This window comes from Mya arenaria, chromosome 15, assembly GCF_026914265.1.
Source record: "Mya arenaria isolate MELC-2E11 chromosome 15, ASM2691426v1".
NCBI classification, from domain to species: domain Eukaryota; kingdom Metazoa; phylum Mollusca; class Bivalvia; order Myida; family Myidae; genus Mya; species Mya arenaria.
The window spans coordinates 23,096,811-23,220,066 of NC_069136.1; the positions used below are offsets into that span (position 1 = coordinate 23,096,811).

Sequence of the window (123,256 nt, forward strand, 5' to 3'; positions counted from 1 at the left end):
ATTGATCGGAAACCGTTTTTCATGTAAAGGTCACACTGACCTTGACCTTTGACCCACTGACCTCAAAATCAATAGGGTTCATCTGCTGGTGATGACCAATACACATACCAAGTATGAGGTCCCTCGGTCAAAGCGTTCTCAAGTTATTGATCGGAAACCATTTGGTATTCCGACCGACCGACAGACAGACAGACAGACAGACAGACCGACCGACATGTGCAAAACAATATACCCCACTTTTTTCAAAAGGGGGCATAAATACGGATTGTTTTGATAGCATTGTCCACTCATTATTAAATAACGAAATAGATTTAAACTCATGCATAGATAAATTGTCAGATGCTATTTATGACATTTCTCATCAAATACATGGTAAGACCTTTACAGTAAAGAGAAAAGCACCACCCAGAAATAAATCTAGCTGGTTTAATAATGACTGTAAAACAGCTAAAGATAATTTTTATCGTTGTTACTGTCTACAAATCAAATTGAAGCAAATCGCCTATTATTTTTTACAGTCTAGAAATGAATATTGCCGCGCTAAAGGTAAAGCTAAAAATACGTACTATAGAAAAGAAAGGAACGCTTTACGGTCCCTTAGTAAGTCGAACTCTCGCAAGTTTTGGAAGTATATTAAGAAATACAAACAAAATAATCCAAATGTTAACAACGTTGATGTAAACGATTTTGTAAATCATTTCAAAAATATGTCTTTTTCGCCCAATGATAATAACTTTAGAGACTATACTAGCAATGGTAACGATGATGATGTAAATATTGATTGTCTTGATGGTACGATTACTGTTGATGAAATAGTTAAAACAATTTCATCCAAGTCAAGGCACAAAAGCTCTGATCTATCTGGAAATGTTGCAGATTTTTTTATTGACTCCAAAGATTTTATATCGCCATATCTTGCCCATATTTTTAACTATATTTTTTGATAGAGGGGTATACCCAGATGCATGGACTAAAGGTGTTATTGTTCCAATTTATAAAAAAGGTGATAAAAATAATCCGTCTAACTATCGTGGCATAACACTTGTAAATATTATAGCTAAAATATTCTCTTTAACGTTACGCAATCGTATAAATAAGTGGTGCGAAAGTGAAAATAAATGTGATGATGCTCAATTTGGATTTAGAGACAATCGTAGTACCGTTGATTGTATTTTTATTCTTCATACTGTTATACAAAACGTATTAGCAAACAAAATGAAACTATATTGTGCCTTTATTGACTACGAAAAGGCATTTGCCACTGTCATTCACGATGCTCTGTGGATAAAATTAGTCCAATCTGGTATAAGCAGCAAAATGTTAAATATCCTAAAATCAATATACCGAAATGTGAAATCTTATGTGAAAGATATTGACAACATGTCATATTCAACTTTCTTTGATGTATCCTTAGGGGTGAAACAAGGAGAGCCCCTTTCCCTACTGTTATTTATTCTTTTTATCAACGATATTCGAGAGAGTTTAGATTTAGACAACCTCACTCGTAACGATATTGATAGGTTGTCATTATATATGTTATTATTTGCTGACGATATTGCCTTATTTACTACCGATCCTCGTAGCCTCCAATTACAACTTAATTGTATAAACAATTATTCAACGTAAATGGGGATTAAAAATTAATGTTCATAAAACAAAGGTATGCATTTTTCAAAAGAAAAAGACAAGGGCTAATTTTGTATGGTCATTTATCAGCCAGAACATAGAAATAGTTGACCGCTTTACATATCTGGGTATTAAATTTAACTACAATGGTACTTTAAATGATGCTGTTAAAATGCTTAATGAACAGGCCTTAAAGGCATATAATAATCTTTTATCTATATTTAGCAGAGTGAAGCTAGATGTTAAGACGAAATTATTACTATTTGATTCTTTATTTGTGCCTATTATCACGTAAGGTTATGAAGTCTGGGGAATCTATAGTTTTACTGAGGTTGACAAGCTACATCTTAAGTTCTGTAAACACATTTTGGGTGTCCGACAACAGACCTCCAACGCGGCTGTTCTGGGTGAGCTTGGCCGTTTCCCACTATCTGTTTTATGTAAAGAGAGAGCTCTTAAATTCTGGTGTAAGGTTATGAATTCCCCAAACTCTATTATAAGATCTGTGTATGATACGAATATTAGAGACATTGTATTCGTACATATGAATACTAAACTAAGTTGGGTTAAAGCTGTTGAACATCTACTTAATGAACTTGGGTTTAATTATATGTTCTCAAATTTTAACTACGAAAGAAATTATTTCCCATTGCTCAAACAAAGGCTACGTGATCAGTATGTTCAATCATGGTTCGATATTGTGAATTCACAGAGCAAATTAGAATATTATGTTAGGTTTAAAAAAGAATTTAAATTTGAAAAATATATCGATACCATCGACAAAGAAAATCATCGAATTGCTTTATCCAGATTCAGACTGAGTGCCCATTCCTTAGAGATTGAAACTGGAATACACAAAAACATTATTAGAGAAGATAGAAAATGTAAACTATGTATTATCAATATGGTTGAATCAGAATATCACTTTTTATGTATTTGTCCTTTATATATGGACCTTAGAAACAAATATAACATAAACAGATCGTTTAACACGATTGAAAAATTTGCATTTACCTTATCTAGTAATAATTCAAGGACTATCAGGAACCTAGCGAAATTTGTTTTTTTTGCCATGTCCAAACGAAACGATGTACTTGCTACCGGTGTCTCTTGATTTGTTTAGATGTTACATACAGTAGCATTTTGATTGTATTAATATATGTATGTATCTTATATGTGTGATTGTGAGCATGTGTGAGTAACCATGTGTAGCCTAAAATTATAGTTATCAAATACTTACAGTTTGTATGCTGTTAATTTTCTCATTTCTTTTTTTTGTGGCCATCTATGTGATATTTGATGTTAATTTTGGCCAAAAGCATGTATTTGCTGATATTGCCAATAAACTGAAACTGAAACTGATAACCTGAATGAATCACCAATTGTCGTTATAAATAGAACATGCTTTCATAGCGTGCAACTATTCATACTTATATCGGTTTATTATTTCATTCAACAGCCTTGACACAAATACTCAAAATAAATACAAGTAATTTTTACGATAGCAGTCTATTCTAGCTGGTAATCCCATGCATGTTATAAATGTATTAATAATATAATTGAAAAAATGCACTAGTACAAGCTAGGAGGCGTTTGATAAAGTACAATATGTTTTTACCATAATTAATATGGACCGCATCAAACTCTATTTATACCAATTAATATACATTTCCAACAAAAATTGTTTTTATGTAAAAATCCGCAAATATAAACTATCATTATAACAATTGTTTCATTTTAAATACTATCGTCGTGCAATTCGAGACATCTAAGAAATTAACCGTGACACTTGAACTACTTATCCTTCAATTGTGTGTACATGTTTATATCATACCTTTCCATTTCTTCCATTTCGTAACTAAATTGACACTTAAGTAATTGTATGTATAAACATCAACTAGCATCTATTTTGCAATGGGGTGTACACTAAAACAATCGCCATTAATTCATAATCTGCAATGCAAACTTATTGATAATGATTTTGTCATGTCTGCCAAGTTTAAATCGATAACATTACAATTACAATTTAAGCAAATATATCCATACCATCAACACGTTTTATAAAGATTGTCTAAGTGGTATTTGTATACGTTAGTAAAATTTATCATTGTATTGATTGAAATCAAACTTAGTGTATATTATTGGCGTTTATAAATGAAATATTACTTCAAAATTTGCGTCGGGTATATATTGTATTTTGGTGAATATATTTGTACTTATTTATGATTACTATTTCGCTTTCTATGATATTTGAACAGCGTGTTTTCATTACTTCATTCAGATGCAAATCGAAATATAGAATTAATATATACGTCCTCTTGCGTCTGCAAGAGGACACTTTTGAAGAAAAACCCGTACTGTTTCTATACCAAAAAAAATCAAAACATATTGCGACATGGAATTACCTGTTTACGTAACTAACCTGAATGATCACCAATCGGAGGATGTGCTTGTTTGTCGATAAAATAGAACATGCGTTTATGTCGTGCCTATTTATGCTTAAATGGGTCAATTATTTTTTTCAACAGCTTTGACACAAACACTTAAAATAAATACGCGTATATTTTACAATGGTAGTCTATTCTAGCTGCTCGGGCACGCTGCGTTGCCGGTAGCTCGGCAAGCCTCGTTACCGGCTTACGCGCGTGCCCTCGGGTCGGATTTTTCTACCCGTACCGGAAACACATGCTATATATTTATGATCTTAAATGAGTCAAATGACCGGCATTCCAAATCCGGGACGGGATACAGATGTATCTTTCATGGGTCAAATGACCAGCAATAGAGGTCCGGCATAAGAGACCGATGTTTCTTGCATACCGGACTTGTGTTTCCGGTCATGTGACCAGTGCTGGAAAATCTCGTCTTACACCCCACATGTACGATGAGTTACGCGCAACAACGAGCCACTTCTTATCTCTTATTGTATGGTTTATGAAAAGTATATTGTGCAATTTCATTAAAGCGCAATCAAAAATATAAGTATGCAATACTTTTAACTAAAATTGAAAATCATGACAATAGAGATATAAAATTACTGTGCTTTATGACGTCAGTAAACAACGTCGCACCGGCTTGTTGGTGGAATGTATAATAGTGCGTTTTCTACGTCAATTTTTCCACAAATTCATAATTTTAAGTATGTAAGGAAAAATATCAATCATGTTTTCCGGTCCGGATCGAAAAATCCGACCCTCTGGCACGCTGCGTGGCCGGTAACTCGGCAAACCTCGTAACCGGCTTACGCGCGTGCCCTCGGGTCGATTTTTTTTATCTGTACCGGAAACACATGTTATATACTTATAATCTTTCATGGGGCAAATGACCGACAATTCAGGTCCGGGATAAGAGACAGATGTATCTTTCATTGGTCAAATGACCGGCAGTCTAGGTCCGGGATGGGAGACCGATTTATCTTAAATGAGTCAAAAAAGCTGCAATCCAGGTCCGGAATGGACACAGATGTATCCTTCATGGGTCAAACGACTGTAAATTCAGGTCCGTGAAGTTGAACAGGTGGTTTAAATGCCTGTTAATCCAGGTCCCTGAAGGAAGACAGATGCATCGGTCAAATGCCCAGAAATCTAGGCCCGGGAGGGATACAGGTGTATTTTCCATGGGTCAAATAACCGAAATGCCATGTCCGGAGAGTTGACAGATGTTTATTTCATTGGCGGATTAAACAGATATCCTGGTGTGGCGTGGGAGACAAGTTTACCTTGCATGGATCAACTAAGTACCAAGACGCACTTGTCAGCAAATTTAACCCAAGGGCCTAATTGGAGACAGCATTAGGTTTAACAATAATGTCATCATATGTATAAATAAATAGTTTGTGTTTAACTATAATTATAATCATATCGTGATGATTTATGTTTACATGATATATTGTTTAATAACATTTTCACTGACATTTAATTATATATCGAGAATAATGGACAATAGTACTAAGAGTTTTTTCTGATTTGTTGATCTCCATTCGCACGTAGATACTCAATTACGTTCCTCGTTTCGATTCCGTGAATCGTTTATCATTTTCATTTTCAGAAAACCCATTCAAGTTTGTTTACTGACATTCAATAGATCTTGGCACGTTAAATGTGTCAATGAGTGTCCCAGCTTATATGTTAAACGCAATACCCACCTGATACACCTGTACTCAAACGTTCCGATTCATCTATTTTGATCGATAATCGTTTAGCAAATGATTTATTTTTATTTTTATGTCCTTCGTATAATAAGATGATATAAAGTTTAACACAAAGAAAAAACTGTTTATATATGACCAAGACTTTTTAATGTTATTAAATGAAGGACAGTAAAGTAAGAAAGAACACATAAATAATAAATTTGGTAGTATTAGTTAACTATTTACTAGTCTTTAGCAAACCAAGGTGCTGATTGGCAGATTGAAGATCCACACTTCGTATCCGGATTTATCTGACTTCTGTATGAGTGAATTTATGTCTGGCATTTACTGTATGCATTCGTCGCAGTTAAGATCCAAATTAAAATTTGTGGCATAAAATTATTTTGATTTTTCAATGTCAAGGCTGAAAAAACAACCTCCTTATTACGAAGCGTGGTTAGTAATTAAGGAATGATTTGCGGGGTTGATGTCATTATCGGGGTATGAACGCAATTGGGTTGGTCAATGTGTGTGGAGTCCGAAGGACTCCACGCGTACATTGACCAACCCAATTGCGTTCATAGAAACAAACACCAACAACAACACATATTCTTAAAACTATGCCTAATACAAAAACGATAAAACATAAGTTTAACAACTACAACAACAACAACAACAACGCCATCAATTTTTAAAACTAAAATTTTCTCTATAATTATCTTGGTCGGATTGTGTCCCAGACGATAGATTGGTACACCACCCTGAATGCTTGACCATATCAAGCAACTTCGAAAAAGAACTTTCTTTAAAGCAAAGCTTTGCTGGCACTGTGGTATTCACTGCTTGCACGAAATTTAGCCGTTGAAAGCTTTGGAAATATTTTTCCGATACATCTGTCAATAGCAACACAATTCACAACAACAACCACAATGTCATCTATAACTACTACGCATACACCTTCTATAACGGTGCCAACAAGAACTGATTCTTATGCCACATGTACAGCAACAACATCACAAAACAACAACAACACATTAAAACAACTCTATCTTTAGCAACCGCCACTGCACCTACAACTGCAGCAAAGTCGAGAACTTACAGCAATAACAACAACAACAACAAAAACGACAACAACATCAACATAATAAACTATTCTTTATAACTAGAATTTATACACATACATATACATGTATATCAACAAAATATAACTGCAATACTGACAATAGCAATCTGTGACAAATGTGACTCAGTTGTAAAAAATAATTTTTTGTTAAAAAGATCATGCAATTTCTGACCTGTGAGGAATGTGATTTCATAGTACAGAATCAACCGGCTTCTATCACAAATTTCCGAGGAGCTGTGTTATATGTTCAAAATGTGTGGCAAATGAGATCTTATTTTTTTTCCAGCTGTGAAGAATAGGATGCTATTTTTCACAGGTGGGAAGAATATGATCTGGGAAAAATAAGGTTTTACAGTGCTGTCTTGACCATATATCAATAACGCATTTTCGCTCCATTTCTTTATCAGGCAAACACTGTAAGATTATAATACCCATGAGTTCACAATCGATATATTTTATTTAAATCTGTAAGCCTTGGCCTATAAACCGAGTTGTTTACAAAAGATTGCGACCAGACTCGACTGGTATTAGATATAAACATTGTGGGTAAACGTGGCCAACATTTTGTTTTTCTGCGTATCAGTTTACATATATATATTATAGTACGTTGACCTGTGTCTTATATTTAAAGTTACTCGCTCATGGATAGTAACATGCACTTTTTTATTTACCAAATAAATTGTGGCAAATCATTAGGAGTGTTTAAACAAAACTACCAAAAGCTGGGACCCTTCAGCTGATATTTGCTCAAATATCGTCTTTGAGGACCACAATATTCAATCGCGTTACTACGTACTAACGCGAATTAAAATTAATTACGGCTGTAGTGTTGCGTGATTGGTTGATTGGCATTATCACGTGATGTTATTAATGTATCTTTAACAGGTCAACATATCTCCAATGCTTGTCAAGTCCCGGTGGCGGTTAGAATTAGTTGGCTGTTTTCTACTTTTTTCCTGACTTTACCGGCGATGGTTTGAACCCCACTTAAACCAAAATACATTTTTTTGCTATAACTTATTCCCTTCTACAATTTCGATATCATAGAGTAAAATAATGATAAATAAGTATTTTCAGTTGCATAACCGGAAAAACTAATGTTTGGTCCAAAACATGAGCGAGTCACTTTAAAATTTAAGGTATGAGTAAACACGCTTGAAAATAAACACAATTTTTAGGTCATGGCCGTGAAAAAGGTGGTATAAAGACCCCAGGAAAAGAACTGTCTGCGCATTCCGCTCAACGTTTATAATTCGTAAGAAGAAATTATCGAGCAACTTAAAGACACGCTCTATACTCAAGTTAGTTATTTACGATGCATCTGTATGTTTGTATTTTGTACAGGGGTTATACGGAGGAATGCTCACCTTTTGAAATTGTTTTACTTTTAAATACCGCGTGTAGTAGGAAAGTCCGACATAGGACATTCTTACGGGACATTCATAGAGAGGATCTCGTCGAGGGATCGCAATGCAATGGATACAGTTCTTTGATAATCGTTTAAAATGTATGTTCGTGTTCAGGAAGGAAAATAAAATCAATAATTAACTGCGATTTCTTTTAAAGGCATATATGCTACCGTTTTGAAGTCATTAAATACAAACAATGTGAACATTTTGGAATACAAACAGTAAAGTATTCATAATATGCATGTAAAGAACAAAGCAAGTAAGAATTATCACACGGAAGTAGAATGTTGACCCAATTTACGTGTCATAATCCCGGTGAAAAATGTCAACACTGCAGAAATTTGATAAATATTTGAATACTTAGTGTGGGAGATTTTGCAACGCACTTTTTATGTCGGGAGTGATCATTATTATCGATAAAGTAATATTAATTCAACAGTCCCAGTTGAACCTCAGAAGCAGATCAAATCAGAAATTAATGTATGGTCTGCTTCATCCACTTTCCGATTTTGAAAGGCTAATGCACCAGTCAATTGTAACCACGCACCCCCTCCCCCAAGTCCGGGGGTAAACCGGGGAAAATTGGCCGTGTTTTAACCTTAAAGGCGGCGAGAGAATGCGGTGGTTTTGTTTTCGCTCCGAAAATAGCGGGGAATGGGCTTGGCCTAGGTATCCCGGGGTGCGGGGGCATTTGGGGGTGGGGATTTACCAGTTGTTTGTGTTGATGAAGCATGTCGTGTGGCTGATTTTGCTATATTTCTATATTTAACATATAGGATGTATTTGAATAAACGATAGTTTTTTCTTTGTTTTGATACGAAGCATGTTATACAAAATAATTACGATCTTTGTGAAATCACTGCACACAATTATTTTAATCGTACATGTACATTTTTACTTACAGGTGAAATACATCGTTGCAGTAGACGAAAACGTTGTCTAACAAGTCCAAAAGATTATCAGTTAGCACAAGTAAGATGTTCTCGTGCAATCACATACATAGGACTTTGTGTTGTCATTTACTCAGGCGCGTTGGTTCAAGAGTCTTATCTTTGAATTTAACTAACAACAATAAATAATTATAACAATTTGGTAATTTGTTTATTTCAGGTTCGAGAATCACCTGCATGCTACTTTAATAGATTACACTTTTTCTCTTATTCTTATTTATTTATGCTGTAAAAAATATTTCTTTATGGTAGCAAATCACATGACCTTCATTATGAAGTAAACAACATGTTTCCCCTCGGCTCTACAATGTTGATTGCATCAAATTATACCTCTACTACGGATCGATGCATATCTAAGTTTGATTTAAATTTTAGATGGCGATTGAAATTTATTAGCAATTATCATTTGGAAGTAGGATAATGCCAACTTACATTAAATTAGATAAAAAGTATTTGTTTGTTTCAATGTAACATCGCCATATCATTCGGGTTGGTTTAATTTACAATACTTCCCTTAAAGCTGCAACCTGCACTCTCACAGATATGCCAATTTTACAACTTTTTTATTTTTTGTCTTGGAAAGAGCAAATTCTTGCGTAAATATCTGCAAAACCAAAAGATTGCTGACAAAAGATCAGATCACCGGTTTCATATTTCCGTTCGAAAATTAATGTTTTATGGCCTAAACCGTTACTAACGGTTTAAGAAAAATGCATAAAACATCCATTTTTGAACTTAAATATAAAAATCTGCGACCTTATTTTTTGTCAGCAGTCTTATGTAACTGGTTTCCATGAATTTTCGCAAAAGATGGCTTATTCAAAGACAAAAAATAAAAAAGTTGTCAAAACGTTCAATCTGTGAGAGTGCAGTTTTTAAGGCCTAGTTTAAGCCATCTATACGTGACCCCCTCACTCTCAAATCGGTGTATAGTACAAAACCTCTGTGTATCTTAATCCAATTGCCTTGTGCTGTCTTATTAGATCTCTGTTCTGACTATCTGACTACTGTGCAGTTTTTGGAGGTTTCATTATATGATTAGACCCTAAATGGTCCTGAGCCAATTAACAAATACACAGGAAATTGGCCCCTACTGTGACACCAGTGCAATAAGCAGGATATGCTAAACAGGGGAGAATCATGCTAAAAATTCCTTAAACTAGGCCTTTCAGCTCGATTGTGGCGAAACCCTACAGCTTTTATGAATACTCCCGTGTCCGTTTCCTTAACATAAACTAGTACCGGCGTCCATTTTAAAAGGCAATAAGAAAGTATCCATGGTGGGAATTAAACCCACAGCTTCTTGGGTTGGTTTGATGAAATTATACACTGTCTTACCTGGGGGAAACTCATTTCTGAGAATTTTCTATTGTGGGTGTGCAATAAAACATTTTTTTTACCTTTGATATATTTTTTATCTATTTCAACATAATGGCATTGTCAACGATTTTAAAAGTTTTTGCATTTGTTAGCATATTATTTACTTGCATCCTGTGTATTTCATTTGTATCAATAATAAGCGCATTGGCAAATAAAAACAGTCAGAGAACAATCAGGCATGCAACTAACATGTGTATGTCATGTGATGATTTACAAAGTTTCCCTGGGTTCCCCGCTGTTTCATCTGAAGACATCGACAGATTACGGTCTGCGAAAGACCAATCTTCTTGCTGTGCTTCAACTGACGAAATTCTGAGGATGCGAATTCAGAAGGTACATATAACCTATTATTCAAGTAATAGGAACTCGTTGACATCTCTTTTTAATTTGGCTAGAGCCTTGAAATGGATCATTCTTGAATTTTATACTCATACCATAAACCCATACCTCAACAAATAACAAGGTCTTGATCATTAATATATTATGTTAATATAAACGAATACTGGATATTCATGCTTGAGTTAAAAAAAACTATTGGGTACAGTAATAAATGCACTATCATGTTTCATATTCAATTCTGGCTGATTGCTGTACCGTTAAGCTCCGCCTACTAGGTTATCGTTCCGATATGGCAGTTAATGTACAGACAAAACAACAAAAACACACTCCAACATGTATCAATTGCTAATTCAAACCCATTCTTAGATAAACAACTGCAATTAAGTTAATAAGTTTTTTTTTTATTTTGTACATCTAGAAGATGGATGAGCAGGTTTACGAATACAACTCTGGTTTATCTGCAGGTATTGAACATTTAAACAATCCCTTCAGTATTGTGAATGAATTAAAGGACACAAGTAAACCTGAACTCTCCGGTGTTAGCTTGTTTTGTCCGGGCGTTTCGTTTCCACAATCGTAAACCTCAAGAATGCTTTTGTTTTTTCAGAATTAATAACAGATATCTTGGGGAAAAACAACTGTGACTTAGTTCAGCTAGACGAAAACGTGCCTCGAGCAAAAGTTGTTGGCCTTGTTGACCACGTCGGGTCCTCATTTCAAACTGGTATGAATATTGCATGTAATATCGTACTCGAAAACTTACCCAATATACACAGTTTGTTTGGAAATGCACATGCATTTTTATACGGTTTGCGTATATGTGTTTTTGAGGGCCATACAAATTTACTCACGTATTGTGAAAGAAAATTCAAATCAGACAGCCGACTGGCATATCAGTCTGCTTGGGCTTTCAGAGAAAAGGGGAAAAATAACACAAATGGTTTAATTAACTGTTGCCTATCAAACATAAATGACTTTTCAAACAGATGAGTTTCAGCTTTGCAACACCTCCATGTTAGTCAAAGGTAGACCGGTACAATATACTATAATGCGATGTCAAAAAACGCGGCTTTTTTCTCAAATTAAAGATATACGTTTTCATTTTCTGCATTACGTACATGTACTGCTCTACAGATATGATGCACCATTATGTACTGTAAAGATAAGTTTAAAGTGAATATTTTAATTGTTATTATCACAGACCTCCGGAAAGTTCGGTGGAATAAGAACGGTGCTTCAGCAACAAATGGGGATATAACACACTTGGAAGAGGAAGGGGAGATATTCATCAGACAGGACGGTACATACGTTGTACTGTCAAAGCTAAGGATACATCGGAATCCGTCTGCACCGTTTACGGCCAAACTTTCCCACGTTTTGTACCGATTCTCACATAAGTATGGATCGGAAACTGTTCTTTTGCAGAGAAACAGAACGTTGTGCCGCACAAGTGATGATCAATACGATAGCTTTATTTCGGCGGTTTTTCGATTTCACAAGTACGATCGCATATCCATTCACACGACACATGCGCAACATTTACAAGTCAACGACACGGAGAACTTTTTTGGAGTGTTTTATACGTATGGCATGTACTAAGGTTGCAAACACATTCTATATCGTTAAACGCACGTATATGAGTAAGGATGTTTTGTTTTACGATATATTTTGGCAAGAGTTATAACCGGGAGAAAGTATGTATCAAACGAATCATTAATAAGATAGTTAGTTTGATAACTGTTGTTTGGAGTAACACTGTCATAATTTGTTAACTTTCATAATAAATTAATCGAGTTATTGTATACAAATAGCTTTAATCACCAAGATATTTTCTCAAAATACAATAATAATAAATGGGAAGAGGTCGTTTTTGTTTCTGCTGTGATTTTTGCAGAATTTCCTTGTTAAACAAACATATTTCGTTGTTTGTCACTGGTTTTTGAATAAAATTGTACACTTGTGTAACACATTGTCACTTTGTCATTTGATTGACACATTGTTTAACAGGTCACTAAATCATTTTAAATGAAAACCAAACTAGCTTTGGATGACTTGGTATTAACTTTTATCAAAATGGCAATTTGGCTTATAAGGTCAACATAATAACCATTTTCACTTATATAAGGAGTTAAACACATAGCTGTATTATTGATATTCCACTGATAAAAGAAACAAGTTAAGTTCTTAGCATTTTTTCAACATTTTCGTATTCTTTTTTGATATTTGGGGAATGTGCGTTTAACTTAAGGTTGCAATTCTGTATTTTTGACATCGTAGCAGCCCGGCATAATTTTGCATCTGCGGCGTCAGCAACACGTTTTTCTTTTGCAGAAAATAACTTGATTTGCGTACAACATTTTCATAAAAATCTTGGCTGTGGTCTTATCCTTTGACATACATACCCTAAAACAATATCGGTCATCTACAGATAAGTCCAAATTACCAGCTGATTTCTAGATATACGGATTTAGGTCACACTTTACGAAACTATACGAAAAAAGTTTCAAGACTCATTCCCCTTCCCCTTGAAAAATCATGATAAAAATAATTAAAATAATAAAATGCTTCTTGTACTTGTCTCATCTATCATTGACGTAACATAGTCAAAGGTTAAACCCTTTGCACGTAACTGTGGCATAAAATGTCCATGTGACTGTTGACTTTAAACCGAGCCTTAAAATACAGTGGTAATCTGTTAGTCAGCGCCAACCTTTCAATGTAGTGTTATGTTCTGCGACAAAGAGACCGTCGTTATTGCTTGTGCAGATAATGACTTAATTATCGATCAACTATTCATGAAGATACTTGCTCCAGAGCGCTCGTCAGATAATTATCCCCAGTTACACCAGAGTTCTGCTCCTTTACATTTGACAAAGGTATGCGTTCTCGGTAGGATGGCACACGCAATTCTGTGGAGTTCTACTGATTGTAGAATTTAGAATTTAGAATCGTCGTCCGAAATCATTCAAAATTTCCTAGAGTTAATATTTCGGTAAAGGAGAAAGTGTACACTTTCTATAGGAATTTAAAGAAACATAAATCGTGCCAAGTGTTCGAAATGTTTACATTTTACTTAATTTCATATACCTTTTCCAATTATTTTTTGACGAAACTGTATCGTACTTGCATTTGCATCGTTTAATATATGTCCCATAAAAGCACATGGTCTCCTTTCTACAAAAAAACAACAACTTTGTGACCTTGACCTCTGATTTACTGACCCAATGGTTTGCATTTTTATGTTTTATTTGAATTCATTTCTAGTTCATTCCCTGAGTAGGAACAAATAGTGTATTGTTTTTGAAAGTCAGATCAAGAGAACGATACATGGTGGTGCTTTAGTCCATGTGTTCTTCGACGAGAGACGGCGTCAACTTGCTTTTCACGTTTCCACTTCTAGAAGGTGCAATTTTCCTTCAATATTTATGCAAAAAGCTACAGAAACAGGCTCAGTAGCAAAACGTTTAAACATAAACCCGGTTTAGTGGCACTGGGCAAACGCCAAAGACACAAACAAGAAACATAGAAGAACAGCACAAAACTCCACAAACAGCACAGTGCATACATACTATATATAAAATAGGTATGTTTATGAAGAATTGTTAGGTACCGCCTAGGAACGGTCAGTAAAATGTAAATTTACTGGCCCCGATTTCTCGAAACTTCTTAAACCTCTTACTAAGCCAAAACCGATTAGTAACTGGCTTAAACCCATTCCGTAATTCCGTTGCATTTCTCGAAACAAATAACGCGCTTAATCCGATTGACTTAAACCCGTTAGCTAAACCTGCTTTGTTGTTGGTTTAAACGCGTTATAGATGGATTAAAAATGGCCGACATCAGACGCCGAATTCGGCGTATTCGTAACCGTATCGCTGGTTTGCCGATTCCGCGAGTTTTCCAGGACCGAACCAACCCGCTGGAAGTGATGTCAGAAATTGAGGTATTCAACCGGTACAGATTCCGGCCACACTCTATCATACAGCTTGTTGACAGGGCTTACCAATCAATGGTCCGGCCGACGAGTCGGTCAAATCCACTCCCGCCACTTCTAAGTGTGCTTGTCACACTGCAGTTTTTGGCCACCGGCACCCACTATATAGTAGTGGGTGCTGTCCATGGGATTTCACCTTCTTCAGTATGCCGGGCGGTGAAAGGTGTCATCAAGGTGTTCGCCGAGATCGGTAGCAGGACCATAGGATTTAGATCGGATGTGGCAGCATACAAAGCAGAATTTTATCGAATAGCAGGCATGTATTCATTTGAAATCTATATTTTTATACTTGTCAATTATCTAGGTAGTATGTCACCTTAGAGACGGTCAATGTATTTTCTTGCTGTTAGATCGGATGGGTAAATGCAAGCGGATATAGCCCCGGAAGTAGTCGAGCTGTCACAATATTGACCTTGGTATGAATTATTCATTTTGTGAATACTGTGGTATACATTTTAGCCAGAAAACAATACAATGTCATACTAGATGGGGCGGAAACAAATTATTTTCATTTCTTCTAGCCTATACCAGGTACTGTATGTAAACATTATATATTGTATACAGTATTGTATTCATACCTAAACAAAAATGTCATTGAATTTGAAAAGTGGTGTACTCCACTCAGTACTGGTCTAACCCAGGAAAGTTGTACCCTTTGTATCTGTACCCCCCCCCCCCCCTCCCCTGTATCGGTGCTTTACAGCAAGCATGGATAAGAACTAAGGCTTTGAAAAAAAAGCTAGGGTAACGCACTTGAACTTCCTTGTATACCACCATTGGTGCCAATATCTCTCCAGCGTGCTATCCGCCGCCCCCACCCCCCCCACCCCATGTTTGGGTAATAGCAGTAATTCTTACGTTTAGTCCAGCGAATCCCGGGTAAAATCACTGCCAAATGCGTTCGCATCCCGGGTTCAAACCCAGGGGTAGAGAGCGATTACAATTGATTGGCGCATAATAGAAAGACAAAGCGTAAATCTTCGTAACCCAATGGTAACCAAGTGTCATAGAACCATTTTTCTAATCGTTAATGCATGATTTAAAGAATCAAACCGATGGATATAATTACATTTTCCAGCGTTCCCGAATGTTGTCGACGGGGCACATATCAGGGTTCAGGCTCCGCGGGAATATGAAGGGGATTATGTTAATCGGAAAGGGTACCACTCTATCAATGTTCAAGTAGGTAGTTAGTGAGTCTAAAATTCATAATTATTCTTACTAAAGTACCGTAGCTGTTTCAAAAACATCAAACACTTTTATGTGAAGATGAAATAACACATGAATCAGGAACTTATGACCTGAATTATGACGTACATGTACTGTATTATCAATAATACCAGATTTACATTGGTTATTATGCAATTGGAGGTGCTTGCAATATTTTATCTTCAATACTGCAAATCATATTTAACAAAGTTTATATCACATTGTGTTTATAATTTGCTGTTTGATATTCATCAATGTATCATTCTTCAAAGAATTTTGCACAATCAACTCGCATTTATAAAGCATAATTTTCATCTATGCATAAATGGCCAAACCAACTTTTTCTTATATTTCTTAAATTACCAAATTAAATGATATCTAAATTGGAGAGAGTACAACTGTTAATTCAAATATTCAGGCCCAAATTTCTCAACACATCTTAGGCTTAACAAGCTTAAGTCTCTTATTTCAATAAGCCTTCAAACGTACTGAAAATGGATTTTGAAAAATGGTTTATTCTAATATTATATAGGTTATTTCTACATAATTTCTTAAAACTCTTTAAGAATTAAATATAATGCATCTTATCGAACAACAAAAAAAGTGTGATTTGCTTAGTTCTGTTTATAATATAAGAGACTCAAGAAGTTTCAAGATATTGGCGCCTAGCAATCAAATTGAACACATTTATTCTTCATTTATTCTTTTAAGAAGGAGTTTTTTGTTTAGCTCATGAATTTCATTGTCTTTCCTTATTTTATTTTGATAAAAGAGATGCTGGCTGTCGTAAGCTCTTATTTCTGCCAGCAGCCGTTTTTCCTCTAGCGCAAACAGGCGTTCTTCTGACAGTCCGTTGCGCTTGCGGGAAGTTTTTTTACCTGATAAATGAAAAATATTATCTAAGAATTGTAATTCACATAATAATGTAAATAAAAAATATGTTGTCTTTATTATGTGTGTTGTAACCATTTAATTCAGCTTTTAAATGAAGAAAAACACATTGGTTAAACTGATATGAGCATTAGTATGAGATTTCAATAAATACCAAATGGTTTTATTCAATATATTTAAAAGTCTTATTAATACCACAATACTTCTTTTTTACAAACAAACAAGTTATTGTTGCATAACAAACAAAAGGTTTAAAAGGTGTATTTTGTTACCTTTCTGGAAGTCTGTTTTTTCGACTGTACTTCCACTTGCACCGTCCATGACAATCTGATACCTGAAATATTTTTACAATTATTACAATTACTAACATAAAAATAACAGACACACATACTCTCTTCAACACTTGCCACATAATGACTCACTTTCAGTGAAACTATGATTCTCTCCCAAAATGCAGTCAAACCAATTAAGCATGCACAGTTAACACAAGCCTACAAGCCCTGCACTGGTAAAATGTCTTCCGGACTTGCTCAAATTCTGAATTTTATATAACAGGGCTTGTTCATAAATATGATTTCATGCAATAGTAAAAGAATCCGGAAGTCTAATTTAAATGACTGAGCATGCATACAAGATATGATCAGAATCCTTTGTCTCTAAATTTACATTTATAAACATTTAAAGTATACTCAAGATTCAAATGTAACTCACGTGTTACTTGGGGAATCATAGACAAAACTGTTATCAAGAGCCTCTGCAGGGTCACAGGCTCGACTGGTACCAGGACAAGAAACTGGTGGCTGTAGTTGGTCAGGTGACGCAGTTTCATGTACAGCTGATACAGAGAATACTGCAAGAGAAATTTTGTGGGTGCTATACTTGGTCATTGTGTGCAAAAGTGGAATATTATGTTGTTCATTTGCTGCATATATTATTTGTGTACACGTTGTCAGTGAAATATTTATAATTATCTTCAGAAGTAGGTACCAATACAACAAGAGTACAAAATGGCTGATTGTACAGTATAAACAAGCATGCATTATAAGATGTAAAATCAATTTAATGTTGAAATCGATTGTAAATGTTAAAGCATGTTCTGCGTGGATAAGATGTGATAAGGTGTATGTTGAACAAAGGAATAAAGTACAATTTTACCCAATGGCATAACAGTAACATCCTCCGTTGGAGTATAAGGCATGTTAACTTCTGGCACCGATGAAACTGGAATACATGGTTGTTGTTTTTTAAATACATAGTTGTTTAGTACAAATACATGACTTGTTATGCTAACATATACATTTTGTAAAAAGGAAAAATATTGTATTTCTCATTTAAATCATGAAAAAGGTGATTGAATAGATATAACAGTTTGATTGCTGCAGTTATGGTTGAAGATATGTTCTGCATCTTAAAATGTTTTATTGAATTATTGTCAAAAATTAGGGTGTTCTATACCTGTAACATACGTATCAACACCCCCAGGGATGCCGTCTATTTGTCGCGGGTTGACATCCCTTAGGTGGTCTGCCAAGACCTCTTCAGCTGGTGAGAGTTTGATAGCACCACTCCCTGTTTTTTTTCGCTGCATCTAATTTACCTTTTACTGGAAAAAAGACATAATTATTCATATGGTGCAAACATACAGCGGACTGATTTCAGTTGTTATAACATAATTAATTACATCAGTTTAAATCAGAAGTTGTGTTATGATCTTTCAATCATTCATGATATTTGTTTAAACAAGCGTTTTTTTCAAGACTTTAATGAGACATTATTCAAAGAACTTGACATTTATACATACCAAGAGATTTACTGTTTTTGAACATGCTTTTGATGTCCTCCACAGACCTTCTTTCGACACAAAGTCCTGATCTGAAATTAAAAAACAAACCCAGTTTGATTCATCCTGTTTGCCTTTGGATCAAAAATACATGTTATCGTACCTCGAGATTTAACATACTATTATCCTAAAATTATTGGTCAACTGGATCGAAATATGTAGCATTGGTTGTTTACAAAACAAGAGTTTTAAGCCAATTTCAGCATGGAAAAAATAGTCATTAAAAGATGCATGTACGTACGCGTTAAGGCGTTGGCAGATGTTTTCCCACATTTGTTTTTTCTCGTGTGCACCTTGAGAGGCCCCACGGAACGTTGAGAACAATCCTCTGCCCTCCTCTTCCACAATCAGACCAATAGCCGTTGCCTTTTCCTTGTCCGTCCAGTTTGCACACCTTTTTTTCGCTATTTTATTGCAGGACGCCATCGTTGTAAACAGACGACTTGACAGGTTTATGATGTTTGGTCGCGCTTTACCTCTATTTGAAGAGTATCCATGCTTTTAACCCAAACTACCAAAAAGATAATCGCGTTATACTCGATTAGTTAAACCGGTTGTTAAACGCTTTCGTGATATTCGGTTTAACAAAGCGGTTTAGTTAAACCGAATAATGGGTTTAAACTCGTTGCTAATCTAAGCAGTTTAAGAAGTTTCGAGAAATCGGGGCCTGGGGTTTAAACCAGTGTATGTGCACAAACCTCACTCTTATCCTAACAATCCTTCAAAAAGATAAAACGCAAAAGGTAAATCTTATCAAAGTATTTATTAACTTGAGGAAACTTATCAATAAAACAAATAATAATAAAAGTATAGGTAAACCCAAAGTACTTCTATGACTCTATCTGCAGACGGAGGGAAACAATTCAGAGCACCTAATGCAAAAACTTTTCAAAGATACGATGCAGTCATTGTTAGAAACTATGAACATCCCACACAGTCTGCCTTATAAAATAAAAGGTTTAAAACTGTGTGATCATAGAGTTTCATAATAAAAAGCATCATTGAACTAAACTGGTCTCAGATCATTCTGATTGCTCATGAACTCATCAACAACTTAAGAACACCGAATGCCATACTGCTTTCTGTATACATAATATGACCGCCCATTCATAACAATGGGAGAAAACCTTGTAATAGAGTTAATACTTCAATAATGAAATAGCTTCCATCGTTTGCTCCCTTTTAATTTTGGTTGTGATAAAATACAATGAATTCGAATGCCCCTTTTCATTGGAGTCTTGCATAATGTTTGAATAATAGTGACTGATTATGAAGTGTCAGTATATTTATTTGATACCCTATTGCTTGGACTTTGTCGGTGAACATGGCACTGTTTCTCATCGCTGATTCGATGTACACTAGAAGCGAATATATAAGGCCTGTCTGTTATTTTCTCAACAGAAATGCACAAATACCTGAACCTTATAGCTGGTTATAGTCGAAGAGTTGAATTCTCAGTTTTTGGTTGCGGGTAGTCTAACTTTCTATTAATTTTCTTTATTATTATCATCTTAAGGTATCAGCCAGTAGAGAGTGGTAGTCACGAGTTTAATAATCATAATCTATTTCTGTTTTCTGATCAGGACAGCCACCATGTATGTACAGCATTTATTTTCAGCATTTACAGCTTTGCCTGCAACAAAACTGCTAAACTTAAAAAAGAAATAATGATGAAATACTTAAGTTTAATATGGTTCACAATTTCGAGGTTTATGCATATATTCATAATCTGAGAACACGAAATAGTTATAAATAGTCTGCAATTATACAAGGAGTTAACAAGATTATCATTGTCAACAAAGAAGCGATAACATTTTTTTATTATTGCTTCATATGACGGACTGTTTCCGGTTTATTCAAATTTCTATTTCTTGGTTTTTGCGTTTTCTTATACGGATTTTCAATCCAAAAAGTTTCTAGTACATTTATGAAGACATTCAACACATAAGATATGATTATTTAATTTATTTTAAAATTAAGGAAACTTCAAACAACAAGTTGATCAGTTCACGATCATTTTTTTCACAAGGATGTAAGTTGTTAGTCCAAACGTTTGTTTACTGCAAGAAAAAAGACGACTCGATATATTGAAAAATTTAAGCGACCTTTTTAAGACCTACCAAAGCAATGATAATGTCATCTCCGGCATTCTTCGAGATAGACCTCGTCAATAGTAGTAAGGATAAACGAAAGGGTGATGAGGCCGTCGGCGATGAACGCCATTTGTATCCGAGGCTTAATGAAAGCGCCTTTGTACTGTACTAAACAACATGGAAATGATTTGTGTTGATACGTTGTATTAGTTTCTTTTAAGGAATATACTAATTATAACATCAAAGTATGTACGCATTTGAATATTAAGATGTTGTTCTATACCTGAAGTATAGTGAGTACACATACAATTTATATGACAGTATCGAAATGAGTCAATGATATGCTTAAAATAATACATCGGATTAAATGCTTGTATAAACTAAATGATTTAAAAGTTATAATTTGCTTATTTTTTTTAGCTTTTCCTGTCATTTAAACAAAATGAATTTTCGATCTGTAAAAAAGCATGACTTGCATTGTACAGACCTTTGTGCACTGTGGTGGTGAGGTGGGTGTAAACGAGCCGCCCAGTCAGCTGAATCAGTTGATTGGCATGTATGTCACTGTTTCAGTATAAAAGAGTTCGGGCTGCGCACGGAACATTTTTGGTGTACCAGTCCTATGGCGTTGGGATAAGGCAAAGTTTGAACTAGCTACCCAGTTAGTTAAATAAATAGAGTACAATACCAATGTGCGTGGGATTAAAAATAAAAAACGTTGAGTAACCTAAGATGGCTGTTATCTTGTATTCTAATAGTAATTTATCACGGAAGATCATGTTTCACATATAGCTCAATTTTCCTCCTATATAGGCTTTTGATCAACCCAAACATTGAAAGTTTCTGATGAATACTCAATTGAACATGTTTAATGAACAAAAGCCTAAAACCTTCAATATTTAGTCGGATTACTAAAGCTTTTAGCAATGTATTCTAGACATTGTAACATTCTTTTAATTAAACAAGACAAGAAATTAAATTTAAATATTTATTATTGTTCCAAGCTTTTTTATCACTTTTCACACAAAATAACACTGTTGTTTATGTCTAACTCCATTTAATGCAAATGAGTTTAATTCAAGTAAATTACAACATGTTCCTTTATTTTGTTTTAAATATAAGACAAGAAATAACTGAGACATCTGTAAGAAATCAAATGCATTATCGAAAACTAATGATGACACCTCCCAGACTAGGCATGTCAATAAGTAAACACAACAACTCTATCTTTTCAATAAGAAATGCATTTTAGTTTGCCAGTAAATGGCATGGCTCTTTGAATAACACAATACAACAAACAACAATTCAACTAAGCTGCCGACCAACTTTGCGGTGATGTTAATTAAAACATTTAGTAATTCACAAATCACACAGAGGAAACTCTAGGCGCGGAAACAAAGCAAAAGTTCTTCTTAATTTTAAGGTACAAAATATTGTTCAAATTCACAAATGTCATTTTTTCTTTAACTGATAACAAATTAAACTTTATGGACATTTGGGCCCAACGGAAAACAACAACAAATATGCCCAACTAGGTGGCACTAGTTAGCCCATCATTCTGTAATGGTCGTTTATCTTGCATTGTTGTTTGAACTCCTTTTTGGTTGGCCACGATGTATTATTTTCTATAAACCCTTTTATTCCCAATGTCATTCCTGTTGGATAATGGCCGCGGTGTTGCAAGTCCCACGCAAGTGTTACATAAATAACATCAACCGGTGAATAGCGTTATGTCAGGGGAATAGTACGGAATGGCTAATGGCGTGTAATGGAGAACTGTACATGGACAGGTCACGTGAGGTAAAATAATAACTATTGCAATATTATAACTGCATATCGAGGTGTCAAATATGAAACGTTTCTAAGTAACACTAACACAAGAAGTCTATAGAATCTTTTCCTTTTTAACCCTCGGAATGTCAAAATATGATTGATCACTCTAAGTGCTGGAGATGATATTTCTGTCGTTTCTATATCAAAATACGAAGTGAAAATTTTAAAGGTATTTTTTTTCAAATTCTGTCTGAAAGCAAAACATTTAGATTTGAACTTATAACGACCGTTTAAATGTATACAAGCGTGTCTGTCATGTCGTTGTTAAGAGAGTTATGCAAGAAACCGAATGTCGAACTAATTACAAACACAAAGACTTTAATAATGTTTCGAACATTCAACTTCTTAATGAAAAAAATATCATTCGATTTTTGTTCTCTCTTTTAGAAGTTAGAACAAAATGTAATCATGCATGTGAAGTACCATTCAGTTATGATCAATAATGATAATCAAAGACAGACGTAGATTTTAACAGAGATTGCGTAAACAGTATGAATAAGAGAAAAACGATGAAAGTAAACATTTCATGATTTTGCAATTGCGACCTAGACAGAATGCAAACTTCTAATCGGATCTATGAATAGAGTATGTATAGAGTATCAAGCGACGCAATTTTACGACACTAAATCTTGTTTCCGGTAGACGTCATTTCGGTTTGGGTCGGAGAATTCACGAATAATTTACAACAAAAAACATGGAATCGTATAAATTCTTAATTCATGTTAAAATGGGAAAAATTAACATTTTAAAGTTTTTAAATTCTACACAATCCAGCGACAAATGAGTTAAAAGCTGTAGAAAAACGTGACTTAACATATTTTATCGAAGTTGTTAACATAAATACAATCAGAATGAACACTTTATATCAGAGCTCATGAACAGTATACATATAATACATATAGGATCTTTATTTTGTTGTCAGATGATTTTCATAACATGCATTTTTAAGTAAAAATTAGCAAAACGACATCTGTTTCACCTACGGATGAGCCGAATGCCACAAAGATATACCATTTCTCGCACTTCCTGCATTGCAGATATATAGTACCCGAAATAATGTAAAACCACAGATACATCCAATCGTTTATAAGTAGAACATATACTTAGATGATATCAAGTAAATATGACAACTGAAAACTATACTTTTAAGGACATTTGCTTTATTTCAAATTGTGACGTCATATCAGGTAATTTGACGTTCTAAATGGTTATTTGTTCATGGCATCATTTCTCGTTAAAATGCATTTATACTTTACGTCTTTCAAATGTTTTTCACGAAATCAAGATGAAATACCACGCATTCCTCTTAAGGATTAGATGGAAAATGTACTGTTGTGTTTAAATAAATCTAAATCATAAATACAAAATGAGAATTAAATGTATGACTTGCTTGAATACTGCCAATTAAGTAAGTTTTAGTTGTCAATTAATTTGTTTACATAGATGCTTAGTGATATATTTATTGACAAATAGAAAAAGAGCAATCCAGTATTACAGAAACGTGATGATCAAACCCAGAACAAGGTGTAGATCTACCTTGTGATACTTTTTTTTATTGAAAATAAGGTCAAATGTTAATAAATAAACTAACATTGGTATTTCATTTTCTAAAAATCAAAATTGCTCGTAAATAATGTTGTTTTACTGATGTAATTAAGTATAACATCCTGTACATGTACAACATGTTGAAAGAGTCATGTGTAAATACTACCATCATGAATACAATGTACTTAGTATAAGAGCAATAGCGTGCCCATCTCCTGTCGACATCATAGATTTTGGTTAATTTCCAAAATGCCACAGATTGGCACACGGAGAAACATTATTTGGTGATTATCCTTAGAAATGTCAGCTATTTCGAGTGCATAATTATCTTAATTGAAACCTTTGTCATTTGTTGAAAAGAGTATTTAATATTCATCCCAAAATTGTCAATAAATGGGAAATGCTTATCCCTTACCGTTTTTTTTTACAACGACGACCGCTATAAAAACTGGCAAGGGTACTGTACATAGACTGTTATAATGAGCAAAGATTCAATTATTAAAGACATAGGCCCGATTGTTCAGAACTTTGTTAAAGTTAACAATGGGATTAACAAAATCGTTGTTAACTTTTAAAATTGAAATATATGATGTGTTCATATATCTATATTAAACAAGTGCAGCTGAAGCAGTTGTCTCAACTTTTGTTAGGAATACTGCACATCATAAGTGTATCTGTGAAACTTACAGGACACTATTTATTTGAAAGTTAACAATGATAATACCATTGTTGAATTTATCATTTTACTGTTTTGTGATAAAAGTTGCAAGGTTGTGTTAGACAGGCATGATATTCATCATTCATGTAAAGTAATTGAGATAAACTTATATATTTTTAGTCATAACCTTTCTTAATTAAAAAAAGTCTTCACTGATTGACTAAACACTAATATTAATAAAGTTTAAGCCTCAACAGGTTGTTAAAAGGTTTATTTTGTTGAAAGAAGTCTCGATAAATGCTAGATTATTTTGTGGTAAAAGATCCGTAGTGTATTATTTTGTTTGTCCTTTCGCCTTTTGACGTCTGGTGCAACAATATCATCAAAGTACGGTTTAGGTTTGTCACAGTGTTTTTTAAAATATCTATTTGTAGCTCAGTTTAGGCAAATTTGAATCATCAGACATTAGGCATATCAATTTATGGAGTGAGCAGACGTATATTACGTCATTACTTTAAGTTAGAACGTAATGGAACTTTCTTTCACAACGGAATATATTTTCGATATGTTTTATCATTGAGATTATAAAGTATGTCATGAAGCAATGTATACATACTACTGTTAGTAACGGGGTTAGTTTTCCTGCGCCCTGTACCCATATCGGGCCACCTACTAACTCCGTAACGTATATATATCACGTCTACAACCTGTTTACATGTTCCATTTATTCGGAAAATAAACGCCATATTGGTACTATATAAATTTGGTGCCCGAACATGGAATAATATGGGGTCACCGCGTGACCTGTTCTGAACATATGCCGTTGCGCCATCTATGTTTGAGGCGTGATACACTTCTATGTTTTACATGTTCATATTATCACTGAGTAAATGATGTTAACAATACATGTACGTGTTTTCAAAATGTCTCGTTCAGAAAGACGCATTACTAACGGAACACAATATATTGACTTTAGTAAGAAAGTAAGGCAAACTATTTTAAGAATCCACACGATAATGCTCCCGGACAGGCCGTGTTCTTTGGAAGGATAGACTATGGCTGGAACAGATGCAGACGTTCGTTTTTGCTTCCGCTTGCGATATTTTTGTCAAACGCATGATCCCTAGAAAAATAGAAAAAACACACATGTATATTTAAAGTTCGATTAATCAAATATTTTATCTTCAAGTTCATTTCATGTTCTATTTAAAGATACGTTTGCCAACATTCCTAAGATCTTAGTCTTAATGGTGACTTAGCAATTCTTATCTATATGTTTCTACGGTAACAAGGCTCAGGTATACTTGAAATTCAAATATAGCAAAACTAATGATATATATATATAACGTACCTCTAGTTGACTACTTTGCATCTGTTAACACGCTATGTATATCGGGTATCTCGCCTAAATGAACAATCACTTCCTTTATCAAAGGAGCTATTACAATTAAGTGTTGGTTTTATAACGATGTGCTTAATCCTCTTTTGATACCGATTATGAGCGTTTCATTATAACTTGGACTTTTAAAACAAAACAGAGGACAGAGGTTTGTTAACATCTAGATTTATTTAAAAAGAAAATAACTGTATACACTAATTTATAAACTGTTTAAAATTGTTACATAAAGTAAAATACATGTACTCTTTTTGTTGCTTTTTCTTATTAATCGAACTTTATAACTTGGTTTTACAATTTTCATACACTGCATTTACTGTATTTGAGTGGATTGACCCTGTTTCTGCGGCACGAATATTTCTATATTTAGTTAAACAGTAGAGTCTTAACGAAAAAAGAATCCTTTTCCAAAAACTTTCCTTCAACTCTTCTACATGTTCATGTTTTAACATTACGAGTAATACCATGCTGCTACTTCTACGACTGTCACCTGTATATTCTAATGCCATCATTCTATTTTATCATTATTATCTAAAAAGTTATAATAATGATTTTTGCATATGTTCCAGGAGAAAGTCACTTTATCTTGCCTACTGTGTTTTGGGGCGATTTAAAGATGCTGTCTTTGGCAAGGTTACAACATGTGTTTTGATTCTATTGATCGCATCTGGTATGCCCTTTTTCGCTTGCTTTATAATACATTGTATTATACTGTATTAAATACTTCTTTAATGTAAATTCAATTAAAATGCTTTTTGTAAAATTTCAAATATATTCTTGATATCAGACTTCATATCAAATCATAGAAACTACTTAAAGGGGATTAAAGAAGTTGAATTGAAAGTGTTTATTGTACACATATTTCGAATAAGAAATTGGTGTTTAGTACGAAAAATACGGTTGTGCGAGCTCATTTTTTATCATCGTGGAAACCAAAATAAAATAATAACGGGTTGTAATAACCCCTTGAAAAACTTCTCATTATCAAATTACCTTATTAGCATCAAGTGACGACCTAACTGATAACTTCGTTGTAAAGAATATTTCAACATTAACACATTAAACGTTTAAATATTGACAACCTTCTTTTTAATGAAGTCAATTTTAAAATCGTGTTTACATGTTTGTATTTTATAATAATGAATTACATAAAACTCTTCCGGAGTAACTGTATACCGTTGTGTAATGAATATGCAGGCCCATAATATCCGATTATCAATCCTGATTCCGTTGTAACATTACATTTTGACCCCTATGAATTTTCGTAACGTATCCGTTAACTAATGACCATTCCACGTGTAAAAGTTTGACCCTCATTAAAAAACTGAACAACTGTATTCGGTTCATAGTTCAATTTAAAAAGTTACATTATTAGTCGGTGCGAATGCTAATCACCATTTTTTAACATTTATGTACTTTCCAGGATTGTAACGGTAATAAATTTAAATAAGTGCTACCATACTTATTCACTAAAGTAAAAATATGAAATGTTTGCAAAGCCAAGGACTATTGCTGTGCTGATTCTGGTCAGATATATCAACTTAAAGTTTTGATGCTGATTAATTAACATTTTTCACCATAAAGTTTGATGTCTGTGGGAGCATGACGTCCGACAAAAGTTTCGGGTCGTCTGATTAATATAAGTGTCACCCATCTTTGCATTGCATACACATAATAATGACTGTTATTAATCAGTAAGGCCTAAAACAGTTATCTGAGTTTAGGGCAACGTCCTCAAAAATTATATAGAGTGGGGACACATTTTTTAGTCAAGTTAAAACAGCAAAGCAGGTCGCAAATGTTTACCATGACGTTTCGTATATTTTGTATTCAATTATTCATACCTTTTTTAAATGTTATCAACTAAAAAAGAATTTCACTGTCAACAACAACTAAAAATCGGAACATCGGATTTTATTAGGGTTAAAACAACTCTATGGTCCCTGGGTTTTGTCAGGTAGAGTCGGGTTGCCCTAAACGTACGAGTATGTGTTGTTGTAGAAAAAACATCATTTGCAAAAATCCATGGAAACCAGTTATATGTTTTATGCACTTCTGTTAAACCATTAGTAACGGTTTAAGCCTTAAAACATTAATTTTCAAACGGAAATATGAAAATCTACGATCTGATTGTTTGTCAGCAATCTTCTATCATTGGTCTGCTGATATTTACACAAAAATTGGCTTTTTCCAAGACAAAAAATAAAAAAAGTTGTAAAAATAGTATATCTGTGATAGTGCAGCTTTAAAGAGCCCCACCTTCGTTTTATTACCGGAGTTTGATAAGTTGAGCGTAGCGGCGTATACTGCGCTATGTTTCATTTAAAAGTATGAAAAAATAGTGAAGTTATCTTTGTTTAAAGTCCTCGTTCGAAGCAAAATGTTGCCCTCCGACTTAGCATTTATGACGCAATTTGTACGTGGTATACACACACTGTAAATGAGGCGTTAATATTTCCAATTATTTAACCAATCGGATGATTATATTTCTTTCGTAATCATAACATTTGACACAGTTGCATGATCTGATTCATTTTGGGCACATGCCTGGTTGGTAGGTCCAGATAAAACGCTTCTAGGAGTATACTTTACATTAATTTGTGCTGGCTGATTAGTTCATTTTATTATGGTCATAATACGGCGCATAAAAATGGCTTAAGTCGTACACTGCCTTGATTGTTTTCAGTTTGACGGTCATGGATTTGTTTACAAGGGCCACACACTACCGGTGTGGTTTACAAGAGCATGTATGACGTCGGATGTCGCTCACCAACTAAGGCTTCCATTGGAGGTCAGTTAAAGGGGAGGGTTCGAGTGAAAATAATTTTGAATGCATAAACAGCTAGAAAAAATATATTTAACACTGTTTCTATTGTGTTGTGACAGCATTGGTCAAATTGGATATAAAAACAATTTTCTTTCGTCATTATAAACACTTTGTCCATGTAATTTTGATGAGTAGTTGAATAAATAAGCACGGTCATTACTGTCAAATACTTACTTTATTTTAAACTTATTTATTTTACAACGATTTTGAAACTAGTTATTACAACATTATATTAATCACTCTCGTTGGCACGATTTTACGCGAGAGTGTGGTCTTGTGTTGTGGGGGAAACCGGAATACCCGGAGGAAACCCACTTATCCGGCTTGGTGACTACAAACCAAACTCACATGCGCCCAGGCCGGGAAACAAAACACTTGTAACCGACACAAGTCATTACTTCAAATGATAATGGTCATAACATTTCATTTTACCATTTTTTAAAACTACGAACACAAATCAAACCTATTTGTACAGGTCAGACTGGCTTCAACATTTCCGTGACAAACGACGACCACACATACAGTAATGAGATAACTGCCGTACGGACAGACAAACACTGTGCCAACTGTCTTCAATCAGGGACGTCGTGTACGGTAAAGGTAGGCTCTAATCCAGTATCTTTTATTAATTTATCGCTAATAAACTGTAAAACATAAACAGTACTGATAGTTGCGATTCGCTAAATTTATTACAATCTGATGTTTGATATATACAAATGTATGTTGAATACACTTGTTTAAAAAAGTGAATTATCAACTTTTGATTTAATTGCATTAAGGTTTTACTTATATACATATATACATGCATACATGTAGAGAGAAATGGCTACGCTTCAAACAAGAGAAAGTTATATGTAAATGAAGCACGGCAGATAAAATCATTTGGTGAATAAACCGGATCTGCCCGTACATAATATAACTACCCCAGCATAAATGCAAATGTAAGGTTAATGTTTCTCGTGTTTCAGTCTGGCACCTGTCTGATTGAGGGTAACTGTAGGACGGCGGGGAGGTAAAAGCATGGATCATTAAGTGCTCTTAGAAACGCGCTTGACACGTTGTGATATATTGAGTGGATTCTCCGCAGGAAATAGAACTTGACTGCGATTCAAATGTTGATATTGCCAAGTTTGTTTTGTGAAATTCAGTCACTTGAAAGAAAACCTTCCAGATTCAAAATATTACTGCACAATGTATAACTTCTTTCATTGTCAGATAATTATATCAGAGTGCCATCGAAACTTATCAAATATTAACGAAATAGCCAATTGTCAAACGTTCTGGTGTTCCGATACGGCGATATACATATCGGAACTTATGTTTGTATCAAGATGTCCCTTTTACATAATCCAGCCGTTGCTACGAGATTCTGCGGGCTGAAAACTCCAATTCTGTCAAGAACAAAAGACGTAATTACTCGAATATTGTTAGGACTTTTCTACGAGATTACAGAAAACTCTGTACATTTGTACAGACATTCGGAGCAAACATGTATCCCGGTCACACAGTCCTGAAACATTCACCATTCATTGAAACGAATGTCGATCATCAAGGCGTCCAACACCACAGCTGACTGTCAAGTATTTTGAAAAATCTTACACAGTGTCTTAGTGTTGACAAGACATAATTATTTCAAGAGGTTTGATATCTGGATATTGTAAGTTGTAGAAATATTGGAATAGGGATTTGTGTGCATAAATCTGGTTAACAAAAAGGAGGCGAATGTGGCGACGTCTTATCATCCGCCACATCGGAGTTTACTTTTCCTCAGGATTGATTATAATAATATTATAATCAATCCAAATTATCCGAACTTGGGTGAGAATTACACACACAACGCAATGAGTTTATATAATCCAAAATTTAATAGCACTTTATCTTACTATCCATAATAGTCAACAATCTAAGTATTAGCTCTCTCAGAACACATGTCAACGGCTTATATAGTACAAAAGCACGTGACTAAAACTCGTGTAAATGTTGAAACGTGGGTAAATCGTGACGTCGCCGTCGGTGCACAAACACCGACGGCAACGTCACATTCACCGTCGTAACAAGCAATACACCGTTTAAATTAAACGATTTAAATTACTAGATTTAGAATAAGGATAAGTTAACTATGCTATACTAATACGTTTTCAGTACAATATTAACATGGTATAGTTAACATTTAAATAAACAAACTGTAATCGTGCTATTCACGACATTCCCGCCGGGAACAAAAGTTAAATGACACAGTACTGCATAAGTGAGTATTAATGGTAATTCCTTAATTCTAGTGAACATTTCATATATTCAAAAATCTTAAACTTTGTAAGAATGACAATGAAACATTTTTACGTGGCTGATACGTTCAGAGTTTCCTTAACGTACGGAAAATACAAACATGTCCGCCACAAGAAAATAACTCACTATACAAGTACAGTGTAAAAACAGTAAAAATAACGTTACATATCATAACTCCATGAGTCTATACTAGTGTCAAACTGTTCATGGATAACAGTATCCCCATTGTATGTGTACACTACTCTAGCTGTGTATGTCGTTAAGCATGCCACACGACAAGTTGCTGTGTCTCGGCATACGGTGTCGTCTTCCTCGTCGTCTTCCTCGTCACTGATGATGATAACGGAGGTGTCATCCGAATCGCTACGTTCTTCATCGGTTTCGATGTCGGGTGACGCACTTACATCGTCCGCGACGTCGGTATCTGCGATACTGATGTCGGCTGATGAAATAGTCTCTCCATTCGGCACGGTGTATAAATATGCTTCTCCGCTGGATTCGTAAGTAACGGGTTCGTCACTGGTAACGGGTTCGTCGCTGGTAACGGGTTCGTCGTTGGTAACGGGTTCGTCGTTGGTAACGGGTTCGTCACTGTAAACGGGTTCGTCACTGGTAACGGGCTCGTCATTGGTAACGGGTTCGTCACTGGAAACGAATGTGTCATACCGAATATCAAACGGTGCATTACACTCGTCGCTCGTTTTGAGTTCATGCTTCTGATTTTCATTTTCACCACTTGGCTCATTTCCCAGTTCAACACATACGCATGTATCTGATACGCACATTGTTGATTCTGAGTCACAATGAACACTATAACACCTGTCCATTAACCAAGATGGTCCGTTCCACCACAATTCACTTTTAGTAAGCTTTTCAACAGCATATCCACGTGTAGCGATATCAGCTGGGTTTTCAGTTGTCTTTACATATGAACAAATTTTGAACAAACACCGGAAGTTTCTTCTCAGATGAAATCCACTTTAATACACATTGAGAATCGGTGTATAACACCGATTGTTCAATCGGCACACCGACCTGACTCTGAACATACTCTAAACATCTAACACCGATGACAACTGCCATTATCTCTAATTTTGGAATGGTCATTCCTTTCACAGGAGCAAGTCTTGCCTTAGAAAAGATAAGCTCTACTTTGATGGCCCTGTCGGTTATTTGGCGAAGATAAATAGCCGACGAATACGCCCTTTCAGAGGCGTCACAAAAACACACCAAACTGTAGGTCACACTGTCATCAGCTTCATTGGTAACACATCTTTTCAATTTGAAGGTGGGTATCCTTTCAAGATCGAGCTTGATTGTTTTCCACTCTTGGACATGTTAATCTGAAACGATATCATCCCAATCAAGCTTCTCTTTCCACAGCTGTTGCATCAGCAGCTTTCCATTCAAAGTTACTGGAGAAAATAATCCAAGCGGATCAAATGTTGAAGCTACGACTTTCAGGATAACACGCTTGGTTATAGTCTCGACTTCATGGGCTTCCGTAGTTTTTAGTGCAATTGTATCTTCCTTTGGATTCCAATATAATCCAAGAACAGTCATTGGTTTTCCGTCAGCTCTGTCATTACTGGGAATGTATTGATTAACTATTTCACTATTAGTCATCCACTCTCGTAAGTTCATTGATGCTTCTTTGAATATTGATTTCACTTCTTTGTAAAAACATATTGCTTCACCATCAGTGTTAGTTCCAGTTATCAAATTGTCTACGTAGATGTTATCTTTCACTTGTTGCGCAAAACTTGTACTGTATTTGTCCATATGTGTTTGCACCGTTGCGCCTAAAAGAAATGGGCTTGAAATAACACCAAACGGGACTCGACGAAAACGAAACTCTTGAATGTTATCCTTGTCCACCGTCGGTGTTTCACAGTTCTTCAACCAGAGAAATCTGGTAACATCTCGTTGGTCTAATTGTAATCCTATTTGAAGGAAGGCCTTCTCTATATCAGCAGTAATTGCTATCCTGTGCATACGGAATCGTATAAGCATCCCGCACAACTGTTGCAAAATCACTGGACCACGATACAAACATTCATTAAGACTGTGGTTCTCATTTCGTGTCTTCGCGGACGCGTCGTACACTACTCGTAATTTGGTGGTCGTTTTTTGTGGTGTAATAACCGCGTGGTGGGGAATATAGTGAACCACGCCATCCTGGTCTCCAAAGTTCACCTTTTCAATAACACCCTTTTCCAACTGATCCTCAATCACTGTGTTGTACTTTTTGAAAAGCTCTGGTCTTTTACACATTCTCGCCACTGTGGACCTCAGACGACCAAGAGCAAGTTGTCGGTTAGATGGCAGTTCGAAATCTTCTTCACGCCATGGCCATGTAACTTGATAGCGACCATCGTCAAATCTAACGGTGTCCTGGAATTTTCGCATGGCGATGTCATCATCGGACTTGTCCACATTGTCAATTATGCCAATCGACTCGATGTTCCAGAAATCTTCCAAATCTGGCTTAGTAGAAATTGAAGCATCTAAGCTTGAAAATGTACTTTGTTTTGTGATGTCTGTACCATGCGTCAACACAAACATGCTCAGTGTATCAGTTCCACTTTCAACTTCACTCAAACGGCCTGTTAAAATCCATCCAAGTTTTGAAGATAACAAATACAGTCCGGGTTCAATCTCTATTCGTTGGGGTAACACAATATCTAAGTAATAGTCATTCCCAATCAAGACATCAATTGTTGTGGTTTCCTGAGCTCTTGGAATAGTATCTGATAGGTCTACACTATTAATCAAATGTTCCATTTGTTTTGAAAGCACCTTCGTCAATGGATTCCTCTGAATTGTTCCACTTATTGTAGGCACTACATTTGCTGTCAACTTCATACAGGATCCGTCCTTTAAGGTAATGTTAATGTTCACTGATTTTGTCTTTATTACCTTTGTATGTTCACTTCCGAACGTAACAAGCTTCAATTCCTGTTCGGCTGTAGGTTTTAAACCTAGTTTGTTAGCTAGTCGTTCCGTGATATACGTCCTTTGTGATCCCGAATCAAACAACAATCGAGTTGTTTCATGAACTGATGTGTCTCTATTGCCTACACTCGCCTTGGCGGTTTGCATGAGCACCATTTCATCGGACGATATTAACACATGACCCTTTGTAGCACTATTGTGAGATGGGTCTTCCCTTATCTCCTCTGAAAGATGCACATTTGTGGTTTTCCCTCCGAATTTCTTTGGGCACAAACTTCTGTGGTGATGATCCATTTCACCACAATGAACACACAATTTTTTCGTCTTACATTCCCTGGCTGTATGTCCTTCTTTAAGACATTTAAAGCATGACCCATGCAGTTTTTTCTTCCGATCTTCAATCCCTTTGTACCTCAAACATTCATCACTCCAGTGACGGTCATTGCAATACCTGCATTTAATCTGGAAATTCCCTGCTGATTTACCTTTCACATTAGCATATAATGTTTCAGCAGAGGTTAATGGCTTATGGAAAGGTCGTTCACTTCTGTGGGACTGGTATGTTGAATACTGTGGCCTCTCTTGGGGCTTCTGGAACTTATGTGCTCCCACCCTAGTATTATCTGAAGCTTTCTCCAATTTATCTTTGTCGTCGGCGTGTTCACAGGCTAATATGTATTCCAGCAAAGCGTCTATTAGCCCATGCACCGTCCATTTTACCTTTGATCTTTTTTCAACTCAATTTGTCTTAACACATCCCCAGACAGCTTGGAACGAATCATTGAAACGAACACATGTTGTTCAATATCTTCATGCAATACCTCCAAACTACGTAAATGTTTCTCTACTGTATCTAGGTATGCGCGTAAACTATCAACTTTCCCATTTGGTGCTGGCATATTCATCAGCTTTTTGTAATGCAAATCCACAGCCTCCTGTGGATTTCCAAACCTCTGCTTCAATATATCAATTGCCACAGTGTAGTTCTCGTTTGACAATGCCAATCCGGCAATTGCTTGTTTAGCTTCACCAACAATCTTTGTTTGAAGATAATTGAATTTTTCAATTTTCGACAAATTCTTGTTGTCATGAACTGTGCATTCAAACGCATCCCAAAATTGTGTCCACTTTAATTTATCACCGTTAAATGGGCACAAATCCAACTTTGGTAGTTTTACACAACTTTTTTGTTGACTGTCTCTTTTTTCTTGACGCACCATTAATTTTCTTTGTTGCTGCATTTGAACATGTAGCAAATCTTGCATTTGTTTTTGCAACTCTATCATTTGACTCTTTTCGGTTTCTTGTTTTGGTTTCTGTATCAACCTTTCCCCAAGCTGCTCTAATTCTATAATGTACCTCTCTGCTTCTCTCAATATTTCACAATCTTTTTCCACCACACTATCCGCACTTTTCGCGTCGCTATCACCCATCAAATCTAACAATTTACCCATTTGGGTTTCCACCTTTTCACTGTAGCATTTCAACAGTTTGGAACATTTATCTCCCAATGCTATATTTATTTCTCTCTCTTCCTCCAGGCCTTCACCTGATATCAACCTTTGAGCGGTTTCAATTTCTTTGCTCAAGGTATTCACATATCGGGTGTGCACCGCCTTTATAGTTGACAGATTGGACATATTTAACCCTTTTTAATATATTCACAGAACAATGCACAGAAAACACAGTTATTTATACACTTCACAAACACCTCACATAATACACGGTTACTAAACTTTCACAAGTACCGCAGAGAATTCACGGTTACTTTAAACTTTCACAAGTACCGCACAGAATTCACGGTTACTTTAAACTTTCACAAGCACCGCACAGAATTCACGGTTACTTTAAAGGTCCTTAGGTCACTGGTTCAGATCCGGTTCGCGGGACCAAACAATGTGGCGACGTCTTATCATCCGCCACATCGGAGTTTACTTTTCCTCAGGATTGATTATAATAATATTATAATCAATCCAAATTATCCGAACTTGGGTGAGAATTACACACACAACGCAATGAGTTTATATAATCCAAAATTTAATAGCACTTTATCTTACTATCCATCATAGTCAACAATCTAAGTATTAGCTCTCTCAGAACACATATCAACGGCTTATATAGTACAAAAGCACGTGACTAAAACTCGTGTAAATGTTGAAACGTGGGTAAATCGTGACGTCGCCGTCGGTGCACAAACACCGACGGCAACGTCACATTCACCGTCGTAACAAGCAATACACCGTTTAAATTAAACGATTTAAATTACTAGATTTAGAATAAGGATAAGTTAACTATGCTATACTAATACGTTTTCAGTACAATATTAACACAGTATAGTTAACATTTAAATAAACAAACTGTAATCGTGCTATTCACGACAGCGAATTCGGTTAGGAATGGTCAATTATTTTACACATTTATAATGTATACATAATATGAACTGATCTTTTTATTCATTTATTTGATACAACATCACCATTGCTGCCAATACTGTCGTCAAAAGTTTTTACTATACCTCGAGTCTTGCATTATAAGATAGTATGGGGGGACTTTGCGGGTACTATTGATAAATATTATGATTAACTGATAGATTTATCTTTAAAAATATTACCTGTTTTGAAAGTGAAAGTAGATTACTTTTTATTAAAACACTATCACATTTCTAAAGTCTGATTTATGGATATTAGGCCTTTAACTGTAAAAACTTGCAACTTTTTTATCTTTAAAGAAAGTGAAGAAATAATGCAGCCAATGAGCACGGACAGACCTTCATAATTTCTAAGTAACAAATGAAAGAAGTCTGACACACTTGCATAAATGAGCATGAATGAGTTTGGGATAAAACTTCGTTTATGACCCATAATCATTACCAAGACCAAATCACGAAATTCGATTTCTTGCCAAACGTATTAATATTTTTGTTAAAATTTCGAAGGACAAAAGTTCATATTAGAACAAAAACTGTGTCCTTTACAAAGCTTAATTTTATTGTCACTTGAGCGTATCGTTTAGATAAAATGCCTGAGACAGAACGAGTAGAGCTTAACATGATTGTGCATGCACAGAAAACAACATTGATATAATTATTTTAATACCTTTTTAGCTCACAGAGCGGATGTCAGTGTGCTCATAATCACGCGCTGTACTCGCGTGCTGTGACGTAGGCGGGTGTCAGTGTCAAGCGGCAAATTCCAACCAGTGTGTGAAGTGTGGGGATACCAAGAGCTGTGGACATCGTGAGTGAATATAAATAAAAAGCTTTAAGCTTTGTGATAAAAGATTGGCTAAAAAAAGTTCTTGGCTCCGTTTACATTTTGGATTATAGGCAAAAGTTGACTACCTCTGTTCTTTACAATACAAAGTTTGATTTTCAACACCTATCTTACCATTTTCCTCTTTTCCTAGCCCTGGCTGTCCATTCAACTTGCATTTATAGAGACTGATTAGAAATAAGAGATATATGTAGGTAGACGTGTATTTATAGAGGCAGACTAGGGAGAAACATAAGACTAGGGGTATATGTAGGACACGCACTCGAGTGTTATAAGTATCTTTCTTTAGCAGTTTTCTTAATCGAGCGTAAATTAAAATAAAATAGTGTTAAATTAAAATTACCTAAATGTGTTTCCGTCCATTGCAGGTATGGGTGCATGTCAATGTGGACGTACCCACCGGAATCAATGTGTCGCCTGTGACCATTTGGACCAATGCGGCAACAAACCCTGGACCGCCGATGGCCTAGGGCCCTTTAATATATTTCAAACCCAGTCGGTGGGTGTAGTGAATGTAACCGTTTAACAGCGGGAACACGGACACTTAAAAGAATTAGAATAGCATTAATTGTATTTCTCTCTTTCTTCGTTTCTTAACATCGGTCTTGTCACTTGAATTATCAACATACCGTATCAATAAAATTATTTTTCTTCTGAGTGTCAACTAATTCATCGTTTCTTCGGAATCCCTTGATATATGAAGTGTTGCATTGTTCTAACTTTGCGGTAAACTTCCAGTATAAAAGGTGCAAACATTATACAAGGCTTAATATCAATTGCGACTAGAAACAAAGAATAACAGCTAGGTTTGTGCCTTTGATGATTTTTTTTATCTGACTCGGCTGCCGAATTTATCGCTTGAGCCGAACTCATGTATTTGTTTTGTAGATTTAACTCTGTGGATTTATACTACTGTCCACTTTTGAACTAAGGGAATTCAGGAGCACAGAGATATGTGTTTGATGACGAGGAACTGAAAAGTGACGACAGTGGTCATGAATGTTCAGAATATTCAGAGTTGCAAACAAAAAAGGTCGGGGGAAAAACCAAGTTAAGCCTAAACTATGGGTCAACAACAGAAATCCGGAACGATGTCCTGTAAAAACGTTCAAAATATATGATAAAAACCGCCAGTCTGCTACGCTGATCCAGATCATCCATTACATTGCAGCAACAACAGTTGTCAGCCCTAAATAGAGTTATTTAATAACAAACGGTTATCTATCCGTGAATACTAGAAATCCAAGTTTAACTGTATGCATACCACTTCAGATAATTTCGCATCTATAGATGACGTAAAATACAACACAGCTTATTTGAAGATCGGAATCAAATAGCTTTAAAATGACAAAGCACATGGAACCTATTCTGATGTATGGAAATTGTCTGCATTCGGCGTAGTTTTAAATCCACTATTTTTAATTAATGTTTTCATGTTGTATGTGCAATGTAGTATATACTCATCATGTATTATCCGATTAGGGAAATGGTGGCGAAAACTTGCATCTTCATGTTTAGACATTGCCAGTATAGTGAAGCCGTACGCTTTCCTATTTCAGACGTTATATGAGATAAGTTTTCTCAAAACAAAATGAAATAAGGTTGACTTTATGCAGAACAACTATCATGTCCACATCGTCAGCGTGATGATTGTGTCATAATACTTTTCTACTAATCACTTAATGAAGGTACAAACACATCCCAGAGCACTTTTATTAGGAAGAAATAAAAGAAACCACACAACTAAAATAAACAAAAATATGGTACATATACGATCTGTTACTTATTATCTTTGACTAAGAATGCAAAATATTAACACTGTGATAAGAATATTCATAGCGCGCATGTCAATGAGACTACTATCCCCAGTACATATAAAGGATATACTTCGTACAGTATCTGCGTCAAAATATTTACACTCAGTACATTACCACGAGTTATTCTCAGATAATACTAAAAGTTCGGAATTTTGTTATTTCGCATTTACAAGTCAGATTATTAAAGCCATTTTGTTAAAACCTGCCTTTGCACGTGAACTATTTTCTTCAATCATTTGTTTCAATCATACGACAAAGTGGTCTAAACAAACGTATGTATAAGAGCGAACCATATAAGCTCTGCGACACCGATAGAACATAAGCCGGCACGTTTCATAAGTATGGAGAATGGCTGTTGATGTGGACATCATTTATTGTATTTTATAACTGTTTGAGAATACCGAATTGCTTCTGGGGTTGAATTGTGCAGCTCATGGCAGCTCATGGCAATAATTGCAGAAGGTAGGGTGTTCCTGGAAGGAAATTAATGGCTATATAATTTGACGTTTTTGTTGAAATATTATGAAGGTGGAGATAAAATTATTATACTTTTCATATTTATGTGTACATTTAAGTAGCCAATGTACAGGTATACGACTTATTGCAATTCCCTTTTAACCGACCTTTGCCTAGAATTGCCCTGAGAGTAATATGACCACCGGCATATGAATGCGCTGGACAAAGAAACAACTACAGACATGTCCTATTTTTTGTTTCCGCCGTATGCTTTTCTCCCTCTATCTCGGATGATTAAATGACATACTTTGTTATCACATTTAAATAGGATTGAGTATACACTATGTCGTCTGAAATGTTAAAACGTTTTACAACAATTGTAGACTGACGCACGTTTATACCAGAAGGGTTCATATTTTAATTTGATATAATTCAGAGAAGCAAAGACTACGAATAACGTTCATGGAACATGGTAATAATAGGTTGCTTTTCGTATTTAAAATGATAATATTTTTGTATTTGACCTAGTAATCTACTTGAATATGTGACTTTGTCCATAACTTGACACAAATTGTAGTCAGACTCACTTACCAAATTTCATAAAATTGTTTAGAAAAATATGCTTCTAGACGACGGATAAAATACTTTCGTTGTGCTCATGTGAACAAAAACTATATATAAGAAAAATAAACTGTCATAAATGAATAGATTCAAAACAGTTTCTAGATATATTGCAACATATTTTGGTGTCTATTATTTAATAGGTCAAGGGATTCCTGACATAAATGCCAAGCAAAGTTTATTGTTTATAACAGGAATGTTTAACGATACATGACACACACCTATACTGAGTAGAAAAGTGCTGTGGGGTCAAGGAACACAACTCTGGACTAACTGCATATTGCCTATGTATTTTATTATGCTGCAAACTAAGCATTTACAAATTGTGATTATTCAGATCTTGGATAAAACTATTTATTGTTTTCTAACGCACTCGTGTGTTGCAAGGCAAATGATCGTAATACAATCAAAGGTTGTGGCTGAAAATCAGAATACTATTCATCAAATGTAAAAGACTCATTTGAATGAGAAATAATGTATGGCAGACGATTGCACAACAAAATACAAACTTATAAGCTGTAAACGCATGTGATGGAAATGTGTAAAGCGAATTATATTTGCATATATATTTGCGAAAAAAGACGCATTTTGATATATAAAACAAGAAGTATTGACATTTTATGAACGATTTGTTATAACATTATGAAACACACGTTAACGAATCGTTTTCAGTTTTTATAAAACATCCTTAACATGTTAACACTATCAATCTTTATTCGTAGATCATCTCCTAAGCATTTGTTGAAATAGGTAAATGTTTTCTTTTCAAAACTGTAAAATTTCACTTATTTTAGAAACCTTCAAGAAAATAACAAAGTTGAAATAAATATCCTCTTAACGAGATTTTTAAGTATGTTTACATGGGTATAAAATATCTTGAAATAATTACAATACATGTTAGTGTTAATCATTTTACAAAGGGCAGTAATGTCAGGTGCGTACAAGTTTCTTGGTTCATTGATTTGGGTGGAAAACGTCCTTGATTACTGCCCTTGTTTACTGAACGAGTCGTTCTACATTGTGTTTAAATTGAGCCGGTGGGAATTTTGCATAACATAAATTAGTTAAATTTGTATATCTGGAGTAATTTCCTCTCTCACTTTGAATTTTTTTTTTAACTTTGCTTCTACGACAGTTTCATTTTAAGCCTTAGCAGGTTGTTATGGTTTATATGGTTAAATTTGTTGAGTGAGTTCTCGATTAATTACTGGATTCATTATTGTGAAGTCCCAAAGGATTCGTGTATGGTTTTTCGTTTGTCCATTCGTTTTGGTTTGACGTTTGCTGCTACAAAAGCAACAATGTATGGGCTGGGGATCGTGCTTTGTCCCAGTGTTTTCTTGTTCATTTTAAATCGTTTTGGAATCATCAAACATTAGATATAACCTCTCCCTCTTTGCATATGGAAGGCATGATAAATGTACCAATTATATATGTCAACATGAGCACTTCATTCCTTAACGATAGTTTGTGTTAATCAATTTAATATAATTTCTGTATAAAGTGCATCCCATCGAAATCGCGTGTTTTTGTTCGAGACTCCTCTCCTATCATGGGGCGCAACAGTACTACCTGGCAGGGCATATTTACTTCGGAACTTATTCTTTGAATGAAATCGTAGCAAAATTCTAGGCAACCAGTCAAAAAATGCAGACGTCGAAAGCTGCCGTAATTCAGATAAAACAAAATGTGCAGGGATAAGTTGATTGATTTTAATCCAGGTTTTGACTTCATGATGGATGGAACATTTGAGAAACTGTAAAATGACCATGTTGACGACTTATTTCGTAATTTGGAATCGAAATTTAAAGTCGAGATTAAAGCATCTAACAATTCAACAAAGTAATAAGGCAAGAACTGAAGAAAGAAGGGGACTTGAATAAAGAATAAGAAGAATTACATGTTCCAAGTTTAGAAGGGATGGAGGAAGACGAAGAAGTCTCACAAGTCAAAGAAAAACACAAAGTGGGCAGTAAAGGTTTTTTGTTTCATATCAGTGTAAAAATAGATTTGATTCTCCGACTTTCTGTATAAATCATACTTATTAATTTGTCAATATAGAAAGAAGTGTTAAAGCATAAAATATATTAAGACTGATAATGAAAATATATACAAAATTCATTTAACAGGGATACGTTATTATAAACAACAATTATGATAACATTATTCGCAATAAATTATAAATTTATTATTATAATAAAATGAACAAATTATTACAGGAAGGAAATTGGCCAAAATGATACACATCAAGGTACGCTGGGCCACTATACATGCCTTCTGTCTCAGAAGAGTAATACGGCCAGACTTTAAGGAAGCTCTACTGCAAAGTCGCCCCGTAGCCATCAGACAAATGTGCACCATTACAATAGTAGAAAGAACATACGATCTAGTCTGAACAGACATTTGACTGACCTTGGCCGCAACAAAGACATTGTTTATGACACGTCATTTAAGGCTACATATCGCACACTTGATGAGTTCATGGAAGAAAAGGGTAAGGCCGGGCTTTCATGACCTATACATCACAAGCCTTTCATTGAGCAAAACGACCTTTCAACCATTTCTAGGTACTTTACCAATGTTCCATTTTCTCCAATAATTCCTCGATAGCGCGTATGGTCCTAACTTGGGTCTCACGCGGTCTTTAAATTCACCAAGTCTTAGTCTGCTCCTTAAAGATGGAATCGAGTATGTCACCCTGAAGCACGACACTCAGCAAAAGAAGTCCGAAGTTGGCTTTACAAGAATGAGGCTCCATCGGACCGCAGAATGTCCTCAACCGGTTGGCCCGTGAGAGCAGAGCCCAGGGCAGTAAAACCGACAAATCTGCACCGATGTTGTTCAATGGCTGCTTCGATGATGCTATCGCCAGACCTGATGCAAATGACATTTGGTTCATCATTGCGGCTCTGTCAAGGCGGTTATAATGCAATTTCATGGCAGACATTTGTTAAGCAAGCAAAACATCAGGTTAGTACTCATGGCCGCAGTCATCCAAGCTATAAACGACAGTGGTTTTGAAGCTCGTCACAAAGTGTTCATGGCCTGGCAGAGAAATGAGGCGTCCTTAAAGTCATATCCTAGAGCACCCAGTGTCGTCCAGATGGAATAGCTCAGTTCCACTGGACGTCTTCTCGCGTTCCTTGGCTCTTCTTCCGTGAAAGCTCCCAATTTCTAAACACGTTACACCACCCACCGCCACTATCGTTTCAAGTTAATTTCTAAAGAAATGACAATGCGCTTGCTGATTTGTCCAAAACCGTATTACAGCATGCACTAAAGGCTCAGCCAAGACTTGAAATGGTTGGCTTCTGCCTCCGATATTTTTGTCAAACGCATGATCCCTTAAATATTTATGAAAAACATATAGTATATTGACATTTCGTTATACATGTATGTGAAATGTGAACTTTTTCGTCAGATATTCCGCATTTGATTAATCTTATTAGGGCATAATTCGTATGTTTTATGTTATTAACATTTATTGATAACAAATGTCATACAAATCATATCATATGTATCTCGGCAATTGAAGCCATTTTTTAACTCTGCTTTGCAAACTAATTGATAATGCTTTTATCATGTGTCCCAAGGTTAAATCGACAACGTTACAATTTAAGCAAATATTATCCATGCCATCAACACGTTTTATAAAGATTGCCACAGTGGTATTTGTATACGTCAGTTAGAGTTTACCATTGTATTGATTGATATAAAATTTAAAGTATATCATATTGGCGTTTATAAAATTAATATTTCTTTATACTGTGTCGGATCTCTCTCTCTCTCTCTCTCTCTCTCTCTCTCTCTCTCTCTCTCTCTCTCTCTATAATATATATATATATATATATATATATATATATATATATATATATATATATATATATATATATATATATATATATATATATATATTCATACAAACATATATGTATACATATATACTTGTGCATAATTTGACGAAAACGAAAGTCTAGATTTCTATTTTAATCGGAGTGAAGTAATGAATACACGCTGTATAGATATCATAGAAAGCGAAATAGTAATCTTAAAACAGTACAATTATATTCACCACAATCGCATAACTTTAGATACGCTTTTATAGTTGTAGAATAAAGTCTGATTAAATAAGCAATCATGTCTAAGTCATTGGACCACAAATAACCTTACAGTATACAATTCAAAACATATTGCGATATGGCTAAATTGTATTAATTACCTGTTTACATAGATAACGGGACGCAGCAAGGAGCAACTTTATTTCTTACTCTGGAATGTGCAAGGATTAGTAACAAAATTATGTGATAATGACTTTTTAAATTTTCTTAACAACTTTGATGTATTACTGTTAGGTGAAACGTGGCATTCAAGATACGTTAATATTGATTTAGAAAATTTTGAAAACTTCTCATGTCCGAGACCAAAATTTAATAAGAAAGCTAAGCGTTCGAGTGGTGGTCTTGTAATATATTACAACAAAAAGTTTTCGGGTCACATTGAACTAGTTGATTCGAATGAACTAGGTTGTATTTGCATTAAGGTGAAACAATCTTTTACTGGTACTGAAAATGATTTATATTTTATCCATTGCTATATTCCGCCTGAGGAATCGGGTGTGTATAAAATCAGAAACTCACCATTATTTGAATTTGACTTTTTTGATTATATTTCTAATCTTATCTGAAGTTTTAAGCAGGTTGGTGACGTCAATGTGACCGGGGATCTTAATGCACGTGTTGGTCAAAGATCAGATTTTGTGGACAATATTGATCTGCAGCGATTTGTCAATTTACCTTTAGATGATTTTGACGTTAACACTTTACCGCTACGTAATACATGCGATAATAGGTCTAATTCATTCGGTAATAAATTGTTGACATTATGTAAAGAATGTAGTGTCTGTATTGACCCAGGTTTATTCACCTGTTATAATATGTGTAGAAACAGAGTTGGTGCTAGCGTTGTAGACTATGTATTAGCTGATTACGAGTCATTTTCATTATTTGACAATATGCTGGTACATGATCTATCCGATTTTTCGGATCATTGCCCGGTTGAATTCAACTTGTCTTTCAATAAAATAGTGTGTCCAAAGGAGCTTGAAACTGTTGACAGATTAATCTGGGGTAAAAACAAGCAAACTGATTTGAATGAGAAATTAATTGAAAATACGGATTGTTTTGATAGCATTGTCCACTCATTATTAAATAACGAAATAGATTTAAACTCATGCATAGATAAATTGTCAGATGCTATTTATGACATTTCTCATCAAATACATGGTAAGACCTTTACAGTAAAGAGAAAAGCACCACCCAGAAAGAAATCTAGCTGGTTTAATAATGACTGTAAAACAGCTAAAGATAATTTTTATCGTTGTTACTGTCTACAAATCAAATTGAAGCAAATCGCCTATTATTTTTTACAGTCTAGAAATGAATATTGCCGCGCTAAAGGTAAAGCTAAAAATACGTACTATAGAAAAGAAAGGAACGCTTTACGGTCCCTTAGTAAGTCGAACTCTCGCAAGTTTTGGAAGTATATTAAGAAATACAAACAAAATAATCCAAATGTTAACAACGTTGATGTAAACGATTTTGTAAATCATTTCAAAAATATGTCTTTTTCGCCCAATGATAATAACTTTAGAGACTATACTAGCAATGGTAACGATGATGATGTAAATATTGATTGTCTTGATGGTACGATTACTGTTGATGAAATAGTTAAAACAATTTCATCCAAGTCAAGGCACAAAAGCTCTGATCTATCTGGAAATGTTGCAGATTTTTTTATTGACTCCAAAGATTTTATATCGCCATATCTTGCCCATATTTTTAACTATATTTTTTGATAGAGGGGTATACCCAGATGCATGGACTAAAGGTGTTATTGTTCCAATTTATAAAAAAGGTGATAAAAATAATCCGTCTAACTATCGTGGCATAACACTTGTAAATATTATAGCTAAAATATTCTCTTTAACGTTACGCAATCGTATAAATAAGTGGTGCGAAAGTGAAAATAAATGTGATGATGCTCAATTTGGATTTAGAGACAATCGTAGTACCGTTGATTGTATTTTTATTCTTCATACTGTTATACAAAACGTATTAGCAAACAAAATGAAACTATATTGTGCCTTTATTGACTACGAAAAGGCATTTGCCACTGTCATTCACGATGCTCTGTGGATAAAATTAGTCCAATCTGGTATAAGCAGCAAAATGTTAAATATCCTAAAATCAATATACCGAAATGTGAAATCTTATGTGAAAGATATTGACAACATGTCATATTCAACTTTCTTTGATGTATCCTTAGGGGTGAAACAAGGAGAGCCCCTTTCCCTACTGTTATTTATTCTTTTTATCAACGATATTCGAGAGAGTTTAGATTTAGACAACCTCACTCGTAACGATATTGATAGGTTGTCATTATATATGTTATTATTTGCTGACGATATTGCCTTATTTACTACCGATCCTCGTAGCCTCCAATTACAACTTAATTGTATAAACAATTATTCAACGTAAATGGGGATTAAAAATTAATGTTCATAAAACAAAGGTATGCATTTTTCAAAAGAAAAAGACAAGGGCTAATTTTGTATGGTCATTTATCATCCAGAACATAGAAATAGTTGACCGCTTTACATATCTGGGTATTAAATTTAACTACAATGGTACTTTAAATGATGCTGTTAAAATGCTTAATGAACAGGCCTTAAAGGCATATAATAATCTTTTATCTATATTTAGCAGAGTGAAGCTAGATGTTAAGACGAAATTATTACTATTTGATTCTTTATTTGTGCCTATTATCACGTAAGGTTATGAAGTCTGGGGAATCTATAGTTTTACTGAGGTTGACAAGCTACATCTTAAGTTCTGTAAACACATTTTGGGTGTCCGACAACAGACCTCCAACGCGGCTGTTCTGGGTGAGCTTGGCCGTTTCCCACTATCTGTTTTATGTAAAGAGAGAGCTCTTAAATTCTGGTGTAAGGTTATGAATTCCCCAAACTCTATTATAAGATCTGTGTATGATACGAATATTAGAGACATTGTATTCGTACATATGAATACTAAACTAAGTTGGGTTAAAGCTGTTGAACATCTACTTAATGAACTTGGGTTTAATTATATTTTCTCAAATTTTAACTACGAAAGAAATTATTTCCCATTGCTCAAACAAAGGCTACGTGATCAGTATGTTCAATCATGGTTCGATATTGTGAATTCACAGAGCAAATTAGAATATTATGTTAGGTTTAAAAAAGAATTTAAATTTGAAAAATATATCGATACCATCGACAAAGAAAATCATCGAATTGCTTTATCCAGATTCAGACTGAGTGCCCATTCCTTAGAGATTGAAACTGGAATACACAATAACATTATTAGAGAAGATAGAAAATGTAAACTATGTATTATCAATATGGTTGAATCAAAATATCACTTTTTATGTATTTGTCCTTTATATATGGACCTTAGAAACAAATATAACATAAACAGATCGTTGAACACGATTGAAAAATTTGCATTTACCTTATCTAGTAATAATTCAAGGACTATCAGGAACCTAGCGAAATTTGTTTTTTTTGCCATGTCCAAACGAAACGATGTACTTGCTACCGGTGTCTCTTGATTTGTTTAGATGTTACATACAGTAGCATTTTGATTGTATTAATATATGTATGTATCTTATATGTGTGATTGTGAGCATGTGTGAGTAACCATGTGTAGCCTAAAATTATAGTTATCAAATACTTATATGTTTGTATGCTGTTAATTTTCTCATTTCTTTTTTTTGTGGCCATCTATGTGATATTTGATGTTAATTTTGGCCAAAAGCATGTATTTGCTGATATTGCCAATAAACTGAAACTGAAACTGATAACCTGAATGAATCACCAATTGTCGTTATAAATAGAACATGCTTTCATAGCGTGCAACTATTCATACTTATATCGGTTTATTATTTCATTCAACAGCCTTGACACAAATACTCAAAATAAATACAAGTAATTTTTACGATAGCAGTCTATTCTAGCTGGTAATCCCATGCATGTTATAAATGTATTAATAATATAATTGAAAAAATGCACTAGTACAAGCTAGGAGGCGTTTGATAAAGTACAATATGTTTTTACCATAATTAATATGGACCGCATCAAACTCTATTTATACCAATTAATATACATTTCCAACAAAATTTGTTTTTATGTAAAAATCCGCAAATATAAACTATCATTATAACAATTGTTTCATTTTAAATACTATCGTCGTGCAATTCGAGACATCTAAGAAATTAACCGTGACACTTGAACTACTTATCCTTCAATTGTGTGTACATGTTTATATCATACCTTTCCATTTCTTCCATTTCGTAACTAAATTGACACTTAAGTAATTGTATGTATAAACATCAACTAGCATCTATTTTGCAATGGGGTGTACACTAAAACAATCGCCATTAATTCATAATCTGCAATGCTAACTTATTGATAATGATTTTGTCATGTCTGCCAAGTTTAAATCGATAACATTACAATTACAATTTAAGCAAATATATCCATACCATCAACACGTTTTATAAAGATTGTCTAAGTGGTATTTGTATACGTTAGTAAAATTTATCATTGTATTGATTGAAATCAAACTTAGTGTATATTATTGGCGTTTATAAATGAAATATTACTTCAAAATTTGCGTCGGGTATATATTGTATTTTGGTGAATATATTTGTACTTATTTATGATTACTATTTCGCTTTCTATGATATTTGAACAGCGTGTTTTCATTACTTCATTCAGATGCAAATCGAAATATAGAATTAATATATACGTCCTCTTGCGTCTGCAAGAGGACACTTTTGAAGAAAAACCCGTACTGTTTCTATACCAAAAAAAAATCAAAACATATTGCGACATGGAATTACCTGTTTACGTAACTAACCTGAATGATCACCAATCGGAGGATGTGCTTGTTTGTCGATAAAATAGAACATGCGTTTATGTCGTGCCTATTTATGCTTAAATGGGTCAATTATTTTTTTCAACAGCTTTGACACAAACACTTAAAATAAATACGCGTATATTTTACAATGGTAGTCTATTCTAGCTGCTCGGGCACGCTGCGTTGCCGGTAGCTCGGCAAGCCTCGTTACCGGCTTACGCGCGTGCCCTCGGGTCGGATTTTTCTACCCGTACCGGAAACACATGCTATATATTTATGATCTTAAATGAGTCAAATGACCGGCATTCCAAATCCGGGACGGGATACAGATGTATCTTTCATGGGTCAAATGACCAGCAATAGAGGTCCGGCATAAGAGACCGATGTTTCTTGCATACCGGACTTGTGTTTCCGGTCATGTGACCAGTGCTGGAAAATCTCGTCTTACACCCCACATGTACGATGAGTTACGCGCAACAACGAGCCACTTCTTATCTCTTATTGTATGGTTTATGAAAAGTATATTGTGCAATTTCATTAAAGCGCAATCAAAAATATAAGTATGCAATACTTTTAACTAAAATTGAAAATCATGACAATAGAGATATAAAATTACTGTGCTTTATGACGTCAGTAAACAACGTCGCACCGGCTTGTTGGTGGAATGTATAATAGTGCGTTTTCTACGTCAATTTTTCCACAAATTCATAATTTTAAGTATGTAAGGAAAAATATCAATCATGTTTTCCGGTCCGGATCGAAAAATCCGACCCTCTGGCACGCTGCGTGGCCGGTAACTCGGCAAACCTCGTAACCGGCTTACGCGCGTGCCCTCGGGTCGATTTTTTTTATCTGTACCGGAAACACATGTTATATACTTATAATCTTTCATGGGGCAAATGACCGACAATTCAGGTCCGGGATAAGAGACAGATGTATCTTTCATTGGTCAAATGACCGGCAGTCTAGGTCCGGGATGGGAGACCGATTTATCTTAAATGAGTCAAAAAAGCTGCAATCCAGGTCCGGAATGGACACAGATGTATCCTTCATGGGTCAAACGACTGTAAATTCAGGTCCGTGAAGTTGAACAGGTGGTTTAAATGCCTGTTAATCCAGGTCCCTGAAGGAAGACAGATGCATCGGTCAAATGCCCAGAAATCTAGGCCCGGGAGGGATACAGGTGTATTTTCCATGGGTCAAATAACCGAAATGCCATGTCCGGAGAGTTGACAGATGTTTATTTCATTGGCGGATTAAACAGATATCCTGGTGTGGCGTGGGAGACAAGTTTACCTTGCATGGATCAACTAAGTACCAAGACGCACTTGTCAGCAAATTTAACCCAAGGGCCTAATTGGAGACAGCATTAGGTTTAACAATAATGTCATCATATGTATAAATAAATAGTTTGTGTTTAACTATAATTATAATCATATCGTGATGATTTATGTTTACATGATATATTGTTTAATAACATTTTCACTGACATTTAATTATATATCGAGAATAATGGACAATAGTACTAAGAGTTTTTTCTGATTTGTTGATCTCCATTCGCACGTAGATACTCAATTACGTTCCTCGTTTCGATTCCGTGAATCGTTTATCATTTTCATTTTCAGAAAACCCATTCAAGTTTGTTTACTGACATTCAATAGATCTTGGCACGTTAAATGTGTCAATGAGTGTCCCAGCTTATATGTTAAACGCAATACCCACCTGATACACCTGTACTCAAACGTTCCGATTCATCTATTTTGATCGATAATCGTTTAGCAAATGATTTATTTTTATTTTTATGTCCTTCGTATAATAAGATGATATAAAGTTTAACACAAAGAAAAAACTGTTTATATATGACCAAGACTTTTTAATGTTATTAAATGAAGGACAGTAAAGTAAGAAAGAACACATAAATAATAAATTTGGTAGTATTAGTTAACTATTTACTAGTCTTTAGCAAACCAAGGTGCTGATTGGCAGATTGAAGATCCACACTTCGTATCCGGATTTATCTGACTTCTGTATGAGTGAATTTATGTCTGGCATTTACTGTATGCATTCGTCGCAGTTAAGATCCAAATTAAAATTTGTGGCATAAAATTATTTTGATTTTTCAATGTCAAGGCTGAAAAAACAACCTCCTTATTACGAAGCGTGGTTAGTAATTAAGGAATGATTTGCGGGGTTGATGTCATTATCGGGGTATGAACGCAATTGGGTTGGTCAATGTGTGTGGAGTCCGAAGGACTCCACGCGTACATTGACCAACCCAATTGCGTTCATAGAAACAAACACCAACAACAACACATATTCTTAAAACTATGCCTAATACAAAAACGATAAAACATAAGTTTAACAACTACAACAACAACAACAACAACGCCATCAATTTTTAAAACTAAAATTTTCTCTATAATTATCTTGGTCGGATTGTGTCCCAGACGATAGATTGGTACACCACCCTGAATGCTTGACCATATCAAGCAACTTCGAAAAAGAACTTTCTTTAAAGCAAAGCTTTGCTGGCACTGTGGTATTCACTGCTTGCACGAAATTTAGCCGTTGAAAGCTTTGGAAATATTTTTCCGATACATCTGTCAATAGCAACACAATTCACAACAACAACCACAATGTCATCTATAACTACTACGCATACACCTTCTATAACGGTGCCAACAAGAACTGATTCTTATGCCACATGTACAGCAACAACATCACAAAACAACAACAACACATTAAAACAACTCTATCTTTAGCAACCGCCACTGCACCTACAACTGCAGCAAAGTCGAGAACTTACAGCAATAACAACAACAACAACAAAAACGACAACAACATCAACATAATAAACTATTCTTTATAACTAGAATTTATACACATACATATACATGTATATCAACAAAATATAACTGCAATACTGACAATAGCAATCTGTGACAAATGTGACTCAGTTGTAAAAAATAATTTTTTGTTAAAAAGATCATGCAATTTCTGACCTGTGAGGAATGTGATTTCATAGTACAGAATCAACCGGCTTCTACCACAAATTTCCGAGGAGCTGTGTTATATGTTCAAAATGTGTGGCAAATGAGATCTTATTTTTTTCCAGCTGTGAAGAATAGGATGCTATTTTTCACAGGTGGGAAGAATATGATCTGGGAAAAATAAGGTTTTACAGTGCTGTCTTGACCATATATCAATAACGCATTTTCGCTCCATTTCTTTATCAGGCAAACACTGTAAGATTATAATACCCATGAGTTCACAATCGATATATTTTATTTAAATCTGTAAGCCTTGGCCTATAAACCGAGTTGTTTACAAAAGATTGCGACCAGACTCGACTGGTATTAGATATAAACATTGTGGGTAAACGTGGCCAACATTTTGTTTTTCTGCGTATCAGTTTACATATATATATTATAGTACGTTGACCTGTGTCTTATATTTAAAGTTACTCGCTCATGGATAGTAACATGCACTTTTTTATTTACCAAATAAATTGTGGCAAATCATTAGGAGTGTTTAAACAAAACTACCAAAAGCTGGGACCCTTCAGCTGATATTTGCTCAAATATCGTCTTTGAGGACCACAATATTCAATCGCGTTACTACGTACTAACGCGAATTAAAATTAATTACGGCTGTAGTGTTGCGTGATTGGTTGATTGACATTATCACGTGATGTTATTAATGTATCTTTAACAGGTCAACATATCTCCAATGCTTGTCAAGTCCCGGTGGCGGTTAGAATTAGTTGGCTGTTTTCTACTTTTTTCCTGACTTTACCGGCGATGGTTTGAACCCCACTTAAACCAAAATACATTTTTTTGCTATAACTTATTCCCTTCTACAATTTCGATATCATAGAGTAAAATAATGATAAATAAGTATTTTCAGTTGCATAACCGGAAAAACTAATGTTTGGTCCAAAACATGAGCGAGTCACTTTAAAATTTAAGGTATGAGTAAACACGCTTGAAAATAAACACAATTTTTAGGTCATGGCCGTGAAAAAGGTGGTATAAAGACCCCAGGAAAAGAACTGTCTGCGCATTCCGCTCAACGTTTATAATTCGTAAGAAGAAATTATCGAGCAACTTAAAGACACGCTCTATACTCAAGTTAGTTATTTACGATGCATCTGTATGTTTGTATTTTGTACAGGGGTTATACGGAGGAATGCTCACCTTTTGAAATTGTTTTACTTTTAAATACCGCGTGTAGTAGGAAAGTCCGACATAGGACATTCTTACGGGACATTCATAGAGAGGATCTCGTCGAGGGATCGCAATGCAATGGATACAGTTCTTTGATAATCGTTTAAAATGTATGTTCGTGTTCAGGAAGGAAAATAAAATCAATAATTAACTGCGATTTCTTTTAAAGGCATATATGCTACCGTTTTGAAGTCATTAAATACAAACAATGTGAACATTTTGGAATACAAACAGTAAAGTATTCATAATATGCATGTAAAGAACAAAGCAAGTAAGAATTATCACACGGAAGTAGAATGTTGACCCAATTTACGTGTCATAATCCCGGTGAAAAATGTCAACACTGCAGAAATTTGATAAATATTTGAATACTTAGTGTGGGAGATTTTGCAACGCACTTTTTATGTCGGGAGTGATCATTATTATCGATAAAGTAATATTAATTCAACAGTCCCAGTTGAACCTCAGAAGCAGATCAAATCAGAAATTAATGTATGGTCTGCTTCATCCACTTTCCGATTTTGAAAGGCTAATGCACCAGTCAATTGTAACCACGCACCCCCACCCCCAAGCCCGGGGGTAAACCGGGGAAAATTGGCCGTGTTTTAACCTTAAAGGCGGCGAGAGAATGCGGTGGTTTTGTTTTCGCTCCGAAAATAGCGGGGAATGGGCTTGGCCTAGGTATCCCGGGGTGCGGGGGCATTTGGGGGTGGGGATTTACCAGTTGTTTGTGTTGATGAAGCATGTCGTGTGGCTGATTTTGCTATATTTCTTTATTTAACATATAGGATGTATTTGAATAAACGATAGTTTTTTCTTTGTTTTGATACGAAGCATGTTATACAAAATAATTACGATCTTTGTGAAATCACTGCACACAATTATTTTAATCGTACATGTACATTTTTACTTACAGGTGAAATACATCGTTGCAGTAGACGAAAACGTTGTCTAACAAGTCCAAAAGATTATCAGTTAGCACAAGTAAGATGTTCTCGTGCAATCACATACATAGGACTTTGTGTTGTCATTTACTCAGGCGCGTTGGTTCAAGAGTCTTATCTTTGAATTTAACTAACAACAATAAATAATTATAACAATTTGGTAATTTGTTTATTTCAGGTTCGAGAATCACCTGCATGCTACTTTAATAGATTACACTTTTTCTCTTATTCTTATTTATTTATGCTGTAAAAAATATTTCTTTATGGTAGCAAATCACATGACCTTCATTATGAAGTAAACAACATGTTTCCCCTCGGCTCTACAATGTTGATTGCATCAAATTATACCTCTACTACGGATCGATGCATATCTAAGTTTGATTTAAATTTTAGATGGCGATTGAAATTTATTAGCAATTATCATTTGGAAGTAGGATAATGCCAACTTACATTAAATTAGATAAAAAGTATTTGTTTGTTTCAATGTAACATCGCCATATCATTCGGGTTGGTTTAATTTACAATACTTCCCTTAAAGCTGCAACCTGCACTCTCACAGATATGCCAATTTTACAACTTTTTTATTTTTTGTCTTGGAAAGAGCAAATTCTTGCGTAAATATCTGCAAAACCAAAAGATTGCTGACAAAAGATCAGATCACCGGTTTCATATTTCCGTTCGAAAATTAATGTTTTATGGCCTAAACCGTTACTAACGGTTTAAGAAAAATGCATAAAACATCCATTTTTGAACTTAAATATAAAAATCTGCGACCTTATTTTTTGTCAGCAGTCTTATGTAACTGGTTTCCATGAATTTTCGCAAAAGATGGCTTATTCAAAGACAAAAAATAAAAAAGTTGTCAAAACGTTCAATCTGTGAGAGTGCAGTTTTTAAGGCCTAGTTTAAGCCATCTATACGTGACCCCCTCACTCTCAAATCGGTGTATAGTACAAAACCTCTGTGTATCTTAATCCAATTGCCTTGTGCTGTCTTATTAGATCTCTGTTCTGACTATCTGACTACTGTGCAGTTTTTGGAGGTTTCATTATATGATTAGACCCTAAATGGTCCTGAGCCAATTAACAAATACACAGGAAATTGGCCCCTACTGTGACACCAGTGCAATAAGCAGGATATGCTAAACAGGGGAGAATCATGCTAAAAATTCCTTAAACTAGGCCTTTCAGCTCGATTGTGGCGAAACCCTACAGCTTTTATGAATACTCCCGTGTCCGTTTCCTTAACATAAACTAGTACCGGCGTCCATTTTAAAAGGCAATAAGAAAGTATCCATGGTGGGAATTAAACCCACAGCTTCTTGGGTTGGTTTGATGAAATTATACACTGTCTTACCTGGGGGAAACTCATTTCTGAGAATTTTCTATTGTGGGTCTGCAATAAAACATTTTTTTTACCTTTGATATATTTTTTATCTATTTCAACATAATGGCATTGTCAACGATTTTAAAAGTTTTTGCATTTGTTAGCATATTATTTACTTGCATCCTGTGTATTTCATTTGTATCAATAATAAGCGCATTGGCAAATAAAAACAGTCAGAGAACAATCAGGCATGCAACTAACATGTGTATGTCATGTGATGATTTACAAAGTTTCCCTGGGTTCCCCGCTGTTTCATCTGAAGACATCGACAGATTACGGTCTGCGAAAGACCAATCTTCTTGCTGTGCTTCAACTGACGAAATTCTGAGGATGCGAATTCAGAAGGTACATATAACCTATTATTCAAGTAATAGGAACTCGTTGACATCTCTTTTTAATTTGGCTAGAGCCTTGAAATGGATCATTCTTAAATTTTATACTCATACCATAAACCCATACCTCAACAAATAACAAGGTCTTGATCATTAATATATTATGTTAATATAAACGAATACTGGATATTCATGCTTGAGTTAAAAAAAAACTATTGGGTACAGTAATAAATGCACTATCATGTTTCATATTCAATTCTGGCTGATTGCTGTACCGTTAAGCTCCGCCTACTAGGTTATCGTTCCGATATGGCAGTTAATGTACAGACAAAACAACAAAAACACACTCCAACATGTATCAATTGCTAATTCAAACCCATTCTTAGATAAACAACTGCAATTAAGTTAATAAGTTTTTTTTTTATTTTGTACATCTAGAAGATGGATGAGCAGGTTTACGAATACAACTCTGGTTTATCTGCAGGTATTGAACATTTAAACAATCCCTTCAGTATTGTGAATGAATTAAAGGACACAAGTAAACCTGAACTCTCCGGTGTTAGCTTGTTTTGTCCGGGCGTTTCGTTTCCACAATCGTAAACCTCAAGAATGCTTTTGTTTTTTCAGAATTAATAACAGATATCTTGGGGAAAAACAACTGTGACTTAGTTCAGCTAGACGAAAACGTGCCTCGAGCAAAAGTTGTTGGCCTTGTTGACCACGTCGGGTCCTCATTTCAAACTGGTATGAATATTGCATGTAATATCGTACTCGAAAACTTACCCAATATACACAGTTTGTTTGGAAATGCACATGCATTTTTATACGGTTTGCGTATATGTGTTTTTGAGGGCCATACAAATTTACTCACGTATTGTGAAAGAAAATTCAAATCAGAAAGCCGACTGGCATATCAGTCTGCTTGGGCTTTCAGAGAAAAGGGGAAAAATAACACAAATGGTTTAATTAACTGTTGCCTATCAAACATAAATGACTTTTCAAACAGATGAGTTTCAGCTTTGCAACACCTCCATGTTAGTCAAAGGTAGACCGGTACAATATACTATAATGCGATGTCAAAAAACGCGGCTTTTTTCTCAAATTAAAGATATACGTTTTCATTTTCTGCATTACGTACATGTACTGCTCTACAGATATGATGCACCATTATGTACTGTAAAGATAAGTTTAAAGTGAATATTTTAATTGTTATTATCACAGACCTCCGGAAAGTTCGGTGGAATAAGAACGGTGCTTCAGCAACAAATGGGGATATAACACACTTGGAAGAGGAAGGGGAGATATTCATCAGACAGGACGGTACATACGTTGTACTGTCAAAGCTAAGGATACATCGGAATCCGTCTGCACCGTTTACGGCCAAACTTTCCCACGTTTTGTACCGATTCTCACATAAGTATGGATCGGAAACTGTTCTTTTGCAGAGAAACAGAACGTTGTGCCGCACAAGTGATGATCAATACGATAGCTTTATTTCGGCGGTTTTTCGATTTCACAAGTACGATCGCATATCCATTCACACGACACATGCGCAACATTTACAAGTCAACGACACGGAGAACTTTTTTGGAGTGTTTTATACGTATGACATGTACTAAGGTTGCAAACACATTCTATATCGTTAAACGCACGTATATGAGTAAGGATGTTTTGTTTTACGATATATTTTGGCAAGAGTTATAACCGGGAGAAAGTATGTATCAAACGAATCATTAATAAGATAGTTAGTTTGATAACTGTTGTTTGGAGTAACACTGTCATAATTTGTTAACTTTCATAATAAATTAATCGAGTTATTGTATACAAATAGCTTTAATCACCAGGATATTTTCTCAAAATACAATAATAATAAATGGGAAGAGGTCGTTTTTGTTTCTGCTGTGATTTTTGCAGAATTTCCTTGTTAAACAAACATATTTCGTTGTTTGTCACTGGTTTTTGAATAAAATTGTACACTTGTGTAACACATTGTCACTTTGTCATTTGATTGACACATTGTTTAACAGGTCACTAAATCATTTTAAATGAAAACCAAACTAGCTTTGGATGACTTGGTATTAACTTTTATCAAAATGGCAATTTGGCTTATAAGGTCAACATAATAACCATTTTCACTTATATAAGGAGTTAAACACATAGCTGTATTATTGATATTCCACTGATAAAAGAAACAAGTTAAGTTCTTAGCATTTTTTCAACATTTTCGTATTCTTTTTTGATATTTGGGGAATGTGCGTTTAACTTAAGGTTGCAATTCTGTATTTTTGACATCGTAGCAGCCCGGCATAATTTTGCATCTGCGGCGTCAGCAACACGTTTTTCTTTTGCAGAAAATAACTTGATTTGCGTACAACATTTTCATAAAAATCTTGGCTGTGGTCTTATCCTTTGACATACATACCCTAAAACAATATCGGTCATCTACAGATAAGTCCAAATTACCAGCTGATTTCTAGATATACGGATTTAGGTCACACTTTACGAAACTATACGAAAAAAGTTTCAAGACTCATTCCCCTTCCCCTTGAAAAATCATGATAAAAATAATTAAAATAATAAAATGCTTCTTGTACTTGTCTCATCTATCATTGACGTAACATAGTCAAAGGTTAAACCCTTTGCACGTAACTGTGGCATAAAATGTCCATGTGACTGTTGACTTTAAACCGAGCCTTAAAATACAGTGGTAATCTGTTAGTCAGCGCCAACCTTTCAATGTAGTGTTATGTTCTGCGACAAAGAGACCGTCGTTATTGCTTGTGCAGATAATGACTTAATTATCGATCAACTATTCATGAAGATACTTGCTCCAGAGCGCTCGTCAGATAATTATCCCCAGTTACACCAGAGTTCTGCTCCTTTACATTTGACAAAGGTATGCGTTCTCGGTAGGATGGCACACGCAATTCTGTGGAGTTCTACTGATTGTAGAATTTAGAATTTAGAATCGTCGTCCGAAATCATTCAAAATTTCCTAGAGTTAATATTTCGGTAAAGGAGAAAGTGTACACTTTCTATAGGAATTTAAAGAAACATAAATCGTGCCAAGTGTTCGAAATGTTTACATTTTACTTAATTTCATATACCTTTTCCAATTATTTTTTGACGAAACTGTATCGTACTTGCATTTGCATCGTTTAATATATGTCCCATAAAAGCACATGGTCTCCTTTCTACAAAAAAACAACAACTTTGTGACCTTGACCTCTGATTTACTGACCCAATGGTTTGTATTTTTATGTTTTATTTGAATTCATTTCTAGTTCATTCCCTGAGTAGGAACAAATAGTGTATTGTTTTTGAAAGTCAGATCAAGAGAACGATACATGGTGGTGCTTTAGTCCATGTGTTCTTCGACGAGAGACGGCGTCAACTTGCTTTTCACGTTTCCACTTCTAGAAGGTGCAATTTTCCTTCAATATCTATGCAAAAAGCTACAGAAACAGGCTCAGTAGCAAAACGTTTAAACATAAACCCGGTTTAGTGGCACTGGGCAAACGCCAAAGACACAAACAAGAAACATAGAAGAACAGCACAAAACTCCACAAACAGCACAGTGCATACATACTATATATAAAATAGGTATGTTTATGAAGAATTGTTAGGTACCGCCTAGGAACGGTCAGTAAAATGTAAATTTACTGGCCCCGATTTCTCGAAACTTCTTAAACCTCTTACTAAGCCAAAACCGATTAGTAACTGGCTTAAACCCATTCCGTAATTCCGTTGCATTTCTCGAAACAAATAACGCGCTTAATCCGATTGACTTAAACCCGTTAGCTAAACCTGCTTTGTTGTTGGTTTAATCGCGTTATAGATGGATTAAAAATGGCCGACATCAGACGCCGAATTCGGCGTATTCGTAACCGTATCGCTGGTTTGCCGATTCCGCGAGTTTTCCAGGACCGAACCAACCCGCTGGAAGTGATGTCAGAAATTGAGGTATTCAACCGGTACAGATTCCGGCCACACTCTATCATACAGCTTGTTGACAGGGCTTACCAATCAATGGTCCGGCCGACGAGTCGGTCAAATCCACTCCCGCCACTTCTAAGTGTGCTTGTCACACTGCAGTTTTTGGCCACCGGCACCCACTATATAGTAGTATATTTTATATAACAGGGCTTGTTCATAAATATGATTTCATGCAATAGTAAAAGAATCCGGAAGTCTAATTTAAATGACTGAGCATGCAGACAAGATATGATCAGAATCCTTTGTCTCTAAATTTACATTTATAAACATTTAAAGTATACTCAAGATTCAAATGTAACTCACGTGTTACTTGGGGAATCATAGACAAAACTGTTCTCAAGAGCCTCTGCAGGGTCACAGGCTCGACTGGTACCAGGACAAGAAACTGGTGGCTGTAGTTGGTCAGGTGACGCAGTTTCATGTACAGCTGATACAGAGAATACTGCAAGAGAAATTTTGTGGGTGCTATACTTGGTCATTGTGTGCAAAAGTGGAATATTATGTTGTTCATTTGCTGCATATATTATTTGTGTACACGTTGTCAGTGAAATATTTATAATTATCTTCAGAAGTAGGTACCAATACAACAAGAGTACAAAATGGCTGATTGTACAGTATAAACAAGCATGCATTATAAGATGTAAAATCAATTTAATGTTGAAATCGATTGTAAATGTTAAAGCATGTTCTGCGTGGATAAGATGTGATAAGGTGTATGTTGAACAAAGGAATAAAGTACAATTTTACCCAATGGCATAACAGTAACATCCTCCGTTGGAGTATAAGGCATGTTAACTTCTGGCACCGATGAAACTGGAATACATGGTTGTTGTTTTTTAAATACATAGTTGTTTAGTACAAAAACATGACTTGTTATGCTAACATATACATTTTGTAAAAAGGAAAAATATTGTATTTCTCATTTAAATCATTAAAAAGGTGATTGAATAGATATAACAGTTTGATTGCTGCAGTTATGGTTGAAGATATGTTCTGCATCTTAAAATGTTTTATTGAATTATTGTCAAAAATTAGGGTGTTCTATACCTGTAACATACGTATCAACACCCCCAGGGATGCCGTCTATTTGTCGCGGGTTGACATCCCTTAGGTGGTCTGCCAAGACCTCTTCAGCTGGTGAGAGTTTGATAGCACCACTCCCTGTTTTTTTTCGCTGCATCTAATTTACCTTTTACTGGAAAAAAGACATAATTATTCATATGGTGCAAACATACAGCGGACTGATTTCAGTTGTTATAACATAATTAATTACATCAGTTTAAATCAGAAGTTGTGTTATGATCTTTCAATCATTCATGATATTTGTTTAAACAAGCGTTTTTTTCAAGACTTTAATGAGACATTATTCAAAGAACTTGACATTTATACATACCAAGAGATTTACTGTTTTTGAACATGCTTTTGATGTCCTCCACAGACCTTCTTTCGACACAAAGTCCTGATCTGAAATTAAAAAACAAACCCAGTTTGATTCATCCTGTTTGCCTTTGGATCAAAAATACATGTTATCGTACCTCGAGATTTAACATACTATTATCCTAAAATTATTGGTCAACTGGATCGAAATATGTAGCATTGGTTGTTTACAAAACAAGAGTTTTAAGCCAATTTCAGCATGGAAAAAATAGTCATTAAAAGATGCATGTACGTACGCGTTAAGGCGTTGGCAGATGTTTTCCCACATTTGTTTTTTCTCGTGTGCACCTTGAGAGGCCCCACGGAACGTTGAGAACAATCCTCTGCCCTCCTCTTCCACAATCAGACCAATAGCCGTTGCCTTTTCCTTGTCCGTCCAGTTTGCACACCTTTTTTTCGCTATTTTATTGCAGGACGCCATCGTTGTAAACAGACGACTTGACAGGTTTATGATGTTTGGTCGCGCTTTACCTCTATTTGAAGAGTATCCATGCTTTTAACCCAAACTACCAAAAAGATAATCGCGTTATACTCGATTAGTTAAACCGGTTGTTAAACGCTTTCGTGATATTCGGTTTAACAAAGCGGTTTAGTTAAACCGAATAATGGGTTTAAACTCGTTGCTAATCTAAGCAGTTTAAGAAGTTTCGAGAAATCGGGGCCTGGGGTTTAAACCAGTGTATGTGCACAAACCTCACTCTTATCCTAACAATCCTTCAAAAAGATAAAACGCAAAAGGTAAATCTTATCAAAGTATTTATTAACTTGAGGAAACTTATCAATAAAACAAATAATAATAAAAGTATAGGTAAACCCAAAGTACTTCTATGACTCTATCTGCAGACGGAGGGAAACAATTCAGAGCACCTAATGCAAAAACTTTTCAAAGATACGATGCAGTCATTGTTAGAAACTATGAACATCCCACACAGTCTGCCTTATAAAATAAAAGGATTAAAACTGTGTGATCATAGAGTTTCATAATAAAAAGCATCATTGTACTAAACTGGCCCCAGATCATTCTGATTGCTCATGGACACATCAACAACTTAAGAACGCCGAATGCCTTACTGCTTTCTGTATACATAATATGACCGCCCTTTCATAATAATGGGAGAAAACCTTGTAATAGAGTCAATGCTTCAATAATGAAATAGCTTCCATCGTTTGCTCCCTTTTAATTTTGGTTGTGATAAAATAGAATGAATTAGAATGCCCTTTTTTATTGGAGTCTTGCATAATGTTTGAATAATAGTGACCGATTATGAAGTGACAGTATATTTACTTGATACCCTATTGCTTGGACTTTGTCGGTGAACATGGCACTGTTTCTCATCGCTGATTCAATGTACACTAGAAGCGAATATATAAAGCCTGTCTATTATTTTCTCAACAGAAATGCACAAATGCCTGAACCTTATAGCTGGTTATAGTGGAAGAGTTGAATTCTTAGTTTTCGGTTGCGGGTAGTCTAACTTTCTATTAATTTTCTTTATTATTATCATCTAAAGGTATCAGCCAGTAGAGAGTGGTAGTCTCGAGTTAATAATCATAATCTATTTCTGTTTCTCTGTCTGATCAGGACAGCCTCTTCATGTATGTACAGCATTTATTTTCAGCATTTACAGCTTTGCCTGCAAACAAACTGTTAAACATAAAAAAAATAATAATGATGAAAGTCCTTAAGTTTAATATGGTTCACAATTTCGAGGTTTATGCATAACTGCACAATCTGAGAACACGAAATAGTTATAAATAGTCTGCAAGGAGTTAACAAGATCATCATTGTCAACAAAGAAGCGATAACATACGATATAATTATTTCATTTTTTTTTTAAATTAATGAAACTTCAAATAACAAGTGTGTTGATCAGTTCACGATCATTTTTTTCACAAGGATGTTAGTTGTTGGTCCAAACGTTTGTTTTCTGCAAGAAAAAAGACGACTCGACATATTGAACTTTTTAAGCGACCCCTTTTAGACCTACCAGAGCAATCGTAACTATTTGTCAACCTCCGGCATTCTTCGAGATAGACCTCGTAAATAGTAGTAAGGATATGCGAAAATGTGATGAGGCCGTCGGCGATGAACACCATTTGCAATCCGCGGCTTAAAGAAAGCGCATTTGTACTGTAATAAACAACATGGAAATGAATTGTGTTGATAAGGTATATGTGTTTCTTTTAAGGAATACACTAATTATAACATCAAAGTATGTACGCATTTGAATATTAAGATGTTGTTGTATACCTTAAGCACTCTGATTTCACTTGAAAAATCGTGAGTACACATACAATTTACATGATATAATCGAAATGAGTCAAAGATATGCTTAAAATAATACATCGGATTAAATGCTTGTATGAACTAAATGATTTAAAAGTCATAATTTGCTTATTTTTCTGCTTTTCCTGCCATTTAAACCACAGGATTTTTCGATCTGTAAAAAAGCATGACTTGCATTGTACAGAACTTTGTGCAATGTGGTAGTGGGGTGGGTGTAAACGAGCCGCCAAGTCAGCTGAATCAGTTGATTGCCATGCATGTCACTGTTTCAGTATAATAGAGTTCGGGCTGCGCACGGCACTTTTTTGGTAAACCAGTCCTATGGCTTTGGGATGGGGCAAGGTTTGAACTAGCCACCCAGTTAGTTAAATAAATAGAGTACCTTACCAAAGTGCGTGGGATTAAAAATAAAAAAAGTTGAGTAAGCTAAGATGGCTGTTATCTTGTCTTCTAATAGTAATTTATCACGGAAGATCATGTTTCACATAGACCTCAATTTTCCTCCTATATAGGCTATTGATAAACCCAAACATTGAAAGTTTCTGATGACTACTCAATTGAACATGTCTAATAAACAAAAGCCTTAAACCTTCAATATTTAGTCAGATTACTTAAGCTTTTAAGCAATGTATTCCAGACCTTCTAACATTCTTTTAATTAAACAACAAAAGAAAATAAATTTGAACAAATATTTATTATTGTTCCAAGCTTTTTGATCACTTTTCACACATAATAAAACTTTTTTTTTATGTCTGACTCCATTAAATGCAAATAAGTATAATTGCAGTAAATTACAGTTTTGTTAAGATCAACATGTTCCTTTATTTTGTTTTAAATATAAGACAAGAAATAACTGAGACATCTGTAAGAAATCAAATGCATTATCGAAAACCAATGATGACACCTCCCAGACTATGCATGTCATTAAGTAAACACAAAAACTCCATCTTTTCACTAAAGAATACATCTTAATTTGCAAGTAAATGGCATGACTCTTTGAATAACACAATACATGTTATGTACAAACAACAGTTCCACTAAGCTGCCGACCAACTTTGCGGTGATGGTAATTAAAACATTTAATAATTAACAAATCACTCAAAGAAAACTCTAGGCGCGGAAACAAAGCAAAAGTTCTTCTTACTTTTAAGGTACATAATATTGTTTGGGCCCGATGCAAATATGCCCAACTAGGCTGAAACATGTCCGTATTATATGAGCCAAACGACTCAACATAAAAATTACCCAACGGCTAAACCAATCGGAGAAAGCCATATACTTTTCGTACGATCAGAAAAGTTTGAATGCTCCGTATACCATTAGAGGCTATGAAAATACCGACACTTTTTAAAAAAGCATGTTTCCAAAATATCTTGACGTACATACTATCAATCTATGTACAGTCAGACGTACTTGTGTTCTTAATATTTATCACTGAACACTGGAGATTTTTACTACCTCTGCAAATGTCAAATGGAAATCCAACCCGCTAAAAATAAATGACATTTCATTAAGTTCCTCAGACCCCTTTAAAACCGTTCCTCCGTAACAGTAAGAGAACTTGAAGTAACATTTTAATGATAAAGAATGGGGGGAGTTAAAGAGCCCCTATTTATTCATTAAAATATTACTTCAGGTCATCTTACTGTCTAAGGATACTTACCATTATTGGCTGACGCAGGGAGTGGGCAATAGGCGGATTAATAAGGTATAAAAGTATGACTTACACAAAAATCAGTGGTACTAGTAAGCATATCATTCTGTAATTGTCGTTCATATTGCATTGTTGTTTGAACTTCTTCTTTCTTGGTCACGATGGACTTTTTTTTATAAACCATTTTAATTCCCAAGGTCAATTCTGTTAAATAAAGGCCGAGGTGCTGAGAATCCCACGCGAGTGTAACATTTATAACACCAACCGGTTAATAGCGTTATGTCAGGGGAACAGTACGAAGTGCCAGAGAAAGTATTTCTGTCGTTTCTAAAATTATCAAGATACGAAGAGAACATTTTAAAGGTACTGTTCTTATCTTTTTTGAATTATGTCTGAAAGCAAACATTTAAATTTGAACTTATACCGATGGTTCCAATGTATACAAGCGTGTCTGTCATATCGTTGTTGAGAGTAATATGCAAGGAACCGAATGTCGAACTCCTTACAAACACAAAGACTATAATAATGTTACGAATATTCATCTTCTTAATGGAAACAATGTTATCGATCGATTTAAATATTGAGTGCAATCAACCAGCCCATAATTTTTATTTTTTTTAGAATTCAAAGTTAGAACACAAATGTTATCATGCATGTTACATTCTACCCAGTTATGACCAAAGATAGAGGTAAATTTAATGATGCACTCTTACTCCAAAATAAGAATTTACCACAATTAATAAGTTTGTTTTAATATTCCAAAAAGGCTGAATAAATGGTTAATATGAAGGATACTGAGTTTTAATTTAAAAGAAAGGTGCATAAAACACGGTATTTCTACCTTTTGGGACTATAGTAGACCACGGTAAATCTTTTAGCATTCACCAATCATTTATTATTTTTGCGCTTTCTGCTATTAAATTCTCGGTCACAGTCTTGTTATCAGTAATTAATATTTTCCATAAATACATTTTTTAGTAAGTAGTTCAACGTTTATCAGTCAAATTTGAAGTTTGTTATACAAGTGTATGTATTGACTTTGAATAAGAGTGCCACTTTAAACATAACGTGTAAACAGTATATATGAATATGAGAAAAACGATAAAAGTTTTCTTATACGACTATACCAAAGCAGAGCTATTGAAAAAAGGGCCTTTTACAGACGTAAGAAACTGTTTCTCTAGGACGAACAGCTATTTTAAAGAAAAACTCGTACTGTATCTATTCTAATCGGATGATGCATAGAGTAGTAAGCGACGCTGTTTTTCGATACTACATCTTGTTTCCGGTAAACGTCATTTCGGTTTGGGTCGGCAAAATCACTTATAATTTACGACAAGATCCTAAAATCGTATGAATTCTTTATGCACGTTAAAATGTAAATTATACATAATCCAGCGACAAATTAATTAAAAGCTTTAGGATCACTTTACTCATATCGAACGTGGTTGACATAGATAAAATCTGAATGAACACTATATATGCTATTTAAGAGCTCATGAACACAGTATGCATATAGGATCTTTATCTTCTTGTCAGCCTATTTTTATAACATGTATTTTCAAGAAAAAAAGCAAATAGTTTAAACCTGCCATAGTGACGAGCCGAATATCACAAAGATATCCTATTTTTGCGCTTCGTGCAGCTATAAAGGACCCTGAATAATTAAAACCACAGATACATCCGGTCGTTTTAATTCAGTTTATAAGTATAACACATACTTAAATTATATCGGATAAATATGATATCTAAAAGCTATACTTTACACGAAATTTGCTTTGTTTTAAATTGTGACGTCATATCAGGTAAGATGACCTCATTTCTTGTTCTAAGTTCATGACGTCATTTCCTGTTTAAATACATTAGTACTTAAATAACGTCTTTATAATGTTTTTCACGAAATCAAGACGAAATACCACGCATTCCCACGCATTCCTCTTAAGGTTTAGATGAATAATGTACTGCATTCAAATAAATCTTAATCATTAAATTACAAAATGAGAGTTGAATGTATGACTCGCTTGAATATTGCCGATTTAGTAATATTAAGTTGCCAATGAATTTGTTTACAAACATGCTTAGTGATATTTTAACTGACCAATAGAAATAGAGCAATGCAGTATTACAGATATACACGTTATGGCAATATTAAAACGAGAACAAGGTGTACCTTGTGATAATAATTTTTATTTGAAAATAAGGTCAAATGTTAATAAATATAACATTGGAATTTCATTTTCTAAGAAACAAAATTTCTCTGAAATTATGTTGTTGTACTGATGTTATTAAATTTAAAATTCTACAACATGTTGAAAGAGTCATGTGCAATTACTGCCATCATGAATACAAAATGGTACATGAGCAGTAGCGTGCCCGTCTCATCTCCTGTCGACATCACAGATTTTGGTTAATTTCATGCCCCAGATTGGCACACGGAGAGAAACATTTTTTGGTGATTATCCTTAGAAATGTCAGCTTTTTCGAGTGCCTAATTTTCTTTATTGAAACCTCTGTCATTTGTTGAAAAGATTATTCAATATTCATTCCAAAATTGTGAATTAATGGGAAATGCTTATCGCTAACCAGCTTTTTACAACGACGGCCGCTAGGAAAATCTGGCAAGGGAACTGCACATAGACTGTTATTATGAGCAAAGATGCAATAATTAAAGACATAGGCCGGATTGTTCAGAACTGTGTTAAAGTTAACAATGGAATTAACGAAATCGTTGTTAACTTTTAAAATTGAAATATATGTCATGATGTGTTCATATATTTTAATTAAACAAGTGCAGCTGAAACAGTTGTCTCAACTCTTGCTAGGAAAACTGCAATTCATAAGTGTTTTTTTATATCTGTGAAACATACAGAGCAATATTTATTTGAAAGTTAACAATGATGTGGTTAATACCATTGACAGCCATTGTTAACTTTAACAAACGTCTGAACACTCGCCCTATAATTTGATAATAAGTTACTGTTGCAACGGTTGCTTTGAAAAAGAAACTCCTCACAAAGCACACCCTCTCTAAAATAATCTGAATACGTTTGCTCTATTTGAGAGGTTTTTATTTAATTTGTTAGTGACACACCCTTTCGGGCTCAGGCAAATACAGCTAATAACTAGGCCAATATGAAATCACCTACTTAATAACATTATTGTATGGCATATTTTACTGACGACTCCCATAATTGACCTTTACCTTGAAATTCCACGGGAGTTATATGTATACAAGAAAATAAATGCGCCGGACAAAGAAATAACAACAAATGTGTAATATTATGAGTTGCCACCTTAAGCGATGAGATCGCTATCAATATTGATTTAATAACACAGACAGGTTATTTCTTTATTCTTAAAGAAGAGTACTATGTCTACACGGTTTCGTCTGAAATGCTCAAAAGTTTTTATAAGAATTGACTAAGTGAAAAAAGTTTCATACCTGGAGGCACAATAATTTAATTTGTTAATTTGATTTTCATAGACACAATCAGTATGAACAACTTTCATGAAACATGGTTCAAATTTAAAATGTTTCATATTGTTATAGCTTGTTTGTAACTGACCTTGTCATCTACTTTTAAACCTTACATTGTCTGAAACTTGACCAACGTTTTATTCCGATACACTACTAAGTTGCATGACAGTCGTTTAGAAAACTATTCTGCTGGAGTATTTAAACCACAATTCTGACTACGGACAAAAATCATTGTTTTAGAGAAAATGATGCGTTTTACCCCATCGTGAAAGGGCTCGGCCCAACTTCCAAATGTAGTAAAGAAATCACTGCAATGTTAAAACTCAATACTTCACCGAAACACCAACATGAAAGAAGTTTTATGTTTCTTGACGACGGACAAAAGACATGCCCTATAACTATACATTCTGAACAATACTTACTTTTAATGTGCAATAGCTCAACAAGCACAAATCAGTCACGTTTTTGCAATTTTCTTTAATAACTCTGGCAAGAATACGGTTTATATACCGACTCACAGATCTTTGACACTACTTTTGAGTATGCAAACCGGCCGGGCCCGGCATGCTCTTTTCAGCTCTTTACGCGGACGGGAACCGGTCACGAGGTAAACATGTACTAAGCTGAATCATCTATTATGACAGGTCTTCATAGTCTTGCTCGTGGTACGAAAACATTACTGCAATTTTATTCTTGTAAGTTTCTATTAATGATGTTTTTCAAAAAAGGTTAGCGATACGGAGCTTGCTCAGAAGCTGGTGTAATTCACCCGCAATTCTATGTCAGAGGAACATCGTGTTATTCGTCAAATCCGGATTCTTTTTACCATAAAGGTATGATACATAATTTATGCATATATACAATAGTTGTCAATAAATTGCATACTCTTCCGTATGTACGTAATGAAAATCTAAAGAGATTATGAAGGAATTAAGTTGATTATGCAATAATGTTTGTAAATTAAATTAATAGTGCGCATGTATAATATGCCCTGTGTCACATTGATATGAATATTTTTTCATATGTTAATAGATAAGTGATTTGATATTGGCCCTGTTATTTGTCCGAGGGATGTCGTATTGACACGAGGCCGAAATAACTACATGCACTTAAATTACTTGCTTTTGTACAAATATCAACAACTATCTTCTAAATACAAAATAATTGAGATAAGATCATAATAAAGAAAAAGAGTTATGCAATTGAATTGAATCGAAATATCCAAAATACTAGCGGTACCGATGGTTTGTCTTAAGCTATTGGTAAATCACGGGTGGGAAACAGTGGCTCCAGCTCTTTTAGGAGCTGTGTATAAAAAAGAGCCAATGACACTTCCGAGCTAGAGCAAAAGAACGGATATCATCGTAAAACGTAAGTATGACTCCTTATTTTATCTAATATCACAATTATGAGGGTTTATTTGAGAAATCGGGGAATGCACTGCCATATAAATATGTTTAATCTTCACACGTATTTCGGTTATTTTGTAAACATATTGTTTATGAAGTTATAAAACCGATTCTCCCATCAAACACATGCATGTTTACAAACGAAAGTAGAACATTTTCACCAATTTTCAGCTGAATTTCAATCAAGATGCTTACATTTAAAACAAACCGCAAAATGAAAAGGGAAAACGCAACTTTCCCTTTTCAGCATGGTAACATTTTTATTCAACAGAAACCCTTTGTAATGTCCTCAAAGCATTTCTGTAGGATTAGAAATATCTTTGGGAATATTACCAAACACTTCATAGTATAGTATTGAAGAGTTATAGTGTGGTTTTCAACATTTCTGGTAATATTCCCAAAAGTATCCATAGTATGCCAGGTTTTCTGGGAATATTACCAATTTGATCTTGAAAATTTGGTAACATTACCAAAACATTTTGAAAATATTTCCAAACACTTTGTAGTATAGTATTGAAAGTTGTGGTGGGGGTTTCAACATTTGTGGGAACATTCCCAAAATAATCGATACTATGCCGAGAGATTTTCTAAAATATTATTCAACTATGAAAAGTCACACATATTTGGTAATATTCCCAAAACAAATGATGAACATTTTCTGCTAGGATTCTGAATTTAATGTCCAGGTTTTCTGGGAATATTACCAATTTGATCTTGAAATATTTGGTAACATTACCAAAACATTTTGAAAATATTTCCAAACACTTTGTAGTATAGTATTGAAAGTTGTGGTGGGGGTTTCAACATTTGTGGGAACATTCCCAAAATAATCGATACTATAGCCGAGAGATTTTCTAAAATATTCTTCAACTATGAAAAGTCACTAAATATTTGGTAATATTCCCCCAAAAAATGATGAACATTTTCTGCTAGGATTCTGAATTTAATGTCCAGGTTTTCTGGGAATATTACCAATTTGATCTTGAAAATTTGGTAACATTACCAAAACATTTTGAAAATATTTCCAAACACTTTGTAGTATAGTATTGAAAGTTAGTGGTGGGGGTTTCAACTATTTGTGGGAACATTCCCAAAATAATCCATACTATGCCGAGAGATTTTCTAAAATATTCTTCAACTATGAAAAGTCACAAATATTTGGTAATATTCCGCCAAAAAATGATGAACATTTTCTGCTAGGGATCTGAATGTAATGTCCAGGTTTTCTGGGAATATTACCAATTTGATCTTGAAAATTTGGTATCATTACCAAAACATTTTGAAAATATTTCCAAACACTTTGTAATATAGTATTGAAGAGTTATGGTGGGGGTCTCAACATTTGTGGGAACATTCCCAAAATAATCCATACTATGCCGGGATATTTTCTAAAATATTCTTCAACTATGAAGTCACAAATATTTGGTAATATTCCCAAAATAAGTAATGAACATTTTCTGCTAGGATTCTGAATGTAATGTCCAGGTTTTCTGGGAATATTACCAATTTGATCTTGAAAATTTGGTAACATTACCAAAACATTTTGAAAATATTTCCAAACACTTTGTAATATAGTATTGAAGAGTGATGGTGTATTTTTACCATTTCTGGTAATATTCCCAAAAGTATCCATAGTATGTTGAGAGGTTTTCTAAAACTTAATAAAAACTAGGGGTTGTCACAAATATTTGGTAATTTTTTGAATTATGAACATTTTCGTCTAACATTCTAAAATTCGTCTTGGAAATAACGTCCAGGTTTTCTGGGAATATTACCAAAGTTAATCTTGAAATTTCTGGTAACATTACCAATACCTTTCGGGAATATTATCAAACATTTCATAGTATAGTATTTAAAGTTATAGTGGGGTTTTAACATTTTTGGGAACATTCCCAAAACTATCGATATTATGTCCAGAGATTTTAAAAATATTCTTCAACTATGAAAAGTCACAAATATTTGGTAATATTCCCAAAATAAATGATAAACATTTTCTGCTAGGATTCTGAATAAAATGTCCAGGTTTTCTGGGAATATTACCAATTTGATCGTGATATTTGGTAACATTACCAAAATTATTTGAGAATATTACCAGATGAACTGAAACAAACTAATTCAACAAAAAGCCTTTGAAAACTCCACAAATAGTTTTCTGTAGGACCAAACAGTTCATAGTATAGTATTGAAAACTGGGGCTTTTCAACATTTTTGAGAACATTCCCAAAATAATCCATATTATGCCGAGAGATTTTCTATATCATTCTTAAACTAGGAATAGTCACAAATATTTGGTAATATTCCCAAAATGAATTACGAACATTTTCCGTTATCGTTCTCAAATTCATCCGTGAATACAATTATATTATCTTGAAATATTTGGTAACATTACCAAAACTTTTTTGGGCATATCAAAAGATGAATTGAAATAAAATAATCCAAAAGAAAAAGCTCCACGTGGGCTGCTGTAGGACATGAAACATTCTGGGAATATTACCAAAATCTTCATTGCATAGTATTAAAATTAACAGCAGGTTTTCAGCATGTTTGTAATATTCCCAGAATAATCTATAGTATGACTAAAATTGTTCTAAACATTTCTAAAACATGCAATATTCGCAAATGTTTGATAATATTTCCAATAAAAATATAAACATTTTATAATAAGAGATGTTTGTCAAACATTAATCCCCACCACCCCCTGAGCGCCATGTTGTCAGGATTATTTGAACAATCGAAATATGCATGGACTTAAATGACAGCTGATTGGTCATTGCCATTGGATGACTTTAAGGCAGTTTAAAGATTATGACCATTCAAAGTGTGAGGATAGTAGACATAGTGTTCAATCGTGTTCAGATGATAACAGATATTTGCAGATAAAATGTGTCCTCTTAGAAGGGAATAAGTAAATACGACAACATTTTAATTGGCGAATATGAGATTATGACCATGACGTTTGACTCTTATAAGTGTTGATTGATAGAACGACATAGATTACATATTCCTGGTTGTTTAAACCTACTAGAATGTTATTTCAGTATTACAGGTATGTCTCTTGCAATTTTACAATTTGACAATAATTATTTTAAATACAAGTGTGGACTTTCGCATATTATGATTTAAAAAAAAACACAGAAAAGAACAGAACAGACGTTTATAAGTCATATACATCAGAACATCGTCTAAACACATACACTTAGGTTTTTGATATCAAATGCTTGTACATAGGTTAGTGCTATGGTTAAAGACACAAATATGTTGACGTAAAGGCAGCAGTATCAGAGGATGAACTAAATTAATAATATAATAATAATAATTATTAGGAATAACATTACGAATACATACTGATTCTTTAACATAATCGCAGAGCTTAACCAGCTCACTATTTATTGACAGAGTTAAATATATTTCTGGGAATATTACCAACTAAATCTTGAAAGGTTTGGTAACATAACCAAAACAATTCGGGGATTCTTCAAACTTTTCCAACATCCAGTCAACTCTAGCAGTTGAAATCCTTCGTCTATACTTTTTCTCTAGCCCTGATGATCTGGCTCTGGGATACATTGCTATGAAAACATCATCTCCTACATGGCTGTAGACGTTGCACTTCCCCTGTTTTCTTAAGCTTTAATAACCTCCGAACTGGTCTGCCTTTTCCTGTTTTACTTGTCTGAAAAATAATTATAATTGATAAAACATTATCTATGAACTTTTTTTACAAGCAATTAAAATTTAACACGGTGCATAAATATGAACTGGTCTGCCTTTCCTGTTTTACTTGTCTGAAAAATAATTATAATTGATAACATATCTATGAACTGTTTTTTTAAGCAATTAAAATTTAACACGGTGCATAAATATGATCTATTTGTTTATTGTTCTTTATTATTTAAAAATAATACATGACTTTATGGGGTAACTTAATTGTAAAAATGTACAGTCTTCTGCAGCAAATTTTCCCATTTTTGCAGGCAGTTGAATACATACATGTATGGGTTTCTTTGGTGTTGATGTATGAAGTGGCTGTGTGAGTTCCTCTGGACTAACAACAGCCAATGGTTCATCGGACTCCTGAATTAAACCGTCATTTTAGTATTGTATCATGACTTTTTTCCAGTTTTACTTCTTTATGTGCAAAATTAAATATAATGTCAAGAGTTTGTGCCTTCCAAACTTATCATTCTAATAAAGGTTACACAGGGTCACTGCTTATCAACATTTCTGTGATAATGATCTGAAGCAACATATAAGACACAGTCTTATAAATACTCCTTGACTGCCCAGCTGGTATTCAATTCCAATGCACATGTTTCAAACGAGCTGTACATCTTATTTTTAACTTTTTTGTCGTTCATTAAATTTCATTTGATTCAGTTAACTTGAACTTTTAAGTTGAAGAATTAATTTTGTTGTATACCATTATACTTACATAAACAGTTTCGAATGATCTCTATTTGTGGGATATTATATATTTTTAATAATAAGAGCTATCACTAAATTTCATGAATATCCCCACACGCCCAAGTCAACTCATTTTAAATACGACCTCGTATGACAAAATTGAAGACCGAACACAAGCTATCGCCAGTTAGGCTGATGAAGAAATCATACGAAAAAAATGACTTAGATGTCCCTTTATCAATTTCAAGAACTGTAAAGAAAACATTGTGATTTCAGTTTTAACTTTTAATTAATCAATTAGTGTAGGCCAATTCTCTATGTATGCAAATATTTACCCAATTCTCAAGATCATATTGATACGTGCACTAACTCACCACAAGCTTAACACTGCAGTATCAGTCAAAACAAAGATCATCTGGGTAATACACACATTCAACAGCCCAGCAGGATGGCCCACTAAGTGGTAATTAATTGACTGGTAGAATTTCATGGTGATTTCATGGACTGATTAGCCTTTTTCTCAAAATGAGGAGTAAATGGGAGGCAATTTCTCTGAATTGTAGAGCGCAATGGACTTAGTTTAATGCCACAAGCTAATTTTTATTTTTCGCCAACTACCTTAGGATAACGGCAATCTACATGCCAATGGTACTTACTAAAATATTAAAATTCTAACCCTTGTAGAAAATTAGTTTTCAGTTTAACCGCACAAAGGCATATATTTATAAACCTATTGACCACTATACACGAGGTTATGAACACTTGCAGTCCTACAGTTAATGCCGCTACTGAGCATCAAGCTTATGCTCGGGATTATCAGTGGAACTAATCTAACACAACTGTTAACTGACCACTTGACCCTTTCCCTGCTGGGAGCTGTTTGCCTGACTAATTTGAGAGTTATAGTTGTTCTTGTCTTAAGATTTGGGCCATTTTATGTTAGGAGGTTTTTCTTGGTATTTCAACTTTCGCTATCTTGATTATTAAAATAATATTATTATCGAATGCTTTTGTATAAAATTTGTATATCATAGTTATTATTATTATTATTATTATTATTATTATTATTATTATTATTATTATATACGGTAGTCCAAAATCCACTATACTGACGTCCATCAAGTATCATTGTGCAATGTTTAAATGACGTCATAAAACAAGTTTGTCATGAATGTAACATTTATTACGAAATCATGAATCTTTTAAGTGATTTAAACCATTGATATATATATATTAATAACATGTTGATCCGTAATGTCTTATTCAACTGTTGTTGATGTTTTAAGATATTGATTTCAGTCAGTAAGCGCCTCGTGCGACTTTAGTCGAATTTCATCTCCCTAATCAAAATGCACTACTAATAAGTTATTACCCTATTATAAGATGCTTTAATATACATATATTTTCTTTTTCGCAAAGAGAAAATAATATGGAGAAAATATATATTTCTGGAAAAATGCTCTACATACATTGTATTACAGAAACATGTAATAAAAGTTCAGTGACTGCTGTGATTAAAAATTTACATCAACTGTGCATGTAAGAGTGCAAACGATCAGAAAATGTTGGATAATTTTAGATATTATATTAAAATAAAATGAGTCATATAACGTTCAAATATACTGGTATGATATCAAAAGTCCGGACATAGTGGTTTAAGATACAATATTGCTTTGTTGTGATCATTTCTCATATGATGATATTAAACTGCTTTGAAACAAGTATTATATATATATATTGAAATAAGGTAGCAATGTTTTATGATAATTCCGAAAGCAAAGACAAAATAGTTAATGAGATATAAATATATATATAATATGAAAAGCTTCCATGCAGTGTGTATAATGTTTAATCACTCTTCTAATGAAGAATGTTCTCACACAACAATGCAAATTAAGAAGAGAAATCTTACAAAGAAAACAAACGTTGATTTAACTGTGTCAGTAAAGAAGATTTTAATCGCTGTTTCAAAAGCTATATTTTAGGAAATGAATTTTCTAGAAAATTACATAAACGAAGATACACAAACATAAAGATGGCTTATATAATTCACATGAAAAGTGGGCAATGATGTTTTTTTTGAAATGCATTTTAGCAAAGACCACATTGTCAATGTATCAACATGTATAGAAACCTATGAAAGTTCAGTTTCAACATCAATGTAATATAGTGCTCAGATTAAAGTTGTAAGCTGTGTTATAAGTAATAAGAATATCTAAGTACATCAATATATGACCTTATTTTTTGGCAAATGGTTAAAATATTACATTTATTTTAATATTACATTTTATGCCCCCATAACATGGGGGGGGGGCATATAGATTTGCCCTTGGTCGTCCGTCTGGCTGTGATTCCGTCTGTAAGTAATATGCCAACTTGTGTTACTTAAAACTCGATTATATTACCTAGAGTCCAGAAACCTCGGGCGTTATTTAGGTAAGGACGTTTTGCATCTTGGGTTTCGTTTCCCACTGCACTTAGTAAAACCAGAGTTATTATAATTTAATCAAAAAAGTATTTCACAGAAAAACATACGAACCCAATCCAAGTGATGACTTCAGAGTTTACAAACTTTAGACTTTATAATTATGAGACTGTTAGAAATTGGATAATGTTGCTATGATTTAATACGGTTGAATTACGCGTAATCATCCTAAAGTGAAAAATAGCAATGTATCAAGTTTGCAGTATTCTTTTCTTGTTCCAAAAATGCAGCAAAAGAAAGTATTAATTTTCATTTGTTGTGAAAATTGCGAAAAACATATTCTTTAAATATAACCATATATAACAAACTTCATTATAACTGCATTATTGACACTGTTAGATATACATGTAATACATAAATTATTATATTTTATAAAACCTAAATATCCATTTCATTCAATTGTACATTTCATAGGGTATAATAGGGTTGATATTGATACTTTTGTAGTAAGTAGACAGCTAACGTTATCTTAAAGAAAAGTATAAATAAAAATCCCATGTATAAAGTTATTCCGTTCGAAATTAAATCAAACGATAAGAAGACTGAATATATATTTATATATTTATATTTATATATTTATTTATTTTATATTTATTTACTTCAATGTTTTATTTCTTTGCTATGGAATCAATGATTATGTTGTTTTTTTCATTTTCATAAATAGTTTAAAACTAAAGTAAATGATATAAATTGCTTTTCTATAGTCATCGTGAATTTTAGTGCAGAAATCGTACTGAAGATGTTCTCTGATAAATATCCTTCTGACCCCAAAACTGACCAGGGAAGAGTGGTTAATGGGCCCCTGCTGACAGAAATTGGTTATCTCAATTACTTGCATAATAAACACCTAGCTGTGAAGTGAGGCTTCGAAAATGGACCAAAATCCAGAAACCTGGCATAAACTGTAGGACTGCTTGATATGGGCACATTGAAAATGATCCATGGAATAATCAAAACAATAACTGGTAACATGAATCGTATCTTGTTAACCAGTTAGAATGTACTTACTTAATGGAATTCATAAACACTTACTAGATAACCAGTTGAAGCTAAAGGCCAAAATACATTTATCAATATGTGGTAACACGAATGTTATCTGCCGGTAATTATGTTCCTAATTAAGTGGAATTCGCTAACCATAACTAGATAACCTGTTTATGCAGCTAAAAGGGAAAAAGGTGGCAGTTCCGAGCACTTTGAAGCCAGTTTTTAGTATTGTGATATTTATCTTACAGAGAACAGTTTCTATTAACTAGATAGCTTGATAATTATCGCATAATTAAGTGGTTAACACGAACAACTCGCAGACGTTAACAGATTATCTGACGGCAGTTATGTTCCACCGTATGTATCAGACACATGAGGCCGATAACCTATGTTAATCATTTTGTTATTGTGTAACTTGTAAAGGTCAATCTCTGGAATGCTTTGATTGTGCAAACATTAGCTACTACATCCTTTAAAGAGTCACATCAGTTATAAAAAAATGTATAACTAAATAAATAGTAACAACATGATGGTTTCATAAATGTGCATATATACATAATTATTGAAACAAGTATACCTTTATACGTTTAGTAAATGCATGCAAATAACATTTAATGAATGTAAATGTAATACACGTTGTGAATTGAAGAATCACATTTTATTACATTTTAAAAAATATTGCATTCCTGAGAGGGCAATAGGAAAACATATCAACAGCATAACATAAATAACTGCACCTTGTTATGCTTGTAACGTGGGAGAATACTCCTCGTATTGCCCTTTCAAGAATGCAATACTTGTTTAATAAATACGAGCTAAATATTTCTGAATCATGTGTTTTTGAATTTCACTACAAAAGCTTCATGATACTAAGTATTTCTTTTTTCTATTTTACATTTGAACTGAAAATGTCCATCGATTATATCAATTATCCCTCTCAATGACTGAGTCCCGAGTCGTATTTTCCTACCGGGATTCAAACCAACGACCTTAATAGTCTGGCACCGAATTAGCCGGGTATAATGCAGGAAAAACAGGAACAAATCGTTCAAAGTTCTGATTATCAAACACTCAGCCATTTCTTAGTTTCAAGTATGCCTCTGAATCACGGTATTGGGTGAATCATAAAAACTCTATAGAGCATTAATGAACAAAAGATCACAATAATATAATGCGCATTCCATTAACATGAATTCCATGCGCATATGATAAAATAGCGCCTTTGCGCCGATACTAATGTATATGATTAACCGAAGAAAATCGCATGCGTAAAGTAAATACAAATTGCAAAAACATACTCCTGCGCTGGAAATATGAAAAGCCGAAATGTGCTTAAATTTATACTGAAATAGTTCTTTTGTAATTTTTTAACTTTGATTTACTTAAATAAATAAAAATGACGAGTCTGAGAACGTCAGTGTAACTGATTTGTTTATTGTGTTTATTAAAGTTCAAAAGCAATGACCCTTAAACAACAATCATACTGCAGACACTTAAAACCAAAAGTGAAAGTAAATTGCGCAGTAAACAATTAAATATTTTAAAATAATAAATTTGAAATAATGCCATTATAGCTAAAATACACCCGTTCCGTTCTATTGCGTACAAATAAAAGTTTGTAAAAGTCTGTATGACCTTTCGATTTCTACAGATAACAACAGGTAATGAATACTCCGAAACAATACAACTTTTGACATCCCTCTGATAAAGAAATCAGAAGAGGTAGGCAGACATTGAGTTGTGTATAAAATGTAAACAAAATTGTTGATCTAAATACACACATTAAGAGTCTAAATCACTCAAACAAACTATAAACGTCACTGGCAGTATCCATTTATTAAATAACACAAAAATAACAGTTTACCTTTAGGCTGAAGATAAATTCATCATCAAACTCAAAGATATGCTTTGACAAATCCTGAAAGGTCAAATATTATAATAATTATAATAGTCTTAAAAACCATTAACTGTGTTAAGCATACATCATACATATTCATGAACTTAATACAGTTTGATCAAATATTGTTATATTAGTAAATGGAATTACGTAGCATTATAAAATATAATGTTAATCTAAATTGAGCATTAAGATAAATTCCATGGTGTATTCAATACAAACATTGCTTTTAATCTGCCTTTACGACATAAAGGTTAACTGCTTTACATAAGTAGAGTTATTTATATAAGAATATTTGAGTAAAACATGTAACGTACCTGAGCATTTAAAGAGGTTTCCATTTCCTCAAGGGATATTCCTAATGTGTTGGTTTCTTCATCAATGACATCTTCCAAAGAAATGTTTTCTAAAGATATTCCGAGATAATCCATTATTGATTTCAGATAAATATTGTGGGAATTAGTTTCAATTAACTGATAAAGTTCAACAAAATTTAAGCAGACTATCAACGTTGTGTATCCTAAACAGTTCAGTCAAAATCACTTTTATTTCACATTTTATAGTCATATTGATAAATCACATTCTGGATTGTTGCTTATTGGTTAATTATATCCCTCCGCAAATTTCTTAATTTCTAGACATTTTCCTTCAATCTTGAATCTTCGTTTTATGACCTGCTGATGAGCAGTTATAGGCACTTGAACAACTGTTGCGGATTTCAAGACAAATATTGATCTGATCTTGACACTAATGGGCTTTGCAATTACAAGGGTGATATCTGACATCAAGCTGGTGTTACTGAGTGTTTTAACTGGTCAAATAAAACAGTACAGTGACTAAAGCTGAAACAAATGACTAATAAGCATGGATAACAAAAACCTTTTTCCCATTTCTTGTATCATACAGATCGCATTGCAACTGCATAATGTCAAATGTATATGAATGGTCTAAGGTAACATATTTTATTATCAGTATAATTTAATACAGGTTATTGTTAATATGAATGCACATTTGTATAGTTTTGGGTCACCGGATCGATTTGTTGATTTGTTGATTGCCCTTACAGAAGTATACCAACCCTTCAGGTAGCTCATAGTGGTTGAGCACCTGACTTGCAAGCAAGGGGTTGAGGGTTCGAGTCCCGAGCTGTTTATAGCTGTGTATAACCAGAACTCGTTATGCCCTATATTGTATCAGCCCTACTTAGTTAAAAAGCACCATGTACAATTTTATTTAACAATACGTGGACATTATACTCCTCTTCCTCTATATATGCACTTGTTTTCTCTTTATTCAACAGCATTGATACTGGTACTGTTAGAATGGGCGCTACCTAAGTAAATATCAAACAATATATCTTGTACATGTAAGAACTTGAATTTGATTGAGAACTCAATCCTTCCGTCTGTAATTTCAAAAAAAGTCGATTTTAAATCGAAACAATAACAGGATAAAACTGTTTTCATCCGTCTGATCGCGTCAATTTGTGGTGTATGCTCCTTTTCATAGTTTCAGACTAAAAGCATGAACATTGATTTTGATATATGTGTATGTTTCACGTGTAACTTATCACAGACACAACTAATGGAAGTATTAACATCATTATTATAATTGTTATACGAACGCGTTTTGATGTGCAACACAATATTTTGAAATTACTTTATGTACAGCTCAATATCATAAAGCATTAATCATTGAAGGTCATTAATAGTAACTTGATAATGCACGATGTTATATGTATGCGTGCGTGTTTGTTCGTCCATCTGTCCATATGTCCGTGCGTTTGTTTCTTCTGTCTGTACGTGTTCCTTTTATATGGATGTTAAAATGTAGAGTTCCAGACACATAACCTTAATCTTGACATTGTTATATTCATATAGACATGAATATACGATAAACATAAATACAAAGACGACCACGTCGTCAATGGTTGCGACAACAATCAAAAGGATTATGACAACGGTGATGACAAAATGAACATGATATTGAAGACAAGAACTATTACGAATCTGCTGATAACGATGGAAATAATAATGATAACAATAATTATTTAATGATTATGCTTATGATGATGATTAATATTATTAGAAGTATTATCACGTCAAAAGAGCATTCAACTTTAGCAATGGTACGTCACATTGCAACGAACAACGGTGTTCAAAATAGAGACATAATAAAATTGGGACTTATGCAATAAAACAAAGTGCCATACCAACTTTAATTACATACATGTACTATATTTTAAACTACACGATTGTTCCAATTATAATATTAAAGTCCGAAATAAAATCGATATTATAGTCACATGAAATAGGCGTCTATACGACGTCTAAAGAAACACGGTAACTTAACTGACTATCTAACAGTTAACATTTTAGATTGGCTCCATTGCAAATCTTCTTCTGTAAGAATAAAGCTTGGCAGATAAACAACTTTTATAAAATACTTCAATAAGTATGATCGAAGAAATATATATCTTAAAGAAACTGTTGTTTTCCATTCATTATCAAGATAATAAATTGGCTCCCCGGGAGGCCGCTGACAATATTATTTCAATATTGTACAAAATTAGCATAGGGACCAGCGTTTAAAGTAGATGAACCAATGTTAACGTGTATAAGAACTCTTGCACAAGAAAAGATGTTTGATTAATGACTTTATGTATAAGTCTTCAATGTGATCTCATGATGACGCAAGTAACATAGACAGTCTTAGTAATCTGTTGCAAACAATAAGATTGCGTATGCCTTAATATAATAATACATATGTATTACATTTGCATCACCGTAAAATCAATATAACAATTCACTAGAGTGACAGGTACATTTGTTTATGTTTCAAGCATTGGTTTTACTTATCATAATAATATTACATTTTGATTCAGTGCGGCGAGTGCCTTTACTGTGGTTAATTTAACGATTCTCATTTTTCGTTGGAAAAATCTAGGAACATACTGAAAGATTAAGATGTTAAGAAAGTGTATAAGCTTTTTCACCAGTCAATTTGTAACCACGCCCCCCGCCCACATATCCGGCGGGATAGCCGGGGAAATGGGCCGTATTTTTACCTTTCAGGTAGCCCGGTAGTGCCGGGTGAATGAGGTGGTTTTGTCTTTGCGCCAAAAATAGCCAGGAATAGTCTTTACTTGGTTGCGGGGGAAATTTGCGAGGATTTAACCAGTAGTTTTTCCCCGAAGGACGGGGATCATGGCTGGACCAAAAGTCAAAGTCTGCTGCTGTTATGTTTCACCATCGTAATGTATTTTTTTTCATCATGGGACTGTCGCCTTTTCGCAATCATTCTGTCTGGTTTTCACCATAGTACTGTCGCGTTTTTATCATTGTAATGTCATATTTTCGCCATCGTACTGTCATTGTTTTCATCATCGTACCGTCATGTTTTCATCATCGTACTGTCGCGTTTTCACCACTATACTGTCAAGTTTTCACCATCGTACTGTCATTGTTTTCATCATCGTACCGTCATGTTTTCGCCATCGTACTTTCATGTTTTCACCAACGTTCTGTCATGTTTTCAATATGGTTATGTCATGTTTATGCCATCGTACTGTCATATTTTCACTATCGTAATGCCATGTTTTCACCATGGCACTGTTACCTTTTTTGCCATCTGACTGTCATGTTTTCACTAACGCACTGTCAGGTTTTTGTCATGATAATTACATGTTTTCACAATTGTACTGTCATGTTTCCATCATGGTACTGTCATGTTTTCACCATCGTACTGTCATGTTTTCACCATCGTACTGTCATGTTTTATCGTACTGTCATGTTTTCTACATAGGACTGTCGCCTTTTCGCCATCGTACTGTCTTTTTTCACCATCATACTGTCGCCTTTTCACCATTTTACTGTCATGTTTTCACAACTGTACTGTCATGTTTTCACCATCCTGCTTTTATGTTTCACCATCGTAATGTATTTTCTTCATCATGGGACTGCGCCTTTTCGCCATCATTCTGTCTTGTTTTCACCATAGTACTGTCGCGTTTTTACCATTGTAATGTCATATTTTCGCTATCGTACTGTCATTGTTTTCATCATCGTACCGTCATGTTTTCACCATCGTACTGTCGCGTTTTCACCACTATACTGTCAAGTTTTCACCATCGTACTGTCATTGTTTTCATCATCGTACCGTCATGTTTTCGCCATCGTACTTTCATGTTTTCACTATCGTAATGCCATGTTTTCACCATGGTACTGTTGCCTTTTTTGCCATCTTACTGTCATGTTTTCACTAACGTACTGTCAGGTTTTTGTCATGGTAATGTCATGTTTTCACAATCGTACTGTCATGTTTCCACCATGGTAATGTCATGTTTTCACCACCGTACTGTCATGTTTACACCATAGTACTGTCATGTTTTCAACATCGGAATGTCATGTTTTCAGCATGGCACTGTTGCCTTTTTGTCATCGTACTGTTATGTTTTTGTCATTGTACTGTCATGTTTTCACTTTCTTACTGTCATGTTTCCATCATGGGTATGTGGGATTTATATCATTGACTGTCTTGTTTTAATAATCGTACTGTCGCGTTTTCACCATCGTCCTGTCATGTTTTTACCATCATACTATCGCCTTACGGTGCGCATGCACATAAAATAATTTGCCCTTCATGTGAAAAAAATATCGGATACGATCACCATCATTGTAAATCTCCAATCATAATTGCGTCAAACTTGATGAAAATAATATAGATGTTTAAGAAACGTCTCGTAAACTCATCGGTCGTTTGAAAAAACTAATGATAGCACAGCCCTAAAGCAAATGGCACAGTCTGAAGTAAAATGACGTAACGTCATATTTACTTTATAAAAGCACCTATCTTTTTATGAATAATAATACTTCTACAACACTTCCTGCTATTGGAACTGCTACTGCTACTACTACCTCTACTACTACTACTACTACTACTACTACTACTACTACTACTACCTGCTGCTGCTGTTGCTGCTTCTGCTGCTACTGATACTGTTACTACTACTACAACAACTACTACTACTACTAATAGTAGTACCATCATCATCACCTAATACTACCTCTAACTACTATTAATTCTACTTGCTACTACAAACACCACCAGCACCACAACCACTTCTATTACTACAACTTCCACTACTATTACTACTCTTGCGATCTCTATTCTGACTATTTGCTTGCTCATGCTGCTATACTGTAATACAACTATTCCATTCGGGATTTAACGTGTTTGAGAACCAAGGCAACCATAGAAACCCGAATATGTCAGTCTTATACGTTGTATTTTTAGAACAAAAACATCTGAAATAATATTCCACAAGCACAACCTAAAAGTTTTTTTCCGGGAAACCGACCCTCCGTAGCAAACTTGGTGTAAATATGATGATAATTGAACATCAAATCTATGATAACTGAACTATTATTTTGGGTACATTGAATGCTATGTAAAGTAAGTGCAAAAGTGCAACATGATGATGATGATGATGATGATGATGATGATGATGATAATGATGATGATGATGATGATGATGATGATGATGATGATGATGATGATGATGATGATGATGCGTATTGTGATTATGAGAATGTTGATTATGATAGTTACGATAATGCCACATTGGCGACAATTTTTGCAATAATACAAATCACAATGCGACGACGATGACGACAACTAAGATAATGATAATCATATCACGACGCAACATGACAACAATGATTACAATGATTATGTGATGACCACAACTAAGATAATGATATTTATAGTAGCAATTAGGCAACAACGACATTTATGCAAATCATGATGCAATGATGACGTGAATGGTGCCAACGAGGTTATAATGCGTTGTTGTTGTTGTTGTTGTTGTTGATGTTGATGTTGATGACATGTTAGCACTTGGAGGGGAAATCTTCTATGCTCATGCGCACCGGAAGACAATAGAACGGGGATTATAACACGACAATACGATGATGACTTCATGACAGTGCGATGATGGAAATACAATTGTACTTCAATAAAAACGCGATAGTACGATGATGAAAACACTATAGTGCAATGATGATTACACGACAGTACGATGATAACAACAAGACAGTACGATGATGAAAACACAACAGTACGATGATGAAAACGCGGTGATAACAGCAGACAAAATAATGAAAGAAAATTAACATGCATTAAAAGAAACCATCCTTTTATACTACAGTTATCAATTTCCAAGAAAGAGTCTAACATTTGTTAGTAGGGGTCAGTTCCCACCAAACCTGCTCTATCATAGTTTATTACGCTGGTAAACTAGTGGCTGGCTGATTTGATTATCCATGCTGGTATATAGCAGTAAAGTTATGATAGTTGAAATAATTACTACAGTCCTATGCAGACCGCTATTTGTTCTTACTGCAGGATTGACCAAAGTTGGGGGATTTATGGAGGCTGGATGACTTGCTAACTGAATTGCCCATCTCAATAACACCTATAATAAACACCTAAATTATTTAATCATTCACTTCGTTCCATCAGATAAATGCTACTCAGTTGCAGTTTGAGAATTGAAAAATGCGTCTCTTTGTAAAGTCCAGTTCTGGTTGACTTGCCGGCAACTATGTACAAGCACATATTACTGAAAATAGAAAACTGGTTAGATAATAATAGCCGTCTCCCCGGCAATCTGTCCATTTCGATTTTTGTGTGAGTGAAATTACAAAATTTTGAGCGACTCAATAAAACTTCATATATTAATTGATTACGAACAATGAGAGAGAATACGAACGCTATTTAAGTATTTTGAAGTATATTTGCATCAATATTTAATTTTAATGAAATTGATAAAAATATGTTTTACTTGGAATATTGATGATTGTTTTGATTTATTTAATTTAAACACGATTAGCTCAACTCTCATGAGTTATACACAAATACACCTTTTCGAAGACGTCATCATATCAGAAAGTTTAAATGGTTTACGGTTAAACAGACATTGTTACCCTTAAAGAATTCTTTATATTTCACACAAGTAAACTACACCATGATATGAACTGGTAAAACATTTCTTAAACGAGGCACTTAATGCACCATAATCAGTTGGCTTTGACACAAAGCCCCTGGGACGTAGATGGCAATTAAATTTTGGCATTAACTATCCAGCCACCAGAGTGCTAGATCTTAAATTACCTCAATGCCATGCTTATCAAACTGATCACAAGAATTAGTTATACATCATTATGCTGAACAAACTTGCATCGCGTCAGTGTCAGTGGCTAGCAGGGGAAAGTCTTATTTTGCATACGCACTGCCCTCTCCATTCCTAAGTTCACTGAGCAAGCGCATGCATGTAAAATGGAATTTTCAATGAAGTGGAGTATTGATGGTCATATCTTCCAAACTAAAGAACAAAAATTCAATGGAAGAGTAATCAAGCATGTTCATTGTGGCAGCATTGGTTGCATTAAGGTAAATACTACTATATTTTTGTTTATTTGTAAAAAAGATATGATTCTTATGGTGTTATTGCCTTTAACCCTTTGTAAAAGCGGATGCACAGTTTTAAAACAGTTTCTGCCTTCATGAAACAGTGTAAAAAAATTACCTTTGTCAAACAATTTTCGCTAAGTTCCACATTTGCATTCCTTACACATTTTACTAATTTAAAACATATAATTTATGTTTGGCTTTTCAAACAACATTAGTTTATATTATCATCTTTCTATCAACAAATTGCAATGCTATAATTAAACATTTATCAAGTATTATATGAGTTGATATCAGCAATTTGCAATTAAGTTTTGCCACGCATATTTTCCTAGCAAAGTTTATAAACGCCTTTTTAAAAAAAATAATTATAATAATAATATCATATAAAACTTTCCACAAGCACTAGTTGTGATGATTATATTTATCTTGTTTAAAATAAATATCTTTCACAATTTTCCACAAAACAGGTTTCCTTTGAAGATGATGAAAGCATTCAATGCAAGTTAGAACAGTTTATTTCCGGTACGAAGCCAGGATTCAGGCAAAGCAGATCCCTGTTCTTGACATGGTTAGATTTCAAGGTAAAATTGTTCAATTCATAATAACTTATAACTTACTTCAGGTCGTCTAACTATTTATAGTAAAACATTTTTATAGTAAAAGTAACCTAGGCCTAAATCCCAGGTGCATTACGACACAAGGTGGTTTACATTTCTGTTACGCTTTGTGACTCTGGCTCATATACTTATAAAAAAGTGACAGTTGCACTTTCCTAATCACGACTTTTTAAAGTGACACGTGGAAGCCGGGCAAATACCAAATAATTCGTATATTTGTAATGCAGCATTTTTGGCAATATTTTTTTACATAATTGGACTTCCTGTTGTTGTTCTGTTTATTTAATTAGCGCAGCTAGGTATCTTTTCTGAAGTTTTTTTTAATGTTATATTTGTCTAGTTGTTCTTTAGTCATCACTATTTCAATTTATTTAAATATTTCATGATTTTGAAATGGATCTGTACCGTTTGCTATGAATCCATGTCAAACATCCATTTCTTTGTATTTAGATGTATAAAACTAAATTAATTTCCGTGGTTTGAGGATTGTTCAATGGTGTTAAAAGGAATGATAATATTTTAGGCACACCTGTGAACAATCTCTTTGCCCAGATTATCACTACGAGTTGCCATACTTTGTTGTATTTCAGGGATGCGAGATGCAACATATATTCCGATATCAATCACCTCGAAAAGAAGTGCATCGCTAAAACGCGGCAAATAAATGAGGTATAGTACCCGGATTGCCAATATAGTAATGTTTTAAATGTTTTTAATTTGCTGGGAAAATCACACACAATAAGTTGTAAATACAAATATAACGAGCAATTTCTTTTCACACGCGTGAAGACTACATGAGATAAATGTGATATTCCATACATTATTATGTTGTTGAATAGTATAAGGGTTTAATTGTAATTGTTTATTTTTCAGTTACAAGGGGAATTCAGTAAAAAAAACTGGTAAATAAAGACAGGCATATTGCAGATATGCAGGTAATATGCCGTTAAATCTTAAATGCTTAAAATGGTAAATGTTTTAAACTATTTTGATTAATTATTGACATTTGAAGTATGAAACATTATACAACAAAGCCATTTGTCTATTAAAGTATAAGACATTATATAACAAATATACTGAACTTAAAATGATAATTAATTGGATTTTGGCTGTAATGGCAATATGTAGTATACACTGTAATTTTAAAAATACACCACATCTATAAAATCTAGGAAATACTTATATGTTTGGTTTGTCTTCAGGTGGCAGTTGTGGAATATACAAACCAGAGTGTGCATATTGGAGAAATGGAGGGAAATATGATGACCTTTACCCGTCGGCCAGTCGGAAAACTAACAAGTTCTCTCAACGTAAAAAATAAACAGAGCGTGATTTTGAATCCCTTGGACAAAATGAAAATTAATCGTCGATATTTAATTGCAAAATTCGAAGGATGTAAGAAAGACAACGAATACAATTATCGGAAATTCAGATTCAACTTATAAATCAGTCCGTAGCTTCGTATTGTTCCAAACAAGCTTCAGACATCTAAAACCTCATATATTTGGTATGCTCATAAATATCAGATAACAGTTTGCCTGTACATATCTTTTAAACCTTGTTTTTGTATTTCAGTAAGCTTACATTGTGTTTTCATTTTGTAAATATTTGTACATTTTACGATTGAGTTATTTTTTATTTACTTTTGCTTTGCCTTTAAGCCTATTTTATTTTAGTAAGTTACTAATTCAAGTTTCATTTTGTGAACACAGAGAATCGGTCAATGGCGAAGTCGGGAATCTAGTCTTGGTCTCTCGAGAGCCATTCCAGTATGCTAAGCTGTTACCCTACATAACTCATTATTAAAGTTCTTCCTGTGATTTCTGTGGAGTTTTTTTTTATTTATCCACTCCTCTGTGCATAAAGCTTGACATATTTGAGAAAGTGCCGTCTTTGGTATTCATGAAATATTACATTTATACCCTTTATTTGTCATTTGATAACAGTTCGAAGGCCATCGTGCTTTGGCTCATCTACTCTGTGTTTATTATATTTTTTTTCAATTTTGTTTTCATAATTTGTTTGTATGAAATACCCCTTCTTACAAAAACATTTGTGTCCAGCATAAGCTGACTCAGAGTCTGATATAGTGACATCCTTGTAGGAAATATAAATCCACTTTTAAATGTTTAGCATATACTATAAAGTATTCCGATCAAGAAAATGTCTTGTAAATAAGAGAACGAATGATAGAAGTATTATTATTTTCTTGAATAGATAACTTTAAGCAGATACTTTAGGTTTATTTTAATGATATGGAAAGAAACATAAAACAATAAAAAAGTATTGAAACTGCTCAATGGTTACTGATGGAACATTCACCAATTATGTTAATCATGTTCTCGATGACTTTTTTTATTTAAGCATACTTTAAATGTACAGTTCATAACATACACTTAGTTGTTTGTCATTCACGTTGTGAAAAAAATGTTTAAAACTGTATATGTGATATAACCGAAATATGTTCAATACTGCTATTCATTTAAATGCCCCAGTCTGAGAGGCAAATAGATTTCACTTGTCTGTCTGTTCGTCGGTTCATCCAGCTGTCACAAAACATTTTGTCACACGTATCTCCGGCAGTAAATTAGCAAGAGTTGTAAAACCAGCATGTCTAGTTTTGCATCTTAAATTCTATTTGTCTGTTTGCTGTTTGTATGTTTGTCAAATGATCATTTTTGTATTTCACTTCATCTGGTAACATCCCCGAATTGTTTTGGTTATGTTACCATACCTTTCAATATTTAGTTGGTAATATTCCCAGAAATATATTTAACTCTGTCAATAAATGTGAGCTGGTTAAGCTCTGCGATTATGTTAAAGAATCAGTATGTATTCGTAATGCTATTCCTAATAATTATTATTAATTTAGTTCATCCTCTGATACTGCTGCCTTTACGTCAACATATTTGTGTCTTTAACCATAGCACTAACCATGTACAAGCATTTGATATCAAAAACCTAAGTGTATGTGTTTAGACGATGTTCTGATGTATATGACTTATAAACGTCTGTTCTGTTCTTTTCTGTGTTTTTTTTTTAAATCATAATATGCGAAAGTCCACACTTGTATTTAAAATAATTATTGTCAAATTGTAAAATTGCAAGAGACATACCTGTAATACTGAAATAACATTCTAGTAGGTTTAAACAACCAAGAATATGTAATCTATGTCGTTCTATCAATCAACACTTTTCGTCATGGTCATAACTCATATTCGCCATTAAAATGTTGTCGTATTTACTTATTCCCTTCTAAGAGGACACATTTTATCTGCAAATATCTGTTATCATCTGAACACGATTGAACACTATGTCTACTATCCTCACACTTTGAATGGTCATAATCTTTAAACTGCCTTAAAGTCATCCATTGGCAATGACCAATCAGCTGTCATTTCAGTCCATGCGTATTTCGATTGTTCAAATAATCCTGACAACATGGCGCTCATGGGGTGGTGGGGATTAATGTTTGACAAACATCTCTTGTTATAAAATGTTTATATTTTTATTGGAAATATTACCAAACATTTGCGAATATTGCATGTTTTAGAAATGTTTAGAACAATTTCGTCATACTATAGATTATTCTGGGAATATTACAAACATGCTGAAAAACCTGCTGTTAATTTCAATACTATGCAATGAAGATTTTGGTAATATTCCCAGAATAATTCATGTCCTACAGCAGCTCACGTGGAGCTTTTTCTTTTGGATTATTTTATTTCAATTCATCTTTTGATATGCCCAAAAAAGTTTTGGTAATGTTACCAAATATTTCAAGATAATATAATTGTATTCAGGATGAATTTGAGAACGATAACGGAAAATGTTCGTAATTCATTTTGGGAATATTACCAAATATTTGTGACTATTCCTAGTTTAAGAATGATATAGAAAATCTCTCGGCATAATATGGATTATTTTGGGAATGTTCTCAAAAATGTTGAAAAGCCCCAGTTTTCAATACTATACTATGAACTGTTTGGTCCTACAGAAACTATTTGTGGAGTTTTCAAAGGCTTTTTGTTGAATTAGTCTGTTTCAGTTCATCTGGTAATATTCTCAAATAATTTTGGTAATGTTACCAAATATCACGATCAAATTGGTAATATTCCCAGAAAACCTGGACATTTTATTCAGAATCCTAGCAGAAAATGTTTATCATTTATTTTGGGAATATTACCAAATATTTGTGACTTTTCATAGTTGAAGAATATTTTAGAAAATCTCCCGGCATAATATCGATAGTTTTGGGAATGTTCCCAAAAATGTTAAAACCCCCACTATAACTTTAAATACTATACTTTGAAACGTTTGGTAATATTCCCGAAAGGTTTTGGTAATGTTACCAGAAATTTCAAGATTAACTTTGGTAATATTCCCAGAAAACCTGGGCATTATTTCCAAGACGAATTTTAAAATGTTAACCGAAAATGTTCATAATTCAGAAAAATTACCAAATATTTGTGACAACCCCTAGTTTTTATTAATTTTTAGAAAACCTCTCAACATACTATGGATACTTTTTGGAATATTACCAGAAATGTTGAAAACCACACCATAACTCTACAATACTATATTACAAAGTGTTTGGAAATATTTTCAAAATGTTTTGGTAATGTTACCAACTTTTCAAGATCAAATTGGAAATATTCCCAGAAAACCTGAACATTATACTCAGAATCCTAGTAGATAATGTTCATCACTTATTTTGGGAATATTACCAAATATTTGTGACTTTTCATAGTTGAAGAATATTTTAGAAAATCTCTCGGCATAGTATTGATTATTTTGGGAATGTTCCCACAAATGTTGAAACCCCCACCACAACTTTCAATACTATATTACAAAGTGTTTGGAAATATTTTCAAAATGTTTTGGTAATGATACCAAATTTTCAAGATCAAATTGGTAATATTCCCAGAAAACCTGGACATTACATTCAGATTCCTAGCAGAAAATGTTCATCATTTTTTTGGGGAATATTACCAAATATTTGTGACTTTTCATAGTTGAAGAATATTTTAGAAAATCTCTCGGCATAGTATCGATTATTTTGGGAATGTTCCCACAAATGTTAAAACCCCCACCACAACTTTCAATACTATACTACAAAGTGTTTGGAAATATTTTCAAAATGTTTTGGTAATGTTACCAAATTTTCAAGATCAAATTGGTAATATTCCCAGAAAACCTGGCATACTTTGGATACTTTTGGGAATATTACCAGAAATGTTGAAAACCACACTATAACTTTTCAATACTATACTATGAAGTGTTTGGTAATATTCCCAAAGATATTTCTAATCCTACAGAAATGCTTTGAGGACATTACAAAGGGTTTCTGTTGAATAAAAATGTTACCATGCTGAAAAGGGAAAGTTGCGTTTTCCCTTTTCATTTTGCGGTTTGTTTTAAGATACAATCAGTATTATCGGGTGCTTTTATTTTGTCGGGGGTAAAAATGACCGCCTGTTTACCGGAATAAGAAACCTTATGAAAGGTTTTGGACACACGGTGGGAGCATTTGAACGTTGCCTTGGGAATATATACATTCTCACACAACTGTCTTTCCCTCGAAGTAGTTAACACTTTTTAGGCTGTTTGACCACTTCCTTAATACATTGGCCGATGAAAAGAGATACTGTATGTAATATCCAATGTTTAGGGGTTCATTCCCTCCTTCAAATGCATAAAATTTATGAATTTCGTTCAGCATTTCTTCACTTGAACCTTCTTTATATTGTTCTTGCAACCTAAAAAAATGTAAATGTGTATTTCACTTACAGAATTAGATATTCATCATCAACCCTCAGCCCCCTCACTTCCTTCCTTTTTTTAAATAATCGTCAAAGCAATTAATTGTTAAAATATTCGTGGGGATTTGTTATGAAATTGGGTGGTCAATGTATATAAACACAAGTCATTATTTCATACTCTAATAACGATACCCATCTCATGATAGTAAACTCAACTCTCCTATGTACAAAAGCCTGCAGCAGAATTAAAAATAACATTAGACATTAGGCGGAGGCTAATAATTTTTGCAGCTCTGAATAAACATGATAACATTTTATATGAATGGAATACCGAACATCTCCCTCCATAAACTGTTAACCGCAGGTTCACATATTAGAGACAGCACTGATAATATTTGTGAAGTTCTAATCTAAACATTAACGAAACTGCCAGTTAATACATATCTTAATTGGCTATTATAGGGTCTTATTTGAGACTGAAGAAATTAATCTGAATGTCATTAACTCTAACATTAAACATAGTTCCCATATCGCTGTGGTAGTTTAACTTCCCTCCCAGATCGAGTTACGTATGTAACTGGAGATGTTTGTGTTTTATCTGTTTGTTCACTCAGAGTTTCCCTGGATTGTTGTAAACGAACAGTGACACATTTTTTACTTTGTTTTTCGTTTGATTTGGCAGGATCACAAAAATCATTGCTCGGGATTTGTTGTAAATGCCTTCGATTTCTTGTATATGTTCCATTTTCTATATCTACAACGTATGATCTTCTCTCTTGAAATGGAATCATTACAGTTCCTTGTTTTTCCGAACTCTTCTCATTGGCTAGTTTTATTTTGTCCTTTTAACCTTCATTCAATAAAGGCAATGTACGTGCAGAATATCACTTGTTGTAGAAATGTTCATAAGTTTGTTTTGTCCTCTTGTCATTTTGTGTTTAACAGTTGACCGTCTAGGCCATTTTGGTCTAGAGATTTTCGGCATGGAAGAAACGTGCGAACATTCCTGCCTATCATCAGCTGATTAGGACTAAATCATGTTGAAATTGTTGGTGTGTTCCGATACGTTTGAAGTGCTCTGATAACATCGATTTGTCTCAAAATACCCTTCGGTTTGAGAATTTACTTGCGGATGAAAAGGAATGTTTTACATTATGTTTTCTTCATAAACTTTGTGAACTTATCAGATGTGAATGGTGTACCGTTATCGGTCACTAGCTCTGTGGCGTCGCCCCAATGTGGGAATCTGTTTGATCACTTGTTGCAGTCGGTAAGTATCCAATCTCCAGATAACGGGATAATTAATGCTATACTACCAGAAACTGTTTATCATCACTTCGCAAATATCTAAGCCAATTTTCTCCCATTGCCCATTAGGCAAAGGCTTTGTTTTCAATGGTTCACGTCCTTGAGTTGGTTTATTTTATTGACAAGTTTGACAGTGTTAATTTCACAATGTTTTTTGTATATCCCTTGCCACCAAACTGTCATGCTAGCTAGGTTTTTACTTTTAGTAATTCCCATGTTACTTGTATGCCATGGCTGTAAATGTTCTGAGTATAATTTGTCTAGTACAACAATTCTACTTCTTTACAACAGTAAATCTTTGGCCACGGAATAGTCATTTCTTACTGGAAAGTATGGCTTTATTTCCTGTGTAAGTAAGGTTTCCTTTTCCGGCCATCCATGCTTTGTTTACGTAATAACTTTTTGATCTTTTTTGTTGATTTGCTGTAGTCAAATCTAACTTAAAGGGTGTTTTTCAGTGACCATTTCTGTATAAGAATTCATTTCATTCTCAAAAGTTTGATCAAACTCATTCAATATAGACCTATATAGGGTTGTCATGTGTGTTTTACAAACATGTATTTATGGTTTGTCTTATTTGTTGTAACTAGTTGTAACAACATTATTCTAACATTCTCGTTGTCACGATAATACTCACGAGGGTGGTCTTGTGTTGTGGAGTAAACCATTTGTCCGGCTTGATGATCAAAAAACAAACTGACATGGGCCCATGCCGTCACCGAGTCCGCGTCGCTTAGGCGAAAGAAGGGTTTATTACAAAAGATATAGTGGTTGTCTGCGAGTGTTGGTGCTCTGTCTCAATGGCATTGTCATACGTGCCTTTTAGTCGAAGTGATTCCAATACAAACGTTCACATATATATGATAAGGTCAAATTAGGAAGAAGTCTAATTACTCTTTCGGACTTGAGGTTCTTGAAAGAATAGTTTCAGATTTTAGTCAATGAATGATGATAAATTATCGTTGAATTTAAATAAAAAAATTTCATTCTTTGAAGCATCCAAAAATCATTATCTCAAATGCTTAAATAACGAAATGTTTTTTTTTTAAATATTTTCAGGAGAAAGCCACTTTATCTTAACTGCTGCGCTATTGGGCGATCTAAAATGCTGTCTTTGGCAAAGGATATAACATGTGTTTTGATTCTATTGATCGCAGAAGGTATGCCCTGTTTTGTTTGCTTTGTTATACATCGTATTATACTGTAATGAATACTTTTGATGTATATTTCATGAAGATGTTCTGTGTAGAATTTCACATTTATTCTTGATATCAGACTTAATATCTAGCCATAGAAAATACTGAAAGGGGATCGAAAGAGTATATTGTACACATACTTCGAATAAAAAAATGCTGTTTAGTGCGAAAAATAAGCTTGTGTGAGCTCGTTTGTTTATCCTTTGGAATGCCAAAATCTTTGTAGTTTCCAGGATTGTAATGGTGATAAATTAAAAAAGTGATACCGTACATATGCCTTAAGCTGAAAATATGAATTGCTTGCTATAGTAAAACCTATAACTATTTTAATACAGGTCAGATAATATACAAATGTAATATTTTTTGCTGATTGACTTGCATTTTTTAGAGTTTGGTGACTGTAATAGCATGACGTCTCACAATAGTTCATAAGAGTTTTGGCACGTCCGTTTAATCGCAGTGTCAACCACCTTTGCATAGCATACACGTTATAATAACTGTTATTTTTAGTAAGGCCTTAAACAATTATTTGAATTAAGGGCAACGCTCTCAAATTGATATGTGGGGAAGTGACAAAGTTCTTCTTTTTTAAGTGAAGTCAAAACATCAAGTAGGTCGCGAAGGCTTACCATGACATTTCGTTTATTTTGTATTCAATAATTCATAACTTTTTTTAACGTGACATGCTTTACTGTGGTCCACTATAGTCTCATAAGATAGAAATACCGTGTTTTGTGCTCATTTCTTTCAAATTAAACTCGGTATCCTTCATTTAAACCATTGTTTTCGACATTTATTCATCTTTTAAGGAATATTAAAACAAAATTTTAAATTGTGGTAAATCGTATTATGGAGTTAGAGTGCATTTTCAAAATGTTATCAAAAATGGATTTCACTGTCAACAACGACAAAAAACGACAGCTCGGATTGTATCTTATAGTTGAAACAACTCTTTGGTCACGGGGTTTTGTCAGGTAGGGTCGGGTTGTCCTTTACACACTGAGCTGTGCTCTGCGCTTTAATGCTCTGAGAACAAGACTTACTATCGTTTTCTAGCAATTGCTATCGGTATAAAGATATATAAGTATGTTTCTGTAAGATATTTCGTTTCATTGTGTAAAATCCAATCGTGTTTTTTCCTTTTTTTCAAGTTTTGAACAGAAAAATGACCTTTTCATACATAACGCAGATAAAAAAAAACATGTGAGAAAGCAAAAACTAAAATAATAAACTGACCATGTTCGGCTTGAAAACTCGAAAGGAAATATACAGGCAAATAACTGGTTTTGGGTCCCGTTTCAATAAAAATGCCGTTAGAGGATTTATTAAATAGATTCTGCGAGGTCCCTGAGCACTCTTAAGCAGCGTACAGTTTACGATTAGATATCTAATTGAAACAAAGCCCTGTTCCTTTTTTACTCCTTAAAGCAATCAAATGGCAAAAAAGCTGTAAAATATATAATAATAATTTTGACTTCATGCAGAATATCTAGCTCTATTTTTAGAATTGAAATACTACATAAAAAGAATACTTTAGTACCAAAAACATCTAAAAAGAAATCACCTCTTATCCAGAAATTGAAAATCCTACTTCCTAACTTGTGGAAGCCGAAATTGAATTTAGCCGATTTGAATTTGATTTTTATTAAACTTCATATATTACGGTATAGGTATCCTATATATTTATATATATATATTTCTATAAGGAAGGACAGGTACCTAGACGTATTTTATCAGACAAAGCATCATACCATTAGACTTAATGTTGAATGTGATTGAAGAGTATTTTCCTCGGTAGATTGATAGTGTGTGATGGTACAGACAATTGGAGAATACTCAAGATAATGTACTTTTCTAACCATATCATTTTCAAAATTTAAGGCTATGGACAGTGTGACAATGAAAACTGCGCAACATGTACCGACCCGACCCACTGCGACTCCTGCATGGATGGCTGGTGGGGGTCACAGTGCATCAACAACTGCAGCGCAAATACAACCTGTCCGGGATCCTGCAGAATGGACGACGGCTATTGCACTTCTTGCCCCGATGGGACAGTCTCCTATCGAAAAATGTGTCTTGACTGCTCCGACCGTTGTAAGACATATTATATATATGATGTCAACTACTGTTATGAATGCCTCGAGAGTTATTTTCGATTGGATGGTAAATGTTATGACCAATGTTTTGAAGGATGTGCTAATGCATGCAATATGGCAACTGGTGACTGTGACTGTAAAGTCGGGTACTGGGGTTCTCAATGTCACCGTCAGTGCGGAAACTGTTCTGGAGGCACATGCATTCAACACTCAGGATATTGTGATTGTAATGACGGTTTCTATGGGGTCCGATGCACGTCTGTGTGTTCATCTGGTTGTCTTGATGGTAAATGTAATGCAAGTACAGCTCATTGTCATTGTAAAGATGGGTACTGGGGAAGCCGATGTACCTCAACATGTGATTATAGATGTGGTACTTGTGTGACACGTCGCGACAACTGTAGTGCATGTAAACAAGGATATTGAGGAACATCTTGCAGGAGAAGTTGTACCACTGGTTGTCAAAATAGAACCTGTGACATGTTATCTGGACATTGTGAATGTAAACCTGAGTATTGGGGGCCTTCGGAAACTCCATGTATAAACAGATGTAATGTACATTGCATTGATGGAATCTGCAATGGAATATCTGGAGAGTGTGATTGCCAACGCGCTTACTTTGGGGAATTATGTGAAAACATATGTAGTTTTGGTTGTGAAAATATAACTTGTGATGAATTAACGGGAAAGTGTGATTGCAAACCCGGTTACTATGGGGAATTATGTGAAAACAGATGTAGTTCCGGTTGTGAACATATGACTTGTGATAAATTTACTGGAGTGTGTGATTCGCAACCCGGTAAGTACAAAATTATTTTATAAGTGTTTTTTTTTATATTAAGTATATGAGTAGAACCGAATGAAAACCACATTGGTAACACAAACAATATTCACCTGCATGTTAAGTGTGTCATTTTTTTTAACTGGGCATGTAATGCACTTTTATTTGCTGACTCTTCGAAAGCAGAGAGCAAGACCCATTGTTGTCTTCTTGCAATTGCTTTCGGTCTAAAGTTATTTAAATATGCTACTGAAATATGTTTCGTTTCATTGTTTTAAATCAATTCGTACTTTTCTTGATATTTTGGAAAAATACATTTTTCTTACAGGAAGCTGTGAAACTATATAAAAAGTGTGTGATAAAGCAAAACAAATATCAAAACAATAAAGTGGTTCATGTTTGGCTTTTTAACGCGAAAGGAAATGAACAGGCAAATAAATGGTGTTGGGTCATGTTTAAATTAAGGTCGTAAGACTTAAAATCGTAAATTTCCTGGTGTAACACTGTATGTTACGTTAACTGCGTTTCAATAAAAAATACTGTTTGAGGAATCATCGTATATATTCTGCGGTGTCCCCGAGTACTCTTAAGCAGCGAACGGTTAACGACTTAGATATCCTATGGAAACTAAGCCCTGGTACTTGTGAATTCCTTAGACTATCTTTAAATTATTGAATTCAGTAAATGTTTATATATAGATATATATCTATAAATATATACATATTTAGATAAGTTCCGCAAAGGAAGCCAAACACAAACGCTTCTGTAAACCTAATAATAATACAAATTACGGACAGGTACATAGACGTACTTTAGCAGACACAGTATCATATCATTAGTCTAAATGTTAAATGTGATTTAAATAGCTGTTTCTTGGTATATTAAAAGGGTGTGATTGGACAGACATTTATTTAACACTAAAATAATGTACTTTCTTACCATACTTTTTCCAAATTTAAGGCCATGGACGGTGTGATAATGAAAACTGCGCATCATGTACCGACCCGACACACTGCGACTCCTGCATGGATGGCTGGTGGGGGTCACAGTGCATCAACAACTGCAGCGCAAATACAACCTGTCCAGGGTCCTGCAGGATAGATGACGGCTATTGTACCTCCAGCCCCGACGGAACCGTTGCCTATCGAAAAATGTGTCATAACTGCATCAGCGGCTGTAAATCTTGCTATGCTGTCACTTACTTAATACACTGTCCTATTTGTTACGATAATTACTTTCAATTAGATTATAAATGTTATGACCAATGTTTTGAAGGATGTTCTAATGCATGCAATATGGCAACTGGTGACTGTGACTGTAAAAACGGGTACTGGGGTACTCAATGTCACCGTCAGTGCGGAAACTGTTCAGGAGGGACATGTGATCAATCGTCAGGATATTGTGATTGTAATGACGGTTTCTATGGGGTCCGATGCATGTCTGTTTGTGCGTCTGGTTGTCTTGATGGTAAATGTAATGCAAGTACAGCTCAATGTCAGTGTAAAGATGGGTACTGGGGAAGCCGATGTACCTCAACATGTGATTATAGATGTGCTACTTGTGTGACACGTCACGACAACTGTAGTGCATGTAAACAAGGATATTGGGGAACATCTTGCACTGGAAGGTGTACCACTGGTTGTCAAAATAGAACCTGTGACATGTTATCTGGACATTGTGAATGTAAACCTGGTTATTGGGGGCCTTCGGAAACTCCATGTATAAACAGATGTAATGTACATTGCATTGATGGAATCTGCAATGGAATATCTGGAGAGTGTGATTGCCAACCCGGTTACTTTGGGGAATTATGTGAAAACACGTGTAGTTCCGGTTGTGAAAATATGACTTGTGATAAATTATCTGGAGAGTGTGATTGCAAACCCGGTTACTTTGGGGAATTATGTGAAAACAGATGTAGTTCCGGTTGTGAACATAGAACTTGTGAGAAATTAACGGGAGTGTGTGATTCGCAACCCGGTAAGTACAAAATTGTTTTATAAGTCTTTTTCATATTTAGTATACGAGTGGAACCAAAATAAATCCACATTGGTAATACAAACAATACTGACCTGCATGTTAAGTGTGTCATTTGTATTAACTTGGTATGAAATGCACTTTCCTTTGCTAAATCGTCGGAAGCCGACAGCAAGAACCATTATTGTCTACTTGCAATTGCTTTCGGTCTAAAGTTATTGAAATATGCTACTGAAATATATTTCGTTTCATTGTTTTAAATCTATTCGTGCTTTTCTTAATATTTTGGAAAAAAATAATTTCTTACAAGAAGCTGTGAAACTATAAAAATAGTGTGTGAAAAAGCAAAACTAAAACAAATATCAAAACAATAAAGTGGTTCATGTCTGGCTTTTTAACTCGAAAATAAATGTACAGGCAAACAAATGGTGTTGGGTCCCGTTTTAATACAGGTCGTAAGGCTTAAAACCGTAAATTTCCAGGTGTAACCCTGTATAATGCGTTAACTGCGTTTCAATAAAAAAAATACCGTTAAAGGAATCATCGTGTATATTCTCCGGTTTCCCCGAGCATTATAAAGCAGCGTAAGGTTAACGACTAAGACATCTAATTAAAACGGGGCCCTGTTCCTTGTGAATTACTGAGACTAGCTATAAATTATTGAATTCAGTAAATGTGTATATATATACATCAAATGAAAACGCCGCCAAGCACAAGAACTCAGTTGAACCTAATAAGAATAAAAATTAGTGCTCAATGGCTTGTAATGTACATTGAATAACATAATCAGAGATACAGTTGAAAGCAAATTGTAAAAGACAGCGAATAAAACATTTGATGATTAGTTTGAATTCTTACGGAATATCTTGTTCTATTTTTAGACTTGAAGTGCTACATAAAATATATTCTATAGTACCAAAAACATCTATAAAGAGATCATGATTCCAAAATTCAAACTCTACTTCTTCATGGAGGCTATTCGTTGCCAAAAGTCCAGACGTGTTAATTCCCAAAATGTGCTTCTTAATCGTACTCAATGTCTCTTACATTTGTCAATGTAGACGTGCTATTTGTTATTTCTATACATCAGTTTTTCCGTACTGATTTTACATTTGTCATTATAAAAAACAAAATGCATAGTTGCCAGATTTAAACTGTATAAACTCAATAAAACATCGATCGTATAATTTGCTTTTAACAATTTGATAATGTAATTTAGAAAGTCGAATCATGCATATGTAAAACTGCAATCATACAGTCGACACTCGCATTCGTAAAATAAACACTTGCAGACCTACAAGTCCAGGTTTACAAAAGTCAATTGACAAATTCAGAAATACAAGGATAGACGATTTCGCCTATACCTTATATGGTAAATGTCACGAAAAAAATGAAGGTGAATGGGCGGAACTAACGAATCGGATTTAATTTCGTTTAATTCCGTAAAATCTCGCCAGGGAGATAACATCTTTGGCTCTGGTTCGAATCCCAGTCGGAGCACTATCTCTTTATTTCACAATAAAAACTTCATTTTTTTTTATTTTATTTTGAAGATCAATGTTCCTGAATGGGTTATATGTCACCATATCATTCAGTCAATGACAGTTGGGTGTATCTGAGCTGGAATTTGTAGTGCCACTGTCATTTTTTTTAATTATGTAAATGGGACTTATTAAAGGCCATCGGACAATGAGCATAGTCTTTCTCCTTAGAATTCCCCCAAGCAAGAAATTGTTTTATTCATTTTATTTATGAGTGGAACATGGACTGCTCTTCCAGAAGAAGAACAGCGCTTCAACCCACGTGTACCCCCAGTTACGAATTACCTAGCCATACACCAGCACGCCCGTATATATACATCAGTATTAGCTCCTAGAAATGACAAGAGCTCAAAATTCAAAATCTAAAATGATGCTAAGGCAGTGAACATACATGTGTATATAGGGTTGTTTGTTTACATAATTTCAAAGACAGCTGGCGTCAAAAATGCTCGAATTGATATGTGAAAAACTTTTTTGTTATGTTCTTAAAAGCGGGACACCTCGCCGGCCCCCGCACAATTTGATATATTAAGAATAAACTAATGAAATTTCTTTAAATGACAAAACCTTACTCAAGCATATAGGCATAAAGTTCAAAATGCTTCCTTCAGGTACGCCCTTGACTTTGTCATTCTTAAATGCCGTCCTCGCCTGGACGGCATTTTGGAATGACTAGCACCTGACTGTGAACCATAGGCATAAACAGTCAAGTAGGGGATGTCAAGAATATGAATAAATAGAGATATAGAGATCCTTTTTTTCCATATATGAGAAAATAACGCGCGATTTTTCCTGCTTCTAATGGGCAAGGGCCGCTTTACCTAAATGTGAAAAAAGTCCGGACTGTTGTGTGTGGTTTGGGTATTAAAAGTTAGCCGCAAGTAATTTTGTTTATTAGCAATAAATGAAATCGCATCTATATGATTGTTACAAATTAACTGTTACTACCGAACTCTGTTAGACTTACCTAATCCTTCGTTTAGAAACGCGTTTCCAGGGGCGTAGCTAGCCCTCTATACAATGTTCTTCGTAGAACTACGAACTGAAATCTGTCTTCTACAAACCGCATAGTAAAATTCGGCTTGTAAGTTTACAGAATGACGAGTGTTTACCATAAACAACTCTATAAACACGACTTAATCTTCTGTTAAATATATGCAACGAGAATAAAACTCCAATCGGCACAATGAAAAATAAATATGTACAGTGTGAAATGTAAACATACAAACGATGCGTTGGCGTTTGTAAAATGTGCATTGGTTAATCATCAATGTTACAAACTGTGACACATAAAACACACGCATACACGTCTGGACTTTTGGCAACGAATAGCCTCCATACTTCTTAACTTGTCGTAGCCGAAATTGAATTCGCCGATTTGAATTTGATTTTTGTTATACTTTATATATTAAGGTATAGGTATCCATTATATATAGTTTAAAAAAAAAAAAAAGATGCTTGCTGTCTTTTATAAATGACCTACAGATTCATAGACGTACATTATCAGACAAAGTATCAAATCATAACTCTAAATTTTGAATTTGCATGAAGTTTTAGTTCCTTGATAAATCGAAAGGTGTGATAGTACAGACAGTAGGAGAATACTATAGATAACGTAATTATCTTACCATACTTTTTTTACAAATTCAAGGCATTGGACAGTGTGACAATGAAAACTGCGCAACATGTACCGACCCGACCCACTGCGACTCCTGCATGGATGGCTTGTGGGGGTCACAGTGCATCAACAACTGCAGTGCAAATACAACCTGTCCAGGGTCCTGCAGGATGGACGACGGCTATTGCACTTCCTGCCCCGATGGGACAGTCTCCTACCGAAAAATGTGTCATGACTGCTCCGACCGTTGTAAGACATGTTATATATCTAATGTCAACCGCTGTAGGGAATGCTTCGAGGGTCATTTTCTATTAGATGGTAAATGTTATGACCAATGTTTTGAAGGATGTTCTAATGCATGCAATATGGCAACTGGTGACTGTGACTGTAAAGTCGGGTACTGGGGTTCTCAATGTCACCGTCAGTGCGGAAACTGTTCTGGAGGCACATGCATACAACATTCAGGATATTGTGATTGTAATGACGGTTTCTTTGGGGTTCGATGCACGTCTGTGTGTGCATCTGGTTGTCTTGATGGTAAATGTAATGCAAGTACAGCTCATTGTCATTGTAAAGATGGGTACTGGGGGAGTCGATGTACCTCAACATGTGATTATAGATGTGCTACTTGTGTCACACATCGCGACAGTTGTAGGGAATGTAAACCAGGACATTGGGGAGCATCTTGCACTAGAAGGTGTACCATTGGTTGTCAAAATAGAACCTGTGACATGTTATCTGGACATTGTGAATGTAAACCTGGTTATTGGGGGCATTCGGAAACTCCATGTATAAACAGATGTAATGTACATTGCATTGATGGAATCTGCAATGGAATATCTGGAGAGTGTGATTGCCAACCCGGTTACTTTGGGGAACTATGTGAAAACACGTGTAGTTCCGGTTGTGAAAATATGACTTGTGATAAATTATCTGGAGAGTGTGATTGCAAACCCGGTTACTTTGGGGAATTATGTGAAAACACATGCAGGTCCGGTTGTGAAAATATGACTTGTGATAAATTAACGGGAGAGTGTGATTGCATATCAGGGTACTTTGGGGAATTATGTGAAACGCGATGTAGTTCAAATTGTGAATATACAGAATGTGAGAAGTTAACGGGACGATGTGATTGCCAACCCGGTTACTTTGGCGGATTATGCAAAAACAAATGTAGTTCCGGTTGTGAAAACATAACTTGTCAGAAGTTAACGGGAGAGTGCGATTGCCAACCCGGTTACTTTGGCGGATTATGCGAAAACAAATGTAGTTCCGGCTGTGAAAATATAACTTGTGAGAAGTTAACGGGAGTCTGTGATTGCTTTCCAGGATATTTTGGTGCCACTTGCTTAGACCGCTGTAACTCGCATTGCTCCATATGCTTAAGAGAAAGTAGTTGTACCAAATGTAAAGCCGGTTTTTATGGAAAGGCCTGTGAAGAACATTGCGCAAATGGTTGCATCAATGGTGAATGTGAACAGGAGACAGGGCGTTGTTTATGTCAAAACCGTTTCTATGGCGAATTTTGCGAAAATGAGTGTTTTGAACACTGTGTGTCTTGTTCCTCACAATTTGCATGCCTAAAGTGTATTCCAGGCTATTTTGGCAAAACTTGTAATAACTCATGCCCGATTGGATGTTCTTTGTCGGATTGTGACAAGGAAACAGGACGTTGTGTCAAATGTTGGGAGGGGTTTCATGGGGATCGTTGTTTGCCAGGTAGGTTGGTCAACTGTTATATAATTGAAGCACAAACTACGTTCTCCTCTGTATAATAACAAAATTCTCAGGGTGGTGAATGAACACTGTTGAATAAGATCAATGACACAGACAAATACACATATAATTGGCTAAAGGTTAATCTACTTTCAGGAGAAATTAAAACTTATTCAATTGTCTGCAAGTGCCAAAACATGGATTAGGTGCGAATGTCAACTCTTCATTTGTTTTATCTCACAACTTTGTTTCTTAAGAAATTCATTTATTTTCATAACGTGTATATTTAAATAATGTACAGGTTCATTAATGTGTTTAGTATAATATTCAGTATTTGTATATACAACAACGCAAACTATTAATTGCATACGTCTTATTTCAACTCATAATTCGTTTAACCATGTTTCTATAGGAGTTGTTCATAGTGCAAGCACCAATCCGAAAGACGTGGTGGTGACTGTCGTTTCAGGTGTAGTTGTGTCGATATTTATTTTGATGACCGGTGCAATAGTCATTGTATGGATTCTAAAAAGGTAAGGTTATGCAAATGGTATATACAAGTTGTGGAAAAGCTTATTGTCCAGGTAACAGATAAGGTTAAATTTATGAAGCAAGAATATATATGTCCGAATGTAGCTGTAAAATTTAGACGAGCAATCAACCATTGATTACTTATTCTTAAAACATTTAAAATATGTATTATAAGTATCTTCCATTGCCACCTGTGTAGATTGGTCCATCTCAACCCGAGCGTAGGAGTTTTGGCGGAAACGAGTTTACCGAGTTTCCGCAAACACCGCGAGGGTTGGGATAACTACACGAGCGGTGTTTAACATTAGGGTACTTTTTATCTTTGCAAGTGGGCAAGATCAAGAATTACAGCATGGTAAAATACATGGATGTACTTATCTATAGAGGAGAAATGCTATCTACTTACGTCGACTTAACACTTTCATTTTTTACCAAATACATTTTTGGATGACATAAGATGAAAAAATGGAAACCAAATCACTTTAAAAGATTCATGTTTTTATTAAGTTTTAAGGTTTAAAAATTGGATTTTTTAAATAGGATTGTATCAGATTTCCAATTAAAATGCATTTGATTTTTTCAGAAATACATTTTTTGGTCAAAATAGTCAGTCCTGCGATAATTGTAGCTATTTTAAGAAAACATAATTGAATTATTGTAAGTAAACCAGGAAATGAATTTATTCCACTACATTTTATTATTGTATTGAACACACTTCTTATATTATGTAAATATATCATCAAGAACCCCAAATACAATGTTAACTATGTAGCCTGTGGCATATTGACGACTTTTCTTAAAAAAATGCTTATTCTTTTTTATCCAAAATCTGATAAAATCTTAATTCGTACAAAACTGTTTACTCATTCTTACCCCAAAACATACTGCAAATGATACTTGTTTAACCCCGAAAAAGACTATTTCTCAAAATTGCATAAAGCATGACCTTTTCTAATGTTTTTATTTTTTACCTTCCCCATCCAATTTTGCACTGTGAAACTGTGAGATTGTGTCAACCAAAAGGTATCAAATTCAGACTACTCTATTGACTCGTCAAATTACAGGGAATGCTAATTAATTACTTGTTTTGTTTGCGTGTACTTTCAGGAAAAGGGAAACGAAGTATAAAAGCGGTAAAAAGTTTATATTTTTATAAGTATTTTTTTTTGTTTTATTTTGTCAGAGTAATGTATTTTTACAGAAATACTTATAGTGATGAACTATTAATTTATATAATAGTTGTGCACCATATATGTTCACAGAAACCAGCATTGTGACGAGTGAGATCGCGCCCGACACCGACCAGGAAGACCGATACGAACGACTGCAACGGAGGGACGGGGATGAGGAGGTGGGACTGTACGATATCGTTCAAGGGGTAGATACTCATCATACGTGAACAACTAGATCGGCTTCCCTTACACCTTTATGTACCTGTAACGACATTTGAGATTAGTTTCGTTTTCGTGTTTGTTATGTATGTCTCTCGTCGAGAGGCTGATCAGTTTTCATCACTGAAAATGTCCGAAGAGTGTGATTGTGATTTAAGTAAACAATACGTGATGTAAATCCCATGTCGTAAAAATATTCGAGTAAACGCATTGTGTTGTTCATTCGCATTTTTTAAAATTTGAATCATCTAAAGTAACACTTATATGTTTCTATAATTTCATAATGTGCCTACATTCGAAGTTGAACATTGTGTTATTTGCTGATTGTTTTGTTGCTAATATTTTACGATATATCTGTATTTCAGAAAGTGTTGTCTGCGTGTGTTTTAGTTTTTAACCCATATTTCATTCATTGCGGGCAGTTGATGCATGTTACTTTAGATATTTCAGTTATTGAAACTCACTCTTATTGAATGAACAACTTACAGTAACAGTTTCACACTCACGCTGATGTAGTATGTTCATTGTCTACTAGCTAAGATTCGTACTCTGATTCAGTTTGATTTACGGATTAGTTTAAGGTCAGTATGCAAATCACATTTCCAGCAAGTTTAAGTTCTGAAATGTGAAACCAATGTACTGCAGTAATACAACTGTATAAATATGTGTCCGTGAATAAAAAACGCATTCCTGTAAAGTTGTGTGCTCTAGAATAATTATGGCATATTCTTGCTACAGGAATTTATAAGTGTATGTTTTAATATTGTGCTCGCAATAATAATCAGCCTGATTTAGTTTCATACCAATGTTTTTAACACTGTATAAATCAAAATTGTATGCAAACGCTTTGTTACATATGTACCTCTGCACATATATTTTCAAAATATATCAGGTTAAGAGGAGAACTTGAATTAAAAATATATACAGGGCATTAATACTTCGCAGAATCATTGACGACTATCTTACAACAAGGAACATTACTCCATTTTAACCCTAAATACAAATTATGGCCCTTGAATGATTTCTTTTTAATTTTCAAGTTTCATTTCAATCTCTTTAATACATCCAAAGATATGGCCTGGACAAATTCCAAATTTCGAAACGTATCAGGTGGAAATAACTCAATATGAAGGGCATGATTATGGTTCGTTTGCACTGCACTTGTTGTCTTTGTCATCTATATACACAGTCCCATCCCTTAAGTACATTTTATAACCAGGAAATGGCCCCGCCAAGCACCTATTATGAAAAGAAGAATTGGTGAAGTGGAGATAACTAAATAAATATGAATTATAGGAGTGTGATTGTTTGGCACTGCACTTCCTCTTATTGCAATGTATTTGAAAGAAATAAGTTTCTTTTGAATCTCTTGAATATTTTCATACATGCACCCATAACCGAAAAATATCAGTTTAAGGGGAAAAAGGGAGATAACTTAAATATGCTAGATAGGACTAGACTTCCTGTAGTCGCCATCGATATTTCTAATTTTGTTTTAATCCTTTTAGTTCCTTCCAAGATATGACCTGGTCAAGGACCTATTTTAAAGAAATGTACACTGCACTTCATGTCATAGCCATCTATCTCTGTTTTATTTTAATCTCATCAGTGGTTTTGAAGGACAAGAGTGTGACGGACGAATGGAATGACGGACAAAATTGTCAATTGGAGATAAAAAGGCAGGATAGGATTACGGTTCTTGTGCACTGCACTTCCTCTAACCGACATTTATCTGAATACCAAGTTTTATTCCAATCCCAGCAGTAGTTTTGAACTACCAAGTTTTATTTCAACCTATCAGTAATCTTGAAGTTATTCGCCAGATAGAGGGACGGAAACATATTCTGGTAGTCTCAGAAGACAGCGTTTTGGCCTGTCTGATTAACCATGTGTTTAATATTCTATAACCGCTTTCTACTACTCCTATGCAATATATATTATTTCAATATATTCGGATACTCCATGTCCCAACATATGCAGTTTTTAAAGCAAAACTGAAACATGTGCCGCAATATGTAGGCTAGTTTAATGTAAATCACGCCATTTTTGTTTTTCAAAAGTTTACAAATGCAACACAACTTGCAAAACTGATACATGTGACGCGATAACTGGGCAATATGAATACAGTTATTTGCGACGTTCATGTATAACACGGTGTAACAAGAGTTGCAAAACTGATAATTACGAATAAAAATATGGGCAATGTGATTGTAAGGTGGGCTATATGGGATCTTTAAGTATAAAACAATATAACAAAGGATGCAATGTCGAAAATGCGAAACAATTACTGGGCAATGTGACTGTGAGATTGGCGAAAATAATATTTTTGTATACTGTATTCTTTGTTACACGTAGTTAAGGAGGGTTGCACTATTGAAAACTGCGTTCGATAAATAAACAGGTGTTACGATATCAGGGTGAAATCCCACATGACTTCAAAGGGGTTTCCACATGGGTCAATACGGTTCACAACCGATTTAAACAAACAAGTGAGTGATGTAAATATCTGAGTTACTTTTTTGATATAGAAGATATGAAAATATATCTTAGCCAATAAAAGACTATACTATTTTCTGCTTCAATTCGGCTGAGATATTTTAGATTTGCTTACATTTTGATTATGTAATCGTTGGCCAAAATTTCAACCTGGCTGAATATTGCAGAATAATGCAACGCTGAAATCTTGGCCAAGAATTGCAATATTAAAACGTATTGAATTTTAGTAAATGTACATTAGAGAAAACATTACATTGTCGGAAACCAGGGTACTTTCTCTCTTACACTTCAAACATACCGTCGGAAAATTGACCGACAAATTCTCGTTTTAATGAATATGCATGAGGCAGGGAGACAATTCTTCTTTCAATGAAATCGCATGTTTCAACTAATATTCATAAATAACCCTTATTTAACAGCTGTGTTCATATTCGAATGGTCTACAAAGCTGCCTCTTTTATTATTTATGAGAACGAGATTTTCCTAGCCAAAGAAGCACAGCGTTGTAGTGTCCGTCGGTGTAAAGACAAATGATAGAAAATAAAAATTTACCATACTGGTGAATATAACTTATAATACAACATTTTAATAAAGAACCATATGTAATAGACATTCATCTAAAGCTTCTATGGTGTTTCAGCGAAGAGAAAAGTAAGCCGCAGTTTGTAAATGAGCAATGAGAAATTGCGTGCCCGTCCAATCTCTTAAAATGTTAAAACTAACGCAATGGTTATGTTGAAATAAAAATTGCCTAAGGCTTCCATGAAAAGAAAGATAATTGATGGTTACCCTTAAAATGTCAACTGTATTGTTTTCCCAATTTTCTGTATTGTAACAAGTTGTTATTTGTTGAAAAGATAATTTAATATTCATCAAATAATTGTGATAAATTGGTAAACCGGCAAACTTCTTTTAACGACGATCACAAAGTTATGTTAGCAAAAATAGAAAAACATCGGTGGATAATAAATTGACCATAAAGTATTTCTACGGTTTCTTTAAATACGAAAATTGACATAAACACAAAATTTCATGATATCAAATATGTTTTTATGGATTTAGAAAGAGCACACAGAATTTCCCCAAGGCTGCTCACCATAATTTTTCTTAAATTTAAGGACTAATTTATGACAACTTATCTAATGTGTATCTGATACATTGCAGACACCTCTTACCGCCTTGGCACATCTAAGTCTAGGAAAGAAGACCTTAAGATATACTTTGTTTTGAAGTATATTGTTTAAAGTGTTAGCAGGGAGAATTGGAACGAGTTCTAGAAAACATTGGTGCATGGCGTATTTCATTCCCCTTTTTCTCCTTTATTCAAATTTCAAGTAAGCTTGAACTATTTTAGAGGGAGGGCGCGCGTCGGGTAAAAAAGGCGCAAATACATAAAAACGGTAGAGTTTGATATTGACTACGTGTAGAAGAATAGGCAGACAAACTAGGCTTTTGGTTGATTTAGTTGTTCCGCGTGTCTGTCTTTATATAAAAAGAGAAATGTTTTAACACAACACTTTATTGAATTGTGTTTTAAGTAATCTGATACGATCTCATCAAGATTGTTTAAAAATTTAATCACGAATTACAAGATGTAGAAATTGTGTTTTAATCCGGATTTCGACCAGAATCCTCCAATTTAAATTTCACCATTTTAACTTCTTTCAAGTTCTTTTTTCCTAGTTGTGGCATGCGTGGTCAAACCCGTTGTCTGACCAGATAGCGAAGACTGATTAACACGCAGAGAGCACCTTTTTCTATTTGCTGAGTAAATCACAATTTTAATTCGTAAGAAATCCCAGTTTAAACATAACTAAACATTCTTGATCGAGGTGCATTTCTGAACGATGTAATTATTATTCAGTTAACTTGACAAAACGTCATTGTCAATTAAAGATCATTTGATAGTGACACGTGATTTAATCATATAATCAAAGCCTCGTGGATCGGCATTTATATTACAATTTGTACACAGATGGAGAAAATGCAATAACGAAACTATCAGTTGGAATATTTCAGGACAAAATTCAATCGTGAATATTTTTGATTACACAGCTAGTGACAATGTCACGAAATGATGGTAAAAACCCGTTTAAGCTAATATGGTCCGCAATTGAAATGTTCATGCATGTGTCAAAGATCTGAGAAAGGGTGTTTTGTATTGACACGAAATAGTGAAATGACTTGGTATTCCGTCGTTAAAGATCATGACATTTGAACATTCTTCTTTGCATATATATTCTGTAAAATGCCAACTTGTAATTCATCATTTTAAGTTCAAGTTTAAGTTTAGACATATTCTTGCTCTTTGCTTATAACAACCAGAAAAAAAACGGTTTTCTCTTATAGAATTCAAACACGAATATTTACAAACAAGCAGTGGTGATAATTAGGACAACCAATTAACGTAGCAGTAATTCGTCGTTTTTTAACAAGAAACCACAGTCAACGAGGTCTTTCAACAAGATAAAGTTCTTTTCTATCTGTCATGTTAATATAGGACAGATTACACCGATTACTACAGTGGTACATGTGTTGTTGTTGTTTTATTTTTATTAACACAGGATAGTTAAACAATACATGGTTATACCATATCACACCAGGTTTTGAAGCTGAATGGTTTGTGATTTAAAAAATAATGCTGGTTCTACTTGATTTTCGCTACATTTTTTGTACTCCTAAGTGGGATTGAGCATTTTAATATAATACCTTATGGTTACGTTTAGCCATAAGAAACCTAATGTTATTTAAATATTTAGTTGTTTGGTGCATCCCGTACATGGCGATGGGGATCATGAAGCACTAGAAATCACTGGTATTTCGCGTGAAAATTGGTCAATTAAATATACTGATAAGCATAGGAGAATTAGTTAGTGGTCTTTAACTGTTGTCATAATTTGAGGATCTTTTTTAAACGATGAATGTCATACTTGACGGACGATATCTGCAATACTTTCAATGTCCTTGCCAGTCCTTAAAGTCATCTCAAACGTCACCTTGCTTGGCCAATGACATTCGAATACAGGCCACAGACCAGAACTGAAATCAACGTACATCTGTGGACCTTTCGGTTACGCGTGACGTCAAACACCGTAAAATGACGACGGTCAGAGTCCAACAAGAATCCAAACTTCCTGTCAATCACAGTGCACGCTGTGCTCAAGGAGAGTGGCATGTGCGCCAGGTGGTAACCATGGTGACGAGACCACGCACATACCTGCCTGTGGTCATCGCAGTGTCTTCAAAATGACCAAGCGGTCGGCTGAACGTAGATGTAGTAATTGTGATCAGCCTCACTGCGACGACTGACACCAACTTCAAACACAAAGTTTATGTTGTCCAGGGGGCGCACAATATTATACATGATGCGCACTTCGAAATAAAACTTCCCCGGTGCGTGAAAGGCCATGTATCCCAGGACTCTCCGGTATTTCTTGAGCCTGCGACCCCCGGGGACCATGCCCTGGAACGTTTTGACAGTAGAGTAAATATCAAACAATATGACAATATGATGTCACTTATCTCGCGGTACCAATGTACAGTCTCCCGGTCGTACTTGAATTGTTGACCTGTAAATGAATAAGTAAAATAATTCGCTTGAATACTGTAAAACATGAACTTGGAAATAATTGTGCGGTAATTTTGAAATTTGAGAAGGAATATTCGGGTTTTAATGGTCGCAAAATTTTCACCGATGAAGGCACCAAAGCCCAATAAACGCACATTGATTACATCATTTATCACGTGCTATACACACACTAATAACACATAAAATATAATTTACGATACAATTGAAACCACAGGAAAGCTTTGACCTTTTTCTAGGCACAAGATGAGTGTCCAAGTATCATTCAGCTCAAAGTCACACAGCTTAACACAACGTCACAATACGACGAAAGCCGATTACAAACACTATACTTTTTAAATAGAAGGGGGGGGGGGCACGCATTAACACACGTATACTTACGTTTATTATTACAAACAGGAATATCAGCAGTATACATATAAGCCTTATACTGCCTTACAATGGATGTCGCCGAACCGTCTATCGTCGTCATGTTGACGGACAGTGGATGCAGAGGAAAGCCCAAAATGTGTGTGGCCTCGAGAAATGGACACCCGCTTCTGCTGAACCACCGTCGATATGGCACCTATGGTTCGGCAAAACACCTTTTAGAAAAAAAACAACATCAAATGAATCTACGATAAACAGGTTAATAATTAATAATAAAATAACTGTTATTATTTTGGGTCCAGTGGATACCGACTGATTTTGTATGTGCAAATGGGTTCTATGTGCAAATGGGTTCACAATAAAAAAATGTCTTACAGTTCAGCGACAAATCCATTAAAAAGCAATGAAATACGTTATTTTACGCATTTGATAAAACATTGCTAACAGAGATAAAAATCTCAATAAACCTAACAATAATAGCTTAGATCCTTACAAATGTGAACTTTATTGTTTGCCTAATTTTATTTGATTGCCAAATATTATTACTTCTTGAAAAATTAATTCAATAGTCTTTCGAAATATGTGAATATATAGGAAACGCTTATGTACAACTCGACATATAACAGAGAAGTTCAAGGGTGCAGTAGACAGATGATGCAAGTTTATTGCAGACATTTTATCAATTTTATCAATAATTTCAAACGCACATCAGCAAATCACCTTTAAAGGGAGTCAGATATTTCCAGAACACACAACTGAACATTAAAACCTTAAACTACGCTACATACTACATGATTGCATGCCTCTGATTTATTTTGAAAGTATAGCCTTGGGAGTAAGTTGAGTTCGTTTGTTAGTTTTAATGGATTTTGTTGACATTTATACTAGACGCTCGTGTCTGAAGATGTAAGACATCGTACCTATCAAACTTGCTTCTACGCTTTCAGGGTCACAATATAAGTTGATGCATATTTTACTTTAGATTTTTGTTTTTAAATGCATTCTTGTGTTGAACTCATTTTATTTAAATGACTAAAATAACACCAGTATAATAATGATTTGTTTACATTTCAAGAAATAGAAGCGTTATTTAGGTCTATTTTAAAGCAACGTAGCTATTAATTGGAAAACAACAACAACATAATAAAACAATAAAAAAAATACAAATATGAAGTCTAATATTGGTTCATCTGTTCCCTAACCATCTGTGTTTTCTGTTTTGATAATGAGTTAAACATTATACTGCATTTCAAGTTAAAACCAACAACATATATTGAACCCTATTAAAGCTGAACTCGAACAGATTGGCAGTTTCAACATTTTATTTATTTATTTATGTCTTGAGACAAATTTTGCGTAAATGTCTGGACATATAAGCAGGCTGACTAAAGATAAGATTGTAGCTTTTTACATTTATGGTCGAAAACGGTTGCTATAGGGCTAAAGCGGTTCTAACGCTTTAAGACATTAAAGTTTTCGGCAGTTTTTCGAACAATTGAGATTGATGCTATTTTGAGTTATCGTTTATGTCTGAACTGAAGGCATTGATGCCAAAAGACCAGAAATGGGCCGGTGTGTATATTTTAGATTTATTTTTATTTTTCATTAAAAAAACAATACTAAAACATACGCTCATACATTTAGATTTTAGCGATCATTTCACCGATATTCGACCACCTGCGAATTTTTACTCAAACGCCACAAGTAGTTTATGTTTTTATTTTCAGAGATTTTGAAAAGACGTTTGGGGACGGTCCAAACTATGTTTCTTACAAACTTAGAAAAGTACAACACAGTTGCGATTTGAGAGTTACGGGTAAATTGTGCTGACACGAAACAGAGTACAAGATGACATACACATCTTGATACGTAAGCAATGACAAGACAAAATGTTTAACAAAGAAATGAGATTACGGACGTGGTCGACTCGCCGTTGCAAATCTGAGATAAAACCCTTCGTTTTGGGGAAAACTAAAATACCCCTGCCCGTTTGTCACCAGAGATACAGAATTGTCAACTACCACTTGATGTCGGGCCTTATCTCCCGTAATCTCCCTAACAACAAAGTATTGAACAATTATCTTATTATAAATACATTTTTGATATAAAACATTATTATGTTTGAATTATTGGGATACATGGGTAATCAGTAACACATGAAATTGAACAATCATTTGTAAACATTGAATTTGAATTGGTAATTCGATGTCATCACCAAGAGAGACTCGCTAAAACTGATTTTAAACTAATCCCTATTCCAACTATATCCCAATTCACTAAACCGTACAAACCGGTTTGCTATACAATGACCGTAAGTACAGAAGTACTCTGCTAAACGTTGTATTGCAGAGTACTATAAGTGCAAACTATATTTCTTAAAAATTAAGGAAAGTACAACACAGTTGCGATTTTCGAGTGACGCGTAGAAAATACAAAGGATAGATGATGAAATAGCACAATTCAAATTCAATTCCAACAGTAAATATTCACAAATTAAGTTCTTTTGTAACTGAAAGATTCTCTGTAATGAGTCTTCAACATAACCATTTTTTGCTGCATCGGTCTTCCAACGACCATGTCTCTTCAGACATCTTTCAGTGCTTTTGGCTGAATTCGCAACAGACGTGGCACCGCTTGCTCGCAGTGAATGAGTGCCCAAATTTAAATCTGGACCTACTAACTTCAATTTGTCAACAATACATTATTTTGTTCTTGTATAAGTTAACTTTTTGATCTTATGATTTTGAGCTGAAACATGCTTGGAACGAAATGTTAGTTTAAGCCAAAACTCATCAGATTTTACAGTCGAACTGACTGCTGCCATATACACATATGTATATATATGTAAAATGGCGTATGGACATGCAATAGATCCGATTAAAACCGTATATCATTACAATCCTTTTTTTGTATTTTATTGAGTGTGTCTTTTAAGCCAACACCTTATGGAAATAAATGGCATGAGTATCTCGAGAAAATAACGACATGACAAGAAATGACTTGTTATTCAAAACAATACCTTAAAGCAATCATGTCAAATATCAAAGGTATAATTCCGAAACAACCATTGTATTGTTTCCGTGAACTTATTAAACATTTTTTTTGCATTTTTTAAAGTCTATGACAAATGTTTTTTTAATTAAGTAAATATGGCCAAAATAGAGCACTTTTATACTTTGGAACTAAGTGTGCATGTTGCCTTCTCGACAATGAGTTTATTTATACATGTTAACGCCAATCTTGGCGGTGAAACACTCCAGTTCATATCAAGAGCCCAGTACTGCTCTAAATGGCTTCTTCTGTCCCTGGGACCCACCGCCTGGAATTGAATCATGGGCTTTTGTTATTTAAATGCGATGCAAACCTGTTTACTGAATGAGGCCCCAACTCATTGTCTTATTGTCTAAAAACATCTGTTCTTACTTGCCAATTGTCAGAATCATAGCATCTACTCAGGTGATCACCAATGGTATTACTTTGTCTAGGAATCCATTCAAGACATATCACAATATTCATCTCTTCACAAAACTTATTTAGATCTTCACTCAATTCCTTCGAAAAGTACTAATTACTGTCCGGACAAAAGTTTGACAACAATGAAAACAAAAACAATAAGGGCAATAACTTGGTAAATACTCATAATACAATAAAGGTTCTTGTCCACTACACTTCTTCTCATTGTGCTTTCCCATTGTGTAAAGTATCAATAAATTTCATCCAGTAGTTTGCAAGTGATTATCTGTACAAAGGTATCTGACAACGAAAACAAACAGCAAAGAGCAATAACTTTGTAGTTAGCTAAAATAGAGTTATGGCTAGCACCCTGCTTTTCCTCTCAAAATGATCTACAATTGTACAAGTTTGATCAAACACGGTGGAGAACCCACGTGACTTATTTGTTAAAGTGCACGGCAACAAATGTCAACAAGTATCGATTCAGGTAAGGTTTATAAAGATAACTTTCTTAATATTTGGAGAATTTTTGTGAAATAAAGACCATAAACCCCGCATTTAAGAGCTCTATCCACGGTAATAAAGAACTTTCTCTAATATCCTAAAGTTTTCCTAAAAATCTTGACCAACTGATTTCTCAGAGTTTAAATCTAAGGCAAAGTACACGGCTTTTGACAAATCTATCGCTTTACTTCATGTAAGCCGTAAATAATTTATTAAAAATTTTTATTTTAAGCAAAGTTTATGTATTTTATAATTTTCAGCGTGTATTGTTTAATTTCTAGTTATTTCAAAGGTAAAAATAAACTAAAACCAAATTGATAAAGTACACGGACATTTTAGGATGATAAAGTACACGGTCATTTTAGTTTATGTTTGAAAATAAAGTGCCGTTTACAATCTCATCAATAGTACAATTGTACTACCCCATCAACAAAATCTTGTGGCCCTGTGGTGATGCGGCCATTTTAAGATAAATATTTGCATTCTTGTTATCAGGAAATGAAATCATTCAACAATAATTTATTATTTTATTGAAAAACTTTCTTATTTGTAAATATATCATTAAGCACCAATAATACATCGCTAATTATGTAGTCTAGAACGTATTAAATAAACTATAGTTATATTGTCGACAGACTTTCAAACAAAAATGCAAATGCTCTTTTATCCAAAATCTAATAAAATCTTTATTCGTAAAAAAAGTCAACTCCACCTTATCCCAAAATATGCTGCAAACGATACATGTTTTACCCCCGAAAAAGACTATTCCTCAAAACTAAATTAAGCATGAAACTTTTGCATTTTTTATTTTTACCTTCCCCACCCACTTTTGCACTCTGGAACTCTGAGATTGTGTCAACCAACTGGTATCAAATTAAGACTGCTCTATTGACGCTATAAATTACATTGAAAGCTAATTAATTACTTGTCTTTTTGCGTGTACTTTCAGGAAAAGGGATACGAAGTATAAAAGCGGTAAAAGGTTTATGTTTTTATAAGTAATGTTTATGTTTTATTTTGTCAGAATATTTTTTTTACAGAAATACTTATAGTGTTGAACTATTAATTAATATAATAGTTTTGCACCATATATGTACACAGAAACCAGCATTGTGACGAGTGAGATCGCGCCCGACACGGACCAGGAAGACCGATACATACGACTGCAACAGAGGGACGGGGATGAGATGGTGGGAATGTACGATATCGTTCAAGGGGTAGATAACTCATCATATGTGAACAACTAGATCGGCTTCCCTTACACCATTATGTACCTGTAACGACATTTGAGATTAGTTTCGTTTTCGTGTTTGTTATGTATGTCTTTCGTTGAGTGGCTGTTCAGTTTTCATCAATGAAAATATCTAGAGAGTTTGATTGTGATTTAAGTAAACAATGCGTTAAATACGTGATGTAAATCCCATGTCGTAAATATATTCGTGTAAACGCATACTGTTGTTCATTCGCATTTTTTTTTAATTTGAATCATCTAAAGTAACTCTAATATGGTTCTATCATTTCTTAATTTGTCTACATTCGAAGGGGAATATTGTGTTATTGCTGATTGTTTTGTTGCTTATATTTTACGTTGTATCTGTATTTCAGAAAGTCGAATGTTGTATGTGTGTGTTGTAGCTTCAAACCCATATTTTATTCATTGCTTGACAGCTGAGGCATGTTACTTTAGATATCTCCCTTATTGAAACTCACTCTTATTGAAAGAAATATATAATAAATATATCAATTTCTCAAATTAAGTTCACACTCACGCTGTTGAAATATGTACATTGTCTACTAGCTAAGATTCGTACTGTGATCTGCTGTTTGATTTACGGATTAGTTTTCAGTCAGTATGCAAAGAACATATACCAGCAAGTTTAAGTACTGAAATGTGATACCAATGTACTGCAGTAATACAACTGTATAAATATGTGTCTGTGAATAAAAATTCCTGTTCCTCTAGAATAATTATGGCATATTCTTGCAACAGGAATTTATAAGTGAATGTTTTAATATTGTGCTCGCAATAATAATCAGCTTGATTTAGTTTCATACCAATGTATTTAACACTGTTTAAATCAAAATTGTATGCAAACGTTTTGTTACATATGTACCTCTGCGCATATATTTTCAAAAAATATCAGGTTAAGAGGAGAACTTAAATTAAAAATATATACAGGGCATTAATACTTCGCAGAATCATTGACGACTATCTTACAACAAGGAACATTACTCCATTTTAACCCTAAATACAAATTATGGCCCTTGATTGTGTTTTTTTTTAATTTTCAAGTTTCATTTCAATCTCTTTAATACATCCAAAGATATGGCCTGGACAAATTCCAAATTTCGAAACGTATCAGGTGGAAATAACTAAATATGAAGAACATGATTATGGTTCGTTTGCACTGCACTTCTTGTCTTTGTCATCTATCTATATACACAGTTCCATCCCTTTAGTACATGTTATAACCAGGATATGGCCCCGACAAGCACCTAATATGAAAAAAAAAATTGGTGAAGTGGAGATAACTAAATAAATATGAATTATAGGAATGTGATTGTTTGGCACTGCACTTCCTCTTATTGCAATGCATTTGAAAGAAATAAGGTTCTTTTGAATCTCTTGAATATTTTTAAACATGCACCCATAACCGAAAAATATCAGTTTAAGGGGGAAAAGGGAGATTACTCAAATATGCTAGGTAGGACTAGACTTCTTGTAGTCGCCATCTACCGATGTTTCTAATTTCGTTTTAATCCTTTTAGTTCCTTCCAAGATATGACCTGGTCAAGGACCTATTTTAAAGAAATGTACACTACACTTCATGTCATAGCCATCTATCTATGTTTTATTTTAATCTCATCAGTGGTTTTGAAGGACAAGAGTGTGACGGACGAATGGAATGACGGACAAAATTGTCAATTGGAGATAAATAGGCAGGATAGGATTACGGTTCTTGTCCACTGCACTTCCTCTAACCGACATTTATCTGAATACCAAGTTTTATTCCAATCCCAGCAGTAGTTTTGAACTACCAAGTTTTATTTCAACCTATCAGTAATCATGAAGTTATTCGCCGGATAGAAGGACGGAAACATATTCTGGTAGTCTCAGAAGACCGCGTTTTGGCCTGTCTGATTTAACCATGTGTTTAATATTCTATAGCCGCTCTCTACTACTCCTATGCAATATATATTATTTCAATATATTCGGATACTCCATGTCCCAACATATGCAGTTTTTTAAGCAAAACTGAAACATGTGCCGCAATATGTAGACTAGTATAATGTAAATCACGCCATTTTTGTTTTTCAAAAGTTTACAAATGCAACACAACTTGCAAAACTGATACATGTGACGCGATAACTGGGCAATATGAATACAGTTATTTACGACGTTCATGTATAACACGGTATAACAAGAGTTGCAAAACTGATAATTACGAATCAAAATATTGGCAATGTGATTGTAAGGTGGGCTATATGGGATCTTTAAGTATAAAACAATATAACAAAGGATGCAATGTCGAAAATGCGAAACAATTACTGGGCAATGTGACTGTGAGATTGGCGAAAATAATATTTTTGTATACTGTATTTTTTGTTACACGTTGTTAAAGAGGGTTGCACTATTGAAAACTGCGTTCGATAAATAAACAGGTGTTACGATATCAGGGTGAAATCCCACATGACTTCAAAGGGGTTTCCACATGGGTCAATACGGTTCACAACCGATTTAAACAAACAAGTGAGTGATGTAAATATCTGAGTTACTTTTTTGATATAGAAGATATGAAAATATATCTAAGCCAATAAAAGATTATACTATTTTCTGCTTCAATTCGGCTGAGATATTTTAGATTTGCTTGCATTTTGATGATGTAATCGTTGGCCAAAATTTCAACCTGGCTGAATATTGCAGAATGATGCAACGCTGAAATCTTGGCCAAGAATTGCAATATTAAAACGTATTGATGTTAGTAAATGTACATTAGAGAAAACATTACATTGTCGGAAACCAGGGTACTTTCTCTCTTACACTTCAAACATACCGTCGGAAAATTGACCGACAAATTCTCGTTTTAATGAATATGCATGAGGCAGGGAGACAATTCTTCTTCCAATGAAATCGCATGTTGCAACTAATATTCATAAATAACCCTTATTTAACAGCTGTGTTCATATTCGAATGGTCTACAAAGCTGCCTCTTTTATTATTTATGAGAACGAGATTTTTCTAGCCAAAGAAGCACAGCGTTGTAGTGTCCGACGGTGTAAATACAAATGATAGAAAATAAAAATTT

The 123,256-nt window shown here is 34.4% G+C and overlaps 8 protein-coding genes and 1 long non-coding RNA gene across 11 annotated transcripts; 5 read left to right on the forward strand and 4 right to left on the reverse strand.

Moving 5' to 3' along the window:
* Positions 1–8,091: 8,091 nt before the first annotated feature.
* On the forward strand, positions 8,092–12,921 carry LOC128219860 (uncharacterized). 2 transcript variants are annotated; one of them, XM_052927988.1, is made up of 6 exons: positions 8,092–8,179; positions 9,192–9,259; positions 9,398–10,950; positions 11,375–11,420; positions 11,564–11,680; positions 12,158–12,921. In XM_052927988.1, the coding sequence occupies exons 3-6, from the start codon at positions 10,669–10,671 to the stop codon at positions 12,553–12,555; spliced, it is 843 nt and encodes a 280-aa protein (XP_052783948.1). In that variant the 5' UTR covers positions 8,092–8,179; positions 9,192–9,259; positions 9,398–10,668; the 3' UTR covers positions 12,556–12,921. The 2 variants fall into 2 exon arrangements, with proteins under 2 accessions (XP_052783948.1, XP_052783949.1); XM_052927989.1 differs by lacking the exon at positions 8,092–8,179 and adding an exon at positions 8,269–8,385.
* A 1,864-nt stretch (positions 12,922–14,785) lies between these two features.
* On the forward strand, positions 14,786–16,144 carry LOC128219205 (putative nuclease HARBI1). Its single transcript, XM_052927018.1, has 2 exons — positions 14,786–15,206; positions 16,029–16,144. Exons 1-2 carry the CDS (start codon positions 14,786–14,788, stop codon positions 16,142–16,144), a joined length of 537 nt encoding a protein of 178 aa, XP_052782978.1.
* Positions 16,145–16,846: 702 nt separating this feature from the next.
* Positions 16,847–19,296, reverse strand: LOC128219206 (uncharacterized). The gene is made up of 7 exons (XM_052927019.1): positions 19,132–19,296; positions 18,852–18,922; positions 18,506–18,653; positions 18,206–18,271; positions 17,762–17,900; positions 17,323–17,384; positions 16,847–17,037 (listed from the first exon to the last, which is right to left on the reverse strand). The coding sequence occupies exons 3-7, from the start codon at positions 18,636–18,638 to the stop codon at positions 16,847–16,849; spliced, it is 591 nt and encodes a 196-aa protein (XP_052782979.1). The 5' UTR covers positions 18,639–18,653; positions 18,852–18,922; positions 19,132–19,296.
* Positions 19,297–26,983: 7,687 nt separating this feature from the next.
* Positions 26,984–30,334, forward strand: LOC128219625 (uncharacterized). The gene is made up of 4 exons (XR_008258604.1): positions 26,984–27,085; positions 29,102–29,206; positions 29,718–29,842; positions 30,211–30,334. It is a non-coding gene; the product is annotated as an uncharacterized LOC128219625 (long non-coding RNA).
* A 2,532-nt stretch (positions 30,335–32,866) lies between these two features.
* On the reverse strand, positions 32,867–34,777 carry LOC128219207 (uncharacterized). The gene has a single exon (XM_052927020.1). It carries the CDS (start codon positions 34,775–34,777, stop codon positions 32,867–32,869), a length of 1,911 nt encoding a protein of 636 aa, XP_052782980.1.
* Positions 34,778–53,651: 18,874 nt separating this feature from the next.
* LOC128220452 (uncharacterized) lies at positions 53,652–58,482 on the forward strand. 2 transcript variants are annotated; one of them, XM_052928856.1, is made up of 6 exons: positions 53,652–53,739; positions 54,752–54,819; positions 54,958–56,510; positions 56,936–56,981; positions 57,125–57,241; positions 57,719–58,482. In XM_052928856.1, the coding sequence occupies exons 3-6, from the start codon at positions 56,229–56,231 to the stop codon at positions 58,114–58,116; spliced, it is 843 nt and encodes a 280-aa protein (XP_052784816.1). In that variant the 5' UTR covers positions 53,652–53,739; positions 54,752–54,819; positions 54,958–56,228; the 3' UTR covers positions 58,117–58,482. The 2 variants fall into 2 exon arrangements, with proteins under 2 accessions (XP_052784816.1, XP_052784817.1); XM_052928857.1 differs by lacking the exon at positions 53,652–53,739 and adding an exon at positions 53,825–53,945.
* Positions 58,483–60,356: 1,874 nt separating this feature from the next.
* LOC128219208 (uncharacterized) lies at positions 60,357–62,330 on the reverse strand. Its single transcript, XM_052927021.1, has 6 exons — positions 62,167–62,330; positions 61,887–61,957; positions 61,541–61,688; positions 61,241–61,306; positions 60,804–60,935; positions 60,357–60,436 (listed from the first exon to the last, which is right to left on the reverse strand). Exons 3-6 carry the CDS (start codon positions 61,671–61,673, stop codon positions 60,357–60,359), a joined length of 411 nt encoding a protein of 136 aa, XP_052782981.1. The 5' UTR covers positions 61,674–61,688; positions 61,887–61,957; positions 62,167–62,330.
* Positions 62,331–74,288: 11,958 nt separating this feature from the next.
* Positions 74,289–80,962, reverse strand: LOC128219209 (uncharacterized). Its single transcript, XM_052927022.1, has 4 exons — positions 80,849–80,962; positions 80,499–80,552; positions 74,749–74,832; positions 74,289–74,431 (listed from the first exon to the last, which is right to left on the reverse strand). The coding sequence occupies exons 1-4, from the start codon at positions 80,960–80,962 to the stop codon at positions 74,339–74,341; spliced, it is 345 nt and encodes a 114-aa protein (XP_052782982.1). The 3' UTR covers positions 74,289–74,338.
* A 24,306-nt stretch (positions 80,963–105,268) lies between these two features.
* LOC128219210 (scavenger receptor class F member 1-like) lies at positions 105,269–108,549 on the forward strand. Its single transcript, XM_052927023.1, has 4 exons — positions 105,269–105,483; positions 105,895–106,046; positions 106,233–106,622; positions 108,413–108,549. Exons 1-4 carry the CDS (start codon positions 105,269–105,271, stop codon positions 108,547–108,549), a joined length of 894 nt encoding a protein of 297 aa, XP_052782983.1.
* The last annotated feature ends 14,707 nt before the right edge of the window (positions 108,550–123,256 follow it).

Excerpts from the sequence above, each read along its gene's own strand:
- LOC128219209 (XM_052927022.1), bottom strand. The coding sequence starts at position 80,962 with ATGGATTATCTCGGAATATCTTTAGAAAACATTTCTTTGGAAGATGTC. Across the intron at positions 80,553-80,848 it reads AAACCTCTTTAAATGCTCAG|GATTTGTCAAAGCATATCTT; the intron begins GTACGTTACATG and ends TTGACCTTTCAG. Across the intron at positions 74,432-74,748 it reads CACCAAAGAAACCCATACAT|ACAAGTAAAACAGGAAAAGG; the intron begins GTATGTATTCAA and ends ATTATTTTTCAG.
- LOC128219206 (XM_052927019.1), bottom strand. The coding sequence starts at position 18,638 with ATGCAGCGAAAAAAAACAGGGAGTGGTGCTATCAAACTCTCACCAGCT. Across the intron at positions 17,901-18,205 it reads TGTTACTGTTATGCCATTGG|TATTCTCTGTATCAGCTGTA; the intron begins GTAAAATTGTAC and ends TTTCTCTTGCAG. Across the intron at positions 17,038-17,322 it reads AAAAACAGACTTCCAGAAAG|GTAAAAAAACTTCCCGCAAG; the intron begins GTAACAAAATAC and ends TTCATTTATCAG.
- LOC128219860 (XM_052927988.1), top strand. The coding sequence starts at position 10,669 with ATGGCATTGTCAACGATTTTAAAAGTTTTTGCATTTGTTAGCATATTA. Across the intron at positions 10,951-11,374 it reads TGAGGATGCGAATTCAGAAG|AAGATGGATGAGCAGGTTTA; the intron begins GTACATATAACC and ends TTGTACATCTAG. Across the intron at positions 11,681-12,157 it reads CGGGTCCTCATTTCAAACTG|ACCTCCGGAAAGTTCGGTGG; the intron begins GTATGAATATTG and ends TTATTATCACAG.
- LOC128219208 (XM_052927021.1), bottom strand. The coding sequence starts at position 61,673 with ATGCAGCGAAAAAAAACAGGGAGTGGTGCTATCAAACTCTCACCAGCT. Across the intron at positions 61,307-61,540 it reads TGTTGATACGTATGTTACAG|TTTCATCGGTGCCAGAAGTT; the intron begins GTATAGAACACC and ends CATGTATTCCAG. Across the intron at positions 60,936-61,240 it reads TGTTACTGTTATGCCATTGG|TATTCTCTGTATCAGCTGTA; the intron begins GTAAAATTGTAC and ends TTTCTCTTGCAG.
- LOC128219205 (XM_052927018.1), top strand. The coding sequence starts at position 14,786 with ATGGCCGACATCAGACGCCGAATTCGGCGTATTCGTAACCGTATCGCT. Across the intron at positions 15,207-16,028 it reads AGAATTTTATCGAATAGCAG|CGTTCCCGAATGTTGTCGAC; the intron begins GCATGTATTCAT and ends TACATTTTCCAG.
- LOC128220452 (XM_052928856.1), top strand. The coding sequence starts at position 56,229 with ATGGCATTGTCAACGATTTTAAAAGTTTTTGCATTTGTTAGCATATTA. Across the intron at positions 56,511-56,935 it reads TGAGGATGCGAATTCAGAAG|AAGATGGATGAGCAGGTTTA; the intron begins GTACATATAACC and ends TTGTACATCTAG. Across the intron at positions 56,982-57,124 it reads CAACTCTGGTTTATCTGCAG|AATTAATAACAGATATCTTG; the intron begins GTATTGAACATT and ends TTGTTTTTTCAG.
- LOC128219207 (XM_052927020.1), bottom strand. The coding sequence starts at position 34,777 with ATGGATCATCACCACAGAAGTTTGTGCCCAAAGAAATTCGGAGGGAAA.
- LOC128219210 (XM_052927023.1), top strand. The coding sequence starts at position 105,269 with ATGGCAACTGGTGACTGTGACTGTAAAGTCGGGTACTGGGGTTCTCAA. Across the intron at positions 106,047-106,232 it reads ACGATGTGATTGCCAACCCG|GATATTTTGGTGCCACTTGC; the intron begins GTTACTTTGGCG and ends ATTGCTTTCCAG. Across the intron at positions 106,623-108,412 it reads TGGGGATCGTTGTTTGCCAG|AAACCAGCATTGTGACGAGT; the intron begins GTAGGTTGGTCA and ends ATATGTTCACAG.